General features: G+C 35.1%; 7 protein-coding genes, 1 long non-coding RNA gene and 8 other non-coding genes across 25 annotated transcripts; 7 read left to right on the top strand and 9 right to left on the bottom strand.

The window, feature by feature from the left end:
- The first annotated feature begins 7,405 nt into the window (after positions 1-7,405).
- On the top strand, positions 7,406-10,744 carry LOC123542166 (transcription intermediary factor 1-beta-like). Its single transcript, XM_053531094.1, has 2 exons — positions 7,406-8,178; positions 9,071-10,744. The coding sequence occupies exons 1-2, from the start codon at positions 7,832-7,834 to the stop codon at positions 10,473-10,475; spliced, it is 1,752 nt and encodes a 583-aa protein (XP_053387069.1). The 5' UTR covers positions 7,406-7,831; the 3' UTR covers positions 10,476-10,744.
- A 6,483-nt stretch (positions 10,745-17,227) lies between these two features.
- On the bottom strand, positions 17,228-73,400 carry LOC123543190 (uncharacterized). 10 transcript variants are annotated; one of them, XM_053531096.1, is made up of 3 exons: positions 73,371-73,400; positions 61,756-61,844; positions 17,228-23,938 (listed from the first exon to the last, which is right to left on the bottom strand). In XM_053531096.1, the coding sequence occupies exon 3, from the start codon at positions 20,767-20,769 to the stop codon at positions 19,210-19,212; it is 1,560 nt and encodes a 519-aa protein (XP_053387071.1). In that variant the 5' UTR covers positions 20,770-23,938; positions 61,756-61,844; positions 73,371-73,400; the 3' UTR covers positions 17,228-19,209. The 10 variants fall into 10 exon arrangements, with proteins under 10 accessions (XP_053387071.1, XP_045185218.1, XP_053387070.1 ...); XM_045329283.2 differs by lacking the exon at positions 73,371-73,400 and adding an exon at positions 64,693-64,867; XM_053531095.1 differs by lacking the exon at positions 73,371-73,400 and having other exon boundaries at positions 61,756-62,160.
- Positions 66,738-66,809, bottom strand: Trnaa-cgc (transfer RNA alanine (anticodon CGC)). Its single transcript has one exon. It is a non-coding gene; the product is annotated as a tRNA-Ala (tRNA).
- Positions 69,999-71,557, top strand: LOC128551052 (prostatic spermine-binding protein-like). The gene is made up of 3 exons (XM_053531343.1): positions 69,999-70,103; positions 70,517-70,750; positions 71,327-71,557. Exons 1-3 carry the CDS (start codon positions 69,999-70,001, stop codon positions 71,555-71,557), a joined length of 570 nt encoding a protein of 189 aa, XP_053387318.1.
- Positions 70,282-70,353, bottom strand: Trnaa-ugc (transfer RNA alanine (anticodon UGC)). Its single transcript has one exon. It is a non-coding gene; the product is annotated as a tRNA-Ala (tRNA).
- Positions 73,401-75,222: 1,822 nt separating the features above from the next.
- Positions 75,223-75,294, bottom strand: Trnaa-ugc (transfer RNA alanine (anticodon UGC)). The gene has a single exon. It is a non-coding gene; the product is annotated as a tRNA-Ala (tRNA).
- A 1,521-nt stretch (positions 75,295-76,815) lies between these two features.
- LOC128551051 (protein PFC0760c-like) lies at positions 76,816-79,232 on the top strand. The gene is made up of 6 exons (XM_053531342.1): positions 76,816-76,944; positions 76,983-77,170; positions 77,536-77,622; positions 77,891-78,044; positions 78,548-78,742; positions 79,107-79,232. Exons 1-6 carry the CDS (start codon positions 76,816-76,818, stop codon positions 79,230-79,232), a joined length of 879 nt encoding a protein of 292 aa, XP_053387317.1.
- Trnaa-ugc (transfer RNA alanine (anticodon UGC)) lies at positions 77,296-77,367 on the bottom strand. The gene has a single exon. It is a non-coding gene; the product is annotated as a tRNA-Ala (tRNA).
- Trnaa-ugc (transfer RNA alanine (anticodon UGC)) lies at positions 78,881-78,952 on the bottom strand. The gene has a single exon. It is a non-coding gene; the product is annotated as a tRNA-Ala (tRNA).
- Positions 79,233-79,475: 243 nt separating the features above from the next.
- Positions 79,476-79,547, bottom strand: Trnaa-ugc (transfer RNA alanine (anticodon UGC)). The gene has a single exon. It is a non-coding gene; the product is annotated as a tRNA-Ala (tRNA).
- Positions 79,548-80,253: 706 nt separating this feature from the next.
- Trnaa-ugc (transfer RNA alanine (anticodon UGC)) lies at positions 80,254-80,325 on the top strand. The gene has a single exon. It is a non-coding gene; the product is annotated as a tRNA-Ala (tRNA).
- A 197-nt stretch (positions 80,326-80,522) lies between these two features.
- On the top strand, positions 80,523-80,594 carry Trnaa-cgc (transfer RNA alanine (anticodon CGC)). The gene has a single exon. It is a non-coding gene; the product is annotated as a tRNA-Ala (tRNA).
- Positions 80,595-92,788: 12,194 nt separating this feature from the next.
- LOC123542632 (E3 ubiquitin-protein ligase TRIM71-like) lies at positions 92,789-96,834 on the bottom strand. The gene is made up of 2 exons (XM_045328559.2): positions 96,260-96,834; positions 92,789-94,319 (listed from the first exon to the last, which is right to left on the bottom strand). The coding sequence occupies exons 1-2, from the start codon at positions 96,601-96,603 to the stop codon at positions 92,873-92,875; spliced, it is 1,791 nt and encodes a 596-aa protein (XP_045184494.2). The 5' UTR covers positions 96,604-96,834; the 3' UTR covers positions 92,789-92,872.
- Positions 96,835-98,734: 1,900 nt separating this feature from the next.
- On the top strand, positions 98,735-100,384 carry LOC128550945 (uncharacterized). Its single transcript, XR_008368577.1, has 3 exons — positions 98,735-98,879; positions 99,442-99,579; positions 100,245-100,384. It is a non-coding gene; the product is annotated as an uncharacterized LOC128550945 (long non-coding RNA).
- A 1,714-nt stretch (positions 100,385-102,098) lies between these two features.
- On the top strand, positions 102,099-109,970 carry LOC123542545 (cathepsin L-like). The gene is made up of 6 exons (XM_053531098.1): positions 102,099-102,326; positions 104,274-104,403; positions 105,724-105,824; positions 106,428-106,517; positions 108,356-108,552; positions 109,147-109,970. The coding sequence occupies exons 1-6, from the start codon at positions 102,114-102,116 to the stop codon at positions 109,244-109,246; spliced, it is 831 nt and encodes a 276-aa protein (XP_053387073.1). The 5' UTR covers positions 102,099-102,113; the 3' UTR covers positions 109,247-109,970.
- A 2,672-nt stretch (positions 109,971-112,642) lies between these two features.
- On the bottom strand, positions 112,643-116,633 carry LOC123542547 (uncharacterized). Its single transcript, XM_053531100.1, has 2 exons — positions 116,275-116,633; positions 112,643-113,136 (listed from the first exon to the last, which is right to left on the bottom strand). Exons 1-2 carry the CDS (start codon positions 116,342-116,344, stop codon positions 112,826-112,828), a joined length of 381 nt encoding a protein of 126 aa, XP_053387075.1. The 5' UTR covers positions 116,345-116,633; the 3' UTR covers positions 112,643-112,825.
- Positions 116,634-122,782: the final 6,149 nt, after the last annotated feature.

Genomic DNA, 122,782 nt, shown 5'->3' with positions numbered 1-122,782 from the left:
TCAAATTTTGTGGCTAATTTAAATGACTTGACTTTTCGTTTTTGGAAGTTACATGTTCTTAAGCTCTTGTATGCATAATAAGGGGAAGCAGGGCACGTCTGCTGTCGTGATTATTTGCTAAAACCGCGCGTGCAGTTGGGGCGACGTGGAGAATGGCGGGATATTTTGTTTTGGATGCATTACATTCTAATATCAAACTACAAACAAGTCAAACATGTTTAAGTAAAATTGCACATTTATTTGTTCGTATCAGGTTAAATACAACATTTTCATAACAAAATATGGTAAAAATGTATTTGAAGAAATTGTCATTTAATTACAAAAACGTACAAATCAAAGTACAACAAGTACTCCACAGTATACTGATATAAAATGCATTTCAAAGTGACTGTTGACATGTATTCACTATATCTAAATGCATGTTCTGATATCCATAAACAACATACACAAACGCGAAAACATATTACAAAATGGAAAAGTAAAGAAAATTGCAAATCTAGGAATTCGTATCGAGCAAAACATTGTAATAAAACGCATGTCATTGAACAACTTTTCTAGTCATCTTTTTATCACAAAAACAAAACTTTGTGTCAGTTATTTTGTTGATAAATTACGTACAAATATTTCCACTAAACAACGTTTACAATAATTCCTATTCAGTAAAAATTGGTTAATCTAAAAATGCTTCATACCATCTTTTCTTGTTTATACAAAAGTTTATTCTACAGACACAATATCGTCTTTCATGCATATTTTTTTGTTTAAAAGAATAGCACATCGATAAAATAGGACCTAACGTTATTTACACACCATAACATTTACCATTTACAGAAAGTTTAATCGTATTTAACTAATTAAAGTTTCCCATCAGTCACTGTAACTCTTTGTCAATCACACATATTCGAAAGTATTTAATGTTTTACACACATCAGTTGCATACTAATGTTACGATATAAAAAATGGTAAATAACGTCATAAGCATTTCATTTCAAATGTAACGTCATTTTGATACGTTAACGTCAATGACCTCGTCATTTTTTCCATGTGCACAAGTAAATATATGTAAATAAAGAAAGGTTTGGGAAAAAATGGCGCAAAATCGTTAGAATATTGCCTTTGATTTTAATTTTAATCATGGTAATCAGTTATAAAAATTAAAACTTCTATCAATGTTACTTATGCATACATAGACTAGCTACCAGATTAATAAAGACTTTGTCTATTTTTCATAACAGTAACAGAAGCCAGTCTAGTTTAGAGATTTAACAGCAACAGAAGTTAGTCTAGTTTAGAGATTTAACAGCAACAGAAGCCAGTCTAGTTAAGAGGTTTAATAGCAACAGAAGCCAGTCTAGTTTAGAGATTTAACAGCAACAGAAGCCAGTCTAATTTAGAGATTTAACAGCAACAGAAGCCAGCCTAGTTTAGAAGTTTAACAGCAACAGAAGCCAGCCTAGTTTAGAGGTTTAACAGCAACAGAAGCCATACTAGTTTAGAGGTTTAACAGCAACAGAAGCCAGACTAGTTTAGAGGTTTAACAGCAACAGAAGCCAGTCTAGTTTAGAGGTTTAACAGCAACAGAAGCCAGTCTAGTTTAGAGATTTAACAGCAACAGAAGCCAGTCTAGTTTAGAGGTTTAACAGCAACAGAAGCCAGTCTAGTTAAGAGATTTTCTCAGATATATTCGACATAAAGGGAAGCATACTGACTACATTCCTACTTCCTATCATCTAGGAAAGTCTATAAATAGAAAAAGATTACACTTAAAGACGTACCATCACGTTTTCACCATCGTACCATTGCCTTCCGGTGGTCATCCACAGTGATACAGTATATGTGTCAGTAAAATACAGGCTTGATACAATTTCATTTTCACATTGCACTATGTACCTTCTACATCCTAACAAGAATAAGCTGAGTTTGAATCATACCATGTGACTATTACACCCAGCTTTTTGTTTACTTTCATGCATACATAAAATATAAAGTACGTGGCCTTGAAGATTTTACAGTTTTATTGAACTCGGCACTGAACATTTTGTAAAACATTTTGCAAACAGCAGAGACTAAATGGTAAACTTCTTCTCACAGAATATATTGAGGTACATTCATCTATTGTATACAAAAATACAAGTGTACGGGACTAGGCATTTCTAACCGGAAGGCGATGGTACTATGGTGAAAATGCGATGGTACGATGGTGAAAACGCGATGGTACTATGGTGAAACCAAGATGGTACGATCACGATAACGCGATGGCACGATGGTGTAAACGCGATGGTTCGATGGTGAAAACACGATGGTACGATGGTGATAACGTGATGGTACGATGGTGAAAATGTGATGGTACGATGGTGATAACGCGATGGTACGATGGTGAAAATGCGATCGTACGATGATGAAAACACGATGAAACGATGATGATAGCACGATGGCACGATGGTGGAAACGCGATGGCACGCTGGTAAAACGCGATGGCACAATGGCACGATGATACAAACACGATGGCGCAATAGTGCGATGGTGAAAACGCGATATTACATCGACATTTCACCATCGTACCATTGCACCATCACGATTTCACCATCGTGCCATCGGGCTATCGCGTTTTCGCCATCGTACCATCGTGCATCGCGGTTTTGTATTAAATAAAATGTCACGATTGACCAAACGGAATTCCGAAGTACGAAAACGCTCACGTTAACTGCTAGAACTACTTCTGTTACTTCTGCTCACTACTGCTAACCTTTCTGCTTGAACTGTTGTTGCTCTCTACTACTATGGCTATTGCAGCTACTGATACGTCTGGTACTGTTTATGCTGCTACTGCTGGTTTTGCTTCTGCTGCGCTCACTGCTACTACTACTTCTTGACCTGCTACTGCTGGTAATTATACTGCTCGATTGCCCATTACTCCTTCTCACTTACATTGCTCGTACTGCTTCTGCTGCTGTGGGTACTTTAACTGCTTACTGCAACGGTTTCTGCTGGTACTACTTACTACCACTGCTCTTGCTTGTAGAGGCCCTGCTGCTACTGCACACTTCTTCAGCTACTACTGCTACTGCTCACCGCTACTACTTGTACTGGTACTGCTTACTCCTACTACTGGTAACGCTTCTGCTTCTACTGCTACTGTAGATCTGCTTCTGCTGCTGCTACTGCTATAGCTCGCTCCTGTTTCTGGTATGCTATTACTGCAGCTCACGGCTACTACAGCGGCTCACTGCTACTGCTGGAAATGCTACTGCTCGCTTGTATTGTTACTACTGACGTTCACTGCTACTGCTGGTACTGCTACTACTGCTACTGTTGGTACTGATTCTACTGTAACTCACTATTACTACTTCTGCTACTACTGCTGCTGCTTCAATTCACTGTTATTGCGTTATTGCTAGTACTGCTACCACTGACCCTCACTCCTACTGCTGCTCATACTGCTACTTCTGCTGTTAACTTCTACCGCTGGTACTGCTACTCTGTTACCTCTGCAGCCCACTGCTAGTGCTGGTTCTGCTCCTGCAGGCTGTCTCTGGTACTGCTGCTGCTTATTGATAACTGCTACTGTTTTACTGCTTCTTCTGCTACTACAGATATTCTTCTGCTGCTTTTTTAGCTTGCTGCTACTTCTGGTACTGCTATTACTGCAGCTCACTGCTACAACAGATAATTGCTAAAAACAACAGATGCTCACTGCTACTGCTGATAATGCTTCTGCTGCTTTTTCAGTCTGGTCAGGATCCATTCTGTTCGCTTCGAAAGCCTATTACATTAAGAGAAACCATTATCGAATAGCATGGATCCTGACTAGACTGCGCGGGTGCACAGACTGGTCTTGATCCATGCTGGTCGCAGAGCCACTTTGTTCGTTTTCTCATGGCGCGGCTCATATAGAGTGCCGTCTTTACTGTCACATATATATGTCATGTGAACTGCGACGCTCTGAGACATACGTATGCCTTCTTACCTTGTAACTGCAATGTCTGGCCTCGAATCCAGCAAAGAATATTTTATTTATTTTCCAATATAACGTGATAGAGGAAATAGAACTTTTCCGTATGTTAAATCATAGTACACTGGCTACGAGTTAATTTAGAAATTTAAATTTACTAGAACCACAATATTTCGTATACGAGCACTTCCTTGCCAAAGACGGATTATTATGCTTTTGGTAAATATACTGGAGAAAAAGAAACACGTACTTTTTCAATATCATTCTTATGACTAATTACGGTATCACCTGTTATCCAAAGCATCAAATTTAAATTCTGTTTATTTTTATGCATCAGCAAATGAAAAGCTAGTCTTTGTACTCTCCAACAAAGATATGGCGAGTTTGACTGCACAAACCTGCTACGGTATTCTTCCACAAAGATTAAATATCACAAATATAAAGTTTATATGTTTTTACCCTGTATAAAAGATCAGTGTTTTAAGAAAATCGCAATTTTCAATTCCTTTATTTTTTTTACATTATATATGCTTTGATGTCGTTGATTATGCAATTCATTGTGATAACTTCCAAATGTAGATAGTGGTAAAGGTCTATAATTGTAAGTAGTTTGATATTTAACAGTTTATAATAATATCTGTCATGTGTTTGCGAATCGGATAGAAATATCCGTCCCGAGGGCACCTGCGCATTGGGCGGTAATGAGGCTTGCCGAATTACCGCCCATGCGCAGGTGGCCGAGGGACGGATATTTCCATCCGATTCGTAAACGCATGACAGATATTTTTTCTTGCACATCGTATACATATTAGCATTTTATTCTGCAAATTATTTTTCTTGCATACCGTATTTTACAAATAACAGATAGAAATACTTTCTTTGTAGCACTCTTTCTTATAGTAGAGCGCGGGGAATTAAGCAGAAGTGACGTCATGATGTTTTGCGTTACGCACAATAACAAAGTTCCACTTTTGTTGTATCGTTTGTAGCGTAACGTTATGTTCTTTTTTGTAAACTAACGTATTTTGAATCGAGAAATATACTATTAGGAACGGAGAGAAACTATCAAGGTACCTGCTTTTTTCGTGTTTTTACATAAACAATATTTTATCAGTGCATGAACAACTAGTTGTCATTAACAGCGCGAGAGTCATCTGGAATGGGGGTGCCAGATGGGTTTTGCCGGCATGGGTAAAATCACCGGAAACGCCAGTCCGGTGTGCAAGAAAAGATGTTGTAGTCGCCGAAATAATCAGGGAAGTTCGTAAAGTTTCGAGATTTTTCGACTTTGATATTTGTCTTGAAGTTGCAAGACATGATTTGAATGTTTACTGGCCAAACTATGAAACAATACAATCTACATGTAGTATAAAAATCGTCTCAAGGCGTCTGTAAAGGTTTATCAAATTGACTTCTAAACACTCAAAGAAAACATTTCTGCCAAATAATCATTCCAATAATTATCGTATGAGATGTTGTGCATTACCTATCAGCATCAGAATATAAAAACCACTAACTGATGAGATAATACTGCAAAAAAATATTTTGTGGTTATAAAATAACCACAGAAACCCGTACAATTTCGAGATTTTCCGACACTGATACTGGTCTTCAAGTTGCTAAACTTTAACATCAGGGAGTTACGGTGTTCCGTTAGAGCCAGCGTCTGCTCCCTGTGAACACGAAGCGCGAAGGTACGACGGTACGATGAAACGACGGTGACTACACGACAGTACGATGGCGAAGCGCGACAGTATGAAAGGGACAATCCGTCGTACATTCGCGCTTCGCCATCGTACTGTCGCGCTTCACCATCGTAGTGTCACGCTTTGCCATTGCACTGTCGCGCTTCACCATCATAATGTCCCCATCGCACTGTCGCGCTTCGCCATCGCACTGTCGCACTTCACCATCGTAGTGTCACCATCGTACTGTCGTGCTTCGCCATCGTACTGTCGCGCTTCGCCATCGCACTGTCGTGCATCAACGTCGTAGTGTCACCATTCTACTGTCGTGCTTCGCCATCGTACTGTCGCGTTTCACCAACTTTTCTCTGTTTACTTATATAAGCTGATTACTTTGAACAACATTTTCTCACAAAACAATTAATTACATGTAAATACATTATCATTTATTTTTCCATACCATTAGAAAAGTTAATTTTAATTCATAGAGGATATTTGTTTGTTTCAGTTAAATATCAATTTTATTTCACAAATAAGCATCAAAAACTGATATTTTCACGAGTGACGTAGCCACGAGTGAAAATGACTTTTTCCGGTGCTCTCACAAACATGTCTATAAATAGATTAAAATGAAACCTATGGATTTTTTCTGACATGTTAAAATCTAAATATTTCTTGTTTTAAACCAGCTGCAAAATAACTCAGAGGTAAAGCATACTGTCCATGTTAAATTGATCTGTTGCCGTTTTGATTTCAAACGCAGCATCGACATCTAATTTTTATTTCATCTTTCATAACGATCTTAGAGTCCTTCATGTGCTCTGTTACCACCTGACAGCAGAAATGTCCAAAGCCGATTTGGCATATGAGAAAGGTTTAGCATCATATCAAACATGATACTAGTATTAATTAAATTTCTTTTGGGTTTTAACGCCGTTTATCAACAGTATTTCAGTCATGTAAAGGCGGGCATTTAACCTAACCAGTGTTCCTGGATTCTGTACCAGTACAAACCTGTTCTCCGCAAGCAACTTCTTACTTCCCCACATGAATCAGAGGTGGAAGACTAATGATTTCAGACACAATGACGTTTATCAAATAGTCACGGAGAACATACGTCCCGCCCGAGGAACGAACTCACGAGCCCGCGACCCGTAGACCAACGCTCTAAAACATGCACTTAAGCGAATAATGTACGATATATAATGTTATATAAGGAAATAAATACAAAAACAAAAGATCAAAGAAAGAAACGAAAATGAAAAAAAATGAAAAAACAAAACAAAAATCTGAAATAAAAAATCGTCACGAGGATTCGAACTCGTGAAACAATTTGCTTATATCCAATTGCAATCGGCATTTTACCCGACTGAGCTATGTTGCGATATACTAATGAAACAAATACTAATATTCAATTGTCAAGTAATTACTGTATGTGCAGCATTATGAATTGTTATTTGATCAGTTTTCATAAAATGGACTCGTCCTCGCGTTTCGGCGGAAAACCACGTTATCACTGGGTATTAGTAGAGCAATATAATTGTTTAAATCCGTGATCTTTCGGTAAACAACTACTAAAATTCAATGCTACGCTGGTAAAAATGTAAGGTAGAAGGCCACTGAATAAGAAATCAGGTTGCCAAATATACTACATATCCTGCACAATAATGCAGTAGACCGTTGCGAGACCGCACCCCGCCGGGTCGATTAAAACGCACAGTATTTATAACTGACATTTTCAAAAAGAAGAAACCCTACGCCATTTCACGGATCTGCCTCTGATCTGATGTTTTAATGAAGTACCAATACATGTACATGTATTTGATTTAAGATAAGAAATAAGTTTTATTGTCGGTAGTTTATAAAATATATCCAATTATATGGGGTTTGTAAGACTAAGTTTAAGAATGCGACGACCCGCCACGCTTCAAAGTATAATGCGGGTACTAGGTCAAGAAGAAGGAAGTTAAAATAGAGATTTGTAGGTTTCAGATAAACAATCAATCAGTTTTTCGAAGTTTAAACCAGATTTTTAATTGTTTTTTCACTTTATAAAGTGTAATTGTTCAGGGATACAAAATTTCATAATAGCTTTTAACTTTTTATATCAACTTAATGTACGCGTATATCACATAATTTGATATTTGAACAGATTTAATATCTTAACAGACGGATATTTACCAAAAAATTCAAAATGGCTACGGGTGGTAGCTTTTCTAGAACATTGGAGGGCGGACACGAACCTTTTTATGACTTTTCGTGTACGCCATGTGAGAATGAAGGAAAGAACATGGAGGCTGTCAGATATTGTGAGGAATGCTTCGTCTACATGTGTGATTCTTGTGTCAGGGGTCACAACAGATTTCCGCTACACACAAGACACCAATTATTGGACCAAAGCCAGTTTGGGAAAGTGGCCCAGACTAAACTTGTTTCATTTCCGACAAAACGATGTTTGAAACATCCTGGGGAAATCATTAATATCTATTGTGGTGACCATGATGTCGTCTGCTGTAGCTCGTGCAAGGTTCTCGAGCACAGGTATGTTTGCTATCATCAACTTAATTTATCATTGATATTCTATAGAATATAATGCCGATTAGTCATGCTGATTGCCAAATGTTGATACCGTAAATGCCAAAATAAAGATACATATTAATATAAACCTTTAGACATGAGTTTCACGTGGCAAATTTCTTTCCAGTTTTATTTCGAAAGACAATTGCTATATTGTATTTGTTTATGCTTTTTAAAGAAAATAAGTATCAACTCATCTTAAGATTTTTAGTATAAAAAATGCGGAAAACAGAAAATGAGATAGATTACAAAATTATTTGATTTTACCATGATTATTTCTTTATCGATTAATATTGAACATGTTATAGCAAGAAATGGACTAAATAATGTTTCCAAATGTATCCGAATATTATTGGAACTCGAAATGTGTATAATTCTTATCCAGTTACATCGGGGTCATAATATTAGGCTATTTAACATTGTTCTGTACAATACGGAGGCGAGTCCAATATCGTTTTTCCAGCTTGGTACGAGTCCAAATATATCTCGTATTGTACAGTTCATTGTTAAATAAACTATTTATTCTATATCTATTTTATGGGCGTCCTAGTTCAAATTTTAACGTGACGTCATTTTAGCGTACACGCGTTTTTAAAGAAACAACATATTAGAATGATATATACATGTATATTCTCTACCTTTTATTAATAATTTAATCTACTTATGTTATTGTAAATAAATGTGAATTATTTAATCTACTTTTGTTATTGTAAATAAATTTGAATAATTACCAAATTCAAGGAGGTTTCCACTTGCACGTTGATAGTCCTGCGCTTATACATAAAATTTGAACAGACATTTTTATCTCATGTTTCATCAGCCTATATCTAAAATATTTTCTCATTTTTCATTGCAGCAACTGTGCTAAAACCAAGCATTTGATAGACGCGGCAAAGGGTATACAGAAGAGCAAAGAGTACCAAACTATCAAAAAAGAAACACGTGCCCTTCTGAACGATGCCGTTAAAGTTCTTGCAGACCGGAAAGCTGATATTTCTCGTATCGAGAATGAAAGAAAAGATGTCAAGAAAATTATTGCTGATTTTAGAAAGAAAGTCAATAAGTGCTTTGATGATCTGGAGGAAAAAGCTCTCGATGCTTTACATGATAAAACGGAAAATATCGTAAGCAGTTGTGAACAAGATACAAAAGATCTTACCGTCATGAAAACAACAGCTGAGGACATGCTGAAGCAGCTAGAGTCATTCAAGGGAGATAATGAGTGCGACCTCTTTGTACAAGTGAAATCCGACAAGACATTCTTAAGTAATGCTATGCAGGAAATTCTCAACATCTCGAAGAAGGTAGAGAAAGATGCTATTAACTTTAGAATAGACCCGAAAATCGAGCCATACCTTAGTTCACTTGAAGGTTTGGGCAGCTTTACTGATATCCCTATGAACGCAAGTCACCTATCACCAGTAGCCATAGACAGGCATGAGCGCCACCCACGTGCATTTACGTCATCCTCACAGACGTCTCGGGATAATCGTGCTCCGCTTCCTATATACAAAACACAGCTGTATGGTAAATTTGATGTAAAGGAGAAATCTGATCCTGCAGTGTGTGAAATATCAGACATCTGTCAGTTACCAAACGGAACTTTCCTTATTGCTGATTATAACAACAAGAAGCTGAAGAGACTAGATAAGTCATATAAACTTCTCGATTCTCTACGACTGCCCGATAGTCCATTTAGTATATGTAACGTTGGTTCTGATGAGGTTGCTGTGTCTCTGTGTTCTGCTGAGAAAGTTCAGTACATATCTGTAAAAAAGAAACTGACATTGAAGAGATCATTCAGTACAGGTGACTACTGTAAGGGTATGGTTTATGTTGATGATAAACTGTATGTCGGTTGTGGTAAGGATATAGAGGATCCACCTCTCTGTTGTATAGAAGTGTATAACAACGCTGGTCAGCTATATCATTCTATAAGTGGATTATCTTACGTTCCAAAATACATCACAGTCACAGATGATGGTCAGCATCTTCTTGTTACCAGCTGCCAAAGTGATGACATTACTATGATGGATCTGACTGGTAATGTAGTCAACACGTTCAGCAACAGGGACTTGGGAGATCCTAGCGGCATATGTACTGATGGTAAAGGTCAGGTGTTTATCTGTGATACAACAGTCGTTCAGTTGGAACCCAAGCAGCAGAAGATAGACGTGATCCTGGGAGAGAAAGATGGTATCAAGGAGAGTATTGCAATTTGCTATGACAGAAAGCAGTCGAGATTATTGATCTCCTGTTGAGAATCAAATCAATTGTTAGTATTCAATTTGAAATAGGGCGTAAGGAATCAAGAGAAGACCTCTTACAAAAATCGACATTGATATCATTTTACCTATTTACAATAAATTTTGAATTTTGTATATCATTAATTATCATGTATCCAATGATTGTTTCTGTATATTTTCAACGTGAAGTATTATCACGAGACTTTGATTATGTCGGGTAATAAATTGAAATGAATGTAACATGCTTCACTTTAAGTGTGATTTGATATTAAAATGCACACAGACGCTGACTAAAGTTATATGGCAAATCAATTTTAGTCCATGTACAAGCGGAACTAAAACAAGTCAAACAGTGAACTTGGTATCTCAAACCAGCTTGGGTCGTTGTAAACATTGTTAAATGCCCGTGTTTTACCTTAGTAGACAAAATAGTTTTCTTTTACATACAATCATTCTTTGATTATGAAAATAAGACAAAACCTGTAAATCATAAAGTTTGCATGCAATGTAGTATAAAATCATATATATATATTCAAGAAAGTAATAAAAATCTTAAGTACTAAATAGAAGTTTCTGTTGATTGTCCATATGTTTTTTTTCTAATATTCTAGATGAAATATTCTTTTACGGAACTGGCAAACATCGTTTTACGTTACCGATATTTATAGGATATCTGGCTGTACGTCCATCAACTCTTCATTTGTTACTCTTTTCCGATGTAGATATATTTGCACATTTTTTCGCTGACTTTAGGCCAAACGCTTGTATTACTTTTTCCATAGACTTCCATTATAATAATGACCCTGTCACATGCCCTAAAATTAAGAAATGGCCATATAAATGTGATTTTTTCAGTAAGACAGCATTTCAGACACATAAAATAGCAATTGTATACAGGCGTATCCTATCCTTTTTTTTTTTTTTCTTTTTTTACAAATTTTCATCAGAAAAACCTACACCCTTTCTCGAATGGCATTTAGAGGCAAAATGCCCACTTACACACCATTCTAAATACAGAATTGTAAAGTCAACCTTTCATCCTCGCACTAGTAAAATATTCCAAATTTCACAGAAAACATTAAATTGCTTGATTTTGACACAATTTTTATGATTGTAAACATAACATATTTATCCAATCAGCTTACGTCTCACTGAATCTTATTGGTTTCTCTACACTTTTTTCAACCAATCCAAAGCCGGCTTGTAATAACAATCTCTGACCATACGGTTACAAAAATGTAACGCTTACCATTGTCAAAAAGAATTCAGATAACTTTATGCAAGGGAGTTAACTAAGGCACACGGTTGCTATTTTTTTTAAGATTAGCCTCCCCTTGGTCAATCACCACGTGCGCGCTATCTCGGGGAGAAACTTGCAATAATATATATTGTCGGTTTATCTGTTTCTACATTCAGTTCATATTTTCGATGTAATTTTGTCACCAAAAAAGCAGGTTTCGTGTACCCTCATATTTAAACTGCACTGCAGTATCTCCTTTGTTATTTAATATGAAATTAGGCGCTGCCTATCTGACGGGAAAACCTAGTGATAGTGATACGGATTCTTTCTTTTTTTCTGCATTAAATTGTTCTTTCTGATATTTTCTGTTTGGCTTTCAGTTTTGACAGTAAGCCTGATGGTTTTGCTATTGTTATAAAAATAAGAAGGGGAAATGTTTTAAAAAGTTTTGTTTAAATGAACATAGATCTAATCATTTCTTCAAATGTATCAAGACTAGACAGACAATGGAAAATAGTGTTCATGAGTTAAAGATAATAGTGATATTTGGGTGCACAGAATCTAGTCCCAAAATGCACCATTAGTTGTACTGATGATAAAATAGAGAAAAGTGGAAACTTCACATGTCGCTCAACACGACAAAAACGAAACTGTTGCATAAACCCGGACAGATAACGAGGGATTTTTTACCTGTCACTTTTTTATATCTGCAAATTGTTATTATTTATTGTTATCAAAATAATGCTGCTTTTGCTGAAAATTTTACATAATTCAAATTTATATTTAGTAAGCTAATTTTAACTCACACGAAGTGAGCGCCGGAAAGGGATATGTAAAATGGGGGCTGTACGAACATTGATAAATTCGAACACTTTGTCATTTACAAAATTTTCCTCATAGTATTATATATGGTGCAACAGTCATTCAAAAGTGACCCAATATCAGGCCTTTATGTGTTGTCAGTGAGCATGCGTAAAACACACTCTTCCTCAGTAGTTTTGGATAAATATTTTAATGCAAGTCATTTATTTATACATAATATTACCAATTTTGTTTCTGTTTACAACGATCATGCCTTTGCTATCAGTTTGTTTATCTGATAAAAATTTCTGAATCCGGGAATGCACATATTCTTTTCAGTTCATTTGTTACAAACAAATAGTTTCTAAAAACGACAAAACAATCCAAAAAATAAAACAAAACAATTTACACATTATGCCTGTGTAACATCACATTCAATATCATCTTGTTCTGATATTCTTTTGTGGTATAGATACCGGAACTTATATAATCCTGCTATCCTAAACACGGACTATTTTAATTCTTTTAAATGCCATTATTGTCAAATGACACTCTTTTAGGACAAATTGTGTTCCACCAATACAGCTATGGTAAAACTCGTGTATGTGAGAATGACAAACAACCATTTACTTGTATATTCTTATTTCAAATTCATTGTAAAAAGTTCTTGACCAGAATTTTATATATAACACAAACACTCTTGGTCGAAATTCAGTTTAATTTACCTAACTGCTAACAGTCTGGGACCTTTTTTTGAACATGATTAAGGTTAATTTCTTAGCTTGATAGGGATCGTAGTGAGCCTCTAAAGTTTATAGCCAACATTTTTTTCCAAGTGTAATTTTACTAAAGCTCTAGTCAGTGAATTGACTTTTAGAAAGTAGTTGCAATGTATGTGAAAGATTGTGGAAGGGAGGGGAGATAAGCAATATCGATATATGCTTTTCCATGCCTTCGACTATTTTGTTCAAAATTTACAGACAGAACATTGGTTAACTATACTTATTATTGATTTGTGTTCCAGTAATTAAAAAAGTGTGTTAAATATCAAGAAAAAAAATTAAATTGGGCCTAAGCTAAAAAAAAAATTCAAGCAATCTACGAGATTCGAACTCGGACCTCGCGCATGGAAAACATGTGCGCTTACCACTGGACCACAGAGACTTTTGACATAAATGTGTGACAAAATTATGTATATAAATAAATTTTGTTAGGACAGCGTGTCTATATTCGTTTTACATTGACCTTTTTGAAATTATTGGCTTTTCTACAATCAAAGAAATAAATAAACAACGGTTTTGTTATTCAAACAGTGCAGTAATGTAGCTTACTGTAAGTTACATCATAATTCATTATTGGAAACAAAAAGCGGGCCACTTGAATCATCCATAAACTCGTTTCATGAAGAAACCCGAATAACACCGATTTCTGTTGATACCGCGAATATTCAACTCGATAGAATAATTTGTTTTAATAATGCGGCGCCCGATCGTTCATAAGAAATTTTATTTTATCAAATGTCGTCCTGAAAATTATTTATTGTGCAAGCACGGCAGCAGGTCCGGTAGAATTATGGGAGAACAACAACAACAAAACCGGTGAAGGTATAGAACTTATTCCCAAGTTGAACGGTATATAGGTTTGCTTTGACATATATACATGTACACATTATCTATAGACGGAAAAACCTTCGGTTTTCCCGTATAATTTAACTACGGTATTCCAGTGAGGCGACTGTCACATTGTCGTGATGGTTAAGGTAGTTCTGCTCATTCGGATCGAACTTCTTTCTACAAAGTAGACTTTAATTCGACTCTGACTTTTCAAAACTTTAGATTATACTTTAAATTATCAGCAAATAGAAATTACATGTATAGGGACGTGTGTTTGACTATTTGCGAGACTGAATCGAAAAATATGGACCTCACGCAATTTTTCATTATGGGAGTCTATGAGAAAATTGTAAGTTTCATAACATTTTCGCGAATAGATTTTTTACAATGTAGATTTTAATGAAACTTCTCACAGTTGTAAATAAACATATGATTTATAAATGTGGTGAAATAAAATGTATAAGTATGTTTGCTTATTTTTGAGATATTTGACCATGATTAAAGTAAACCGCATATTTCACACTGATGTTGAGCCATTATTTACTTGTCAGATGTTTTGATATCATATTTTAACTGAGGAAAGATAGCAACAGTGCCACTGTAATAACTTTACTTACAGGTTGTCATTAATTCATAAAATGATTTTCATTTCCGTACGCCGAATCCAGGCTTTATTCTACGTTTTTGAGATAAATGACGTTACGCTATCCCTTCCGGTTTTTAAATAAAGTAGGAGTTATGGCAGTTTTCCGTTCAGTCATCGGTTTATGTGATAAATAATCCCTATTTATATTAATCAGTCTGGCATTTATCATTAAAGTCTTTTTGAAAATAGATGTTTTGTTGGATTTAACGTCGCACCGACACGTGATAGGTCAAATGGCGACTTTCCAGCTTTTTAATGGTGGAGGAAGACCCCAGGTGCCCCTCTGTGCATTATTTCATCACGAGTGGGCACCTGGGTAGAACCACCGACATTCCGTAAGCCAGCTGGATGGCTTCCTCAAATGAAGAATTCAACGCCCCGAGTGAGGCTCGAACCCACGTCGATGAGGGGCAGGGGCAAGTGATTTGAAGTCAGCGACCTTAACCACTCGGCCACGGAGATATCTATACAATAATCCCCATTTGAAACACAATAATTTACTTTAGTTGTTATCAACACTGAGAGAAAGGGAGTTTTCAAAGAAGAAAGACTTCTATTCCTGATTTCTCGACCTTAAATGACTTCGCCAGTGAATTGTTAGCATAAATATGTATATAGTAAGTGAAGGACGCTTGGTGTCCCGCTTTCTCTTAATTTCATTAATACATAGTGTCAGGACCCTATCGATTTCATATTAATTGACTGGTACTTTCTCAAGTGAAGATAAACCTTACGATTTTCACGCAATTTTTATACCTCCGATTTTATTAATATATGAAAATGCAAATATTCTATGACAAGATGTTCTGATTACTAGATTACAAGGTGATATAGCTGTCTGAAACGTAAATGCCACGACTCATAGAACTTCCTTAATTGTATTATTCGTCCAAAGTGCAATTTGAATAACCCTGGTATTTACTTGAATTATTGAACACTTGTATAATCTAGCAGTTTTAACTTAGAGCAGACTAGCTTGCCATTGCTCTTATATATTTATTTTATGCTAAAGTAATGAAAATACTTTACTCTATCAGTGAAATAAATTCCATATCAGTCACAGTACCGTACTATTTTTGTCACCGAATAAGCATAAAATAAAAAGAAAATATGTTTGTTTTGAGTGAAAATATTAAAATTTTATCACTACGAGATGAGATATATACCATATCCATTCAAAACAAACAAATATCCTCTATATATCTGATCGTAATCTCTTCTGTAGTTTTTTTCTACACTGGCTCCCCGAAGCTGAGTATAGACTGGCTCCCCGAAGCCGAGTATAGACTGACTCACAGAAGCCGAGTATAGACTGGCTCCCCGAAGCCGAGTATAGACTGGCTCCCCGAAGCCGAGTATAGACTGGCTCCCCGAAGCCGAGTATAGACTGGCTCCCCGAAGCCGAGTATAGACTGGCTCCCCGTAGCCGAGTATAGACTGGCTCCCCGAAGCCGAGTATGGACTGGCTCCCCGAAGCCGAGTATAGAATGGCTCCCCGAAGCTGAGTATAGACTGCCCCCCCCCCCCCACCCCGAAGCTGAGTATAGACTGGCTCCTCGAGGCTGAGTTTTGACTGGCTCCCCGAAGCTGAGTATAGACTGGCTCCCTGAAACTGAGTATAGACTGGCTCCTCGAGGCTAGTATAGACTCACCTCCACCCCCCAATCTGACTAAAGTACTTGATCTTCTAAACGAAGATCTGAGAACGACCCATTCACATTCGTCTTCTGTATATTTTGGATTTCCATTATTGCTATTTTTATGTTATCCAATCAGGCGAGTTGTTCGATTGTCAAAGAGTAAGAAAAATATGCAGTTATTCCAGGACTCGAACCCGGGACCCCTCGCTTACAAAGCAAGTGGCCTACCGACTGAGCTAACCGGCTATCTGATACATTACGACATAAGAATTGTAAATATCAAAAGTCAATGCTAGAGGTAGATTTGCAAGATGTTGTAAGCTAGGCTCTGATTGGCTAGTGAAAGGGCCGTCAGAACGAGGCAATGAATAGGTCGTTTTCAGATCCTATGCGTAGCGTAATAGGAGATGTACTTTAGTCAGATTGATCCACCCCCTACCCTTCCGAAGCTGAGTATAGAGTGCCCCACCCCCACGAAGCTGAGTATAGACTGGCTCCTCGAGGCTGAGTATAGACTGGTATAGACTGGCTCCCTAGCCCTCTTGTATAATTTGACTGAAGATTGATAACTAATTTCTGAAATTCTTTCTCCATTTCCTGACGAATAAAATTTGGTGGCTTATTTAAATGACTTGACTCTTCGATTTTGGAAGTTACAAGTTCATAACACTTGTATGCATAATAAGGGGAAGCAGGACACATCTGCTGTCGTGATTATTTGCTAAAACCGCGCGTGCGGTTGGGGCGAGGTGGAGAATGTCGGGATATTTTGTTTTGGATGCATAACGTTCTAATATCGAACTACAAACAAGACAAACATGTTTAAATAGAATTGCACATTTACTTGAACGTTCGTATCAGGTTAAATACAACATTTTCATAACAAAATATGGTAAAAATGTATTTGAAGAAATTGGCATTTAATTACAAAAACGTACAAATCAAAGTACTACAAGTACTCCACAGTATACTGATATAAAATGCATTTCAAAGTGACTGTTGACATGTATTCACTATATCTAAATGCATTTTCTGATATCCATAACAACATACGCAAACGCGAAAACATATTACAAAATGGAAAAGAAAAGCAAATTGCAAATCTAGGAATTCGTATCGAGAAAAATATTGCAATAAAACGCATGTCATTGAACAACTTTCTAGTCATCTTTTTATTACAAAAACAAAACTTTGTGTCAGTTATATTTCCACTAAACAACGTTTACAATAATTCCTATTCACTAAGAACTGATGATCTAAAAATGCTTCATACCTCTTTTCTTGCTTATACAAAAGTTTATTCTACAAACACAATATCGTCTTTCATACATATTTTTGTTTAAAACAATAGCACATCGATAAAATAGGACGTAACGTTATTTACACACCATAACATTTACCATTTACAGAAAGTTTAATCATATTAAACTAATTAAAGTTTCCCATCCGTCACTGTAACTCTTTGTCAATCACACATATTCGAAAGTATTCACTGTTTTACACACATCAGTTGCATACTAATGTTACGATATAAAAAAGGTAAATAACAACATAAGCATTTCATTTCAAACGTAACGTCATTTTGATACGTTAACGTCAAATATTCAGTGTATACTATCATTTTATCACAATCATGTTTATTAATAAAGCTTTGACGTCGACGTCGTTTATAGTATTGGAAACGTTGATCAAATAGACTTGTTTATATAGTAAAAGAAAGTAGAAATTTTGATGTTTCGTCAGGAAAGACTAACATGTGATAAAAAGAATATTACATTTGTGACTTTCCATATTGAATTTATTAAACTCGTTGAATAAAATTGATTAAATGTTCGGCAGAGCCTCGCATTTTATCATTTTATTCAACTCGTTTCATAAATTCAATATGAAAAAACACTCATGTAATATTCTCTATTTCTTCCAATTTAACTTCTTTGTTTAACGTCCATCAACGACCTTGTCGTTGTTTTTTGCACGTGCACAAGTAATTATATGTAAATAAGGAAAGACTTGAAAAAATGGCGCAAAATCGTTAGAATATTGCCTTTGATTTTAATTTTTAACATGGTAATCAGTTATAAAAATGAAACTTCTATCAATGTTATTTATGCATAAATAGATTAGCTGCCAGATTAATGAAGAATTTGTCTATTTTTCATAACAGCAACAGAAGCCAGTCTAGTTTAGAGGTTTTCTCAGAGATATTAGACATATAGGGAAACTTACTGACTACATTAAAAAATTTGAAAATGAAACTTAAAATTTATATGACTTTCCTACTTCCTATCATCTCGGAAAGTCTATAAATAGAAAATAGATTACACTAAAAGATATGAATAAAACAGTGATCGAAAAATAACATTAACGAAATACAAAGTAGTTAATTCCAGAATGTGGTATATTGCGATACCATTAACAAATGATAAAAAACAGACGTGTATCAAAACCACAAATCTGCTACAGCAATGAATTATGCATGACTTTGGCCTCCTATAAGCCATACCTTTACAATACATAACAAAATAACAGCAAAATAATTTTCACTGGCAAAATTCGAAAACCTGTTTAATCCAAAACTTGCAGTTTAGTCCAACTGCGAATTTAAACGGAACTGCATTTTGCTGGTATTGTTACAATATCTATTCGCCGTCCTTTTTAATACTTTACTCATATAACCAGGGGATGAAAATCTCAACACTTAAAATATTCAAATTTAACAACATAAATTTAATATTTATATGAACACGCTAAATTGAATTATAAATGCATTAGCATCAGTCAGATCTGATCAAATTCACTAAAGCTATCATTACGCCGTCGTTTCAAATTGTTGTATTCTGTATGCATGATTTAATAGTTTTGCATGATTTGTGTTGTGGAGCGGATAACGTCCCATAGTTCCGTGGTTAATTCCGCCATTTTGAATTGGTCCGCCATTTTGTAATGGAATGGCATCGTCATTTGTTTGTGTTCTTGGTAAAGTGTTTGCACTGTGAGAATTAAGTCCTCCAGCGGAAGTTGTAATTCCGCCATTTTGATTTTCCTGCGGTCCTGCATTTGAACCCGATGTGGAATGATAATTTCCGGCAGAAGTATGGTTTGGACCCTGAAGCGAATTACCGCTCGTCATTAGTCCGTTCGAACTGCTCTGCAATGGCATTCTCGTTGTCGTAGCCATAGTAACGGGTCCGCTAAGCGTGCCATTTCCGGAACTTATCGGTAAGAGACGCGTTGTCAGTGGAATATGCTGTTGTAGACCGGTTGAGTACGGACTCGAGTTTCCTAGCAACGGATGACCCGAACCTGACCCTTGAGACTGATGCCCGGAAGAATTTGACAGCTGATGCGCATGAGCATGGTGATGATGCCCTTGACCTTGAAGATTTGGTGGCTGGTAGGGCGGTGGTGGAATATCTTCGAATATATAAGACGGAATTCTCGCTCTATGTTCACGTGGAATGGAAGCCAAATTAAGCGTTCGGCCCCCGTGTCCGTGGAGAGCTAACTGTGTATTGATGCTCTCGTAGCTGCGTCTGTCGGGGATTACCTCATAGTAATTTTCGGAGCTAGACCGGCTGTACTGAGAATCGGAATGTTCTCTATCGGAGAGCGAAGGATTCACGTAGAAAATATCTTGTGTCATTGTCGCCTGAGATGACGTCACTGATCCGCTTGTTTTGGGCTTTTGTTTCATTTGTCGTCTGCTTAGAATGTATAAAACAATGAATACAATAGCCACAATAGACGCTATACCCGCAATTACACCCATCGCTATAGCAACATGAAGATTTTTATTGTCTACTTCTACCTCAACCGGCGGAATGTACGTGTTTGCCAGCGGATCATCTTCACATCTGCCATAATATCCGGTTATATTAAATTGATAGTTCAAGGTCATTTGACTAGTTGACCCACATCTGCTAATAGCAACATACCAAGTTCTTGGAGCACTGGATTTAAGTGTTCTTTCTCCAATGCAGACGACCATACTTTCTTTTCCTTCTTCCCGCCAGATTGAGCAGCCGACAGTTCCATTATTCGCGTTAAGAGGAATAACTTGGTTACTCACATTTGGAAGAATTTTCTCCCTTTCCTGGCAGGTCATATCTTGCGTAAGATCCCTCATTTGATCGTCATAGTATATTAGCATATTCGCGCAACACTCCGACAATGGGTACGAAATAGTATACTGAATTCTAGAAATATTATGTTGAAAAGTTTTTCGAAGCAAATAACCGTACCATTCCAGTCCGGTATGAATTCTTCCCTTCAGAATACAGTTTCCATTTGAAGATTCTGCGGGTACAGTCAATAATGCTAAAAATAGCACCACAACGGATACGTTACGTCTTTTACATCGGTTTTCCATATTTTCTCAGATTCTAAATCTTTTTTTCAGAGTAAATTGCAAATCTCCTTTAATGCAGTCAAGTCTGCTCGATGTATTTTATGAAATATTCTTAAAAATATAAAAGTGATCAATTAATCCAATCTCCCTAGACTTTCTGCATCAATATTTAACGCCTTTTTTCTCGTCTGCTAGCGCTTTTAACATCCAATATTCACGTCTGACACAGGTTGAAATATGTATTTTCTCCACTCGTATTGACAATCTGTCAGCGAAATGAACTTTTTTCAACTTTCTTTTTTCACTTCGCACTATCTTGCATTAAACTTTCGGTCATAAATGCCTTTCAGGAGCAGACGTTGAGTTAATCCGTGTCACGGAAAATCGATTCCGTGTTGTTTTAAAGTTTAAATCGACTGCAAAAGTCGTTCGGTTGTGAAACTGATAATGAAATTAAAGCCCAGCTACGAAAGTTATCCACAAAAATGAACAAACATTGGCAATTTTAAAATTTCTCTGCTGGTATGCACAATATTCACTGAAGTTAGTCCATTAACCGGTTCATCAGCGGTTTGTACCTCCGCGAAGAAAGTAGTTCTCGAGTATAACCTAGGATTAAGGTGTCAGTTGAGGATGATCCCTCGTCCAAATAAATTAGGTCTTAAGAGAATCCTCCTTTGATAATATCGTATGTTTATTTTACTAAATGTAAAACAGGCTTTTCTAATATAATTAAACGGAGCGTAATAGCGCCCGACGTTGTCTAATGGGCTTTAATACTAGAAACACAAATATGTCAGCACATAAAGTATGTTTATGAATTCTTCCAGCGATTATAATATATTATAAAATCCAATTTTTCTTCTGTCAAATAAACTTCGAAAAATTGACGAAATAATGTTAATGTCAATAACGGGTGTTATGTTCAAAATATCCCAAAACACTAAATTCTTTCCACCTTACTACATCAGTATGAAAGAAACGAGTTTATCGCACCATCAAAAAAGAAGCCCACATTCCGAATTCTCTTAAGACAAAAGACGCAACTTTAAACCTGGATGATTAACATAAATGCCCATTAAAGTTCAACTCGATCTTTTCACATCCAAACGTGTAAAATTGTTCACAAAAAGTATCTTTTTAACTTCAGTTAACCGCCGTCGCTATGTTATCATCCGATCTTGAGTGTTTCACATAATATCAATCTAGTAACACAATATGTTGGTCATGAATATTTTTTGTATCAAGTTATTCAAGACATGGACCGATGTCATTAAAACTCGCACACCGTAAAAAAGATGAGATATATTTGAATATAGACGATAAACTTCCAGTACTGTAGATATCCAATGTTTCGCGAGCTATTATTTTTAAAGCAATACTTTCTACAAATGCTGTTCCGTAGTTTTTATACCATTTAAACTTCGCTAACTAAATTTCTGTCAAATATGATATGGCAGTATTGTTTTGTTGTTTGTAACAGTTTTTGTCTGCCAACTTGTTTTAATTGCCACTGTTCAGCAAACGTTAACACGTCGCTTTAATTCAATTTACAGTCTGTATATAACGTTTAATTTACCGTCCGTTACACTAAAGTGATTTCAGTTTTTATTTCACCATCTGAAGATTTTTACGACTGGTTAAAATTCTATCGCCGACAATAATTTATCACCAAACACTCTTACATCAAATGCAGAGCTTTTTCACTTTTGCTCTTTAATGTATTTTTTTTTTCTTTCCTTTTTGTCGTGCAGCTAATTTTATCAATCAATGCCTGTCAATGTATTTTATCGGCCGTATTTTCTTTTCATACAGGTATAATAGCCAAATATTCCAAAGCAGGTGAATGTTTATAGAAACAATTTCCGTTTCCACTTTTCTGTTTAACTTAGCACCACTACTTGACAAATCAACTACAATTCCTTGCCTTTAAATGCTAAAAGTCTTAAATCGTCGACTAATCCGATCTTAATGGAACTTGGCAGAATTGAAAATATCTCTGATATATTATGTCTCAATACTGGGAGTCACTAATCTCTCACTTTTATAAAAAAAATAATCCGATTTATATTTTAAGCTGCTTTTGTTAAAATGATTAACCGTTTAACTCCTACATGTACGAAAAAGTTTCGTTCTTGTTGTAGCAGTTATTATTTGTATACGTGTCCTTTGATCTTGGTTAACTAATTAGTCCTGATTAATCATCCCGGTGCTTTTGATGTCGCCGCTAATTAGTCAGATGTTCAGGTATTAATCTTTCACACATGTGAAATGATATATTTCCGTGTATAAATTTCTTCAGTGTGTAAACGACTTTTGATTTTGATTAACTCCAGACTGCTGTCTGTTCCGCATGAAAATAAATCAATCACAGCTATTGACCCGCCAAAAGAAACCCTTGCATCCGAGTTCAGCCGCCGTGAAATTAGGTACAGCTTCACCAGTGTCCAGGCTTTGACTTTTCTTTTCTAACTACTACACAGATGTGAAGCCCTAAACTAAAACCAACAAAAGACAGTCAATTTAGACACCTTTTAAGCCCATTTAAACTCAGGATGTCTCGTATGGCCGGCGCACTCGATTGAAATTGTAAATTAAAATCCACAATGTCAGCAAATGGGCGGAGTTGTCATGAACAAAAGAAAATCTTCACCCGTTTTCAAATCTGTTCTGAGATCTGGAAAATGTTATTTTTAAATGATACAATTAAGATCAGTTCAGATGATTTTCTCTGCGGTTTTGAAAAACTCTTTAGGACAACTTTTGTGTCAATCTTTACCCGTTTAGATAAAGATCTTGCGCTTCTTGGGTGATGGTTTCAGACAACGTATAATTTAACGATGGTGATCCTTGCTTTGTTTATTTTTAGGTCACTTTTTCACACTGCGGCAAGGCTTTTGAACAAATCTGTTGGCACTTTAAATCATGTATTTGTTACACTTTGCTATTTGTTTTTCACAACGACTTGACTCGGTTTATTTATTAATGTTGATTTTCTTCTTCATAAACTGCTAAATCTGTGCAGCTTGATTATCTCTGTGAAGAAGTTCCTCTGAATTCCGTCTCGGGAGTTTTGAGTTTTTGTATAAATCGAATTCAACCGGAGCTGTTTGATTGTGTTTTTTTTTTCTCCTCATTTAATGTCTGAACACGTTCTTCATCCGTCGCTTACATCATGCATCAATTTATTCTGAAAAGACAAGAAGCAAAAAACTTTAAACGACAATGAAATGTAACTTTTAAATCGTATGTTATGCGAGACTTTAACTACTAGGCTCCCCGTCCAGTTTAACGCTATAAATTTTATATTAAATAGGCATGTTTCAAAATCTAACAAACAGAAAAGCATGTCACCATACAGCGTAAACATGATACTCGATCCGAAAAGATATAAATATTTTCACAGACATGCTGTGTGCTTTCAAGCGGTTATGAATAGAGGGTAAAAAAGACCTTTAACCAAATGTTTAGCGTTAATTTTGTTACAGTAATGAATGCGAGTGCAACACTGAAACTGTATATTAAAGATCCAACTTATTCAAATAAAGTTTTACGACCTGTTTTATAGTTTTAATATAAAACACTGAACTAAAATGTTAGGAGGGAGTGCGTTTTCAACTTGCTTCAAATAGAACAGGCAGCTTTTTTTTTATCAAGTATTATGCTGTTTATAAATTTCAAATTTCCCTCTAAATTCTTTTTTTTTTTTTTTTTTTTTTTTTTTTTTTTTTTTACATGTGGCGCGCAATTAAATGACACGTATTATCTGAGAGTAGCTGAACGTTCGTACGCACGCACAAATACTAAAATCACAACCTATTTACTGTCATATAAATTGTCAGTACTTATCAACCATGTTTTTCTCTATGCAATGTAATTTGCATTGCCCTTGTAGAAATAACTCGATCAAAAGTTGACAAAAACAGATGAATCTGGCGTTATGTTGTATACCAAACTGTCTCCATATAAGTATCATGTAATGATATATTTCATTAAATTATGACATTAAACTCGAAAATGTTGCCATGGTATCAAATAAATCCCGCGAGAGTACCGCGATATTACAGAAATCCATTTATATACCATGGCGTACCATGTTACTACTCTCAATATTACATATTTATTAAGTTATTACATTATAATACAATTTTTTCAATATTGTACTGTTGCATTACATCTATAGTAACATCACGGTAATGGTACAGCTATAGATCTACGGTGATAGTTTGACCAACCAGGAAAATAACGCTATACATCTTTGATGATAGTTTGACTTGTGTTAGTACATAGTTATAATATTCAATAAGTAATCCAGTTTAAAATAAAATGTGTTTAGTATATAGACCACAATTAGGTAACTTTGCCAATGATCTTTATCTTTTAGTATTTAAAAAAAAACTTTCACTGACTATCATAGATTTCTGTATATGGCCTTACAATCTATAATATATTTTCACTTTCATGTTTTAAAGAATTGAATAGGCTACTTGTGAACTATTTATTTCATTTTGTGAGAAAATCTTTGTCTGGTATTGAACATTGCCGTAATTTTAAACTAAAGCACGCCGGTCAAACAGAGGAAGCAAATTTTAGATATATTAGGCTTCCACTTGGAGTTATGATAGTCTGGATTACTTCCCTTTGTAACTAATACCCCATTTGCACGTCAATATGCTAACAAATACCCCATTTGCACGTCAATATATATGCTATTGAAACTTCAAATCGTGGTACAGGTCATCGCCTTATAGTCATCCTACATCTATAGCAGGTCATCGCCTTATAGTCATCATACATCTATAGCATTAGAGCTTATATTTTAATACGGATTAAAATGCGTAATAAGTTATAACAGAAAAAAGTCCCATTTGTATTATATGAAAATCAAATCACACAAACGCTGTTTTCCATATTGTACAAAATCTAGCTAATTATGAGGTACAAACGTAGTGCTTTTCCGTGTTTTCTGCTGTAGGTACTTGAAGAACACGAAATATATATTATACTTAGCACTCGTTTACAGGTTTTCAATATCTATTAATTCAGGCAATTTGATTGGTTTTAGCAGAGATGTTCATGCACTGACAAGGATCACTTGTTTATCTTTTCTTGAATATATATTCTTACACGTATTTCAGCGTTGCACCCATGCCGAATCAGACATCAGAACTATTTGGAAAACGATTATACATTTCTTATTTCTTAACGAAACATAAAAGTGACTGTGTGTGCACTTATTTTCTTAGATAATCATGATTCAATTTTTTATGAGTTAATACAGGTTCAGACGAGGAATGCTTTTGTTCAAGTCGTGTAAATATCAACAGAGTACTGTTCTATTTTGTTCTGTTGTGACATTCAGCAGGATTTATGCATAAATTGAACGAATATTACACTTTCATACCAAGCCGCTCATCATCTGTCGTTTTTAAAACTTTTGGTTGTAATTAATCCGATCTAACAGATAAAAATAATATCACGAGAAAACTTTCTAAAGACTGCAGGGACCGATGCAAATTAATTATGTATTTCCAAGAAAACGGAATTAATTTCAGCATAAACACGGTGTTAGATTTAAAATCAATTATATTTTTTTTGTAAACGAGATTGAACAGCTCAAATAATTAGTAGAAGATGTTCTATAAAATTGAAAAAAAAAAATTCTCTAGAAATTTATTATCTTCGTTTCTCAACACAAGACATTACGAGTATTATTAGCGGATAATTTACTGCACTGAATGTTTATTTTTTTATTAATTAAGGAATGAATAACCCGCCAAAGAAAAGGGCTAGAGTATGACGCATTGTCGTCTGATCAACATGTCAGCCCTTCAAACCCTTCGTCATCGTTCCTGACGACTGCAGAAGACATGATGGATTTTTTTAAACGCAATGACGTTTTAATTAAGCTACATGTTCGTCACCTTAAAATAAGACGTGACTGCTTAATGTAAACTTGTCACTGAAACAGAAGGCATTCTAAACGCTCAATCGCAGTAAACGCCGACGTCATGACGTCATCGTAGTCAAAGAATGGAGACAGAAGACAAATCGCAACATCACATATGGAAATTTGCTTCACATAAAGTGTACTAATATTAAATAACAAAAGCCCCGCGTACGGTTGCATACGCTTGTCTTTAAGTGTTTTACATAGAAAATTATGCAAAAAAAAGAGTTATGGTTCTTGGTCTTCTTAATGAAAATAGTTTATAAAGTTGGAAAGCTGTAGTATTCAAGAAAAGAATATAAACAACAACAACAACAACAAAAGACATTCAATTCCTATTTTCTAAGTACAATGTACATAAAGGGCCATAATTCAGACAATTTGCAACTAGAGTTATTGTTCTTGCCCAACGCACTCGCATGATGATGATAAACAAAAGAACCCTGTTTCAAAGTTAAGTGGGTCTGAACAAAAAATTGACGAAAAATCATAATTCTGACAAAATGCTTATAGTGACAATACCTAGCAGTTTTTCTACAATGAGATAAAACTTAACACAGTTGAATTTTAACAAGTTCACGATTTAACCTTAAAAATAACCCTACAAAATTAATGCACCTGCATTGAGGACACTCATTATAAATGCAGACGACACTTGACACCGCCATCAAAGTCGGTGTCACCAGAGGTTTAAGAAAATATATTCACTTATCATATTTCAAGATGAATACACTCGGTAAATAGCTAACAATTTAGCATATAAATTATGCTATAAAATTTCAATACGATACATGGTTTTGAACATGCTGTTAAAAGGTCTAATTACATATACTTAGTTTCGAATTTATAATTTGCGCATATTCGTATGTGAGCGCAACAAAATTACCAAATAACAAAAATAGTCAGGGAACCAAACAAAATTAGCATACTGGAATCCTCTTTGACATTAAATGATTTAGAATTGACATTGTGGTGACAGAAAGTTTAATTGACGAGTTTTATATCCGAAAAACACTCCATGTTCTAAAAAGAAAACTTCAGCGGGACCACTTGTACAAAATTTATTGCCACTCAATTTGATCTAATAAGGGGGTATCAATTTTACTTTGAATAAGCGCAGACTTAAGCATTTCTGGTTTATGCTAATTGGTAACAGAAACCAGTCTGGAGAAAACACAAGCCAAATATTTTTTCTAAGCCCCTATCTAAACCAATTCACCAATTTTAAGAGGACCAGAAACATACACGGAAGAAATCAGCTCTGTATATCTCGTCAAGGATTACACATGAATTAATTTTTGTTTAGTTACGTTAAAATGGACCATCTTAAAAATGTTGTTAAACGTAACTCAATGTCGTAATACCGACGTTTTGCGACTTATAAAGGTAGCTCATCCGTAAGGACAATCGCGAAGGCATTCAGTTTCGGCATTTTCCGCCATGGAATTACCCTATCACACGGAAATGGCCGAATGCCATAACACCTTAATTATAGTTACTATTTTAAGCTTCTTGTATAAGATAAAGATTGGTTTCATGGTTATGTATGCTGTAAGTTTTACTTGTTTGCAAACTGAGCCTTAATTACCTGAATCTACCTAATTTCATCGCGTTTTCAAATTATCAATGATACATCCAAATAAACATTAAAACCAAAATAAACATTCAAATCAAATAACCACCGAAAATTAATTAATCACCTATTAATCACTACCGCCTACCTATAGCAGAGCATAATATATTGTCATATATATACAAGTAACATTTCCATACATTATCATTGTATTTTATCTTTGCATTTATTGTACGCCCAACATGCCTAATTAGACGAGATATGATTTAGTGATAAGATATGATTTAGTGATAAGATACGACTACCTTATTACCTTAATATAAGAGCACGCGCAATATAAGATCACGCGCAGCTAAATTGGATAAAAATATTGTTCTAAATTTCTAGGGAAAATTCCTGTGCAACAATTTATTTCAGTGTTATGCTGACAATAAGTTTCAGGCTAGAAACAAAATATATAAATATAAAACATTCATCTATAAAATAAACTACCGTATTGTGTAAGGCACACTTTTATATTTTTTTTTAAGATCGTGCGCTCGAGACGATGTCGTGCGCTCGAGATAACAAGTTTAAAGCTGATGATAATACAATCATAGAAAAGTGTGTGTCCTTGAAATACCAACAAAATACTTAAATAGGAATTAAATATTACTTCAATATTCTGCAGTAAAGTATTAAATTTCATTCTATTTTTTTGCCTACCAAAAGTGAAAAGTAATGTCCCTTATCGTGTTCCATAAAAGTCTGTTAAGAGACGACGGCTTGAACCAACAACTCCTCACTAGTATAGCATGCATGCGCGAAAAAGACAATTGCAACTAAGCATTGCATTTGAAAAATGTACATTATGCAATACATTTTTACAACACACATCACATTAAAATAATATGATTTAACATATCTCCGCGGTGTGTTAAAACAACAAAATACGACACAGAAAATCCACTTACTTGCCGGAAAAAAAACATTTCCTTGAAGCGACTTACCATCCGTCAATATTTTTAATGAAGGTTAATAAAATATTTTCTGATACTCAATTAGTTTTACGTCGGTAAAATATAACGTATCCTTTATAAATGTCATATCTACTCGAGTAGAAAATCGCTTATAATAATGGTTGCCATAGCAACGGCTGCGGGAGAAGAATATTACGCTTATAGTCTGTAAAATTGTAATTACCTACTAAATCAATTATAGTTGCATTCGTGCTTTTCAAGACTGGAGAAATTCAAGATTCCCTCTCAAAATATTGATTAGTGATTAAGCATCGCGAATATATATGTCACGTGGTCGGTTGGTTTCTGAACTAACTGCAACTGCTGATAAGCCTTATTTGAAAACTCGATTATCTTTAGCCTTTTAGATTTTAAAATAAAGAAAAAAAAGTCTACACAGTTATAGAATATTCGATTTCATTGTGTTTCTTGCAATGTTTGGCGCGTTTTGAAGTTTTTTTAAGTACCAATAAAAGAAAGTATATTTTCGTTTTCAATATGAATGGTGACAATCCTGCTATAATGGCCGAAAAACAGGAAAAATTACGTAGTATCCTTGAAAAAAAAAATACATTCGAAACAATAAGATACAATGGAAAACGAGTTCAAAACACATTTTAGCAGTGCCATGTGAAAACCAACATAGTGCGTTTGCGACCAGCATGGACCCAGACCAGACTGCGCATCCGCACAGTCTGGTCAGGATCCATGCTGTTTGCTGACAGTTTCTCTAACTGCAACAGGCTTTGAAAGCAATCAGCATGGATCCTGACCAGACTGCGTGGAAATATTTTATTGTAAACTGCGTAGATGCACTATGTTGGTTTTCTCATGGCGAGGCTCATTTAAAAAGTTCTTTTTTTATAAACGGGTAACGATAAATCTGAAGCGGACATTAGGGTGAAATGCATGAAGCGGAAAGATACAAAGGGAAAATAGACTGCGAGTTGATGCCCGTGTAATTTGTGTGTTGAAGAAAATGATTACAATGCACGGATCATTTACCGTCAAGAAATTGTCGGTTTTTCTTTTTGATCAATGATTAAAATCAATAAAACGCCTTTAAATACAGCCCATAAATAGTACATGAAGAGAGGAAAATAATACATCGCCGTGATTACTTTCTCATTAATGTAATGCAATAGATTTCAACATCTATCATTTTAATGAATTTGTATTTTCATTTCTTTGAGATTTAAGTGTACATCAATAAATTATCTACAGTTTTCCCAACAACATATTTCCACAAACATGACAAATTCATACTACAGCCTAAGATCACTTTACATATGCATGTTATCAAACGCAGCGTATTTTAAGACGCTTATACCTGCGCACAAAGAAGTGAAGTCTTGTTGTTCAAATAATTGATTCAGAGGTTCTTAAAAAAACTTTTTTTATATGTTGGAAGGTGGAACGAGATTTTCAAAACACTTACTCCGTATAATTGTCAGAGGCTTCACTCCCTGTAAATTACTACATAAAATACTATCTATATGATCTATATCCGTCTCAATAATTCATTTTTTCTTGATGTACCATTTCCTGTGCTTTCCTTTTATATTTTAATCAATAAATTCCACATCGATTTACTCTTCAGCCGATCTCATCTCTCCCTCTTTTTCTCTATCTATATACAGAACTCATATGCCGGGGACCAGCGGCGCAACTGCTAGAGGCCTGGGTTTGATTCCCGGCTGCGACTAGTGCCACTTCCGGCTTAGACTAAACTCTTGACAGATAATTATTGGTCCTCCTACTATCCAGGTCGTCTGAGTAAGATACCATTTCTTTAATAAAGAACACAATTTACTTTCTTGATGAAGGATTTAACCAGGAAGTGCAATGACTTTGTGCAAAGAAATAGAAAGCTTATACGTTGTAATAAAAGCAGAGAGAAAATGGCAGAAATAACATTAATTGGAACCACCGCCTGACAAAGAACTACTGCGCACACAGTCTCAAATAAGTGACAAAATTCTGACATGATTGCATCCGGAATATAGAGAAAATTTCCTTACATTAATCACAGATGTCAATATCCACGTCGTCTGTATTAACAGTCATAAATCATGACCGATTCACCAATCTCTCATAATTCTAGAATGTAAACTGTCTGCGAGATTTTTTCGATTTTTCTCATGTTTGACGAGATTTTTGCTATAATGTCAATATTCTAAGCTATTGACACGGACTCCGTATATACCTATAATCATTCTCTTTGATTTTTTTGCCCCATTTACTTTGCTGGTAAAATATTTCATGCAGTCGTAATAACTATTATGATGCGATAAACAAAGCAGAATTGAGTGGAAAATACTTCAAAGTATATAAGGTGCAACAGAACAGAACAGAACAAAAGAAAAAAAAAAAGAACTGCAGACGACAGAAACAGCAAAGAGCGTAGCAGACGACAACAAACAGAAAAGAACAGAAAAACTAAAAAGGATAGCACATATACAGCCACAGATTCAGATCAAAAATATGTTTTCAAAACGATATATTACCGTTCACTAAAATGTTTATCCAAACAACGCTATCAAAACGTACACTGGCAACACGCTATCAACACGTACTGGCAACACCGGAAAATGCATGGAAGAGTACGTACCTTAACACTTATTAACTAAAATTTATTTAAGGAATTTATAGAATCCATTACTTCCTGCGCGCGCTATTTGCCGCCGCCTATGCGACCTGCTTGTTTAACAGACTATCATCGATTTAGTTCTGTTGGAAGCAGAAGTTCTCTCCCAGCTGATGGTATCATAGAAAGCAGCCGACTTCCCCAATAATGCTTTGCATGTTGTCATAGCAAAGAAAGAAAATTAACGTTTTCATGTATACTGGTAACGATAGTTGAATATACTCGTACATGTAAGATGCGTTTCTGTATACTTGAAAGATGAACGCACAATTAAATATTTAATTAAGTCTGCTTATTTGTTAGTTATATACGTTTTGTCGTAGTTTTAAGAACAACGCTAGTCACTATTAATCTTTTATTCCACCAGTGACATCTTGCCCACTTTGAAATCGTCAACTTTCTAACATTTTGCCTCACAAAATCAAAATAGCTCTGTCCCACTGAGATGGACTGCACGGCAACTGTTAATTACAGTATAATTAGATTGGACTGTTTATCTTTTGTTGCCATCACTTTAACTCTACACAATGCAACGAAAAAAAAGCAAAATTATAAAATTATTCAAATCAGCTAGAAAGAGACCCAAATTGCAGTGGAAGTTTCTATGACACATAATTACTAAAGTTCATTATGAGAACACTGTGTAAATGTCAAGCAGAGATCTGTCGTGTGATTCCAGCAAATAAGGCGTAAAAACTGTTTGTTACCGGTGTCCCGACCTACCCTAAATTTTTGGCCCGACCCTAAAATTTTTTATGACCTTAGAGAATATTTAAATCAACTTTTTTAAAAAAGTAACAAAACTGCACTTTTTATGCATTTAACATGGTCAGTGATGTTAGAAATCAACTTAATGATACTATAATGGCATAAACCCCTTATTTGCATTCATATTTTGACACAAAAATAAATTCCGAATAGTCTCACTTAATAACCCCCCCCCCCCCCCCCCCAAAAAAAATCCGACCTAACTATCCTTCTTTTTTGAGCATGTTACCGGAAACAAAGATTTTTTTAGGCCTAATTGGAAACAAAATCCAGGAGATAGCTCTATAGAGCAAACAACAACAACAACAAAACTTGAAAACAGTTGCTATATATTTGAATCTGCCATTTTCCATATTTAGAGTCTATACCACTGGTACATTTTCTTCTTCGAGTTAAGTCTCAGTTATCTACAAAAAAATATCCTCGTCTCGATAAAAACTATCTAAACAAAAAACAACACATGACATGCTTTTAAGAAAATTTAAGTTTACGACCGAAAACGACAAGCTATGTTGTAGTATATTTGATGTTTTTAGACAAGCTACTGTGACGGCGAGACGGAAGTGAAACCATGTACCTGTCGTTGTTGAAACGAGATAAAAAAAAATCGTGTCATGCATTTTACATGCGGAGGAATGTGTGTGTATACATGTTTTGTCGATTTATAACTGCTATATGTCAATTCAAGACTTATACATTATACAGTTTTTCACATGTTCTTGGTCCGATATATAATATAGTAATAATATAGACTTCTTACACAATGTTTGATCGAAATATTTAAGTTAACGGTATATAAGATCCAACTTACATATTTAAAAACATGAAAACTTACTTCATATAGTTTATGTTAACATTAAATTAACAAGATTTTACTTCATATAGTTTATGTTAACATTAAATTAACAAGATTTTGCGTAAGGTTAAAAATAAAACACACTGTTTACATGTATAGATACACATAGCATAAATGTGTACCACCTCTAAAATAACTGGCCAGTTCTTTTTTAATCATCTATTACTGCATGACATTTGATTTTGTTTGTAGCTCTATACACAAACTTAATCTAAATATTTAGTTCTGTTAATCACATTAGATGAGGATTTTAGACATTTAAAGTAAATACTAGTATCTAACAATGAATTATTTTAGTCAAAGATGGCCACCGGAAATCTTTATCGTATTAAGATGAATTACGAGGCATGTTTTAACTAAAGGTCAATAAGGTAACTGACCCGTGATGAAATTCGGCAATTTCCGTGCGATTACGTTACCTTCCGTACGCGATTTCGGCATCCTTCGGCAATATTAGAAAATGATTTTTCATAATAACCGGAGATAACCGGAAAATGCCGAAATCACATTCAGGAGAATACGTAAATGAACGGAAATCGCCGATTGTCATTACGAGTCAATTACCTTAAATATGACATTATTATATTTGAGCCGAGCCATGAGAAAACCAACATAGTGCGACCAGTATGAATACAGATCAGCCTGTGCATCCGCGCAGTCTGGTCAGGATCCATGCTGTTCGCTAATGGTTTCTCTAAGTGCAATAGGGTTTGATTGCGAATAGCATGGATCCTCATCAAACTGCGCGGATGCGCAGGGCGGTCTGGATCCATGCTTGTCGAAACGCACTATGTGGGTTTTCTCATTTGTTAAAACTTTATCAAGACTCAAACCTCTTACATTCAAGAAGATATACTCTAGCTTTTATCTTATTGTTTTGCTCCATTCTTCAAGGTTATACTTTTTACTCGCGTCCCAACAACCTGTAACATTTCACTCTATGCCAAAACGTATATCGTACCATCACTTCACTTCTATGCAATTAATCAGCCACTGGAATTTACCAAAAGTTTCTTTTTCAGGATTTTATGGGGTCCGAGGTACTTCGCATAAAGGCGTCCGAAGTATTCCGCATATAGCGTTCTGTGCAAAAAAAAAACGTGATGATATGCATAATTGTGTTATCTGGAATGTTCATCAATAATAAAATAGAGAAAGAAAAACGTTTATCATCTGTTTTATTGTTCACTCGAGTACCATAACGTCGATCTATGTTTAGTTAAGAGAATTCCGCAATGAAATTTTATCGTCTGCCTCAAATCATTCCCGCAATAAAATAACAACTTTTGTCATCATATTCAAATTTTTTAGCAACAAGTGAGTCTGCGTATCCACAAAGTAACAAAATAACAACACAAGGCAGAGTTGAAATAACTTTAAAGTTTCCAGTTTATTCAAAGATATTTTATTGAAATATATATACTATAGTATACTAGTAGCCAAACGATTATGTTTTATTGCGTCAGTACCACACGACGAATTCCAACCTAAAACTGGAATGTTCCTTGACCATTGTTCATAGCACGTACGGGCACCGACCTTCCTTACATCAACTGGAGAAACACAAAAAAAAAATCCACGTTCCAAACGAGATTTCTTACCTACAGAGGGAAGGACGAATGTGATTCGAAGTAAAAACAAAAAAAAACAAAAAAAAACACAAAAAAACACCTCATTATCCGACAAATAGGAAACTAAAGCCCCGACATGCGAGCAGTAAACTGTGGATACCCATTTAGGGAAGCAAGTTCATATTACAAGTACTTACAAATTTATATCAACAAAGCTTCTAACTAGATATTCTTTTTATTGTTTTTTTTTTTTCTTTTCTAAATATCTTCATAGATTCAATTCTTCACTTCTAGTGTCCCCGGTTCTAGTACTCTAGGACCATAACGATACGTCCAAGGTAGGTAACTCCAGAAGCTATTTAAATCTTGTATAATTATGCCCCATTTCTTCTCAAAAACATTTTTAAAAATAAGTAAAAATTCATTTTCTAGTAGATAGACTAGATTATTACAAGTCAGTATTTACACTATATGTTTTGTTCACAGGATATAACCGCTGTATTGTTTCAAACTTTGTATAATTATGCCCCTTTTCTTCCACAAACATGGATAATCAGAGCAAATGCAGATCCAGTCAGAAGACTAGATTATTACATTAGTCTAAAGAGACAATGGACTTAACTTCCAAGGCCTGAATACAGACTATTCGGCAAGCTAAAACAAGAAAAAAAAACAGATACAAACAAACCCTGCGTCCGTCGTTTTTTTTTTTTTTTTAATTTATATATGAAAATAACATGCAAATAGTAGAAACAATCATCTATTTTTGACCTCTGAATCACACGCTCCAGAAGACGAACATGTCATAAAACATCCAGCTTGAATCCCGTTATAAAATCAAAATTAAAGGAACAACTTGAGCCTGCGGAATAACACAAAAGAACTAACACACCACCGTCACAGAGAGAGAGAGAGAAAGAAAAATGCATAAAATTCGTATTATTTCCCCGAAAACTCCACGCATACAGCAACGAGGTATCATATTTCTAAACACTTGTCCGTATGAATAAATCTTGATAAACACAGATGTTGAGTTTCTGGAGAACTTCGTGAATTATTTCTGAGAGATACTGATGAGATTATGGAGATAAAAAGTCCATATAGATTAGGATTAGTGCTAACAAAGGCGCATGCATATGTGAAGACTTGGTACATACTCAAATACTCTTGTTTTACTTCATCTTTTTGTATTAAGTCTTTCTTTCAACACGTTCTCTACTTGTAAATACCGTTTATGTCTCCTATTCCATGATGGTTGTTGTTGTTGTTGATATTGTAAAATTGGGGTTTTGAGACATGCAAAAAGAAAGCTTGCCATTACATGTAAAAGCATACTCCTTCGCAAAGCAAAAAAAAAAAAAGTTTTTCTTTAGCATTTTTATAATATGATTTTATTCTTTTTTTTTTGTCAAATGTTATGTTATAAAAATATACTTAAATATTATAGCTTGGATTTTTGACAAAGTATAGAATGCATTATAAATGTGCGCTTTTAACAGAATCGCATGCACAACCGCTCCTCACAAGAAAAGTGTCAATCTATAAAACAATCCAATAATGTTCTGAATAATTCAGGAGATGTAAGTGCTTCGACACTTTGGTTTTCAAATTCTGAGACAGGATTATTTGAAATTCGTTTTTTTTATTTCAATGGATACGAGATTTATATTCCGTACAAGTGTACTGAGTCTGAAATCTGTATACACACATTTTGTAAAACACTTGAGAACGCAACAGTTTTTATTTTTAATGGAACTAACCCCATTATTTTAGGGGGAAAATAATTTCTCTAAAAAATCTATAAAAAGCGAGTACTCTGAAAGTGACTAGCGGTAACTTATTGCACTATGATTTATGCAAGATATTCTCATAAATAACCAAAAATAGTGTGCAGAAAGTAGAAAACCGTTGCAACGCTTTTAAAATACATGTTATACAGAAAATTTATAGTCTTCTTGTAATTTTAGCAATATCTAACTTTTACTTCCAAGTGAATTATAATGATTTATTCAGTTTCTAACTGTCTGAAAGAAGAGCAACCAAGAATATCTTACATTTAAAATAAACTGTTTGGCTAATTGCACTGATAAATACTTTTCATTAAACTAAGCCATAGACTAGCTCCTAGAGTATGATATACCTTTTTATATTTTTATGACTGAATGTAGGGAAATGAGTTTTACAACTGTTAAAATTAAGAAATAGTTTAATGCAAAACCGTGTTTTAGCACTATATATACATGATGGGCGGTTAATTATACATAAGGCGTAATAATTTCACGAGTGGGCAGTCCCTTTAAAGCCTTAAATCTTTGTAGTCTTTGTATCTAACAAACCAGACAGACTTTCCTTTGTGTTATGATGCTATAAAAACCTTTAACCATATTCACATTATGTAATTTAGAAATTAAATTATATTGGGAGACTTTAATACCAGTGTATACCTTTAAACGCCAGATAAAAGTGAAATCGCAAGAGTACCCAAGGGCGGAGTTTTATGGCCTTTTTTATTTAAATTTATTTGACGGGTGCATTGTAACTTCAACGGTACGGGAGACTAAAAGGTTATAATATTATATAATAGTACTGCATTAGAGGGTGATGTTTGGTCAATGTAAGATAAAGACTATCACCAGCGGTGACAATGCATGCTTCAAGGCAAACAGTATGACCTTTGTGACCTTTGATCTTTACAATGGTATTTACAACTGTTTTTTTATGCTTCTTACGGTAAACTTTTATAAGAAACACGAAGATGTTATTATTCCTGTTATATCTACATGTAAATGAATTAGTGAATCTTATATACTCCTTGACAGTCAAGATACATCCAACAAACATGTACTCGAAACGAAACAAGCACACAAACAAGACTAAAACATGATGTTCTTATTACAATGTATGTAAGGTGTTTTATAAAGGCCGAATGACTGAACACCTTTAAAGGGGGTGGGGGATTCAAAAAAAAATAAATGAAATAAAACAATTCATGTAGAGTGCGTATTTATGGTTTGTAGAAAAGTGAAATAATTTAAGCTAAATATATATATATATATAATATATATATTGATGGATTTAACGTGGCACCGACACACGACTTTCCAGCTTTAATGGTGGAGGAAAACCCCAGGTGCCCCTCCCTGCATTATTTAATCACTGGCGGGTACCTGGGTAGAACTACCGACCTTCCTTAAGCCAGCTGGATGGCTTCCTCACATGAAGAATTCAACGCCCCTAGTGAGGCTCGAACCCACATCGATGAGGGGCAAGTGATTTGAAGCCAGCGACCTTAACCACTCGGCCACGGAGGCTACATTATATTTATACTTTACTTTTCAATGCATGATACAACACTCGCCATATTTTCATTCAGCAATTCCTGCTTTGAATTGTGGTGTTTCCGGTAGGTTCTATTTATAGAACAAATTGCAGCTTCGGCTGTAAGCCACCATATCGTTTGATTTAAATATATTTTATCCCTTCCTTTTTTATGACACAAGATATACAATGTATATATACAGAACATACACAAAACATTTTAGGGAATGTAAAAGGGTTGGACCACAAGTTCATCTAGCATTAGTAATTCAATCCGTTCCCGAAAGGTATATTTAAAGAAAAAATTATATCATTGTACTGTCGTGAAAAAAAAATTATTTGGAAGAGTACGAAACTAAGCGAAACGAATAACAACAATTTTGAAAGAGAAGTAAAAATGACCTACTGCTTTTGGTTATTTTGCGTCCATGAAAAAGGAGAAGCCGCGAAACAAAATGCAAACTTTGCACAAAATACGAATTTATAAATTATGAATACGTTTTTAACCTTGAATCTAGTTGATATGAAAACAATTCTCATAAATGATTGATAATTTCAAAACGATGCATTATTATATCCTGCCGCGACTTGGGTGGTTTTCCTATTGAAATCATAATTTCCTTTAAAATAGCCATAACTTTCCATATTAAAGTTTTATTGGGGAATATAATTGACAAATGTCATGGATTTGAATACATATCATGCATAGTTTTTTTTTATGCTCGAATTAAGTACCAAATATTTATTCATATTTAATAAACAAATTTATTACCACGGAATGAATTAAAACCATAATGCTATAAAAGTTATAGTCTTTTCAAATATTTATAATGACAGTGCATACATAACTGCCGTGTTCGAGTATCAGAATACGAAAATTTAAACTTAAAAACTGTAATACTTAACAAATCACGTTTTTTTCCTCACGTTACATATTACCAAACTTCACTCCGGGGATATCACCAACGCCTACATAAACAAGAGGACCATGATGGTCCTGAATCGCTCACCTTCCCCAGACCCATTTGAGTTTATCAAATAAAATCTGACCAATTTTCATGAAGATCCATGAAATATGTCTCTAGTTTTTCTATATTTGACTATTGACTAGTTCGAAGGTACGTGACCTTTGAATTTACCTAGATATCATCAAGGTGAACATTCTCATATTTTCATGAAGATTCATGAAAAATATGGCCTCTAGAGGTCACAAGTTTCTATTTTATACTATGGCTAGTTTTTGACCGCACATGACCCATTCGAAACTGACCTAGATACATCAAGGAACTTCAGATCAATTTCATGAAGATCCATGAAAATATGGCCTCTAAGAGTCAAAGATTTAATATTTAGACCTACTACCTAGTTTTGACTACATTGACTCAGTTTCAACTTGACCTAATATCATCAATGAACATTCAGACCAACTTTCATACAGATCCCTAAAAGTATGGCCTCTAGATGGGTCACAAAGGTGTTTTTAATTATTTGACCTACTGACCTAGTTTTTTATGCACGGACACAGTTTCAAACTTGACTAGATATCATCAAAGTGAACATTCTGACCAATTTTATGGAGATCCATTCACAAGTTATGGCCTCTGAAGGTCACAAGGTTTTTCATATTTTAGACCTACTGACCTAGTTTTTGACGCACATGACCCTGTTTCGAACTTGACCTAATATCATCAAGACGAACATCAGACCAATTTTCATACAGATCAATGAAAATAGGCCTTTAAGAGGTCACAAGTTTTTTCTATTATTTGACCTACTGACCTAGTTTTTGACGGCACTGACCACTTTCGAACTTGACCTAGATATCATCAAGATGAACTATAGATTAACTTTCATACAGATCCCATGAAAAATATGCTCTAGAGAGCTCACAAGGTTTTTCTATTATTGACCTACTGACTTAGTTTTTGATGGCACGTGACCACTTTCGAACTTGACCTAGATATCATCAAGGTGAACGTTCTGACCAAATTTCATGAAGATGTCATGAAATATATGGCCTCTAGAAGGTCACAAGGTTTTTCTATTTTAACCTACTGACTAGTTTTTGAAGGCACGTGACCCAGTTTCGAACTTGACCTAGATATCATCAAGATGAACTTCAGACCAACTTTCATACAGATCCAGAAAAATATGGACTTTAGAGAGGTCACAAGTTTTTCTATTATTTGACCTACTGACCTAGTTTTTGAAGGCACGTGACCGAGTTTCGACTTGACCTAATATCTCAAAGAACACTCGATAACGTTCATACAGATCCATGAAAAATATGGCCTTTAGAGAGGTCACAAGGTTTTTCTATTTTTAGACCTACTGACCTAGTTTTTGATGGCACGTGACCCAGTTTTGAACTTGACCTAGATATCATCAAGATGAACATTCAGACCAACTTTCATAAAGATCCCATGAAAAATGTGACCTCTAGAGTGGTCACAAGGTTTTTCTACTTTTAGACCTACTGACCTAGTTTTTGACCGCACGTGACCCAGTTTCGAATTTGACCTAGATATCATTAAGATGAACATTCTGATTAACTTTCATGAAGATCCCATGAAAAATGTGACCTCTAGAGTGGTCACAAGGTTTTTCTATTTTTAGACCTACTGACCTAGTTTTTGACCGCACGTGACCCAGTTTCGAACTTGACCTAGATATCATCAAGATGAACATTCTGACCAATTTTCATAAAGATCCCATGAAAAATGTGACCTCTAGAGTGGTCACAAGCAAAAGTTTACGGACGGACGGACGGACGCACGCACGGACTGACGGACAGACGACGGACGACGGACACCGCGCGATCACAAAAGCTCACCTTGTCACTTTGTGACAGGTGAGCTAAAAAGACAGATCAATATGTCCAACCTGTATTTTCCTCAATAAATGACACCCCATCCATAATACCAAACCATCGCTCCAGAAATCATCCTAATTTCTTCCAACAAAGACCCGCATATTATGGCACATTCCAAACAATTCATTATCTCTCTCATGTCACGAGATCTCTCGAGAATTGAATTTCTCGTGCATAATGTAACATCGCCATACTCGAGGAGGCAACGGTTTAACAACCTCTGATGGATGAGAAACCTTTCCATCCGGATACTGACAGAAATGGCACGGAGTTTATACAGTCTAACAGTTACTTGCCAAGCACTGACATGCACGTGACATTCAAGAAAATGAATATAGACAATGGAGCGTCAATTGAAAATTCCCCGAAACAGAAAATAACTTATAGTGTAATTTTGAAACATGTAACCTTTCGATCATTTTCATGTACTTGAAGATTTTTTGTTCAGTTCATTAAACCATTGTAAGACAGGGCCATTTTCGAACACGTTTATCTTATCTTTAAAAATGAATGTATATTAATGCAAAATAGAAATAAACTACAGAAATCTTCAAGGAAGTCAGACTATTACATCATAAATCTGTAAATCTGCAGACAGAAAAAAAAACAGCTTCCGATCCAGTCAAGAATTATAAGACAATTTCCTCGTGCGCAAATTGTCTGAAAATAGTTACGTTCGGATCCCTTCGGATATTGTCGTCTGCATCAGAGGATTGGTGAAAATCTCTTCCAGATTTCAAATTAACTTTTACCATAAACAGAATTGTAAATGGATTATCTCTTTGAGAAGGTCTTACCCTTTTAAGAATTTCCCCTAAAAGAAAATGTCACTCGCCGTCATTATCTGAACGCTTATACAGTACGTCTCTACAGTTCAATAGAATCTAATTCTCCTATTAGATAATTTGCATAATACAAGATCTCGGAAAATCCCGCGAGAATCAGTGAGAGCTTAGAGGGAAGATAGTTACATGATGTACCGTGTGACAGAAAAACTTATTACTCATTTAAATAGGAAAATGGCTGACGATCTTCACATTGAAAATAATCATATTCCTACTCGCAAAATAGTTCCCTTCTCACATATTTATTTCTTTTTTCTTTTTTTTCTTTTTGGTATACATCTATGCTGATTTTTTATACAGACATAAAGCAAACGGGGAAAATAAAGTAATAATTCTTATACAATTGAAAAATATTACATGCATTTCTCAGGCTAAAAATAAGATAAATCATATTGTCGCACATGCGCACATGTTACTTTTAAAGAACTGTCAGTTAAACTTTTTGATGAACTATCTGATATCAAAATTATTTTCAAACAATAACTAGTAAAAGTGCACTTCAAAGGAATCTAACATATTTCCTTTATGAGAATGAACTGAAAAAAAATGTATGAAAATGATTTCAAACCACATTTTCAATTTATTGCTTATGAATAATTATGTTGATATACCATTAGAAAGAAACAAGACCTTTATTTATCTGAAAACCAATCAATTTGCCGATTTTATTAATCAGTTTGCATAATGGGAAATCGGATGTACTCTGTTATAACGCACAAAGTCATTTATTTAAAAAATAATGACAAAAAAATAAACCTCGTTCAGTCAGTTGAAAACTTTAATGGCAATATAATTTTACTTTTATTAAATGATAAAATCAAAATGATATATCATTTAATATTCGTATACATTCGCGGTTTTATCATATTCATAAACAGAAAATCGCACAGGAAATATACAACAGAAGCACTCTAATGAACTCTGGGTGAGTAAAACAAGTGTGTGGCAGTTACTTCCGGTGCAGGGTAAACTTCCGATTGAATATCTAAAGGACACTACCTTAACACCCAGTTTTAGAAATAACAGTAAACTTGTCTACACGTGCTATATCACGTGCACGTGTTCGTTATTCACGGGCAACGCCAAAGCGACGTGCACGAGCTGAACACTGATGATCAAAATTAGACTAGCTCCTAGACTATGATATTATCTTTTTTACATTTTTATGATTAAATGTAGTGAACTGAGCATAACTATATTCTATGTCCTATCATATGATAATTTCAACATCATTCCTCTGCGAAAATCTCTAAAATAGACTGGCTTTTGTCTCTATGAAATTAAATATATTATTATCAGTCTAGTGGCTAGTCTAGATCAAAATCTAATCAAATATCAACAAAAACGTGACGACCAATAATAACAGGGGAAAAATCATCTAAAACTGATCTGTCTGTTTTCAACACCAAATATATATATATATAATATAAAATCCAACCCAAAGGAGATTAACTACCAGAAAGACTGGTAAATCACAGACCCAACATCGCTAGACAGATGGACGAGGTGTTATCAACGGGGTTATTACAGTCTGTCACGAAATACAGAAAATATGATGACGAGAATCAATGGATGTGTTCATAAATAATTTACAATAGATATACTAGCTGCAGACAACATTATTAAAGTCTCTTTATTTATAGGAAAACCAAAGAATATAATTTACCACAGTTCGAAAGGTGATACAGTTTCCTATCAGTAACGTATACCGTTGACTGTATTGTAAAAACAAATTCTTGTAGTAATTGTCTTGGACCGAAAATGCATTCCTTTTGACATTCGTTCTGATAAACACATGTGACATACCCATTCTCATATATTTGCCGTTTATTTAAGATCTGATGGACCAATTCGCTTAATTTATGACTGTGCCGTGCTTCAATAAAATGTGTAATGCTGCGCAATGTTATTGGAGTCATCAGACGGAACGCACGCAATAAAATAAACAGATAATTTTGACTTAAAATTGCATTAAACCCCAACTGAAAATGAATTGAGGCAAACTTAATGAAGGCAGTCTGATGGTATCGCGCTTTGGGAAAATATAATCGCATTTAATAGTATAAATTCAAATAAAAAAGGCTCCATTGCCAACAAAATCTTATTCTCTAACTTTTCCAGATCCAATTAAATACATTGTTTCCGAGAACAACAGAGAGTCTCATCGGAAATATATGATTCCGCTAATATCATTTTTGTTTATTCATCTTATTCAATTAGCAAGACTGTCTCAATATTTATTTCCAAATGGCCCTCAGTCGATATCGTATTGTCTATTTAATATACATTCTCTCGGCTAACTGCCGGCGAAAATTCCATCTTTTGACATTCAAAAAGACCCGGTTTCTATTCACTAGAGATATTGCTTTGCCCTGATCGATAACTAATCACAATAATAGCGCGTGCGTACATTCACAGCATTAGGAACAAAACATGCTTTCTGTACCTAGTGTTACTGGCTGGTTTTCATCTTTCATGACAGATTTTTGCGAAAGATTTCATACTCCGTTAATAAATTTGAAGTATCATATGAATTTACATAATTCGGTCTTGTCATGTTTAAAATTGTAGAAACTGCTTATGTTCCTCTTTCTATCCGACATTTAAAATACATATGTAAGTGCGAAAAAAATGTGTATTTTAGGAGAAAATTGGGATATTAAAATTGTTAAATGTTTTGTCTTCCGTCAATTCATTGCAAAAAACAACCGAAAGAATGCGACCTGATAAGTTGTTAAACTGCGCACAAATATTTTTTTTAATTTTTACTATGTTTTGAAAATACTGGACTCTTGGGTTTAATGTCAAACTGACACAACTATAGGTCACATGGCGCCTTACCAGCCGTTTTCGTGGTGGTGATGGAAGACTCCAGGCGTCCTTCCGGGCATTATTTCACCACGGCCGGGACCCAACCTTCCGTAAGTAAGCCGGATAGTTCCTCACATGTAGAATTCTACGCCCCAAGAAAAACCAGAACTGACGTCCAAGAAATCCCCGTTCGTATTCAGTATAAATGTGTACGTATTTTAGTTTATTTATAGTGTGACCGACTGGTAATACATACGGGCATCATCCATCTTCTCCTACACACAAACACACAAACACATACTCTCAAATGACTGTCAGTAATTCTAGTTGGAGTGCAGTGCATGCAGCCGGGTTAACTACCTATATTGTTATGCAAATCAGGGATCGCCCTCAGAACCATTTTAAAACTACGGAACAATTTTATTTTATCGCGGATTACGTGAACCGAACAATAGAACAAGTGTATGTAATCTCTGCAAATTTTCTTAGCTAAAGTGACATTAATGAATTCCAATTCTGGTAAATCAAGAAAACCTATTAGTCCAAAATTCAATAACAAATTACGTGTAAGTTAATTAAACATTGCACGCGGATGCCTGGGTACGTTCGATGCATTTTTAAGTTAATTAGGATTTCGGAAAGTGCTAATAAAACTATGATTGTTTCTAGAAATTGAAAACTTCTTAAGATGTCTTATATTTTACCGTTAATGGTTTACGGTTCAAGCGAATAAATTTTACTTTTTGGTACAGAACAAAACACATGCATGCAGCATGCCAAAAATGAAACTGTGATTTTTTTCTGTTTATAAAATCATGGAACTTTTGTGATCAGACAGTACATTGTCATAGTAAAAATTTGCGATGAGACATATCACAGTGCTACTGGAATTTTACACATCCACAATGGATATTTCATTTAATAGTTTATGTTAAAGACCATTTTTCTTGCCTCATCATAATTGAACAACAACAGTATAATGTACATAGTTAGGCTGAATATTGATGCATGGCCTCATATACCAACAGCACGAGTATTAAAAGATCGCTGAAATTTGATATCTGTTGGAAAATAATGCTAATAGAAAGCTGTGGCTCTTGTCAAACTTCCAGCAGGATATACTGAGAACATGGATTTAGTTTATACTATTTTGTTTTAGCTCGATTGTGATGAAAACTTCAAGCTTATTGGAACCACTCTCGAGTCCGCTTCCTGGAAAAACCAGTACGGCTGTTATATGAGAAGTCATAGACGTGACCCCAGTGGGGCTCGAACCCACGATCCCTGGACTGAACGGCCGACACCTTATCCACTTGACCACCGCTCCCATTTATACATGGATTTAAAGCATCCAGTCTTAAAAATATACAAATCTGGAACTAAATCAAGATGTCATATGTTACTACCCTTTACTAGACAACAGACGTTCCCACTAGGAAGATAAAACACATAATTACGACAATAAAGAATTCTTCTGCAAAACAAAATTCCAATACTGGCAAAATTAGCTTCTTCCTGGCAGTGGAAACCCTACACCATACAGCGGCGAGGTCTATAATTTACAGTCTGATTCATCCGAAACCTGAACCACTGCTGGGTAATGAAAAAGTCTCTACCGTACGGTTCTATGCAAAAACTGATTAATAATCTACGAGTATATGAAATGCCCATCTAAGATATAACCGCCATCGCCGACACGGCGAAATGATGTCTGACAGAACATTTATATAAATATATAGATACAACTTAAAAACTCAAAAGGCATCAGTGGTTGAAGAACTACCTTTCCTAGAAAAAATGAGATTACTGCGAAAGCGAAACTCAGAATTAACCGAACTTAACAGAAGATCCTTTAGAAGCTCATAACGCCACCAAGTAGAATAATATCAGACACAATACCATTCATGAAAGGAAATTAAATGTGTAACACCTTGCAAGCACCTCCCCGTCCCCACACCCATTTACATCCCTACCCCGTCCCCACACCCATTTACATCCCTACCCCGCCCCCACACATTTACATCCCTACCCCGCCCCCCCACACATTTACATCCCTACCCCGTCCCCACACCCATTTACATCCCTACCCCGGCACCAGGAGTCCAAGAACGATGCTAGATTTATCAATCACAACTTTTTTTTTTTTTACGATCGCAACACGGTACCTAACACCGAGCGTAAATCAAAAATTTAATCAATAAAGTTCACATTTAGTAATTCATCAAATTTAAGTTTGCATGTATATCTAGTAAAAATAGTTGAAAAATATTACCTGTTTGAATTTTAATAAAATCGCAGTATCCGTAAACCTTTTTCACATGAATAGCATCTTTCATAAGGAGAGAAAAAAATACACTTTCCCGCTGTTAAAGGTATGTAGGTCTCATGTAATAAACCTGCGCTAATTCAACAAAAACATATTAAAATCATCCTCCCTGAACCTTTTAAGATGAATGCATGACATGAACTTGGTTTTTGTGTAGCGAAGCTGAACCAAGTTGTCATTTACTTTAATTAATCATTCCATCAGAAACGATCACAAGATTTCCGGTAAAGATCGGAGTTGTTCGACAATTTCTGTGAAATAAATTTCATTAGATGCGCTCACTACAAGATAAAAGAAAAGTCAACCATGGTCATAATCTCTTACCTTAGTATTCGTTGCCATTAACATCTACAAACATAAAGTTATTATAAACATAACGAATAATGTACGATTTTTCTTCGGATTTTTCCGACAGTTTCCGTGACATTTCTTTTGTCTTACTAATTGCACTTCAAAGTGTCTAATTAACTGTTCATAGCTGTCGTTCATCGCTTAATTTATTCATTAACTAAACATCGGCTATCTATTTTATTCCACTGTTGTCATACAGCCAGAGGCGACGTGAAAATCAAATTTACATGTCATACAAACACCGGCCTCGGCACTCAGACTCATAAATGGTTTAAGTCTTGACCCAATATAAAACGATTCTGATTTTTAATTCAGCATAAATTTTAGATTCGATGAAAAAAAAACAACGATCTAGATGACAGCGAGCCTGACACTATTTCAGCAACAATTAACTAATAATGACCAATAAATTGAATAAGAATATATGAATTTTAATAGTTTCAAAAGATAACAATTGGAAAACAAAACTACATGGGCTAAATGACAAGTGTAAAGTCGGATAAGAGAATTTATTAATTATATTTAAAAAGTAGACCAGCTACTATAGACTAATGAAAAAAAAAATGTCAGAAAAAGTCAGTACCTTTTTGTTATTTTTCTTGAATTTATGTAGAATGTCTATTTCAGACATTTTCTCAGATAACTGACTGTAATATGACCAGTCTATGATATTGGGTCTAGAATATAGACTGGCTATATCCACAATTTTTAAAAATTAAAATTAAAAAAAAATGATATAATTATCATAGTCATGGAGCTAGTTTTATTACAAAACGGAAGACAGCAAAGATACAATCTATAATTCATTTCACATATACAGCATATACTTTAAAATCAGGACAAAGATACTTAATCTATTTCACTTCCATACCAAGGCGTATATTCACATAACCAGCTAACCAAGCGAATAATTTATTCATTAAACTTTGTCATATAAGGTCACAAATGCGACAGTTCAAAAAGCTGTGTGTAATTATATATCATTTAATATTGTCGTCCCTTCTTTAGAAGTGATGAACAAATCTTGGGGTTCATATTCCTGATTTAAATATAAATCGTCTTAAGTAAAGAAGACAAACCCATTAGCAAGTACGACTACTGGTGTCACGTGACTGGCAATATCTTGGCATTAGCATCTCTTTCGTGACATTTGTTTTTACACAGAAGGCATCAAACTCAATTTTGAATTTAAGCAGAGCGGGTTAAAAGTGCAAAAAAGAAAAGCAATTGTATTTTAACTCCCAGTACAACATCCTTAGAGTGTTTTGGAAGAGGCGCAGTAAATGAATAATAAATGAAACACAGTCTAAGACTGAAAGTACAAAAAGTAGTCCGTCCTTATCACGACATTTTTGGTATTCATACGCTTTAAGGTAACTTTATTACGCATTTTATCTTTGGAGACTAAAATCTCGTGGAGTCAATTCATATAATCCAATGGCGTTACGCTAATGGCAATAAAATAATAATTCGTGCGTCAGAAATGATGTCAGTCTTGAGAGAGATTCAAACATACTGCTATAATGTCTAGTAAAGCCATCTTCTGCAGCACACATATTATACATTCTTCTCTTTTGTCTGCAAATAATTTGCTGGCTCAAACATTTTTTTACAAGATCAGTCCGGAAAATTATAGCAAAGCAACCACTTTTATCATTAAACGCAAAAATTCCGTCTTTATTACCATTTTTGTTCTCGTCTGCACGACTACTACTGACGTATGTACTCTACTTTTATCAATATTGTTATTTCAGCAAAGGCTTTGTTTCATATTTCAAGGACCGCCTCCAGATTAATTAAAACGTTCTTATTCGAAATCAAAGCTTTTTCCGCCTTTTCTAAATCGATCTAGTTCTATATACCGAGTAAATTGCTATTCAAATAGTTTCCAATCATCTTGTAATGGCGGATATCTCCAGTCAAAACACTGCGAAACGGGAGAAACCCTAAGGAGAAAATTAGCCGTAATGGTCGATAAAATAGTACAAAACCCCCGTAATGATCCAAAAGGACAATATAAAGGAACCCAAAGAATCGATTTAAAATCAGGTGGAGACGACAGTGTGAATACTGATTAGAAATTTTGCGTAATACTTGTAAAAATGCAGTTGGCAATCACGAATGTTATTGTTCGTTATATTGATTAAATTTCCTTTTATGGAAGGGTCACAGAGAGTTTAGTTACAGACTAGGAAAGGTCAGTCCAGTATTGTGGCGTGACCATCAAGAAACTAATTACAGACTGGACAATGGAGCAGTAATAACATAGAAAATAAACCGTCATTATAGAAACGTTAAATCCATTTAAGGCTCAGGTGCAAAACAATAGACGTATCATAAAAAGCGAAAATGGACAATAACCGATTTTAGAAAATAAATGAAAAGGAAAAAGAAATAATTGATTTAATATAAAGTCCGCGTTAAGTGACAGCTTGTTTGATTCTGGGCACCTGAGTTCTCATTAAAAACAACAAATGCGACTGTAGTTCAATAAATTCATGTTTGTAACATATTTCTGTAATGAAAGGAAACATAGATACAGTCAAACCTAAGCACGAAAATCACGTGTGAACACAGACCACCTCAGAACAGACACCACCGTCATGATCAGAAATAACAACTGAAAAGAGAAATACTGTGAACAGATGTCATCTGTGAACAGTGACAACTTGTTAACACAAGCCACCTGTGAACAGAGACCATCTTTGAACAAACTCAGTGAAAAGAAATCAACTGTGAACATAGACCCCTGTGAACAGAGATAACCTTTGAAAAAAGACCATCTGTAAATAGAGACTACCTTACTCTTACGATGACTCGGGTCATCGATTAATTTCATTTAATCATAACGTATAATAAAATCACATCTTTCTCATCGCCGCAAAAAAAAAAAAAAAAAAAAAAAAAAAAAAAAACACTGCACTGTCATATTATACCTATTTGCATAACTTATAGTCCCATTATCAGACCAAATGTCTCCGATTAAACCTCAGAAATGTTGATGTAAAAAGTCTAAATAAATCCCTTAACCTAGGAGATGTAGACTGGCGCCGGTTTCTTCCCTCTTAAGACTTAATAAAACAGTAAAACATGTAGATTTATTACAATGACCAGTCTGTGTGTATAATAAAGCACTTGAGAAATCATTGATATAAATTCATAAAATTGATTTATCTAGTAGTAAATTCACAGCAGATCAATATAAAAATTGATAACACAATACTCACTGGTAAACACTACCGTTTGCAAACATTCATATAAAAAACATCTACTTCATAACTGGTTTGCGACATTTTCTAGTATTTCAGAGACTTATTTTCCCATAAGGAACTATATCGCTACTTAAAAAAGCAAAAACAAACGAACTTTCAATATAAGAAAACTACAGTTCGTTAAATACAACCCGCTGAATTTACTACTTTTCGCTTCTTTCAATTTCTTTCGATAGAATGCAAAGTGGTGCATAGGGTAAAAGTAAACACGTTGCTGTTGAGAAAATGTACATCGATATCTGGACTACTTGTGAGTAGACCAGCGGAGGCTTACATTTGATTTGGTAGTGATCACTGATCAGCCTAATGGACCCGTAATGAATTTCGTTTATTTCCGTGCGATTACGTATTTTCCGTATAGAACTTCGGCATTTTCCGTCTGGTTGCTCATACAAGCTTCACCAGCTGACGGAAAATTCCGAAGTAGTATCGAGATATTACGTAATGTCACGTAAATTGCCGATTGGTATTACGGACTAGGAAAGGTCAGTCCAGTATTGTGGCGTGACCATCAAGAAACTAATTACAGACTGGACAATGGAGCAGTAATAACATAGAAAATAAACCGTCATTATAGAAACGTTAAATCCATTTAAGGCTCAGGTGCAAAACAATAGACGTATCATAAAAAGCGAAAATGGACAATAACCGATTTTAGAAAATAAATGAAAAGGAAAAAGAAATAATTGATTTAATATAAAGTCCGCGTTAAGTGACAGCTTGTTTGATTCTGGGCACCTGAGTTCTCATTAAAAACAATAAATGCGACTGTAGTTCAATAAATTCATGTTTGTAACATATTTCTGTAATGAAAGGAAACATAGATACAGTCAAACCTAAGCACGGAAATCATGTGTGAACACAGACCACCTCAGAACAGACACCACCGTCATGATCAGAAATAACAACTGAAAAGAGAAATACTGTGAACAGATGTCATCTGTGAACAGTGACAACTTGTTAACACAAGCCACCTGTGAACAGAGACCATCTTTGAACAAACTCAGTGAAAAGAAATCAACTGTGAACATAGACCCCTGTGGACAGAGATAACCTTTGAAAAAAGACCATCTGTAAATAGAGACTACCTTACTCTTACGATGACTCGGGTCATACCACATTTTACATATTTACAGAGTGAATAAATACACTTTTCAAATGGAGACATGGTTATAAAAATGTGTGACATTATATGTACTAATTGAAGAGTTCCGATGAAACATTTGACAGCTGTAAAGACATGATAATAGTAAAAATAAAACCTGCAAAATATTACCCCATGGTCCTTCACTTACTGATTTAAATTACAAGTATACTGCCATGCGGATTACAAGTATACTGCCATGCGGATTACAAGTATACTGCTATGCGGATTACAAGTATACTGCTATGCGGATTACAAGTATTATACTGCTATGCGGATTACAAGTATACTGCTATGCGGATTACAAGTATACTGCTATGCGGATTACAAGTATTACAAGTATACTGCTATGCGGATTACAAGTATACTGCTATGCGGATTACAAGTATACTGCTATGCGGATTTCAAATTTTCTCTATTTTTGTAAAATAAACTAGATCTATATAATTATCATGTTAAACATATCTAAAACTATCCTTTGTTTTTCAGAACTATATTAAAGTACACACGCATGCTATATTTTATATTATCTTAAATGTAATAAAAACCAAAAGTAGTTTTCAGTGAATATTGCATTTTATTCCGCATCAGGAAACAATTCGTGACTATACTCAGTGAGGCAATAAAACGGAAATCAAAGAAACTATGCAGGTTTTTGTCAAATATTCATACACGCAAGAACACATACCTGTGGAATAACATATCTCGCATAAATTAAATTATTTCTATCGGGAAAAAATATATACGATAAAATTCGCCTTGATTTGCAATAATAAAATTTGGCAAAAATGTAGAATAAACATACCAAACGTTACAACTTACTTAACACAGAGAGGGAAAGTAGGTCCTAAATTAATTGAAATCCATTCTATTACTGAACGCTTTATAACAAAATCTAAAAGTCTTACCTCTACGTTCCAGATCATCCAATCTTACAAAAAAATCTCTGGACATTTATATTCATTTAAAACTAGTTTACCAGCCCCGACTGATAAAAACAGATAGTATTCCATTTTCTAGTGTAAATACATTTATGCAGCGAGCAAACATTCATTATATATAAATCACAGAAAAAATCATTTTAGGTAAACACAACCGCGTCTTTGAAGAGGATTCTATTCAACTGTACAAATACCTCAAAGTCGGGCCGACATTCAATTTAAAAAGAATCAATTTCAATCTAGAAATCATAAAGTATGTGTCTATACATTAGACCTTATCTCAATGATTTATATACATCGGCATTAAAATATTCAGAGAAGAAAGCACACATAAAAATATATGAATGAACTCGGCGCATAAATAAACAAAAACACATAAAGAAGATAAAGAAGATAAAGTGTCACTAAATTAATATACGAATAATGGCTACAATGGGGGTGGAGAGTTTTAAGAAAGACAACTCAAAATCACAAAATACAATGCCGAAATACTGGCAAAGGAATACACTTGTTGAACGAGTGAATGTGAAATCGATGTAAGAAAAGAAAAAAAAAACACACGAAGGAGAGAAAGGGAACAGACGTAATATAACAAATGACATTTTTTTGAAATTATCATTCGTCCACAACGTTAAAATGAATGATTTTTACATACTTAAATAGATCGTATTAGCTAAACATAACAAAAAAATTAATGTTCTTTTCTGATTACTGTATGAAGGTGACTTATATGCCCATTGTCACTTTCTTCCATACTTACAAGTATTTTCTTACTTACTTTTTTTTTTCTACTTATTTACTTAGTAATATCAACTAACTTAGTAACTTGCTTAATTTCTTACTCGGCTTGTATTCATCAATGTTCACATATTTTTCCCCTCTTAAAACCCCTTGGTCAGAATTAAAATATATAAAAAAAACAACCTTGTAAAACGCTGAAAAAATATCTACTTACAATTGAGTTGCTTAACATTTCCTTGTAGATATAAAATCCCGCGTTACAAACTTGTTAATTTAGCCAGTCTAATGAAATTAGTGCATAGTAAACCTCACATAAATTGACATTTTATGACACCAACGGGTAATAAAGAAACAATAGCGTGTCCAGTTACTGAAAATAAAACTGACCAATCTTTCTATTGCCTAGTCGCCATTCATTTGATGGTTTTATACCCACATTGAACGTCATGTCATTGAAAATAGCGAATTCTTTTCACAAGTCGCTTATGTAAATAAAATATTGCTTGTATCAATAGGAAATCGCTTATATCAATAATAACACAATGCGATTAGTGGCGAAGAAGGGACGAACTATGTTTGTACTTGGGATTTAATAATATTTCAACATTACATGTGAAAATAGTTCGTACCAACACTTGTTGGACGTCAGGTGAATGACGAAGCGGTATCAACATGCTTGAAATAACTTGAAAATGATTTATAATATAGCCAGTAAGTAGGGGTACACTTTTGTGGGCAAAGTGTACCAAGTCTATGACCTTGACATTGATATGTATCGCGTTCGCAATAATGTTAATCCTGTGCGACGTAAAAGAAAACTGTTGTGTAAGACGCGTAATTCATGGCGTTACGTCTATGTGACGCGCTGTTTTGTTTCATGTTATGACGTCACGGCAATTCGTTCAATATGACAACAGCTCTCTCAACTAAAGAAAGGCACATAGACTGTTACACATATGGCTTTCTGGCAAGAAACTTGACCCTTTAGTTATTAACCTTAATTTGGAAGCCCGACAAGAATGAAGCCTCGTGATTGGTCAATTTCGACTTTCGTGCTTGTAAGTAACAAATTCAAAAATTAAGTTTGTCATTTTATTCGTCATCATGAGGTTGCTCAAAACCATGCTAGATGCTAGTATGGGAGAATACAATTTTGAGACAGGTTTCTAAACTCAGTTTGGCACCATTTTGTCTTGGTCGAAGACTGAGAAAGTATTAAGACCAAAAGTGATGCAGTCTTGCCATTGGTTAACTTCTTGGGTGTGTTCAGAGGCAATCAATCAGATTCTTAAATCCTGATTAGTTTCAGAACCAGTCCCGAAAAAGAGAAATTGGCATACATGTTTACTTTTGTTTAGATAGACCCTAAACTGTCTTTTTATACTCAGAGATTTAGGAAGTCTGAACCGCAGCGGTTAGCAGGTTGAACTACATTTCCAGCGATTCCTGAGGTTCGAGTTCCAGCAGCAACTAATATTCCGGAAATACTAAAGTGCAGGGTGATTACCTGAATGGCCACTGTATGTCTAGACTAGACGGATCCCCTGTGAACTTCGAAAAAGGGAAGCCATTTTGATTGCAACAATTAAAGGAAATTATGACCTAAACCGGCAGATGGTGAGCTTAAAATGACCCAGTCGCGGACACGACTGGAAACAATGCGAACTTTGCAAAAGGGAAGCAACTTGGATAAGAACCATCATTGGACGGGGTATCACATTACAGCTTAAACCGGCAGATGGGGAGCTTAAAATGACACCAGTCCTAGACACGACTAGAAATAAGTTGGTGCATCCATTCTAGGCGGACGCTTTAGTTGAGTAACCATGTTAAATTAGAAACCTTTGACATCTTAACCTTCATGCTTTATGTCAAAATGAGACATAAGATGACTTAAAAGTAAAGGAAATATTATTCTTGCTAACAATCACTTTGTACGCCGGCTTTCCTGTTGCACATATTGCAGTTTTAGACGTAACGAAAGCTTTTTCCGCGCCTGCTGGCAGCTTTCCCTATTTTGATAAATAATCCAAGCGTGTATAACTCGCACAGGTAGTCAAAGAACATATTATTTACCCTCAAATGACCAATGTAAATATATAATCTAACTGTAATGGACGTGTTTGAAGCACCTAAGTGTTATAAGTAAATACAGGTAATCCTCTTAAATGTTAAGTTGTTTGTGGGTCAATTTTATAAACGGCTTTAGTAGATAGCTAAGAGATAAAACATGACAGATAATTACAGATTTTATATCCTTTTGAATATGCTAAATGGATTTAGATTTTTTGTCAGTAGCATTTCCTTCGTTAAGATCTCAGTTTTGTTTCTTAACATACGTTAACAAGCGGGTAAATGCTGGTTCACACAATGCTTGTACAAAAGCCCGTGACTTTTCGCTTTACACACGTGTCAGTGTCACACCATCGTTTAAAAAGATGAGGAACATGGAGAAGATGCGGGGTGCTAAATTGATTTAGTGTTTTTTTTATTTAAGAAAACCGTCTGATTGAGATCAGAAACATTGAGATCAAGTGTCGTGGTAGCCTAAAACAATGTGTAGCCCCGTATTTTATGTTTTCCGACTTTCAAACTTAACAGCTAACCCCTTCTCACTCCACGTTTATTTAAACACACGTCGCAGCTTCATATTCAATATTAACACATTTGTGCAGTAATAACTTAAGCCTATACCCTGCTAAATTTCTAAGATGGACTGGTCTACCATTTAATTTGGGCAGTTCCATTTATTATTTGAAGGGGTGTTCATTGTAAAATTACTGACTGAATAGCGAACAGTGCAAGACCATGATAAGATTGCACGGATGTACAGGCTGATCTTGGTCTGCACTGGTCGATCCGGGCAGGCTGATCTTCGTCTGCACTGGTCGATCCGGGCAGGCTGATCTTGGTCTGCACTGGTCGATCCGGGCAGGCTGATCTTGGTCTGCACTGGTCGATCCGGGCAGGCTGATCTTGGTCTGCACTGGTCGCCAAGGCAACATCACTTGCCGCCAGTAGGCTAAAGGTTAATGAAAACAAAAACTTGCGTTCACGTCGTTGTATTTAAAGTTCTTTTTTTTTTGCATTGTACATTCTTGAAAAAAAAAACAACAACATGGGCATTTTATATTTTAATTATTTCTGTCGTAAATAATCCTGAATCATCCATTTATACTCATGATATATTATCTCAATAAATAATCTATGTTACTTAAAGAAATGAACTAACATTGTGTAATTGTATTATAAAAGGTAATTTAATACGATTATTACACAGGGGCCGTATAATGTAAGCTGCGCCGTGATATAACTCCGTATAATATCACCGGTTGTTACACAGTTCATTAATAAGGGATAATCGGTAATTTTGTAGGAAGATAAAAGAAAAATTGCATAAAATTGGCAATATAACTGCATATGACACATGTCAAAATATAATAGTTATGGGAAAAATCGCCTGGCACGCGTTTTCAACCAGAGAAGATAAGACAGAAATTTCATTACTGCATATATAATTTATGTGATATATATTTTATAAAAGCACTGTTTCACATAAATGTAGATGTGCTCAAAGCACTATAAGAAGGGAATATCTAGATGAACCCACGATAGAAGTTTTGCATAGATATAACGATAACATGTTATTTTTACACAAACTAATCTACAAGTGGGGGAAGAATTTGATCGATTGACACGAAGCGTAATAAAAAATTATATTTTAACGCTCTTGTAAATTTAATGTTTACACCGGTTAAGATAAAACACGTTAAATTATAATCCCAAAATGTTAAATTTAGTCATAACTTTATCATTAAATTCTGATCTATCTATCACAAAGGTATAAAATAATGTCACGATCGTACCTGATAATATGGTTAATGAAACAAAATCAAACGTCATAAAATAGTTCTATTTGTAGAAAGGTTCTTTAAAGGTATAGTATGCCAAACTTTTATATTTGAATATATGAATAATTAACGCATAATTATTATGTATGAAATAATAAAATAAACATGTTTGTGAGTATGAACGGTATTGTTCAAGGTTTAATAACTACATACTAATAAGTGTGCAAGTAAAAACTGTATGAATATGTATGGCCGCTGAAAATCTGGAAGTTCGTTTGGAACAAATGAGTGTTACAATAATATGGGGATGTTATTGTGATTGAAGCATACACAGTTACGTTATATATTAAGCAAAGTTTAAGATGTCTGATGATGATTTCTACATTAAAATCAATATCCAAAGATGAAATAGTTTCGTAAAAAGTGAGCATAGTACATCTTTAATAAGAAATATCTAAAACTCATCTGTGATCAATTGTAAGGAATTCTGGCAATAGTATGAGCAGATTTTTCAATGATTATTTATATATCTGTAAAGTTTTGACTCTTGACTGCCTCCGAAATCATATTTAGACTTAATGAAACTAAGGACGTATGCTGAAGTTTTGGATAAAAAATTCCCAATCACAGAATCGTTCAAACTTTGTATCTGCCCTTTAATATGCAAATTTAAAGAAAAATCCAGTTTTAAGGGCAGATAACTCCTACACAAGCACTGTGACTTATGATTGCTTTTCATTTTTCTGTTTCTTGCATGAAACTGTGTTCATGTACAAAGTTTGAACAAATCCTATTATAGGGAAATATTTTCCCAGCTTCTTATACAAGAAACTGCAGCAAGGGTCATCATTTCCTATTTACACTGAAGGGTAAACGCAAAGTTGTCTTTTTTTTTAAAATTCAGTTTATATTTCCTGATCCAAACACCCAAAAATTATTATAAACAAACATTTCAACATAGTGTACTACTTGTCTAATTACCAACTATGAAAAAAAGAGAAAATAAGTACGATGTATAGCTTGGTTAGATAGCGAAATATTTTACCCTTTATTCAGCTTTTTACTCTAGTTACCTTTAATTTCATTTAATCATAACGTATTATAAAATCCCATCTTTCTCATCGCCGCAAAAACCTCTGCACTGTCATATTATACCTATTTGCATAACTTATAGTCCCATTATCAGACCAAATGTCTCCGATTAAACCTCAGAAATTTTGATGTAAAAAGTCTAAATAAATCCCTTAACCTAGGAGATGTAGACTGGCGCCGGTTTCTTCCCTCTTAAGACTTAATAAAACAGTAAAACATGTAGATTTATTGCAATGACCAGTCTGTGTGTATAATAAAGCACTTGAGAAATCATTGATATAAATTCATAAAATTGATTTATCTAGTAGTAAATTCGCAGCAGATCAATATAAAAATTGATAACACAATACTCACTGGTAAACACTACCGTTTGCAAACATTCATATAAAAACCATCTACTTCATAACTGGTTTGCGACATTTTCTAGTATTTCAGATTTCAGAGACTTATATTCCCAAAAGGAACTTTAACGCTACTTAAAAAAGCAAAAAAAAAACAAAAAAAACAAAAAAAAACAAGAACTTTCAATATAAGAAAACTACAGTTCGTTAAATACAACCCGCTGAATTTACTACTTTTCGCTTCTTTCAATTTCTTTCGATAGAATGCAAAGTGGTGCATAGGGTAAAAGTAAACACGTTGCTGTTGAGAAAATGTACATCGATATCTGGACTACTTGTGAGTAGACCAGCGGAGGCTTACATTTGATTTGGTAGTGATCACTGATCAGCCTAATGGACCCGTAATGAATTTCGTTTATTTCCGTGCGATTACGTATTTTCCGTATAGAACTTCGGCATTTTCCGTCTGGTTGCTCATACAAGCTTCACCAGCTGACGGAAAATTCCGAAGTAGTATCGGGATATTACGTAATGTCACGTAAATTGCCGATTGGTATTACGGGTCCATGAACTTGAGGTAGCGGACCCCGTAATGACAATCGGCAATTTCCGTTGGTTTACGTATTTTCCGTATGTGATTTCGGCATTCTCCGGTAGTTATAAAAAGTAATTTCTGCGGTAGCCGAAGGATGCCGAATCAAGTACGGAGGATACGTAATCATACGGAAATAGCCGAATGCTATTACCGGTCCATAACCCAAACCGGAAGTCTATAAGCTTATGCCTTTTCCTTTAACATTTTTACACGCTATTTAAAATTTTATCAAGCTTTCTGTTTGCGCTGGCTGGGTTTAGGCATAGCAAGCAACGACGGTATCATAATCATTGCCGGAAAATGTGACTACACCTTAACAATATGCCATTTATACACGAAAAATACATTCACGCAAATTGCCGGCGTATTTGCAGGATAAGTTTTAGAGTCACAGACTAACTTTTACCTTGATCGATCGGCGGTAAAAGGCCTGTGGGGAGTCTGACAACCGTTTTCATGTTTCCTAATTTGGAATCGAATCATTTCAAGTTATTTAAATAAACTATGGATTTTCCTGTGACGAAGTGGTTATATTAAAACCAACTTTTCATTCGAGCATTGTCACGCGGCGCTCTTAATTCAAGAGACGCTTAGCTCATTGATAAAACCTCTTCATGAACCGCTAAGTACATTGACAAATACTTAATACCGCTGCGAAATGTTGATAACTTGAGGTGAAAAGATGATTTTAGTGTTGAAAGGTTTTACTAATCATGGTGGGACCAACACAGAGGCTTAAAGAGATCAGAGGACTTGAGATGATACTGGTTTAATCCGATTTGTATAGTGTCAAAGGTTACACCATGACACTAGTTTTGAGGAAAGGGTGTCTAGAAAGCAGAGTCAACGGAAGAATTTCACAAAAAAAATGTTGTTTTTTTTTGTAACTGATGTTTAACTGAACAAAAACTATAGAAGGCCGCTATGTCATGCTAATTTCTAAAGCTTAAATTTCAAATCCAGAATACTTAAATGCTAAATGAAATATGTCAAAAACTTAATACTAAATGTCAAGTATTAAGTGCTTATTGTAGAAAGACAAATATACTTAATGCCAGGTGCTAATTATCAAATTATTATGTTGTTTTTTTTGTGTGCATGTCTAGCTTAGACTAGCTGTTATATAAGAATGGAATGTTTTCTTTCAGTCTGAAGCCAACTTTTGCCAGTGACTTGTTGGCTAAAATTTTTATAAAAAATGTTCACAAGTACCGAAGGTCACTGATTATTTACAGGATGCATTCACACATTTTTTAGTACTAAGTGGGATTTTGAGCGTTTTTTTTTTTTCAAATAAGCACTAAGGCGTAAAAAAATGTTTGTATCCGGTATCCCGAACAACCCTAAACTTTTGGCTCGACCCTAAATGTTTTTATGGCCTTGGAGAATAATGTTTACAACTTTTTAACAAAAAGTTGCAAAACTGGCCCCGTGTTCACAAAACATTTTCAGTCTCAGCTGAGTTTGATAATGAAACTTTATTTGTCATTTATATCTTAATGGCCTGATGAAAACTAAATTTTAAGTTAATAACTATTTTCAAGTGACTATCCAGTAATGATGGTCAGTCTCAGTTGGAATTTAACCATTAAGTTTTAGTAAAATTGATATTAAAATTTCAAACTCAAACTCAGCTGAGACCGAAAAATGTTTTGTGAACACGGGGCCTGCTCTTTAATGCTTTAAAGATGGTCAGTGATGTTAGAAACCAACTTACTGATGCTCTAAAGGCATAACCCCCTTATTTGCATTCATTTTTTTTGACACAAAAATAATTACCGATAAGTCTCACTTAATAAAAAAAATATTTAAAAAAAAAGAAAAAAGTCCGACCTACCTTCCCTAATTTTTTGAGCATGTTACCGAAAACAAAGATTTTTTGTACGCCTTAGAAGCCATATACCATTCATCTTTCATACAATTTCGCAACAAGTGTTCTGTTTTCGATATGTAACAATAGGCACTTAGGATTTAGAATAAAATATAAAATCTTCAGCATTAAAATTTTGGCAAAAGCATGGTGCATCGACCTTTGATAATTATCTCCCTTCATCTGAGAGCCTGTGCCCTTTCCTTAAATCATTGCCCCACCCCACCCCTTAAAAAATAACAAAAACAAAAGAAAACATAACAAAAATACTTACAATTGAGAAAAATATCCTGATATCCTTTCAGTAAGTTAATATCTTATTCAATTCTCTAAAATCTCACTGCAATACTGTCTGAGAAGATCCTGAAAAAAAGTATTTATGAAAGTGTACATATTTCGGTTACGTCTAAAATCTAGATAAAGGTGCGAATAACACTTTCTTCGTTTTATTCTTAACATTTCACAAGGTGATTGAAATTGTTTAGAGTATCACCTATGGTTTTATATTCCATTTCTAAGTGTGAAATACTAATGTAAATGTCGAATATGGAAAACCCTTTCTACGTCATAATCATTGCATTTGACTTTTAAATAGAATGCTATCAAAATAACATCTTTTATCTTGTGACACTGTACAACCTTGATTAGATTAAAACAAATAACTGGCTAATTATGTATGTTCAAATATTGAATTAATTATGTGATGTAACAATAAACAAAAACATCAAATAGATACTTAAAGCTTTTATGTTCTAGTAAATCTGAGTATATATCAAAGTTATATGCGGAAAAATAGTTTTAAACACTCCGTATATAACTTAAGGTAAGTAATCACATTTATAATTTCTCTATGTACTATTAGCGATTTATGTAAGGAATAAAGAAAAAAACATCACATATATAGTTAGTCACATTTTCTATACAAAATCTTGCATTTACATTCATGATACAGTGATAAGTGCTTGTTATTACTTTGTTGTAGTAGGAGTGATATTCAAATTATTGATTATCTCTCTTTAAAGTTTCAGCAAAATGCTCATTTCATGTGACATTACGCATGTTCTTTGTATTACACTGACTGGTGACTTATAGGCCCATTGGGTCGGGTGTGTTTAATTGTTAAATATTGTATGTTATTATGCTCACACAGGTCATGTTAATAAACAAATTTCTTATCTTATCATCTTATCTTATCTTACCTTACCTTACTCCCATTTTATATATCTGAGAAATTTATTTCAAATTAACTGGTCCGTGAGGTTTTACATACATGTAAAAATATATAAACCGTTAATGTGAGAGTGTTCAAAAAGTCGAGTATTTCTTCAACTTTTCAATACAATTTCTAATTTTACATTTGCGATGTGATATTTCAACGAACTGCATGTAGTTTCAGAACTCATTTATTTTCAATATATCTTGGTTGCTCAGCCTGCTAAGGAAGATAATAATAAATTTCTCAAACTTGCATTTTTAATGAATTTCGGCCAAATATAAAAACTGTCAAAGCCAATCTTTGACAAATATGATATAGTAGTTCTTATATTTATACATTTCCCTGGGCTAAGAATATTTCTAAAATTTATACAAATGCTAAAGTAATTCTATCTTGCTTGAACACACGTGATAAGTAAACCAAATTGAAAAAAAAAAAAAAAAAAAAAAAAAAAAACATTCAGTGAGCAATATGTGTAGATGTAGGCTGATCACACACTCGTTACATTTGCCAATCATAGTCTATTCTCTTTCTTAAATTACTTTCCTTCTTAGTTATAAAAATGATAGTTTCCTCTAATATTTGAATTACCTCCCTTTATAGTTATAACAATTATAGTCTGTTCTTTTATTTGAATTACTTCCCTTTAAATAAAGTTATAACGATAATTTCTTCTTATATTTGAATTACTTTCCTTTATAGTTATAACGATCATTTCTTCTTATATTTGAATTACTTCCCTTTATAGTTATAACGATCATTTCTTCTTATATTTGAATTACTTCCCTTTATAGCTGTAACAATCATAGTTTCTGCTTTTATTTTAATTACTTCCCTTTTATAGTTATAACACTCATAGTCTATTCTTTTATTTCAAATACACCCCCCCCCCCCCACTCCCCGTTATAGTTAAAACAAGGAGAAGACTTTACAGAATGAAAGTTCATTGATTAAAATTGAAAATTTAATCAATTAAGCTTACCATCAAACAATAAGCTAGTTTAGTGTAAGTGATTAGATATTACATTTTTGAACAACTCCATTTCTTAGCCAAAATCTGATTATCCATCTTTGAATGGGCAGAGGCGAATGAACAAATGTCATGTATTTTTTTTTGTCAAAATATTTTCATGATTATAATGAAAACTATGATAGAATTTTCTCTTGTATTCTTTCCTAGATAAGGTTCTTAAATTACAAAATGAATTACACGGAAATGAATTAATCTATGATAGGAATTGCTTGAAATCTTGTTTTACATGTTTTGTTTGATATGGTTGTCATTTTGATATTATTTACAATGCAATTTATATACAAATACTAGATATCAAAGGGATACCGACTAAATCACGGAATTGTAGACTAGATGATGTGGTTTATCTCTTTGTAATGAAATACATCACATTTATGTAATTCAAGTCATTTCAATTCACTTAAAAAACAAATATAACATAATATGTTGAACAAGAATGTTTCTTTTGTAGTTGTAAATCATTCACTGTCATGTAAAAGCTTTGAACATATTTTAAACAACAATAATGGTATTAGGCCCAGGTTTCTTCCTTTTAGAGTTCCTGTACATATTTTGCGTTTGTTTTACCAGAAATCGGCCAGTAAAGAAAATGAGTAAATGCTAGTACTGGAGTTTTTTTTTTCAAAATGTCTCTTTTCCCTTGACTGGCTGCGACTGCTCAATACAGGTTGGACTGTACATGTGATAATACAGTAGAATCTGTATTAAGTAGACAGTCAATGAAGTGACACAGTCTGATTGCTTTATGCAGGTGACACCTTAAGTCAAGTTGTAATTATAGAACAAAAAGTCAATTTCGGCTGTTAACTGACTGGCCGTTTAAAGCAAGTGATTGCTTAATGCAAGTGACCGTAATGACAGGTTCGACTGTACAGTGATAAGACAGCTTACAACCTAACAAACGAATGTTTAAAAATATCACTCGTAATCAATAGAAATATCTATTTAAATAAATCACTTACCTTTGAATGAAAAGATTATGTAACCTCCGAATACAATATAAAAATGTCTTAAATATATCATAGTTTATCCTTACACAAAATCACTTTTCACCATATTTCGCTATAGCGAAATGTAAACATATTTATTCAACAATCCATTTAAAAAAGCCCAAAAAACTGCCATAGCACTCACTACCTAAGGGTAAAACATTTATCATGTCGTTTGACAAAGAACTACATAATTTTACAACCTTAAACATTTTTATCTTTTTTTACCATCTTTTAAAGTATATGATCGTTCATCATTGATTTTAAAGGTACTCGCCTCGTTTAATTTTGATAGCGATATAAAGTTTAAAGCCATTTCTTTCACATCAAAGGGAGAGCCATTTGACTGTTGACGCACATTGGATTTGAGCTTATCAGGGTAACAGGAAGGCAGACAGGCAGGCAGTCGAGTTAACCTGACGACCCACGAACCGGCCACCTCTGAACGACTCTCGATGGAATGTTTAAACTACGAATGTACATTAGTGCCGTGTGGGTTTCATTTAACAACTCCAATTTTTGAGATACTAACTCGAAAAATCGATGTAGTAACTACAAATTTCGACATACCTAATTCGAAATTTCGAAATAGCTAACTCGAACTTTCGAGTTAGGATCTCGAAGGTCCGAGTTAATGAACATCAAACCACTTGGCCACGATGAACGACTGAGGTACAAATGCCTACTGCTCCACGCAGTTTTGTCTGCCCATCATTATAAACTGTATGTAAAGACTTAATATTAGTTTATATCTATGTATTTTCTTTCTCCGCTAAAACAAAGCTTTGAACCTGACTAGACTAAGCCCTGGTCTTCTTCATGGGGGAAGTCTCTGCCATTAGATGGACAAAAAAAAAAGAAAAAGAAAAAAAAGACGAAAGTGCGGTCTAGACCTCACTAGTCATACAGCCCACCACTTACAGGTACCACACAACCACTGCAGTTTTACCACTTCGGCGGATGAATTGAAAATAAAAATAGGTCACATTTAATTTTTGTCTGACTCTTTTGAATAGATAAACAGACAACAAGCTGATGCGCTTCCTTTTTTTTTGTTACGTTTAGACAGAATATGTTTCTATGTGTCGCTGACTGAGTGGCTTTACACAGAATATGCTTCTATGTGTCGCTGACTGAGTGCATGGCTTTAGACAGAATATACTTCTATGTGTCGCTGACTGAGTGGCTTTAGACAGAATATGTTTCTATGTGTCGCTGACTGAGTGGCTTTAGACAGAATATGCTTCTATGTGTCGCTGACTGAGTGCATGGCTTTAGACAGAATATACTTCTATGTGTCGCTGACTGAGTGGCTTTAGACAGAATATGTTTCTATGTGTCGCTGACTGAGTGGCTTTAGACAGAATATGCTTCTATGTGTCGCTGACTGAGTGGCTGTCATCTCGGAAGAAACTTTATAGTTCATGCAATCTTGCAATCGAGTTTCTAAAGTGTGTAATTATATTTCCTGGTATCTTAAGTTAGATTTCTTTTCTTTTTTCATAAAAGGAAAACTACTTCAAAACACAGACACATTTTGTAAAAAATAAGACACCTGGTAAATTTTGTATTTATTACTCGTGTACCATCCTTTAAAATTCAAATACGGGCACATTTACTGTAGACTTAATGGAAGTCTATCTACATTATATTTAAAATGGTGTATTTATCGTCCATTGAAAGATGGTCAAAATGTGACATACAAATAAGGGCGTGAATGATAGTGTACGGGTGGTTTTGTCACATATATATTGTAGAAAGATAAATAGTTTTCATTCATAAAGAAAGATAAAAAAAACCGGTCACGACGTCCTTTTTTTTACACCATTTGTGAAATATCTTTTTATGTTAACAAGCGCACGCAACCTATCCCCCAGTCCTCCCCCTTCCAGTCAACACCAGCCGGAAGTTGTAGTTACATCTTGGCTTTAACCCCTTACCAAGGTGCGAGTATATTTTTGACTCAGAATTATAGGATGGGCTACGAAAATAATCAATTTTTTTTAATGCAAAATTAATGGAGATGCCGTGGATCGAACCCGGGGCCTTTCACATGCGAAGCGAACGCTCTACCACTGAGCCACATCCCCTTATCCGCACAATGGATGCACTACTGTTTTACGTACTATGAAGAAACCTTCTGACACGATACCAATATTAACACGCTCTTGGTAATTATTTTGAATAAGAAAATACAGCTTACCACAACATACTGATATCAGTCATTGATAACTTCAAATCTACAAACAAATGAGAAACAAAAAGTAACTTTGGTGATGCAGGGGATTAAACCCGATGTATTTTGCATGCAAAGCTAACATTCTACCAATGAGTTACACCTGTATAAACAATCTTTTAGTTTATTATTTTGGGAATTTTAAACTTTCTTTTTTTTTAAACTAAATTATGAAATAACGTTATATGGATAAAAAATGATAATAACACAAGACTTTGATATAACGAATGAGATTTTGATATAATGAAATGAGATTCTGATATACCGAAATGAGATTTTGATATAGTGAAATGAGAGTTTGATACACCGAAATGAGATTTTGATACACCGAAATGAGATTTTGATATACCGAAATGAGATTTTGATAAAGCGAAATGGGATTTTTGAAATTACGATATAAGATTCTGTTATTCGGAATAAATGTTTCGGAAACTAACAAAGGAATATTTCTTGATAGGGGCACAGACTATCACAAATTAAGATTTTGAAAAAGAAAGCTGTAAAACAGTTTTTCGGAAAGGACATATTTAGATTTTTATTTTAGATTGATCATGTCACTGAAGGGTTTAAACAATTAAGTAATTATTACTTGCTTGTCGGGAAAGAAATCAAAAAGACGTGGAGACATGCATTATGTAGACATCATAACCCCGTCATATCAGATGAGAACTATTTATTGTCTGTATAGACAGATAACACCGGTTAGACAAAGTGACAGAATGCGAAAATACCTAAACCGGATCGAAGTATTCAAGTTATGCAATATTCCCGTTGGATAATAACTGAAGAAAGAACGGGCATATTCTTTGATATATTGTAGTTTTGCAGCTCTGTCTTAATTCAAAACGACGTAACTTTAAGAAGAAAAAAAAAACAGACTACAGTTGGGAATAGCCTGACTCCCTGGTTGAATGTTTTTTGTTAAATTATAGATACATAATTATGTATTGCAGATTCCTTTAAAATAGCACATTTTTTTTTTATTTGACGGCTGAACTTTGTGCAATGCAAAGGGCAATAATAATATCATATACACGCAACCTGCTGGAGTTTCTTCCACTGTTAATAGAGACGACAACGATGAAGATGACGATGGTGACGATGATGATGATGGTGGTGGTGATGGTGGTGATGGTGGTGGTAGTGATGATGATGGTGATGGCGATGATTATGATGATGATGATGGTGGTGGTGGTGAAGTCGACGGCTACAACGACGACGATGATGATGACGACGATGATGGTGGTGGTAGGGAGGGAGGGAGGCAGGCAGGCAGGCAGACAGACAGGTAGCAGCGGACTGCACTTTTGTTAGTATGGAATCTTATGCAGCACTGTATATTTTTTTTCTTCAGGGATTTTCCATACATGTAAACAATGCCATGCGTACATTATTATGTTAGTTTAAAGGAAATAAATGAGATTTATCGCGACTGAATTAAAAAGCATAAGAAAAATGAAACACCGAGACTCGTGAATCCTATATACGCTGTCTGTTTTAACTATTGTCAGCTTTGATTGTATCAAACCAAACCGTCACCTCAGTGCAAGAAGTGGATAACTGCATTGACTCAAAGAAGGACTTATTCACTTTTTGCGCTAAGGTGACGATTAACAGAATTAACCAGGCAGGCAGGCAGGCAGGCACACCAAATCAAAATTCAGAACAACGATTGCAGAGTCATGTGCTGTTTTAAATTTATTATGATGGGTACTTCTCACAGACTTCATGTTTTTTCATGTTAGAAAACTGCGGGTCAAGATCACTTCATCTTCACATAGATATATAAAAGATAAGAGTTTTAAAGGGAAATAAATGCCAGTGGACACTTAAGTTGTATGTTTTGTAGTTATTACTATAACAATTTTAATTTTCTAAGTTATTATGTAACATTAACATTTAAAATAAATAAGTAAATAAAATAAAAATTTATTTCGCGGAGGATTTTCAACGGTAGTGCGGGGATAAACAGGGATTTTCACCGGTAGTTGGGGAAAGGGTGTGTGGGGAAAAGGGAAATTTCGACGGGTGTGTTGTGGGGGAGGGGGTGAGGTTGGGATTGGCGGACGGGGTAAGTGTGAATTTAGCCGGTCGGTGAGAAAACGTTAGGGGTAGGGTTGTACGGGGTGGGGGGGGGGGGAGGTGAGGTTTTCCAAACCGAAATTAATTGATTACGGTCTACAACACCAACTCCAAAAAAGCTAGACTTAAATGTATGTTAATTCATTTCCAAGTTAATAAAAATCAAAGCAGTTATGAGCTAAAAAAAGAAGAAGAAACAAACCTGTAGCATGGTCAAACATATATCCGTGATAATTTAACATCCAACTATTTTTCTCAGCTTCCAAACAAAATGGGAATATATTGAACACACTGATCATACAGCTTGGATATCTATTCAAATTACACCTTCATTTCTCTCCAAGGTATATTGATTTAATAATCACGAACTACTTGGGAGGTCATTGAGGATACACACAACGGTGATCGCAAATAAATTAAAAAGTGATGCAGATGTTAGTTTATTCTAATTCATTTATGACGATAATGATAATGATGGTGATGTTGATAGTAAGTGATGTTTGTAGTGGTGATGATGATGACGATGACGACGATGACTGAGTAGTATATGATGATGATGATGGCAATGATGATGATGATGATGATGGTGGTGGTGGTTGTGTAGCTTGTGGTTATGCTGACGGCTTTCTCTGAGCGCCTCTGAAGATAAATATTATACCGATCAGTCGTTATGGCGGCTAAAGTCTTTATCAAGGGACGAAGACAAACATGTAGCTGTTTATGCTGATGATAATTATTATCATTACATTATCATTATGACGATGATGATGAGGAGGAGGATAGACTGTTTGAGATGTTACCTTATTTATAATTTTAATGTATAATTGGATTAAGTAATTGCTGGTGGTGCGGGTTTAGATGATGATGATAATGATGATGATGATGATGATTATTATCTTTAATATCTATTACAATTTTGATGAAGAAGACATTTTTTATTGATACATGTGTAAAATTAATGATGCCTGTGATTGAAATGATGTTGGTGGTGACGTTAATGTTTATTTACGACGGCGACCAAAACGAAGACAACAATGATGACGATGATGAAGATGATGACGACGAAGTATTATGAAAATAAATTATAATTACAACGGTGACGAAAATAATGAAAAATTTCTGTGGCTATTTTGATTAAAGTATGTCTTTTATCTTGACAACATTCGAATCATACACCTGAATTCAATACAGTAACTCTTCTTCCCAGCAGTGTGGGAAAAGTGTCTCCAGGTTGCTTAAAAATGTGGAGATGCCGGGGATCGAACCCGGGGCCTTTCACATGCAAAGCGAACGCTCTACCACTGAGCCACATCCCCTTCATATGTTTGGTGATCTAATTATTTGTTGATAAAATCAAAATTACTATAAAACCGCGAATATGTCTGCGTATCAACATATTCCAGTGACCTTGGTTGACCAGTTCATGTTCACTATAGAAAAATTATTAGCTCTAATTTTAATACTCAGCTTGACCTTTAGGCTTCAGGTGATGGCCATGTTGACAACAATGATGGTGGTAATGATGACAACAATGTTGACGATGATGACGGTGATGATTACGATGCAAACAACGACGACGATAATGATGATCATGATTATTATTATGATGTTGACGATGATGATGACGATAATGATTACGACGTTGACGATGACGATGATAGTGATGTTGACGATGACGATGGCGATGACGGCGACGATGCTGCTGCTGCTGCTGCTGATGATGATGAATGATGATGATGCGTTGAATTCTTCATGTGAGGAAGGCATCCAGCTGGCTTACGGAAGGTCGGTGGTTCTACCCAGGTGCCCGCTCGTGCTGAAATAATGCACGGAGGGGCACCTGGGGTCTTCCTTCACCATTAAAGCTGGAAAGTCGCCATATGACCTATCATGTGTCGGTGCGACGTTAAATCCAACAAAAAAAAAAATCACGAACGACTCGGAGGGGCAAAATTTTCCCTGATTGCTACGCAGATGGTTTAAATTTCCGTTAAAATTATAAAGACGGGCTGTCAGTTTGCTATCAGGGTTTATCAGCACATTTAATGATATTTTCCAGCTTCCAAGAGTGTTCATTTATTTTGAGAGTTCCTTATCTGCCTAATTCTATATCAGGTGTGTTATGTTTTATAACTACCCATCAAAACGAAAATTAATTCATTTAAAATGTCTTACATTCATTTTGAGTACACGGTTTAGTTGTATGACGCCAAATTTTTACGTAATTTGTATAGAGTCACCAGGATCGCGTCTTTGTAGTGAATTTAACACGAGAACTACGTGCAATAGTTCACTTCTTTCACAAATTCGCCTGGTGTTCACGGTGCTGGTGATCGTGATAGTAGTGTTTGTGATGACGGTGATGATGATGATCCTGATTATGGTGGTAGTCGTGTTGGTGCGGGTGATTACCATAATGGTAGTGTTAGTGATACTGATGATCATGATGGTAGTGCTGGTGATGATCATGATCATCATTATGATAGTGGAGTTGGTGCCGGTGATGATCGTGATGGTTGAGTTGGCGATGCTGATGATTATGATAATGATCGTGGTGAAAGTGGAGTTGGAGCTGGTGATGATCGGGATGATGATGTTGGTGATGGTAGGAATGATGGCGATGATCGTGATGGAAGCGGTGTTTTCAAAACCGTTTGTTAAAACAGGTTTAGGCAAATATTACAAAAAATAAAATCCGGACTAAAGTTCAATCTTATTTAACCAATGTCATCTATTTAACGTGCTTAAATTCAATTTATCCATTAAGTTTATCATTAAAAGTTGATAAAAAGAAAAGATTAGTGTACTAGACAGCGCATTCTCGAAACTTGGCCTGATTGAAGTTTTCAATACATATTGACCGCTAATAAAAATGTCAACATTTATCTAAGATTACTCTTCAATTTATGTATAAAATACAATTTATTTGTAAAATTTGTTGTAATATTTATGGTCGAATCAGTAAGAAAACTGTCAGATCAACAACAATATGGTCGAGAGGTCGATCAAGTGTATGCAACCCTCCACCAACGACCATCAACCATGATCTATTCTAGCCGTTTCTCGGCTTAACCAATAAATCACTCTTGACTCCTCATTCATGAAAGAATCAATCGCAACGAGGGTAAGAGAGAAAAGAAGCCACTTTTGAATACTAAGCGCCTGGCAAGGGATCTGCTGGTACCATTGTTCATGTCCTAGGTATCACGCGACCAGGGATAAAAACCACGACCTCCCGCACCTGAAACGGACGCTCAATCCGCTAGATATCAAAACCACGACCTCCCGCACCCGAAACTGACGCTCAATCGGCTAGGCTATCGAGGCTTTTAAGTTCGACTGCGGCTTACACGGTCTCATCATGGCCCGAGTTCTTAAGCAAAAAAAAAAAATAAAAATAAAAATAAAAAAAGAATGAAAGAAAAAGAAACAGTAGCGATGACATTTTCAATAAGCTCTTCAAAACATAAATTTTCTGTTGCAATACAAAATGAATATGGCGGTGATTGAACCGGGACTCAGAGTTTGGGCGCATCGCCCCTGGACCCCTCTCCCCTTTTCCCCTGCTCCCACGTCTCTGATCTATACAAGGAAACATACGTAAACACGTTATTTCATAAAAAGCATTAGTCACTTTCTGTTAACAAAGATAACGCCGTGTAACGTGAATGACAAATTGAGAGAAAATACCAAATTGATCTTCAAATCTTTAAAGAATTTAAGTTATGCAATAATCCCGTTGAATTATAATTAAAGAAGAAACGGGCGCATTCTTTGCAGTTTTTATTCAAAACAGCAGGAAGAAAATAAAGCTTTGAAGTTTAATAAATCTACGTCTTTACGTGCTTAAGTATCAAAACAAAAGATGTTTTATCTCGCGAGTTGTTAATATAGCTGTTGTAAATAAAATGATGATTTGATGATGCTGGTGATAATAATAATGATGAATGTTGCTTCGACAACGACAACGACGATTATGGTGTTGTTGTTGATGATGATGATGATGATGATGATGATAATAATGGTGGTGGTGGTGGTGATGATAAAAATTGAATAATTGTTAATCATATTTCTTTTTATTTCGGAAAATTCAGGCTGGAATGTTAGATAAATAGCGTTTGGTCCGCCTTTATATCAAAAGACGAAAATGGTGTTGTGTGTGGGGAGGGGAGGGGAAGGGGTGACTCACAAGATGAACGTCTTCAAAACTGCTTTCGTCGGTTATATACACTAGAACAAGTTACACTTTCAAAATAATTTTGAGGCTTCAATGTATGTTACATTCATTTCCGTTGCTATCAAATGAAATATATAGCACGAAAAGAAAACAAACCTTTTAAACATAAAGGTCCAACATGTCTCCAAGTCTCCAAATATAAATTAACATCCAAACAAAATCTCAAACGAGAATATTTTAACTTGATGAACGCAAAGATTGTACACTTCCCCATGTTATCTTCTCAAATGACACCTTTCTTTCTCTCCAAGGTGTCCCTGGGTAGAGCTATTGATTTATAACTCAGGAATACTCGAGAGTTCATAAAGAATACACTAAACACTGATGGTTAATAATTTAGGATTTCTTCATGTGTTAGCTACTGTTTACTTTTCATATTAATTGTAATGAAATGGTTATTTTTTATGATGATGATAATAATGGTGATAATGATAATGATGATGAATATGATGATGATAATGATAATGATAATGGTGGTGATAATGATGATGATGATAATGATAATGATGATGATGATGATGGTAATGATAATGGTGATGAGAATGATAATGATGATGATACGATGATGATGATGATGATGATGATGATGATGACTTTGCACTTGCTAGGTATGATGAAGATATTGTTGCTGTCGATGAGGCTACTTATAAAAAAAGCAGTTTGAGATGTTAATAATATTTCTATTCTTAATGCTGGTATTATTGTTGTTGCTGTTGCTATCGCTTCTGCTGCTGCTGTTGTTGTTGCTACTGCTGATATTGATAATAAAAAAGCAGTTTGAGATGTTGCCCTCTTTTAGCATAATATTTCAATTCTTGACACTGGGATTGTTGTTGTGTTGTTGCTGTTGCTGCTGTTGCTGCTGCTGCCACTGCTGATGTTGATGACAAAAACAAATCAGTTTGAGATGTTGTCCTCTTTTAAAATAATAACATGAGCAACTGCATGAGAAAACCAACATAGTGCGTTTATGACCAGCATGGATCGAGACCGGCCTGTACATCCACGCAGTCTGGTCAGAATCCACGCCGTTCGCTTTCAAAGCCTATTGAAATTAAAGAAACCGTTAGCCAATGCGCAGGCTAGTCTGAATCCATGCAGGTCGCAAAGCCACTATGTTGGTTTTCTCATGGCGCGGCTCATATTATTATTATTGACGCTGGTTTTGTTAATAATAATAATAATAATAATAATAATAATAAAATCTTTATTTAATGAAGGTAACATACAAAGTGTACATAACATGAAAATGAAATGTAAACTTATTTTCAGTATGGCCTTCAGTTAACAACAACAACAATACACATGTATATAAACATTTACGATAAATTTCACAAAATCATATTTAAATATATATATCAATGATCAATGTATTAAATACGATTAGAAGCTTCCCATTCATCCATCCGACAGACACTCACATAATTATAAGACTATCAAAGAGAAAAAGCAAACAACAGCAAAACAAAATAATAATAAAATAACTGACATCCTGATATGTAAAAAACTGTAATAATATAATTATTTTAAGCATGTCGTTTGATATTATTTTTGAATGTTTAATTTCAGCAGGTAATTTATTCCAAATATTACTGTGACGCTGAAGTACGAGAATGAATCTTTAAGATAATTTGTACGAGGTGTTATACGCAAAACAAGATCTCTGTGAGCTGTTGATCGTAGATTATGCAATTTATTATTTGAGACACTTAATATTTCAGTCATGTAGATCGGTACCATGTTATGTATAGATTTGTTGTTGCTGCCGCCGCTGATGCTAAAAATGATAAAAAGGAAGATGATGATGATTATGTAAGTTAATTACGTTAGTGGTTATAATGTGGACGGCGACAATAATAAAGAAAAAAATATGTGATATGTGACAATTAATATTCTGACAAATTTATCGTTGTAAATCAGTTGCTTTTAAGATACTGGAGACAAAATGTGGAGATGCCGGGGATCGAACCCGGGGCCTTTCACATGCAAAGCGAACGCTCTACCACTGAGCTACATCCCCGCGTTATTTTTATTTAAAAAATACAATTTAAATCATCAATGTTTAGATACGAAATTTATTCTGCTTAAAATGTCTGATATGCGATTGACGACGACGTCGACGATTGCGACGATTGATGATGATGATGAGAGGGAGGAGAATTACGGCTACGACGGCGGCGACGACGACGATAATGATGATGATGAGAGGGAGGAGAATTACGGCTACGACGGTGGCGACGATTGATGATGCTGATGGTCATAAGAGGAAGGAGAATTAGGACGACGACGGCGGCGACGACGACGATAATGATGATGATGAGAGGGAGGAGAATTACGGCTACGACGGTGGCGACGATTGATGATGCTGATGGTCATAAGAGGAAGGAGAATTAGGACGACGACGGCGGCGACGACGACGATAATGATGATGATGAGAGGGAGGAGAATTACGGCTACGACGGTGGCGACGATTGATGATGCTGATGGTCATAAGAGGAAGGAGAATTAGGACGACGACGGCGGCGACGACGACGATAATGATGATGATGAGAGGGAGGAGAATTACGGCTACGACGGTGGAGACGATTGATGATGCTGATGGTCATAAGAGGAAGGAGAATTAGGACGACGACGGCGGCGACGACGACGATAATGATGATGATGAGAGGGAGGAGAATTACGGCTACGACGGTGGCGACGATTGATGATGCTGATGGTCATAAGAGGAAGGAGAATTAGGACGACGACGACGGCGACAACGACGATGATGATGATGATGATGATGAGAGGGAGGAGAATTACGACTACGACAGCTGCGACAATTGATAATGCCAGTGTTGTTGTGGCACAGCTGATGTTGATGTTGATCATAATGTTAATAATAAATTTGATAGTGATGATGGTGCTGATGCTGATGATGATAGTGGTGCTGCTGTTGATGATGAAAGTGGCGCTGCTGCTGCTGCTGCTGCTGATGGTGATAGTGGTGGTGGTGCTGCTGCTGATGTTGATAGTGGCGCTGCTGCTGCTGATGGTGATAGTGGTGGTGGTGCTGCTGCTGATGTTGATAGTGGTGGTGGTGCTGCTGCTGATGATGATGGTGATAGTAATGCTGCTGCTTCTGTTGATGATGATGACAGTGGTGGTGGTGACGGTGATGGTGACGGTATTGCTGCTGCTGAAAGTGATGATGATGACAACGACGATGAATTTGTGAAGTGATATTAACAGTCCTTGTTTTACTTGCAAAACTTATTCATACTGTGTTTATAGTGTTCGGTTGTTCAGTATTTTAAACCTATCACACAGTACTGATTATTCACATAGATAAGTTTGATTTATGGTCACGTACGTATTAATACAAAGTAATTGTTAATATTTTCATATACGAAATTTGAGAATATCTGTAAGATAATACAAAAGAAACACCATAATGATTGATGTAGATATCGTCATTTTTTATAACAATTACAACACTAATGAGAGGTCATTGATTTACACCTGCTGACATATCTGATCATAACCCTTGTTTCAAAATAAAATGCCTGCAGTTGCTGCTGCTGCTGACGATGATGATGGTTGTGGTGATAATGATGATGATGATGATGATGATGGTGGTGGTGGTGACAGTTTAAGATATTGTGTCTTTTCACGTGATCATGCTGTTATTGTAGTGGTTGATGTTGCTGATATTGGGGATCATCACAGCTGGACGATACTGACGAAAACAACAACGACGATGATGATGATGATGATGATGGCGGTGCTGCTTACGATGATGATGAAGGTGAAGGCGGGGATGATGATATCGTGGAAGATGAAGTGTTTGTGTTGTTGATGATGTTGTTGTTGTTAATGATGATGCGAATGAAGTTGATATTTGAAATGATAAATAGGTACGAAATTAACAAAGAAAAAAATGACATTGAAATATTTGACTTGTGACTTTTGCGACAAACCTTAAAGTGTTGCTTTTGGCGTAAAGCTTTTAAAACATGGAAATGGGGACAAAATAAAATTATGGAGATGCCGGGGATCGAACCCGGGGCCTTTCACATGCAAAGCGAACGCTCTACCACTGAGCCACATCCCCTTATTATATTTAATCATAATGTAGTTTTTATTTGATTACTTACTGATAATTTGCAAATAAAATGTCAAAATGGTTAATATTTATATAACAATTACAAATTTATTCAAGTAACTAAAATGGACGATGTGATTACTATGGCGGTGTTTATTAGAAGGATTGTGACCATAGCGATGATGATGATTATGATGATGATGATGATGCTGATGACGTTGGTGGTGATGACGATAAAGATGCTGGCAACGTGTCATCTATGATGTTGATGAGAAAGGCGACTAATAAAATGATGATGATGATGATGGTCATGATGATGATGATGATGATAATAATGATGATGATGCAAAATAACACGACGGAATTTGGTATGGAAAATTCTAATTCTTTCTAATTCCTATTTAGACATCTCTTCTCGCATTGGGTCTGATGAAGGCGAAAGCGATGAAAATTATATTATTGTAAAATATATTCGAGGCCCTACATAAGTGCACAAATTTGTCATGAATGAGAAATAGGAATTATTCAATAGTGTTGGTGTTGACAAAATAACTGGAGATCTTAATCTTAATTATAAATTTGACAATGATGATTCCACTGCTGCTGTTGTTGATGATGATGATAGTGGTGGTGGTGACGGTATTGCTGCTGCTGATAGTGATGATGATGACAACGACGATGAATTTGTGAAGTGATATTAACAGTCCTTTTTTTAGTGGCAAAACTTATTCATACTGTGTTAATAGTGTTCGGCTGTTCAGTATTTTAAACCTATCACACAGTACTGATTATTCACATAGATAAGTTTGATTTATGGTCACGTACATATTAATACAAAGTAATTGTTAATGTTTTCAAATTTGAGAATAATATATCTGTAAGATAATACAAAAGTAACACCATATGACTGATGTAGATATCGTCATTTTTTATAACAATTACAACACTAATGAGAGGTCATTGATTTACACCTGCTGACATATCTGATCATAACCCTTGTTCAAAATAAAATGTCTGCAGTTGCTGCTGCTGCTGATGATGATGATGATGGTTGTGGTGATGAAGATATTGTTGATGATGATGATGATGATGATGATGGTGGTGGTGACAGTTTGAGATATTGTGTCTTTTCACGTGATGATGTTGTTATTGTAGTGGTTGTTGTGGCTGATATTGTGGATCATCACAGCTAGACGACACTGACGAAAACAACAACGACGACGATGATGATGGTGATGATGATGATGGCGGTGCTGCTTACGATGATGATGAAGGTGAAGGCGGTGATGATGATATCGTGGAAGATGAAGTGTTTGTGTTATTGATGATGTTGTTATTGATGATGTTGTTGTTGTTAATGATGATGCGAATGATGTTGATATTCGTAATGATAATAGCTACGAAATAAACAAAGAAAAAAATGACATTGAAATATTTGACTTGTGACTTTTGCGACAAACCTTAAAGTGTTGCTTTTGGCGTAAAGCTTTTAAAAGATGGAAATGGGGACAAAATAAAATTATGGAGATGCCGGGGATCGAACCCGGGGTCTTTCACATGCAAAGCGAACGCTCTACCACTGAGCCACATCCCCTTGTTATATGTATAAATAAAGTAGTTTTTATTTGATTACTTACTGATAATTTGCAAATAAAACGTCAAAATGATTAATATTTATATAACGATTACAAATTTATTCAAGTAACTAAAATGGACGATGTGATTACTATGGCCATGTTTATTACAAGGATTGTGACCACAGCGATGATGATGATGATGATGATGATGATGATGCTGATGACGTTAGTGGTGATGACGATAAAGATGCTGGCAACCTTGTCATCTGTGATGTTGATGAGAAAGGCGACTTCTAAAATGTTGATGATGCTGATGATAATGGTGGTGGTGGTGGTGGTGATGATGATGATAATGATGATGATGATGCAAAATTACACCACGGAGTTTGGTAAAGAAAATTCTAATTCTTTCTTATTCTAATTTAGACATTTGGCGAAAGCAATGAAAATTATATTATTCGAGGCCCTACATAAGTGCACAAATTTGTCATGAATGAGAAATAGGAACTTATTTAATAGTGTTGGTCTTGATAAAATAACTGGAGATGCCGGGGATCAAACCCGGGGCCTTTCACATGCAAAGCGAACGCTCTACCACTGAGCCACATCCCCTTTTTACGTGTAGTTTTTTTTTTATTACTTAATAAAATGTCAAAACGATTCATATCTATAAATTTACAAATTTACTCAAGTAACTAAAATAGATGATGATTATGATTATGATGACGGTGATAATGATGATGATGATGATGATTACTATTACGGTGTTTATTACGAGAATTGTGATCACAGCGATGATGATGATGATGATGATGATGATGATGATGACGACGATAATGATGATGGCAACGTTGACATTTATGATGTTGGTGAGAAAGACGACTACTAAAATGATGATGATGATGATAATGATGATGATGCCATCGAAATCTATTCTGACAATGCGTTTGATAATGGCAACAACAAAAAAGCATAAAGATATCAAATATTTAGGTATGTGGTTATGATATCGTTTGAAATAGCGCAATGTGGAGACTCCAAGGCTCGAACCCAACGCATTTCATCTCTGAAAAGAAGACACTGCATTCCCAAGTGATTCATTAACAAAAATCAATAAATGAAGATCAAATGAGAATGTTTTGTGAACGTTTAATCCCTATGTAAGATCTGTAGCATGGGAATTTTAATTTTGAGAAATGTCATTTTTATCAAAACCACTTGAAAGTCACATGCGGTTCAAATTTTTAATCTTAATTGCGCTATGTATACAACATGGACTCATTATCTCTAGCTTTGAATAACTGATTAAGAGTAGAGTGGGGATGTGGCTCAGTGGTAGAGCGTTCGCTTTGCATGTGAAAGGCCCCGGGTTCGATCCCCGGCATCTCCATAACTTTTTTTTTGTCGTTCGTCTTTCATTTACTAGATAAAAGGAATGTCAAAGTTTTTCTTTTTTTAAATTTTTTACTTAAGGCGGAAAAGATTTTAAAGTTTGTCAATACTGATCTATGGTCAGCTAGTACATTTGTGTTTGAAGTACGTAACCTGTCAGCAGTTACTTAAGATAAACAATTACTTAAAAGGTAAGGGGATGTGGCTCAGTGGTAGAGCGTTCGCTTCGCATGTGAAAGGCCCCGGGTTCGATCCCCGGCATCTCCATTTGTTTTGTACAAGCTGTTGTTGAACAGAAAGACAGTTTGTAATGTAACCAGACAATTGTTTGTTAAGACTGGGTAAAACTATGCTTTCATCTGTTGAATTGGCGAATGTGTTTTAGACTGGCTTTTGTCTCTATGAAATTGAATTTGTCAAAAAGGGAAAAATATAGAAATAAAGTTATTATCAATCTAGTGGCTAGTCTATGGTATTATCAGAAAACAGGTTATCAAAAAAGTAAATTATCATTCATTTTTAGTTAGAATGGAATTAGGAATGAAATTCCATAAACAAAAATAAAGCATGGACAAATTAAAGAAATGAAAAAAGACGCTAAGTTCAATCGTGTGATTTAAAGGTTTGTGACATTGTAATATAATTATGAAATTAAAGAACAAAATATAACAGACAATTTCACAATCTGATCAACTCGGCCTTTATGCTACGCAATAGACCTATGACATAATAAGGCGCCATACTGGATTTACCGGAGAATACGGAAATGCCCGATGTTGCACGATTGACAATTTCAGTGTAATATAACGGCTTGAAATGAATAAGTATTTAGAAAACGAAAAGATTGCTCGGGGATGTGGCTCAGTGGTAGAGCGTTCGCTTTGCATGTGAAAGGCCCCGGCCCCGGTTCGATCCCCGGCATCTCCATCTTTTCGCTAATTTATGAACAACTAAAGATGTTCCTATTAACATTAACTTTCTTAACAGTACAGTATAAAGTTAAGAAGTCATCAAACCCAAGTGTTTCTATTTAAGCGACTGGTTGACTTTTAAGGAATATATTGAGATCAAACTTGACATTGCTGACATTATTTTCTCATTAGAAAGCATTTGATTCCTACTTCTTAATTGTGAATAAGTTAACATTGTGAAAAGTTCTCATTGTGAAGAAGTTGTCATTGCGAAAATGTTGTCATTGTGAAGAAGTTAACATTGTGAGAAGTTATCATTGTGAATAAATTATCATTGCGAAAAAGTTATCATTGTGAAGAAGTTATCATTGCGAAAAAGTTATCATTGTGAAGAAGTTATCATTGTGAATAAAGTTAACATTGTGAAAAAGTTATCATTGGGAATAAGTTATCATTGCGAAAAAGTTATCATTGTGAAAAGTTATCATTGTGAAAAAGTTAACATTGTGAAGAAGTTCACATTAACAATCTTTTAAGTGAAAGAACCAGTTGAACAGTAATCACAGAGTTGTGGCTCATTTTAGAGCGTTCTGTTTTTCATGTGAGAAGCACGGGGTTCAACTCCGACATCTCCAGTTGTTTTCTGTTACATATCGTTTTTACATGAAGTGTATATTTTGTATTTACATTTGTTTTTTCTTTGGGCTGTGAGTTTACCCGCTACCAACGTTACAAGTGTAATTCTGACAATCATATAGCAGCTTTATTTTATTTGTAGCTGAATTGTGATCATCTATATAATTAACAAGGTATGCTATTGATCAACCGAAGTAATAAATTTAGTTTTCACTTAATGATTGACAAAATCTTTCAAGTGCGCGATGTACTGAGAATGACTTACAACTCTTTTGTTACAGATCTTAAAAGGTTTGGGTAAATTTCTAGGAAGCGTAGAGCAACATAAAGCCCAAAGTATTCATGTACTCCTATATATGTAATAGCCGGCAGATTGTGTATTCTCTGCGTGGATTTTGGCATTCTCCAATTTTGCGGAAAGCCATGTAGCGTTCAGCTGTATTCACATCCAGACAATATATAATCGTACGGACATACAGACCGCAGCTGTAATTTAGACGTTCTAATGATAAAACGAATGGCTTAAAAAAATTTCTGGCTTCACAGAATTAGGAATAAAATTTAATAAAATGTGACAATCTTTTGTCCAGCATTTTGAATTACAAGTAAGGATTCCTTTATTGGAACTCACAGGAAATAATTAAGTGTTCGCACTAAAAACATCAACCCGTTGATATTCCATCTAGTTCGCCATCACAAAAGCGTTATGGCGATATTTTTACAAATAATGCACGTAATTGTGCTATTTGTTTCTGTTTTTAATCTGTTAGTTCCCTGTAACGCTTTTATTAGTAAAGCTTGCCCGTTTAGCTAGATAGCGAGAGCGTAGATCTAAAGATCGCGGTCACAGATACTTGGGCTTTGCAACAGACTGAATTGTAGACCAAGGCAGGGTCGTAGCTTGTCCAAACCCCTAGTAATTGTAATCACGGGTCATGAGTTCGATTCCCAGGCGCGGCGTATGTTCTCCGTATGTTCTCTTTGATAAAAGACAGTTAAATCATTAGTCCTCCCCTTTCTAATTCATAAGAGGAAGTTGACAGTTACTTATGGAAAACAAGTTTATACTAGCACAGAATTTAAGAACACCGGTCAAATTAACTGGCCGCCGTTATACATGTATGACTGAAATACTGTTGAAAAACCGCGTTAAACTAGAAACAAAAATAAAACAAAAAGGGTATATCTGTATAGTCCAAACTCTGAAAATATGCCAGCCAGAGACTGGCTGTCCCATATTATGATAATTTCTCAATCATATCTCAAAGCTGAAGGATTTTATATATTTGGATTTAAACTATATTTGAATAGCGCAAATGTTGTGAAATATCGTATTGCCTTTAAGTTATTAAAATCATGACTTCTATCAAAGACTTCTTCAAGTCGAATTTGGCCGATGAAAAAAAAAAAAAAAAAAAAACAAAACTCAAAGCATAAGTGTTCGTATTCAACGTTCATAATTTGTCTCCGATACTTATAGGTTATTAGATTTGTATTGAGAATATGCACGAGTTCTGCAGCGGAAATATTTCGCGACTTTAGGAGCGCAGTATTATTCCGCGAAAGAACGAGTGCATATTTCTCGAGTCAAATTTAATGCTGGCAGATTATTTTTCTTGCATACCGTATTTCACAAATAACAGATAGAAATACTTACTTTGTAGCACTCTTTCTTATAGAAGAGCGCGGGAAATTAACGTCCAATTAATTATACACATACAAAGCACATTGCTGTAGCATTTCGTTTCAGAAAACTTGCAGCGTTGTTAAAAGGTAGTATATCTTACTGGGTACTATAGTTATTGGTTTAAACAATATTTTATTCATATATATTTACAACATGAAACGTTACATAGTTACAGCATGAAGGATTGAGTAGAAAGCCAAGCTTATTTGCCTTTGGTTTGGTTTCTTTTCCACACTCAAAAAAATAGAATAAACAGGCTGACGAATGTCTGAAATGAGACAAGGAATGTTATTTCATTGGCCTTACACGACCTGTCGCTTGTAGTACAAACTTTGACAAGAGCTGAGCTGGCCTCAAATGACCATTGCTGATTGTTATCAGTCCAGTATTTATACATGTATTATATTCAAGACCAAAAGCTGCCCTCTCCCCTCCACACACGCCGCACAATTTCAATCTGCAAAACACAGTGATAAAAGATTTTAGAAGATAATGTAATTTTATAGGCGTTTGGAAGTTTTTACAGCCATTAAATGACTTTCTCTCCGTGTTCACGACCATAACAAATTTGATTTAAAATTCATACAAGCCTATCAAAACATGATTTTCTGCATTTCGATTTATACAGACAATGTTAAAATGCTTTTGAATCACCGTGATAGGAAATTTAATGACATTTTATGATAGTCTAACAAAATAATAATATTATCTATTGATAAGCTGTTTTAATATTCATGACCTTATGTGTCATGTAAGGTTAAATCTGGTCACATTTCAAAGGACTGTATTTGAATATAAACGTATAATGAATTACTACATGCAACTGATGGAACCGCAACAGTCCGCTTACTTATCAACTTTTCACTGAGTTGTCGTTCCATAGAATTATTTCAATTTTTCTGTTTCAACTTCCGGTAGCTTGCTGACATTTTTTATAGGTATACGTTAAACAACGAAGCCAAACAAAACAAATAATATCGGAAGACAAATTATTCTGATTATTTGCCGCGAAATGAACTCAACTGATTTATGATAATTGGAGAGCGGAAAAGGTTTCCAAAACTTATATGGAGATGCCGGGGATCGAACCCGGGGCCTTCCACATGCAAAGCGAACGCTCTACCACTGAACCACATCCCTGTATTATAAGTATTAGGCAACGTATTTTTGTCATAACTTATCAACAAACTTATTTTGTAATAACTGTATAAAATGTTATTACTTGGTCTCTTCGCCCTTTATCAAAATAACAGGTTATGAGTAGGTTGGATTTTACGGCGAATCGACACAAAAAAACCATAAATCAAGAGGTTAGATTGGAAACGTTGATTGAAAAATATTACTTAAAATCATTTTGTTAATGTTATAAGAGGGCGAGGATAATTGAGGTGAATTGATATTTTGTTTTTGTCGATCTTTTGACTTCAAGTATTTTTTCAATCGCCTGTAGTTCAGTGGAATTTCGTTTTCTTTCAAAGTCTTGAATTCTAGAAGTTCAAACTCCCAGTTATTCCCGTCCCTTACTTAAATGGATACAACAGGAGCCACCAACACACCCGGTGTGGAATGACATTCTTTTCAAAACCAAATAAATAGTCGCCCATTTATGGTATCGAAACGAGATCGTCCATGTTTCAAACCAGAGCAATATTCAAGCACAGTTTGGCTTTTTGCTATGGTGATGACTATAACAGTTCACAACATTTTCAGCTTTTTTCTTTATTCGGAAAAGCATTTTGTCTTTACGTTCTGAGGCACATCCCCGATACATGTGTCAGAGGATTTTATATCTTATCCATCATTTATAGTCGCACTGAAACCGCTATTTAACGCTTTTTGATACAGTTTCATTTTTGTAAATACATATTTGTATTTCAAACTTTATTCAACACTGTCCCGTTGTGCATAACCTTACTTTCCGGACAAACATTTTTTCTCAGTTTACCTAAGTGAACTAAGTTTAGTTTTTTTTACCAAACCTAGGGTTAACCACGAGCTTTCAGTTCCAATGATTTTATTATTTGATGGATTTACCAGCATGGAACCTATTATATAGAATGGAATACCTCAGCGAGATCTAAGTGCACGTTGAAAGCTTCCCTAGTTCACTTCTTTCAAATGTCAGATTCGCCTGATTGGAGATTTAAGTACATTGTATATAGAAATTACAGCCAGTGCAACTGTATTGATTTATGGATGGTGTATTATAAACTGTATAATTTAACATTACTTATTTCATTATTTTCAAGAGTCACTGTTAATACTGCCGGACCAAATTCTTGTTATCCTCCACCGGAAATGAAAGTACTCATAATTCAGAAACTATTTTAGCTAGAATCACAAATACTAACATAATTATTAATTAGCGCATTACCTCTGCTTATATCTAGTATTAACCGCCTTGTGCCATCCGCCTTGATTTGGTAAAAAAGTATCATCGGGTTTGTTTTACTGAACTTAGTAACCTACTGATGGATCTTCATGAAAATTTACACAAATGTTGATTCCACCAGGACGGTGAAGCACGCACAACTTTCGTTGTAACATGTAACCCTTAAATTGTATCATAACCATAAATTCAAACATAGCATAATATTACATTTATGGATCTTTATGAAAGATGAAATTAAAAACAAAACAAATATAGGTCACTATAGTGCCATGGTGCATGGACATATTTCGTCAGGATCTGTTCAGTAACTGCAGTTATTGCCCTTTAATTGTTTTGATATTTATAAAGTCCCGCATATCAAAGTAATCACAGAAGTTCATAAAGGAGTAATCAAAGAGGATGTGGCTCAGTGGTACAGCGTTCCCTTTGCATGTAAAAGGTTCGATCCTCGGCATCTCCAGCTGTATTTCTTTAGCTCAGTGGCGCATCTATTATCATTTCTGTAGCGTCAAACAACTCTAGGTCCTAGATATGTTTTTGAAACAGGATACTGTTTTTATATATTAGAACAACAGAACGTGACCGTTAGCTAACATACTAGTGACTTTTTTTCAGGAAAAATAAACAATGTCAGTTTTTAATTAAAATATAATGTATAGAAAATCGTATTTTAATGTTAGTAAATTAATACAAAGAAGTTCTACGTCCGCGAAAAAATTTCACAAGGGTGTAGTCCGGGTGAATTATTCTTGAAGCGTATAACAGATTTTGAGTTTATTAATTTAACTAAAACACGATTTTGCTAAACAATATTTCGTTTCAATTATGCCTATTACAAAAAAAAAATGTAAGATATATTAGCGCTATTTCTTAGTCGCAGCAGGAACATTGACGTCATCGCTCGTTAACGTGACGTATTTTTAGCGTAAGAATTTATTCTAGGTTGCTTAAAATTCGGAGAAGGAAGTGCTCCTATGTTTACTCTTTTCCATTTTGTATTGTCGTCTGCTTTAAGTATAACTGCATTATATACATACTAAGGGACACAACACTGCTGTATCAGTAAAACTGTTATGACACTGAGTTATTGTTACTGTGTTATAGAATAGGAATGTTTCATTGTTGGCGTTGTAGATTAAAATGTATTTACACGTTTGAGAGTGTTATTCGTAGTGGGTGTCGAACCCTTACTTGATATTTCCTGACAAATATATGACAACTACATATCATAATTTACATATACATAAAAACAAATGTCCCCGATCTCACATTTAGATTTGTTACAACGAGGTCATAAAAACTGGTAAAACAAATTTCTCAAGAAAGACAGCGGAAGAAAAGATTACAAAGTACGTTTTCTTGAAGATTACAAAATCAATTGAGTATTTGCACTTAAACCACCATTCCGTTCATTGATATCTAATTTAGGCTTCAGACGACAACATAAATTTGTATGAAATTGTGGTATGCTTTCTGTATTTATGGTCTGTATTTATCGTCTCGAGGAACTCTTGCCTGCTGTTCCTAAACGTTTGCTGTGGACAAGGCATTTCTGTGCAAGGCTATCAAAATATTGTGTTTTTTTCAGCATTGAACGCAACCAAGTCAAATAATAACAGACTTTGTTAAATGTGCCCGTAACTCTCTCCTACCTAATATACCGCTCCATCACCGCTACCCCTCCTCCTACTGTCGGCCTAAGCGGTACACTATTTAGGACAAAAGGAAATAAGACTAGGTCTAAAATTATTTGTTGACTACACATAAATAATTCATCATTATTTATAGCTTGAGAAGGTAAAAAGAAGTTCTGTGTTCATTTATATCTTGAGCAGGTAAGAAGAAGTTCTGTGTTCATTTATATCTTGAACAGGTAAAAAGAAGTTATGTGTTCATTTATATCTTGAGCAGGTAAAAAAGAGTTCTGTGTTCATTTATATCTTGAGCAGGTAAAAAGTAGTTTTGTGAAAAGAAGTTCTGTGTTCATTTATATCTTGAGCAGGTAAAAAGAAGTTCTGTGTTCATTTATATCTTGAGCAGGTAAAAAAAAAGTTCTGTGTTCATTTATATCTTGAGCAGGTAAAAAGAAGTTCTGTGCTCATTTATATCTTGAGGAGGTACAAAGTAGTTCTGTGTTCTTGAAATTATGTTATAATCTGTTTCTTCCATATTTTTCCTACAAAAAATCCAAAATTCCTTTATTCTAAGACTTTTACATTACCCATTTGTGACAGCCGACAAAATGCCTTTTTTCTAAGACATTTATATACGTTACATTACCCATTTGTGACAGCCGACAAAATGCCTTTATTTTAAGACTTTTATACACTTTACATTACCCATTTGTGACAGCCAACAAAATGCCTTTAGTCTAAGACTTTTATACACTTTACATTATTCCTTTGTGACAGCCGACAAAATGCCTTTATTCTTTGACTTCTATACACTTTACATTACCCATTTGTGACAGGCAACAAAATGCCTTTATTCTAAGACTTTTATACATATTACGTTACCCATTTGTGACAGCCGACAAAATGCCTTTATTCTAAACTTGTATACACGTTACATTACCCATTTGAGATAGCGGACAAAAGAGTCTAGGACGAAATGAAAGCTTTGTCACTTTGAGTTAAACAGTGCTGTGTCCAGAAGCGGATGAAAATAAAAGGATTTCCACCAGGAACAGTTATTATAGATATAACCATTGTAGAGTAAACATTATGAGAGCCCTTGATCATGGTTATCACCCCAGTTAATAATTAAAAATTCATATTCATTGCAATAAAAGTCTTTCCGCTTCTCTCCATGCGCGCCATGCATTTTCAATATCCAGAACTTGCTGATAAAATCAAGTTTGTTAAAGATAGTATCATTTTATAGACGTTTGATTTTTAACAGTCGTTTAATGCATTATCGTTCCTGTTAACGACCGTATTAGATTTTATCTAAAACTAATTTAGGCATATAAAAATATCGTTTTCTGCATTAAGAATAAGATTGGGTTCGGAATGAAAGAAAACGTAAACCGAATAACTCATTTTATGGTAGTCTAACGAAATAATCAAAATGACATACAGATAAGTTTTATGTCGGCTTCTTTGCAAATGCATAGGTCTGAGGCAGACTATAACCGGCTCTCAGAAGATTGTTAATTTTATGTAGAACATATAGCATTTCGTTTACTACTGTGTACCGTCTAGTGACTTTAGAAATAAATTATATGAAATAAGGCAGTGTCTCGATGGGGAATCGTTGCAATCCGTTAGCTTGCCCCAAAAAATATGCGTTTGTATAAATTTAAATGTAGATTTTGAAATAAAAAACAATAGTGCATATATTTGTACTGATATGCAAAACGTTGCGATTTGGACAAGTTACGTAGATGCTTTCTATGCACAAGGAAAACGAGTATTCTTCAAAAAAAAAAAGAAGAAAGAAAATCCGAAGTCAGACGCTCTGTGCACGTGCGGAAGACCAAATCAAATTGTGATATTTGACCACACATGCCCAAAGAATGCTACAAACTACAGAACCTAGTAGTTTCATGTTGATATTATATGGATTTAACGCTTTGGTTGATATTTAACATAGGGAGTCTATGATAAAGTCCAAGTAAAACGTAACCATTAAATCGGGTATCATTCCGCAATGTTTCGATCATGCTGCATATATAGGGACAGGGTAGGCATTAATTCTCCATAACCGAATGTACACACGTATTGAACGTACACCATAAAACCTAAGATAAACATAAGTACATCCAATAGGAGACAATCTGTTGTTTGCAGGCATATGTATGAATCAGTGCGACACGAATGACTCCTTTTAAGGTCTGTGAATTTTAACTGTGCTTGGAATCAACCAGTCAAAAAGTGCAGTTTCTAGACTGGTCACAAAACCCAGCTTTATAATCTAGGGCCCTGAAAAGGGTATAACAGTCCCGCTGAATTCACTGACAACCTTTTAGAGACGTCGCCCATACGGGTCGTCGTTGATGAATATTAGCAATCTAAAATGCCAACAAAGAGGGTTTATTTTTCTTTATTACTTCCATTACTTGTCGTAAAACGACTAGATCGTACCTACGTCAAAGACAAAAACAGGATATGTGAAGGCTCGAAATAAAATAGGTAAAAGGTATTTTATTTCACCTTGTTATAGGCCGTGAGAGAAATTTCATTAAAATCTACGTTGTCGAAAATGTTCTATTCGCAAAAATGTTATGATTTTTTCCATATACAGACCCCCATTATAAGAAGTAGTCATTCACCTCTGATTCATGTGGGGAAGTTGGTAGTTACTTGCGGAGAACGGATTTGTACTGGTACAGAATCCAGGAACACTGGTTAAGTTAACTGGCCGCCTTTACATGAATGAAATACTGTTGAAAAACGGCGTTAAACCCAAAACAAACAAACAAACATTAAAAGAATTGCGTGAGGTCCATTTTTCAATTTAGTCAGGCAAAATATCAAGTAATCGACGATATCAATTTTATTCGCTGATCTTTTTACTATTGTTTGAAAAGTCTTATCAAATTCCGCTTTGTACAAAAAAGTTCGATCCGAACTTTCACAACTACCTAAGTAATTACTCTTACCGCTGCTAGGGTCGAAATCACGGACAGTGTGACACAACTACCTTAGTAATTACTCTTACCGCTGCAAGGGTCGAAATCACGGACAGTGTGACACAACTACCTTAGTAATTACTCTTACCGCTGCTAGGGTCGAAATCACGGACAGTGTGACACAACTACCTTAGTAATTACTCTTACCGCTGCTAGGGTCGAAATCACGGACAATGTGGCACAACTACCTTAGTAATTACTCTTACCGCTGCAAGGGTCGAAATCACTGATACACCATATGTCAGGGTATTGCGATTTAAGTAAAACTTATAAATAACAAAAAGATACTGCAGTTTGAATATGAAGGTACATGAGACCTACTTTATTATCGACAATATTACATAGAAAATATTACTTCTATGTAGAAATACTCATAAACCGATAATATATGTCATTGTAAGTTTCTCACCTATATAGCGCGCAAATGGTGACTGACAAAGGGGAGGCTAATCTAAAAAATAACGAACAACCATGTGTTTTTTGTTTACTCCTTTGCAGAAAGTTATCTGAACTTCTTATGATAATGCTACGCGTTTTATTTTTTGCAGCCTTATATCAGTGATAAAACGTGTAAATACACAGACACATCTACATCCATAAGGGGTAATAATCGAAGACTTGATGGAAATACAGCCAGAAATTTCTTAAATATCGGCATTGACCTTCAGACTTTTGCTAACTTATAGATGCCAAATCAAGAAAAGAAAAAAGACAAGCCCAAGTCAAGAATCAACCCGTTAAATGATTAAAATGCTTCATTTCAAACGCTGAATGAAAAAAAAATCAATAAAAACAATCTATTCTTATGATTTTTTCAATAATTTATGAACTATCAATGACTGAGTTTCAATTTATTCTGAAGAAATATACAACAATAATTTCCTGGTATCTTAAAAAAGACACTATTTTTTGTTGTCGTATAATTAGGGGTCAGTGCCTTTAACTCTAAGCATGCTGGAAACGATTGATTCTACCTTTGCGACCAGTGTAGATCATGATCAGCTTCCATATTCATCCAGTCTGATCAAGATCTGCACGGTTTGCTATTCAGTCATAATCTTGTGGGAAAGCACCCTTTTAATAGTAAAGGGGTAAGTCCAAAATGAAAGACGGATATATTCATTATAAAAATGCTTATTAAAAATGACCACATTTACTGTTTACCATACGAGGACCAAAGGTGGAGTTCCAGCAAAGCAGGCCATTCGATCGTTCCGAGTTTTTACAAATTAAATGAAGTAGGATGTACCATAAAACTTTATACGATGCATTCAAAGTTGTTTTTTTTTTATCCGTATTTTTTTTATTTATTTTTACAGCATAATTCCAGTAACTTTGTGCTGCCTTCAGATAAATTAATGATGTTAAGATTACTTTTAAAAACAGTGCTGTGTTCAAAAAGAATAGATCAAAATCTATTTGGATTCATATATTTTTCATGCATTTGGCTTAACATTCTGTACTCAGACAGACTAGAAAGCAAATGTGCATCATTGTTGAAATCTTTCAACTAGTGAATAAATTAAATATAAAATGAGCCGTGTCATGGGAAAACCAACATAGTGGCTTTGCGGTCAGCATGGATCCAGACCAGCCTGCGCATCTGCGTAGTCTTGTCAGGATCCATGCTGTTCGCTAACAGTTTCTCTAATTCCAATAGGCTTTGAATGTGAACAGTATGGATCTGACCAGACTGCGAGGATGCAAAGCTACTATGTTGGTTTTCCCATGGCGCGGTTCAAATCATGTACCTGATCAATTTTATTTCAGCCATGCAGTGGTTTCTTTAGGGACGTTTCTTAGACCATACATTTAGTTAGGTGAGGAATTCCCACTAATCATACCAATTTGCACGTTTTCTCAATATACATGGGCATTTATTCAATCACCATAACTACACAGGCTGGTTTGAAGATACCAAGTTTCACAAGCTGGTTTGAGATACCAATTTTCAATTGTATCTTCACTGTTTGATTCAATTTCATTTCCATCCAGCGAATCCAGGCTTTATCTACATTTTCTCAATGTAAGGCGCCAAGTGAACGTTTGTGTGCGTTGAAATTTCAAATCAAACTTTAAGAAAAGCATGTTACAAACTTACATTCAGTTCAATATACCACCTAATGTCAGCAAAACAACGTGATAATACTTCACGTTGAAAATATACAGAAACAATCATTGGATACATGATAATTAATGATATACAAAATTCAAAATTTATTGTAAATAGGTAAAATGATATCAATATCGATTTTTGTCAGAGGTCTTCTTTTGATTCCTTACGCCCTATTTCAAACTGAATACTAACAATTGATTTGATTTGAAACAGGAGACCAATACACTCGACTGCTTTCTGTCATAGTAAATTGCACAAGGATTATCGATACCATCTTTCATTCCCAAGATCACGTCTATCTTCTGCTGCTTAGGTTCCAACTGAACAACTGTGTTACTGCTGATCCCGCAGATAAACACCTGACCTTTACCATCAGTACATATACCACTAGGTTGTTTCAAGTCCCTGTTGCTGAACGTGTTGACTACATTACCAGTCAGATCCATCATAGTAATGTTATCACTGGGATAGCTGGTAACAAGAAGATGCTGACCATCATCTGTGACTGTGATGTATAATGGAAGGGAAGATAATCCACTTATAGAATGATGTAGCTGACCAGCGTTGTTATACACTTCTATACAATAGGAAGCTGAATCACGTGAATCACCACAACAGACATACAGTTTATCATCAACATAAACCATTCCTCTACAGTAGTTACCTGTACTGAATGATCTCGTCAATGTCAGTTTCTTTTTTACAGATATGTACTGAACTTTCTTAGCATCACACAGAGACACAGCAACCTCATCAGAACCAACGTTACATATACTATATGGACTACCGGGCAGTCGTAGAGAATCGAGAAGTTTATATGACTGATCTAGTCTCTTCAGCTTATCGTTGTTGTAATCAACAATAAGGATAGTTCCGTCTGGTAACTGACAGATGTCTGTTATATGACACTCTTCAGAATCAGATTTCTCATTTACATCAAATTTACCATATAGCTGTGTTTTGTATATAGGAAGCGGAGCACGATTGTCTGGGGACGTCTGCGAGGATGACGTAGATGCACGTGACTGGCTGACATGTCTGTCTGTGGTTGCTAGTGAAAGTTGACCAACGTTTACAGGGATTTCAGTAAAGGTGCCCAAACCTTCAAGTGAACTAAGGTATGGCTCGATTTTCTGGTCGATTCTAAAGTTAATAGCATCTTTCCGTACGTTCTTCGAGATATTAAGAACTTCTTGCATAGCATTACGTAAGAATTTCTTGTCGGCTTTGACTTGTACAAAGAGGTCGCACTCATTATCTCCCTTGAATGACTCTAGCTGCTTCAGCATGTCCTCAGCTGTTGATTTCATGACGGTAAGATCTTTTGTATCTTGTTTGCAACTGCTTACGATAACTTCCGCTTTATCATGTAAAGCATCGAGAGTTTTTTGCTCCAGGTCATCAAAGTACTTATTTACTTTCTTTCTAAAATCAGCAATAATTTTCTTGACATCTTTTCTTTCATTCTCGATACGAGAAATATCAGCTTTCCGGTCTGCAAGAACTCTAACGGCATCGTTCAGGAGCGCACGTGTTTCTTGTTTGATAGTTTGGTACTCTTTGCTGTTCTGTATACCCTTTGCCGCGTCTATCAAATGCTCGGTTTCAGCACAGTTGCTGCAAATAAAAAAAATGCACAGCGTTAGAAGCTTAAAACAGAAAGTTATAAATAAAATATGTAGAAGATCCTTTGGAAACATACAATGAATCCAAGTTAAACAATAGGTGAGTCTGTTCATTAGATGTAATGAGCAACACTCATCTCATCACGCCCCCTGGGCACCCGAAAACCGGAACTCTATTTTGCATGTATTAAATGGAGTCCATAATCCCAAAGGGCCGGAAAAAAGCCCACCGAATCCAAGTACGTGCAGCTTTTTTACTGATAAAACATGTCATTGAGGTAATAACTTTATATACAGCTCATGACTACCATCGGATAATATAGATATTGCTTGAATTATTATCATTGGTAATATTATTGTGCACATTTATTTACATTAAACAAAGTAGAATAGTTGATAAAACTTTGAGAATGTATATAATATTAGTTAGGTTAGGCAGTGTGTAGTTGACATAATTTGGAATTAACACTACAAGTGAATTCTTCATATAGTGCTGAATCAAGTAATCGCTCCAAACATTATAGATTAGTTTTTTATTAAGGTGGTCAAAACTCGAACTAGATCGACAAATCCATGAATCGCGCTAACAATTCATGTTTAATTTGCCGATCCTATTCTGTCGTTCATTTCGCATGAACACCGAAAATATCTGGTTCATTTCTTGTATTTAAATTATATTTCCTTCTAGTTGTAAACAAGATTATTTGATAAATTGCACACATTTTGTTGTATTCAACACTTATGTTAGCTTCCCGGCTATTCTATTCACCAAAGGAAACACCTGTGACGTCATCTAATGAACGTCATCTAATGGACGTTCTCCCTGACTATATGCTGACGTCGTCAAAACATCGGCTTGTTATCATTAAGCAGCGTTGACGTAACTTTCGCGCCTTTTCTTTGTTTTTCATACGAAATGAATGTAATAATTTTCAATGGAAAATAAAGGGCGAATGTAAATATATAAGAAATGAAATGATTTTTTTCGGTGTTCATGCGAAATGAAAGACAGAATAGGACCGCAAATTAAACATGAATCGCTATCGTTGATATATATTTAGACATTCATTCTTTTAGTTAAAACCATCATTTATTCGGTTTTACTTCAAATTTTTATAATCTATAATATATAGTGTCTAAATGATACATTATAAACGCAGCTTAAGTGATATTTGTTTAACGATTGAATTGGCTCTACCCTTTTTTGACTTTTCCATGTATTGTTAATTATCTAAACATCACATATCTACAGCAATCTTGCTCAATTGACCAACAATCTAAATTTTATTACTAAATCTAATTTGGAATGAGTGTAACAGTTACAAAAGGTTCTTTGTTGTTGAAATATTTGGTCTGTGGTTTCTAATTCCTATGATGACACTTTGTTGTGTTTATCAATTGTAAATGTGATTTTAACATAACTTTTTACTGAAGGAGGGTTTTCGCCAGAGTTGATTGAAGAAACGACGTTTCCCATCCTTTATTAAAACAGGCTTATGCGGAACTATCTTATACTAAAATGATTAGACTAGCTCCTAGACTATATCCTGATTTTACATTTGTATGACTGAATGTAGTGAACTGAGCCAGTCTATATTCTATGTCCAATAATTTTAACATCTCTGTGAAAATCTTTGAAATAGACTGGATTTTGTCTCTATTTAAAAATGTTAAATGCTTAATGTCAAGTATTTACTGGTAATTGTTAAACGATCTATGCTAATCACTTATTGTGAAATGCGACTGAATAATAATTGCCAAACTCTGATAACTAAGTGCTTGTTTAAATTAAAATTAGATAATAATAGAATTTAACATTGGTCATTTAGCATTTGGGAATTACTGTGGCGCACCGACCTTCAACAGTTCAATACACTTGCCTTCCATATATTATATATCAGTGATAAATTAATTAAACGACATTAAACATACCTGTGTTCGAGAGCCTTGCACGAGCTACAGCAGACGACATCATGGTCTCCGCAGTAAATGCTTAGGAGCTCACCAGGATGTTTTAAACATCGCTTCGTTGGAAATGAAACAGGTTTAAACTGTGTAACTGTCGCAAATTGGCTTTGGTCCAACAATTGATGAGTCTTGTTCAGCGGAAACTTATTATGATGTCTTGTACAATTTACGCACATATACACGAAACAGTCTTTACAGTACCTAGCAGCTTCTAGGTGTTTTCCTTCGTCCTGACAAAGCGAACACGGGAAATCATAAAACTCTTCATGTCCGCCTTCTATCGTTCTTGATAAACCACCGGCAGCCATCTTGAATGTCCTAAATATCTGTTAATATCAAATCCAAAAAGATTCTATGTCAGAATACTTTTAAAAAGTTTAAAAGATATTACGACGTTTTTTATTCCAGATATCTTAATTTTAGCCAAGTGAAAACAGTTTAACATTTGATTTAAACTTTAATAAAGTAGCTTTAAATACAATTTAGACTGCAAGATAACTTCCTTCTTCTTGACCTAGTACTCGACTTTATCAGATAAATGGGTGGTTGAATCTTGTTTGTGTAAATCCAAATGGAATGATCCGTTTTAGGTAGTATTATTTAGTGCGGTGGTGGGTTTTACCTAAATAAGGCAATGTAAATCATGGTGATTTCCCTTATCTCCAGACGAGTCTATATTATTGACCTTTCATATGTCAAAAGCAAACTAAAAATAAAGTTTAATACTGTAATCACTAGGCAATGCATGTATACAAATGTATTGAAAAAGTCCGGATTATTTCGTACAAAATTTATTTGTCATTCTACATAATGTCGATAATTTTATGTGAAAAGTCATTGATGACTATTGTTTTTGTTTTTATTTTGTTGTGGATTTAGCATGTATTTATTGTGCAAAAGTAATGCATGCTTTTATTTAAATGCTTGAAAATATAATAGATCTATTAAAGTTTGCATGTAGACGTGTGTCATTTGAATGATGTACAAATGTATTCGAGTAAGACCTAAAAATAACAGCACAAAAAAATTTTTTTTAGCCTAATTAACCTGCTAAATGATAAAAACTTATCTCAAATCACCACATTATTGCTTTTTGATCACCCAAAGTTACTTCTTGTTTTTTCACATGACAAGGAATATAAAGAATCCTGTCATTTCAAAGTATTAGACCTATCAAATTACATATTCGCCGTATGTGATATTATGTATTGTTTGATTTGTATTGTTTGATATGTATTGTTTAATATCTAAATATTTATGATATTTATTGTATGTATGATATATGATTATCTGTATGATATCCATTTGATATCATACCTATCTTATCTTTCACTATTGTTATTATATGTTTTAGACCCAGACATGTTACACGCCTTGAGTGGTTTGATAGTTGATAAACAGTTATTTATGTGTTCAGAGACATTAAAGCCCTGCTCCCGTCCTACCTTTTATCCTTGAATTGTCACTGAAAAAGTATGAAAATCCGGACTAGGAACAGTGGTGCCTGTCAAACTAGAGTCTATTTTATATAAATTCTATATGAAATACCTGTGGTTATGCGTGCTAAAGTGTGGCACGTGGCCATTAACTGTTTCCTATTGTAAGCATGGGTTGCATACACACAAAAGAATTTGAATAGCAGCGGAGCAGGGCTTTAAGATATAATAGAGTAACATTTAGTGATAGTATGTATATGTAAAGTGAAAGATGTTTAGAAAGACTGTATCATGATATACATGATGACATAATATGATGACTTTAATTTACCATACAAGTGTTACAGAAGAGTATACTAAAAGCAGTAGAATCCCCGAACTGTGTAGTTTCGTCACTACTAGATCTTGTGTCTACAGTAACAACTGGAGGTAAAATACTGTACAAGAGGACTCCGAAATGACTTGAAATTTATCAAAAGAAATTCTGTTCATGACATACTGACTGTCATATTGACTATTCATTTTGACTGGATATATCCATACACCATGGTATGGGAGACAAATGTCGCATGCACATGTATGCTAGATCCATTCGAGTTACTTACCTTGATCCAACAATCTTAATAACAGCCTAAAGGACATCTTTGCAAAATTAGAATTTAGGCAAAGTTTATACATACATCATACTGCAGCCACCAGCGCAGGATTCTGACAGACTCTATTGATACCTTATTTTCCCTTTTAAAGGCTGCAAAACTCTTAGTGTTGTCTACATTGACTTATTTCAGCTTTATTATCGCAAATCTGTTGAACTTACTGTTACTTTCACATCCTTAAATAGCAGATAAAAATTAACTTTATGAGTGGGGTTTGCCGCTTTTGTCGTTACACGTCCGCTTTCTGAATTATCTTTCTACTTTTTGAACACTGTTACAACATTGACACTCCGGCTGGATATTTCTACATCTGAATTTATATTATAACGGACGGAAGTAAACAGGATATAGTTAATTGATAACTAGTAATCATATTCACATCCTTATATTGCAAACAACACTTAGACAACACTTAAACATGATAATATCTGACCACGTATTGAACCAATTTTAAATTCACTTTATCCGTTGGATGTTGTTAGCGTAAGACATGTGAGTACTTTTCAAAAACATAATTCAATACCTTTAAATCTCATTTTTAATATGAATTTTTGTGTAAATTAAAAGAGTAAAAATGTTATTTTATATATGATTTGTAATTAGAATTGTGATAATATAAACTGTAAGTACTACTTTATTTTACATCTTACTTATAAATATGAATTGATTTACACTGTAAACACTACTTGAGAAAGTATCATAATGTATATAGAGCTGACGCAAGTGTTTGGATACCAACTAGTCCCTCTGGGTTCTACGAAAAAACACACACACAAAAAGACACGCACACACACACACACGTTAACGTTATTCTAGCATAGAGCGTGTAAAGCGGAAAAACAATGAATATTTTGTCAAATAACCGTTATTAAATGTACATAAAATGCGCGAGAATGTCAGCCTTGTTTGAAGTATTTCTTTAGTTATCCGTTATAGGGCCGTTATATATTTACGCTTTAAACGGAACGCGCATATCTAAAATGGTGTTTTAACCGTACACGAGCGCGAGAATTTCTCTGCTCTGTTTCAACACCTTTTTTAAATATTATTTCAGGGGTCTTCAACATTTACTCGTGGTTGTTTTGATACCTACTTGTACGTCACTGTCCCTTCAACACGTAAATGAAGAATGGAACTTGTTCAAACTGAAGTACAACAGAAGTTTTACATCCACTGAAGAAGAAAATTACAGGTTAATTCTGATCATATATTATAAACTTGTTGACAGAGTAGCTTGCCAGTCAATAGTCAAAGTTATTGCCTGTGGTAAGAAGGTCCGAGTATTGGTAGTTTTGACTATTGACTGGTGAGTGACTTCTCATTCAATAGTCAAATATATTGCCCGAGATACGAAGACCCGAAGGTCAGTAGTTTTACTATTGACTGGTCAGTCATTCAATAATTGTTCTGTTACATGGAATCAGAAATTGATTTTTAGTATTTTCTTTTTATTTTTTATTTATTTTTTTGTTATTTAATCCAGAAAAAAATGTCGATTAGTTAGATTGGTCATATAGCCCTAACTATGGCCTGGTGATTTATATAAGGGGCCACGTTGCCCGGAGTGACACGGCTTTCAACTGCATTTAATGTAGCCACTTGCCACCACGTAATACATGTTTCTCCATTTAGAAAATGTGGAATTGTTGTGTCCATTGCTTTATTGCATTGTCTTTACACATTTTTTCCAAATGTCACTGCGACACGGTTTTTATCTAATATACATTTATTATAAGACGATACGAATTAAAATGCTTTTAGTGAATTCAACATTCATGTAACTCAGTAACCTGCTGCTATCGTTTGTGTAGAAGGTCCGCACGTGCATTCGTATTTTCTGTTGTTGTTTTGTTTTAGGTTCTCTGTTTTTGTGAAAAATCTGAAGACGATCATTTTACACAATACGGCTGCCGACAATGGACACTCTTCATACTGGATGGGAATAAACAATTTTACTGATTTGTACGAAAGACCCGTGGTGACATTTCAACTTCATTATTTCACGATTTCTGCTTCCTGATTTCACGATTTCCACTTCATGAATTCACGATTTCACGATTTCCACTTCATGAATTCACGATTTCCACTTCACGAATTCTCGATTTCCACTTCAAGAATTCACGATTTCACGATGGTGAAATCGTGAATTCATGAAGTTGAAATAGTGAAATCGTGAATTCGTGAAGTGGAAATCGTGAATTCGTGAAGTTGAAATCGTGAAATCGTGAATTCGTGAAGTGGAAATAGTGAATTCATGAAGTTGAAATCGTGAAATCGTGAATTCATGAAGTTGAAATCGTGAAATCGTGAATTCGTGAAGTGGAAATCGTGAATTCGTGAAGTTGAAATCGTGAAATCGTGAATTCGTGAAGTGGAAATCGTGAAATCGTGAATTCATGAAGTTGAAATCGTGAATTCGTGAAGTGGAAATCGTGAATTCATGAAGTTGAAATCGTGAAATCGTGAATTCGTGAAGTGGAAATCGTGAATTCATGAAGTTGAAATCGTGAAATCGTGAATTCATGAAGTGGAAATCGTGAATTCGTGAAGTGGAAATCGTGAAATCGTGAATTCATGAAGTGGAAATCGTGAAATCGTGAATTCGTGAAGTGGAAATCGTGAATTCATGAAGTTGAAATCGTGAAATCGTGAATTCATGAAGTGGAAATCGTGAATTCGTGAAGTGGAAATCGTGAATTCATGAAGTTGAAATCGTGAAATCGTGAATTCATGAAGTGGAAATCGTGAAATCGTGAATTCGTGAAGTGGAAATCGTGAATTCGTGAAGTGGAAATCGTGAAATCGTGAATTCGTGAAGTGGAAATCGTGAATTCATGAAGTTGAAATCGTGAAATCGTGAATTCGTGAAGTGGAAATCGTGAAATCGTGAAGTGGAAATCGTGAATTCATGAAGTGGAAATCGTGAAATCGTGAATTCAAGAAGTGGAAATCGTGAATTCAGGTAGCAGAAATCGTGAAATCGTGAATTCATGAAGTGGAAATCGTGAAATCAAGAAATCGTGAAATCATGAAATCGTGAAATCAAGAAATCGTGAAGTTTTTTCGTGAAATCGTGAATTCGTGAAATCGTGAATTCATGAAGTGGAAATCGTGAAATCGTGAATTCATGAAGTGGAAATCGTGAAATCAGGAAGCAGAAATCGTGAAATAATGAAGTTGAAATGTCACCACGGGTCTTTCGTAGATTTGGTTTGTGTTTTCACTGCATTCAGTAAAACACTTAATTCTAAATTGATATGCAATTAATTGGAACAGAAAACTCATAATAAGAAATTAAATGTCGATGTTAATTGACAACCTTTATTTTGAATTACAAGTTCGATTTCAACTGAACAATGACCTTGTAACCACTTAACCCTTTTTCATTTTCTTTTATTAATATTTATTTATTTATTTATTTATTTATTTTATTTATTTATTTGCCATTTATTTCAGTTTTTAAGCATAAAACATTTCTATCGTGGTCAGAGGAAAGCTAAAACGTATTGAGTTATCTGCGTGCTAGGACGCACAAACAGCAAGATTTCAGTTGCCCGTACTTTTACCTGTAGTCCACTGATTCTTTGCATTGCCAGCTTTCATAGTCAAACCGCTGACTTATCGATTAAATTGTCTCCCTTGAAAATACGCTATCGGCGTGATAGCGACAAAGCATTAACTGTCCATGTAACGTCTATTACTGCTTTGCATTTACTTTCATTGCACATGCGTGGAAAGAACACGAAGCTTAATTTGATAGTAAATTTATTACTTCAGACAGACAAAGAATTTGAAGAACAGTACACAGGACTAAAGATAAAACCCAGAACTAAAACAGTTGATGACAGTTTGATAGAACAGGATCGTGTCAACTTAACAGCATTGCCAAAAGAAGTAGATTGGAGAAATAATGACTGTGTGACTCGAGTCAAATTTCAGGTATTTGTTTAAAAAATACGTAATTCTCTGTATTCGATTTAGGCATATCCCATTTGTTTGTTTGTTTTTTATTCTGTTTTTATTTGATTGTTTTGCTTTTTATGTTGTTGTTTTTTCAATGGAAAACATGTCAAATTGTCCAACGATAATACATAAAACATACGGAAATTGCCGAACATTAATATGTAAATACACGGGAATTGCCGAACAATAATACGTAAACACACAGGGATTGCGAACAATAATACGTAAACACACGGGAATTGCCGAACAATAATACATAAACACACGGGAATCGCCGAACAATAATACGTAAACACACGGGAATCGCCGAACAATATTACGTAAACACACGGGAATTTCCGAACAATAATACGTAAACACACGAGAATTGCCGAACAATAATATGTAAACACACAGGAACCGCCGAACAATAATACGTAAACACACGGGAATTGCCGAACAATAATTCATAAACACACGGGAATTGCCGAACAATAATACGTGAACACAGGGGAATTGCCGAACAATAATACGTAATCACACGGGAATTGTCGAATAATAATACGTAAACACACGGGAATTGCCGAACAATAATACGTAATCACACGGGAATTGTCGGACAATAATTCGTAAACACACGGGAATTGCCGAACAATAATACGTAATCACACGGGAATTGTCGAACAATAATTCGTAAATACACGGGAATTACTGAACAATAATACGTAAACACACGGGAATTGCCGAACAATAATACATAAACACACGGGAATTACCGAACAATTATACGTAAACAGACGGGAATTATCGAACAATAAGTTAACCCTTCATAATAAGTCATTAAGTGATTAGAATTGCAGTTGTACCGGCTGTATGAAAGCTAGAAAAATCAAATTTGTCAAAATCCGATTTAAACGGGGTTTTAGATATGATTTCTAACTTAGAGGGTCATTATGTAAGCTATGGTTACGGAAGCGATTAATGGACTTCATTGTAATTTCACCAGTAAATCATTTTTATGCCCCCGAAGGGAGGCATATAGTTTTTGAACCGTCTGTCGGTCTGTCGGTCTGTCCGCAATTTTCGTGTCCGGTCCATATCTTTGTCATCGATGGATGGATTTTCAAATATCTTGGCATGAATGTGTACCACAGTAAGACGACGTGTCGCGCGCAAGACCCAGGTCCGTAGCTCAAAGGTCAAGGTCACACTTAGACATTAAAGGACAGTGCATTGATGGGCGTGTCCGGTCCATATCTTTGTCATCGATGGATGGATTTTCAAATAACTTGGCATAAATGTGTACCATAGTAAGACGACGGGTCGCGCGCAAGACCCAGGTCCGTAGCTCAAAGGTCAAGGTCACACTTAGACGTTAAAGGATAGTGCATTGATGGGCGTGTCCGGCCCATATCTTTGTCATCGATGGATGGATTTTCAAATAACTTGGCATGAATGTGTACCACAGTAAGACGACGTGTCGTGTGCAAGACCCAGGTTCGTAGCCCAAAGGTCAAGGCCACACTTAGACGTTAAAGGATAGTGCATTGATGGGCATGTCCGGTCCATGTCTTTGTCATCGATGGATGGATTTTCAAATAATTTGGCATGAATGTATACCACAGTAAGACGACGTGTCACACGCAAGACCCAGGTCCTTAGCTCAAAGGTCAAGGTCACACTTAGACGTTAAAGGTCATTTTTCATGATAGTGCATTGATGGGCATGTCCGGTCCATATCTTTGTCATTCATGAATGGATTTTAAAATAACTATGCATGAATGTGTGACACAGTAAGACGACGTGTCGCGCGCAAGACCCAGCTCCTAAGGTCAAAGGTCCTAAACTCTAACATCGGCCATAACTATTCATTCGAAGTGCCATCGGGGGCATGTGTCATCCTATGGAGACAGTTCTTGTTACATATACATACGTCTATTACAGGGCCACTGCGGAAGCTGCTATGCGTTTGCTGCTACGGGTGCTCTAGAGGGCCATACATGTATAAAAACAAAGAAACTAGTGTCGCTGTCAGAACAGAATATAATTGACTGTACAGACAACAAATTGTACAGTAAGTACAAATCGAAATCTGAATAACTTGTAGATGGAAAATATGGCGAAAACGTAACTGTTGATCAAAAGAAAAATAATATCACACCACTTCGTATGCAATATTTTTTATTTTATTTTTTGAAATAACAAAAGACGTATTTTATTTTGTTGTGTTCAAACTTCATTGCTTCATAAAGAATGTATTAGCTATCACAACACAGCAGTTATTGAATGTCAGGTGTCTGCTGTAAAAGTCCTACTCATAGTCAGACACTTTGTTGTCGTATTCAGTTCTGGCCCTTTTGGATCATAGAGGCCATTCAAATTTACTACGACAGAATTCCGTTTACGCTGGTACCTGGTGGTCTGAGGGTGTTGAACAGTTCAATATCTCTCATAAAGAGATTCAATGAAATTTAGTAGTCTGCTACCTGCCCTGCTTTTCTATGTTCTGTGCTTCTGAAGTATCGTCTGCTCTTGAAGATAAATATAGATAAGGATCGTCTGTTCTTCAAGATAAATATAGATAAGGATCGTCTGCTCTTCAAGATAAATATAGATAAGTATCGTCTGCTCTTCAAGATAAATATAGATAAGGATCGTCTGCTCTTCAAGATAAATATAGATAAGTATCGTCTGCTCTTCAAGATAAATATAGATAAGTATCGTCTGCTCTTCAAGATAAATATAAATAAGAATCGTCTGCTCTTCAAGATAAATATAGATAAGTATTTTTTTTTCTGTCAAAGTGTTATTTGACAAAACACAATGTCATGTAGAAATATATTTCGATATTTCTTTTAAATTTATTCCCAAGCTTTAAACAAAAACTTAGGAATAATTAAGAAATGATTTATAGCAAAAGAGTGCTTTAACACTTTTTATGCACGATGGGTGGTTACACGTCGGGCGTAATAATTTCACGAGGGCTGCGCCCTCGTGAATTTATTTTAACGCTGTATTAGAGCGCTACCACCTGAGTGTATAAATAGTGTTAAAGCACGCTTGTGCTATAGAAGCGCTCTTCCTTAGTCATAACAAAAACCGTGACGTCATCACATATTAACGTGACGTCATTCTAGCGAAAAAGTGTTTTTAACAGAGACAAGCATAAACATCTGTTAGATGTACGAACGCGCCGAATGTATAAGTCGGTGTTAGGTTTAATCTAGTTTAAAAGAGTGCACATATTCAATGCGTGTGTTCGTTCAATGTGTGAGAAGATAGTGTAATACGAAGATTTAGCTGGTGGCTTGATTAAAACCCGTCATCATTCAGTTTACGGCAAATGTACAAAAATGGTCCACAAGCTTAATTTGATTTTTTTACCGTTTTCTAGCGAATATGGGCTGCATTGGAGGACAAGCCGAAAATGCATATATATACGTGGAAGAGAATGGCGGCATTGATACAGAAAAATCCTACCCGTATGCTCAAGAGGTAAGAAAGGGTTACAAAACGGTCGTTATAAGTAAATACTGACATGAAAAGATTGGATAATTTCGCGCTACATGAATAAAACTTCTCCCTCACTATTCTGTATTCCTAGACTCCAGCCTTGTAAAAAATAAAAAATATTTTCATAATCGTATCCTGTATTCAACTAGCTGGATTATGGCGACCCAAACTTTCCGTCTATACCTAGAACAAAAAATATGGATACGTACCGGTGTCCATGTAGTTTGTCATACTTAAAAAACTCTATCTTATACGATGTATTCATTGTTTTAAAGGCTGCTACCCATTTTACTGTTCCTAAAAATTCACCTGACTTTATCACATTTATCTCGTCATTTGAATTTTGACCTATACACAACAACCGAAAATAACTAATATGGCATCATCTATGTAGTCAGTGCAACCAAGCAACTCAGTAAGAAATTCCAATCACCTTTCCATACCTTTAAACGGAAGACGTCTGTTGCCTAGCGATCATTTTTAACGGATCAATTTTACGGAGGGTTTGTTTACTCGGTTTTATCAGTTTTACAGTATTTTGGTGTTCTGTATCGAATATCACCAAACTGAATATTTTATTTGCAGGTTGGAGAGTGCAAGTTCAGCAAGGAGAATATTGGTGCTACTGCAAAAGGCTATAAAGACATACCATACCGTAATGAGTTCGCCCTGCAGGTACTTACATGTTATATACATGTTCTTTTATAGTTGAGCGAAACCTCGCAAAACCCGTGCAAGTGTCTGAAAAAAAAACTTCTGAAAGTCTTTAACACGTAAGGTTATAAACTACTGAAAGAAATTGTTCTTTGTGTCATATAAACTTCGGTCATTTCAGATCTATTTTGATACAGTTTCTGGATTTTCACTCCGTCTTAGAACTATTTTCAAACGTGAAGACATGCATACATTTGCTTTGGGAATAAGGGAAAGAAAAAGCGATGTTGGAGAGTATGAACGGAATGCAAGTCAACTGAAATGAGGTATTTTCATATATTACCGCTGATTGTTGACTTGCAAGAAACAACTCGGAAAGCATAAAAATGTGTCTCATTTTATGTAAAATGTATTTCACGAGTGAAATTATTTCCATTAGTCATAGTCTTTATCAGTGGTAGTTCCGGTGTAATGAAGTATTTCGACCCCTATAGAATAATGACCCCCCGGTCATTATTCTATAGAAAAAGTGACCCCCCGGTCATAGTATTATGACTTCCAGATCATAGTACTATGACTCCCCCACGTGAAGTAAACTGAACCTCACGAAGAATATTGACTCCCGTAAAAAAACGACCCCCGGTCATTTGGTCAAATTTAGAGATAACTCCTGTATCTAAGGCCTAATTGCTGCATTTTATGCCCCCACTCGGAGGAGGGGGCATATAGATTTGGACTTGTCCGTCCGTCTGTCCTTCCATTTGACCATTAGCATCAGATACCATCACTTGACACAGAAATCAGAGCATTCCGCAACAGGAAAAGGGATTCTATTTCTAGACGCTGTATCTTGGTGTATACATTTTTTTCAGGAAAATAACAATTCACAATACGTTCACAAAACACACCAGTGTCAACAATCCCTGCAAACTTCGGTATGACGTAATTCTTCAGAAGAAAACTGCACAAGAAACTGCTAGCATAGAACTTAGTATTAACAGAAGTTGCAATACTTAGCAGTGGCAGTAAAGTACGGTAGCGGCAACAATAGAAAGTAGTAGTAGTAGTAGTAGTAGTAGTGGCAGTGGTAGTGGCAGTTGCAGTAGCAGCAGCAGCAGCAGAGGAATAAGTGACAGCATCAACAGCAGCAGGAGAAGAAGAGGTAGATGTACAAGACCTATTAGTGGAAGCAGGTATAGTAGTATCAGTAGTAGCAGTTGTAGTAGTAGTAGTAGTAGTAGAAGTAGTAGTAGTAGTAGAAGAAGAAGAAGTACATGTAGTAATAGCAATAGAAGTAGCGGCACCAGTAGTAGTAGTACAATCAAAATGTTAACTATTGGCAATGGAGGGTATTAGAGTTGTAGATCTTGTAAAAATGTCCGTTAGGTTTGGTGGGGATCACGTTTTAATGGATATTATCGTCGAAAGTCTTTTTAGGAGCCGGTGTTTTACACGGAAAGAGTAACTTTTTAAATAGAATAATGTCCGGGAATCGATACTGTATGAGAGTTCGAATGTAGTAATTTCGGCAGTGAGTATTTTACATGGAAGGAGTCACTTTTTCTATAGAATAATAACCGGGGTCGTTATTCTATGAAATTCGAAGGGAGTCATCTTCAGGGAGTGAGTATTTTACTTGGAGGGGTCAGTTTTTCTATAGAATAATGACCGGGGGGTCGTTATTCTATAGAGTTTTCAAAGGGAGTCAGTTTTTTATAAGGGGGGTCAATATTTTACAGGATAGGAGTCACATTTTCTATAGAATAATGACCGGGGGGTCGTTATTCTATGGGGGTCGAAATACTTCATTACACCGGCACCAGCTAACCTAATCAACATTTCATAACATTTGTTTGCAGAAAGCCGTGGCTTGGAGGGGACCCGTCTCTGTTTGTATAGACTCAAGAGGAACGAAGTTTTACAGTCATGGGATATATGATGGCGTAGACAAAACGGACCTGAGCACATGCAGTTCCGACGAAGTTAATCATGCAATGTTGGTAATTGGGTACGGTACGTCAGCGAATGGGAAAGATTATTGGCTGCTAAAGAACAGGTACTGTCAATATGTTGTAAAATTGAACTTCCGGTTGTTGTACATAGTAGCGGGTTTTGAATAAGTTTTCATTCAAAACTTTCAATCTGGATGTAGAATTCTTTCATGTGAGAAATTCACGCGGATAATCAGTGGTAAAAACTCATGCCTAGATAATATGTGAAGATGAAATAACTGGTCACATAGCTCTTGACCTGATTGTTGCGAAGAGCAAGTTAACTACTAGTATTGGGCCTCGAAAGAGAAAAGCAACGATATGAATTTCTTATTTACGAGAATGTAACATTTGTGAAAGATAATGCTTGATTTCCAAAACAATAAGAGAAAAGAAAGAATAGAAATAAGCAACAACAAGAAATAGTCTATTTAAAATTATTTTCAAATGACGTCAAGATAATAGACCCAGAAAATCTGGAAAAATTTATGTGATTGACAGAGTTTGCGTACTCATTCCGGTGGTATATAACGTGACTTCCGGTGGCATATTACGTGACTTCCGGTACCATATAACGTGACACCGAATCTACAGTAATATAGTATATGGATAACGAGATACATTCAATGTTATGTGCTTGTATTTTTTTCTTGTTTCAGTTGGGATACAACGTGGGGTTTAGAAGGCTACATGAAGTTGGTGAGAAACAAGAGGAACCGATGTGGAATAACAACAATTGCTAGCTATCCTTTAGTGTAATTACCAAAAACACAAACAAACGAAAAAAATACAGTCTGTCTGAGACAAAATCTTATCTGACGAAAAAAAATAAATACGTTGACCTCACAATTTCACGGTTAACCCTTACCATGCTGAACACGATTTTGTTCTGCCTTTGCGACCAGTGCAGATTATGATCAACTTACACATCCGTGTAGTCTGATCATGACAACCATGCGGTCTGATCATGATCGGCACTGTTCGCCATTCAGTCAGCATCTTTTTTGTTTGTACCCTTTTAACAGTTAATAGTACTGTCCAAATCGAAAGACTTTGTATTTATTCGCTCATTTTGAAAATTGTGAACTGTAATAAATATCCAGGGCATACATTTTTTCCGTCAAAAGCATGATTGTACACTAAAGCCATATTCTGTTGTAGGTATTTTAGCTTTTTTTTCACGTATTTTGGGAGGCCCTAAATGAATGATAGAAATTTGAAAGAAACTTAGTATATAGTTTGTTTTCCCACATGATATATAGTTATACATGTATATAGCAACAATAATGCTTGAATGATATTTTGATACTTCCACATAATAATGAGAGGCTGTATAGTTTGTTCTTTCCACACAATAATGATAAAAGATTGAAAGAAAATATATATGTAGTTTATTCTTATCAAATAATAATGATAGAAGATTTAAAAAAAAACTGTACATCTTGTTCTTTCCACATAATAATGATAAAAGATTGAAAGAAAATATATAGTTTATTCTTATCAAATAATAATGATAGAAGATTGAAAAATAAAGTGTATAGCTTGTTCTTTCCACATAATAATGACAGGCTGTATAGTTTGTTCTTTCCACATAATAATGATAAAAGATTGAAGAAAATATAAAGATTATTCTTATCAAATAATAATGATAGAAGAATGATAAAAAACCTGTATATCTTGTTCTTTCCACATAATAATGAAAAAAGATTGAAAGAAAATACATTTGTATAGTTTTTTCTTATCAAATAATAATGATAGAAGATTGAAAAATAAACTGTATAGCTTGTTCTTTCCACATAATAATGACAGGCTATATAGTTTGTTCTTTCCACATAATAATGATAAAAGATCGAAGAAAATATATAGATTATTCTTATCAAATGATAATGATAGAAGATTGAAAAAAAAAAACTGTATAGCTTGTTCTTTCTAGATCTCCCTTGTATGCATACACACAAGCATATAAGGTAAAATTTAGCACTTGGTTTGATCGAGTCTGTTCATCCTAGGTTATAAAATGTACAGCACCCTTCACACTTAATAGAAGCAAAAGAGGAACCCCTTTTATAGGAATGTTGAGTGGACTCAATGATCAAAAATGACTAGGGGTACCTACCATACTGAGTTCAAGTACTTAGTGATATTTTACGGCAGTTACATGGCAGAAAAAACTGCTGTTTGTAATATCAACATAATGTTGAAGCACAGAATGCAACCGATAAGTTTAATTATGATGGCAAAAAACCATTTTCAAAGACTGAATTTTTTAAAGAAATTTACCGCTTAATGGGTAAGTATGGGTAGGCAGTTATTTTATGAGTTAGAAAGGAAGAAAGGTGTTTGTTGTTAGTTTATATACAAGAACATGTGTTGGGCGGTATTTTATCAATTGAAAGGATATACATAAACAAATATCTAAATTCTAACGACTGTGACTAAATGCAGACTTGGAGCGCCGGTATAAATTACAGTCTCCGGTACATACCGGATTAACTAAATTTGAACGAAAATATCTTAAATGTATATATTTTGTAACCATGGTGATACTAACCCTAACCTTTAGTCAGTATTTTATGCATATGGTACACTAAATGCATGCGGACATGCAAAAATATGCATATTTTTGCCGTGCGCTAGAAATGATAATCACTTTCGGGCATGCGCAGATGATCGCTCCAAGTCTGCAATGAGTTACATCGAATTCTAACACGCTACATTTGCTTTATTTTCTCTGATTCAATGTCTTGGCATTTGACTCGCGTTTCTTATTGGGAAGAGTTTGCGAAATTCAATATTTTCCTGTTGTGTTCAATCTGGTCTGCCTAGAAAGTTACAACTCTACAAAGCCTGAACTCAGTTTATGACAATTTATATATTTTGCAAGTTAATCTGGCTTGGCATCCAGCACGTCGACCCAGCTTGAAATTTTGCACGTCGACCTGTCTTGACATTCTGTATGTAGACCTGGCTTGACATCCTGCAAGTAGACTTGGCTTGATATCCTGCAAGATGACCTGGCTTGACATCCTGCAAGAAGACCTGGCTTGACATCCTGCACGTGGACCTGTCTTGACATTATGCTCGTAGACCTGGCTTGACATCCTAAAAGTAGGCCTAACTTTACATCCTGCAAGTAGACCGGACATGACACCCTGCACGTAGACCTGGTTTGACAACCTGCACGTAGTTCTGGTTTGACATCCTGCAAGTAGACCTGACTTGACATCCTACAGATAGACCTAACTTATCGTCCTGCACATAAACCTGGCTCGACATCCTGCACGTAGACCTGGCTTCACATCCTTCACGTAGACCTTGCTTGACATCCTGCACGTAGACCTGGCTTGACATACTGCAAGTAGACCTGACTTGACATCCTGTAAGTAGGCCTGGCTTGACATCCTGCACGTAGTCCTGACTTGACATCCTGCAAGTAGACCTGACTTGACATCCTGCAAGTAGACCTGAATTGCATCCTGCAAGTAGACCTGACTTGTCATCCTGCAAGTAGGCCTGGCTTGACATATTGCAAGCAGACCTGGTTTGACATTTTGCAAGTATACCTAGCTTGACATCCTATACATAGACCTGACTTGACATCCTGCACGTAGGCCTGGCTTGATATCCTGCAAGTAGACCTGGCTTGACATTCTGCAAGTAACTCTGGCTTGACATCCTGCAAGTATACCTGCCTTGACATCCTGTTTATCGAAAAGTCGGTAGTTCCCTCGATCAAACATTTACAAAACTATTACTACATACATTTTGTGGGCATAATGTGAGACAATTACTTGCGCTTTATGGCAAGCATAATGGTTTTAAGGTCCTAAACTGCTACGGAAATCTGGGTCGTAATGGGTTTCAAGCAAGCACAATCAATCCAAAGAAACAATTAAGCGAAATAAACTCGTGTAATTAAAATAAGTTAGTTTTTACGTTTTTCTGACTCAGTTATTAGTCAGATGGTTTTATTTTTATCATTCTCATCTTTAAGACCGAACCATGTTAGGAATCTGGTAGGCAAGAGTTTCTTTCATTGATGAATGTTTAATAAAATATGCATATTATATGGTACACATAGTCGATTTACTAGTTACACCATGATATATCAAAGTATTACTGGAGTCATGTGCTGGCCAAAAAATAAACTGTGCTGGTATAAACTGTAACTTTGTATATTGTCAGGAAATTACATCTGACAAGATTTCAATAAAAACAACTGGGTGCCTTTCGCATAAGGGAAATCATACCTTTTTCATTTTTGAAAACATGTAATAAGTTTAGGGATGTCAAAAAAAGAACAAGCCGATTTCATTTCTGATATGCATTACTTTGAGCTCATCTATGACACATTGATTTACACTGAATAAAGTTCATTCTGCCCTGACCGTTCAGACATCTGTGAATACATTGACCTAGACCACGTTTTAACATACTAAAGCCGCCATTATCTTCCGATTCCGGTAGCGCATGCGTCAATGGACTTCCTGATCGGCTGCTTGCCAGACAAATGAAAGTTTGTGTAAGAACATTATCGCATTTTTTCATCTCAAACAGGAGTGGTTTGTTGTCTGACAGGCACAGTATCAATCTGTAGAGATGAGCTGTGCAGTGTGAAAGGGTGCCTTTGACGTAATCAGCCTCTGAAACTGAATGGAAAATAAAAGTCATAAGCTTTTATTTTAGGTAGTAAAATCCGTCTTTAGCTGAAAGTTAAGGCAAGTATATACAGACAGAATATACTCTTTAACTGAAACATATTTCTTGCACCCCGGACTGGCGTTTTACCCATGCCGGCAAACTTTTCTTGCACACCGGTCTCACGTTTCCGGTGATTTTGCCCATGCTGGAAAAACCATCTGGCACCCCAACCCCAATGTCAGGTGACTTGCTGTTAATGGCAACTAACGATCCGTGCACTGATTATATAATTATTAACGTAAAATGCAATAAAAAACCAACTATTTTGATAGTTGCTCTCCATTCTTTACAGTATATTTCTCGATTCAAAATAAGTTAATTTACGGGGAAAAAACAGAACACTACGCTACAAATTATAAAATTAAACAGGAACTTTGTTCTTGTGCGTTACTGAAGCGTTATGACGTCACTTCTGCTTACGTACGCTTAATGTAAAGTTCTACGCTACTACAAGAAAGAGTGTTACATACTACATTAGCAAGTATTTCTGCTTGCTTAATTTATTTTGTAATTTGTAAAGAACGGTATGCAAATAAATAACCCACCACTGGTTGTGGATGCAGATAGGAATATCTGGCTCACGGATAACTGTTTCACGGTGGTAACTCGGCAGAGCCTCGTCACTGCCAAAACAGTTACTCTCGAACCGGATAATCCCAACTGCATCTACAACCAATTAATTACAAATGATATTCTTGCACACTGGACTGGTCATTTTATCCATGCCGCCAAAACTCATCTGGCACCCGCATACGCCAGATGACTCTCGTGCTGTTAATGACAGCTAACGATTTGTGCATTGATAATATATTCTCAAATACTTTGAACGTTGCTCCGTTTATGGACATTTGTTTCCCGCGCTTTATATAAATACGCAACCATAAGACATCCAGCGTATGACTCTCCTTAAATAAAGTTACATTAGTGATACGCTGAGTGACGTTAAGTTATCGAGAAACCAATCCTTTCAAATAATCATAAAACTTTACATGAACGTAAATATGATAATAATGCTAATATAAAACGTCAGTTGTCTCTCTGGAATGTTTCATAAATAGATACAGTCGAGTTTGTTCATCCCCACTAACAGATGCTTCCACACTCTTTCATCCTCACTTAAAGACACTCAAATATCTATTTTCTCTGATTTTATTGAAATATAATCTAAGGAAAACTGCTAGTATTGTAAAACAACAATTTTTTTTGAAATCGACAAAATTCATCCCTTAAAAATGTACATATGGTTTGATTTGATTGCCAAAAAAACAAGAGCTGTCCGTAAGACAGCACGCTCGACTTTTCTCAGTGCTTGACTCTGAATTAGAGATAAAAACTTTATAAAACTTTAACCGAAAAATTCTAAGTTGAAAAGGGCCATAACTGTGGCATAATTCAATCAGAGTTATGGGAATTGTTTTTGCTGGTGTGGACTTTGATAGTAATTAAAACTTTTAAGTTTCAAGTCAAAAGATTTGATAGTAACAGAGATATTTGACTTTTTAAAAAAAAATCTAAGTTAAAAAAGGGGCATTACTCTGTCAAAATTCAATCGAAGTTGTAGGGATTATTTCTCCTGGTGTAGACTTTGCTAGTAAATAACCATATTTAGTTTCAAGTAAAACGCGTTGAGGGTAACAGAGATATTTGACTTTGTCCAAAACTTTAACTAACGGGGAGGCGATATTATGTATTCATATTTGTCTAGGAAATTATTATAAATATTTAAGAATACATTAAAAAAGACCATCTGCCTAAAATTAAACATTATTAATATAACTTTTTTTTTAAGATTCGTACTAGAAAATATATAAACTTAAATACTACTTCGTAATATATCTGTATGTATGATCTTTGTGTGCGCTTCTTCAAGGTTTTTGTGAGAGAAAAAGGGAAGATTAGATCTATTGCTTTTAGAGAAAAAACGCCGTACATCTGTACATTTTGTACAGCTTTAAACAAAGATATTTTTTCATTAAAATGTAGAAAAAAAAAACTTCAGAATGCAAGTTGCCTTCCTTACTAGTAAACAAACACTAAGTGACGTGGAAAGCACATGGACATTGCAAAGAAACGCAAAATTTATTTTCGTATTTTAAGGTAGTTCTGCACGTTTAATAAACCGGAAGTGATGGCGTAACGTCACTTATCCGGAAAACGTAGAATAATGCCTGGATTCGGCGTACGGAAACGTAAATCAGTTTATGAGTTAAGGACAACCCGTGAGTAAATTATCAAAATGGCACTGCTGCTATCTCTCTTAAATTAAAATGATATATTAAAACATCTTACACGTTAAATAATGCAAAATAGTGTCTTAAAATTAGCTTAAGATAGGAGGTTCGCTTTACTCATAGCCAGATATCTCAAAAATAAGCACACGGACCCATACATTTTATTTCACCATATTATAGGCCACATGTTTATTTACGACTGTGAGAAGTTTCATTAAAATCTACATTGTAGAAAAATTTCTATTGGCAAAAATGTTAAGAAAATTCCGTTTTTCCCATAGACTCCCATTATAAAAAATTGCGTGAGGTCGTAACTTTTCAAATCAGTCTAGCAAAAAATCAAGCACACGACCCTATCTTTTTTATTTGCTGAATTTTCTTAGTATATTCGAAAGTTTTGAAAAATCAGAGTTTGATCAAATTCTACATTGTAGAAAAAAATTCGATCCTAACGTGCAGAACTACCTTAAGTTCTTTTTTATTCATTATATTACTTACACTGACTTTTAAAAATGTCATGAAAACCATGAAAACGATTTCAGTTACAAAAATAAATCTAATTAATCAAACAATGAAAAATAAATGAGTTATCAAAATTTCTTATAAAACATGATATCTCAAACTTCCGGTTATCTCGAAGACATTTTCAAATGCCTTCCCGCAAAACACGTGCACAAAATATCACTTTAAGTCGAATTTCGGTTATTTTGAAGTTAAACGCGTGATTCGTTGGAATTCGAGATACCGACATCAACTGTATTTATGGTTTGCTGTACTGGGAGATCACTGCGTATGAATACAAATGTATGTCCTATTTTTCAGTGACGTCTAAAAAATAACGTAAACACAACGTACCTGTCTGCGTTAGCGCCGTAGAACAGCAGACGACCAAAGATATGGCTATCAGCACGCGCCTTCCATTCATTGTTGTTGTCTTTCTTGAATTGTATGAACCTGTGTTGCCCAAAATTCAGTGTTTGAGTATATCTCCCTCCGGGTGCTCTTATATATAGATGATCCTTGCGCACTATTTTGTTGCTATGATACTTGATGAACTTTGACCTTTCCCCTGGCTTCCGAAAAGACGACTACTAAAGTTGCGAAAACAAAGGCTCGGTTTGTAATCTTTAAATAGAAATGTAATTAGCGACTTCTTCCTATTTTCTTCGTCCTTTACTTGAAATAATCTGTCAATCAATAACAAACTATTGCTACTGAAAAACAATTCCGCGGATATTTTTAAAACTTTCTTAAGGTTGCGTTACACCTTTCTGTCGTCCTAAAGAAACTTCCTTCAATTTAATCAAAGGTTATCTTTGAACTTGGTGAGTTTACCACAAGTCTTTTACGCGAACTTTAAGTTTTACGATATTTTTTAATTCCGTCAATTTGGTTACACGTTGATATAGGCCCCTTTTCCTCCAGCGTTCATCAAAAACTGGAATCTAAAAGAAGAAAAATATTCGTTCAATTATATGAATGGAAGTTCTTATTTCTGTTTGAACCGGGATGCTCAAACTTTTATCCACTGGATAGTAGTCAGCTAGCATAATCTAGGGCCCTGAAAATGGTACAACAGTCCAATCACTGACAACCTTTTAGAGGCGTCGCCCATACGGGTCGCCAGTGATGATTATTAGCAATCTAAAATGCCAATAAAGATGATTTATTTTTCTTTATTACCTCCATAACTTGTCGTAAAACGAATAGATCGTACCTACTTCAAAGACAAAAATAGGATATGTGAAGGTTCAATATGTATTGATTTGGTCCAGTTTCATTCAGCAATAAAAAAGAACAAATGAATTTATTATCACTGTTCTATTTCTTTTTCTTTCAATAAAAACTGAATATCTATTATGTTTAGGGTTTTCTGGTGTATTAATCTAGCCAGTGAATGTTTTATTTACCGTGTTCATAAACAAGCCAATGCATTATACTATGCACGTACTGACTTTTTGACTGTTGACCGGCATGTCATTCAATAAGTGTTATATGTCATCAGAAATTTTCACATTTTTGTTTATTTTAAAGGTTTGGCTTATTAGCACAGTAAGCAAGAGTTGATTAAATGCTGGCCATGTAGTGCACACTGGATCAACGACTACTAAAACAAGCCGTATAATAATACGTTCTAACAAGGCTTGACTTGATTGCCAGTTAAACAAAGAAGAAGTTCAAGCTCTGTATATTCTGCGATAAACAACGGTTTGCGCGCGGACCGGCAAGAGAGCATTGTGACGTCAATTATGAAGCCAAATTGCAGCATGACATCCGATTCATTACTTCTAGAATAAATGAAGCCGGGAGTATTTTTACCAAAATATTGTAATGAACATGTAAGAATGAAAACAATCAATGCGTTTTTTTGATTTGTCGTCTAATTTACCACGGTTTATTGTCCAGATGCCCTCGTAGTTCAATTCCTGCACATCTGAACGCCGAACCGTGGTAAATGAGACGTCAAGCCACTCGAACTCCTTGATCATTTGTTAATTTTAACACGTTGATTAAAAGCAAAGGACTGATCAAGATGGAAGATATAGTTTCACTCAGTAAACCTAGCGCATCAGACCCACCTTACCCCTATATTTACTATAAGAACCATGGTCATGAACGGGAAAATATACCACCCATGTTCACTTGTGCATTTCAATGCTAACTGCATTCTGCATGGGACCCGCTTAGCTCAGTAGGTAGAGCATTGGTCTATGGATCGCGGGTCGCGAGTTCGATCCTCGGGCGGGGCGTATGTTCTCTATTTGATAAACGACATTGTGTCCGAAATCATTAGTCCTCCACTGATTCATGTGGGGAAGTTGGCAGTTACTTGCGGTGAACAGGTTTGTACTAGTACAGAATCCAGAAAAACTGGTTAGGTTAACTGCCCACCGTTATATGACTGAAATACTGTTGAAAAAGCGGCGTTAAACCCAAATCAAACAAACAAACAAAAGCATCCTGCATGGAATGAGACAAGGGTTTATAGTGCATGCGTCACTTCAGGTTAGCAGACACCACTCACTGGCACTAGGAACTTTTTAAGTCCCTATTTTCTTTAATTGTTTTTATTAATTTATGATAGAATTTTCCTAAAAAAAATAGGTGTTGGAAAAAGTGATACTGTACAAAAGATACGTAAATAAGACCCGAAATTTTATATGAAACAAAGAAGGATTTGAATTTGGTGACCTTTAACCTTAAAGCGCATTGTGTACACTACGGTAGCGCTTTCATACTGTCGCACTGACGGAATGTGTGACGTCACGCTTTAAAGAGGCTATTCACCATGGTTCTTTATTTGAACATCAAATGAAGGCGCTTTGCGATTATTTTGCACTTATTTTTTTTTAATGTTTCATCGTGCTCAAAACTTAGTAAAAAGAAAAAAAAATCTGGACTACTGACGTTTAAAGACATGTTATTTTTCACCTTGAACTGGCAGACTGCTGATCATGTGATCATGTATACATGCTTGATTTTTACAATATTTTTCCTTCTTAATTTTGGCCTAATTATTTATCACAAGTTCTTGCAATTTCAGGTAGTCGTAGTGTTCGACAACTGTTTTTCTAGCATGATTATATCTAAAAATATATATACATATCTGTATGTTTTTGTAATAACCACAGGGGTTCGGCTCATGCTAGGTCCAGGCCCTACCCTATAGGGTTTTATAGGGTAGGGCCTGGACCTAGCATGAGCCGAACCCCTGTGGTAATAAACAGACAGATTAAAATTGCACTAAATGCCTAATACTAGTAATACATGTATAGTTTTATATACGAAGTAACTTGAACACGAGCGATTTTCGTATAATAAAATTTCGAGAAACTTTACAATTTACAGTACTGTTATATATAACTGCTTAATAAATAGGGAAAACTTTAATTAATGTAAAGAAAATGCTACATGTTATACATTATAACATACGTAACCTGAAACGTCAATATTTATAGGTTATTATTTGTATAGGGAAATATGCACGAGTTCTTCAGCGGAAATATTGCGCTCCTAAAGTCGCGCATTGATTCTTCCGAAGAACGAGTGCATATTTTCCGATGCAAAGATAATAACATTTAATTACATAGTTTTTATTACGCATCTACACGTTTAAATGTAATTATCATAAATTTGTTCAATAGCCTTAAAAGGATTGACAATAATGAACAAAATAGAAAAAATAGTGGAACAACACACACTGAATAACGTTACGAACCCGGTGTGAAATTCAGCGTCAGTGTATGAAAATATTGAAGTTCTGTCCCGTGAATTACGGAATTAGACGACTGTAAATTTTCTATTACTACTAAATTCATGGGTTTCAATGGACCGCGATTGTGCAATATTTTTCCATATCATGACCTGGAACGCTTTCATATCAGACGTGGAATGTTTTATTAACGTTGTAATGGAAAGTATCGCGTGACATCCACGTCCGTTCACGCTCAGGTTTCGACAACAAGTTGACGTCATTTTCACGGAATTTATTAATGCGCGTCAGTTTGATTTGTTTATTGCATTTTCGGAGAAATTATTTTCGCATTTTTCCTGTCTATCGTTGCAGAATAATAAATTTAGATATAAATTTATCATTTGATCGTTCTTTCGCGGATAATATTGCGCTCCTAAAGTCGCGCAATATTACCGCTGCAGAACTCGTGCATATATCCACATACAAAGTTAATAACCTATAAATATTGAAGTTCAAATTTCTTACCGGGTGTGTGACGTTATTTGTAACATCAAGTTCGTTCCATGCATGTCGTCACGTTTAAAAGTTCTTTAACGACGATATTTTCAATTTCACACAGGCTTAGTTATAACAAATGTGCATCATTTATATAATAAATTTAGGTAAAGATGCGTATGTTATAAAAAAGATTATTAGACTTGCATCGAGAAATATGAACTCGTTCTTTCGCGGAATAATATTACGCTCCTAAAGTCGCACAACATTTCCGCTGCAGAATATTCGTGCACATTTCTCAATACAAACCTAATATAGGCTAATAACATCTAAATATTTATCCTCTAAGTCTCTCTCTCTATACACACTTCATGATGCTTATAAATTGAAATTTTCAAAAAGTATTTAAACTAACCATTTAAAATCCAAGAACTATATTAATTTGACACACACAACACTGTGTCCACAGGAAATTTTAGGAAAGAAGTCACGGATGCAGACTAAAGTGAAAAAGATGCAATAACTCTTATTTTCAGCGTGTGTTTTTTTGTTTTTTTTTTTTTTTTGGTTATTCATTTCACTACATGAAATATGTGTAGCATCCGAATGCATGACTCCACTTTATAACGTTTCTTATTGAAAAAAAACAACAACAACACACACACACACTTCCGTTGACTTGTACACAATGTAAAGATCTCAATAGTTAAACAAAGGCTTTTATGTAAAAAAAGTCACATTGCTTATGAATAGAAACAAAGCTTTGCTTACCTTTTTTAGTAAGACACGTCCTCGGCTGATCTGGGTAATGGCGAGATTCTCAGGGATGTATACTTCTTTTAACGCATGCGCAGAAAGAGTTTTGTAACTTTACAACGCCAACATAAAATGCCAAATGGCAATGTCTAGAAATAAAATGTTACAAATAGACTCGCATAAATGTTTCAAATACTCTCTCTTCAAAGAAGTCACGAAACGTTCTTTTATGGACGAGATTTCGAAACCACTGATGCGTACACGATTGATTTCGTACCAATGGTGTACTGCGAGCAGTAAATCTGCAATTAGCCATCAATTAATTGATCAATTAAGCTAATATAGCTGTTGGTAAAGCTCGTGTATCACGTGACTTTAAATCATTTGATGTTAGGAAATGAAATAAAATATAAAAGAGTTAACGTGGGAGTGTGTAACAGCAGGCGTTAAAACGACGCATTTCTGTCACGCGGACCAAAGCTCTCTTTCCGAAGTACATGAACAGTGTGTGAAACTCAAAATAGCCGCTAAACACACAAGTTTTTAGAATAATGGTAGTCATTTTATTGTTTATTACATTGTATAATCTGAGGTCAACGCATTGCGTGATGGCGTAACTGCGTCAGGTCAACTTCGTTCGAGTCTAATACGAAGTTTTGGATAGAACAAGGCATAAACTTTACGTTAAACTTGAATTGATATAGAACACATCGAAATAAAAGGCCTTGTCTAAGTTATCGCCTGTCAGGTTTATAATTAAGATTTACCAAGATTTAGCTTTCTCTTTATCATGCTACTGTTCGATATAACCGCAACTGCAAGATTTGGGTGTCGCTTATTTTTGAACAGTACAAAGACAATAACAAATGACACACACATAGTATATACACCTGGTTAGTAAATAAACACTCTTATCATACTAGTAATCAAAACCCTATAAATCATACTCACTTGCAACAGGAATCTCGGCTTTATTTGAATAATTTTGTTCTACCAGGAGCGTCTTTCCTATGATTTTCAAGAGCAGCTAGATTAAAGTTCGAAACAAAAACGCACAGCGGGCCTAACTGTAGTCAAGGGCAGCTGGATTAAAACAAAAATTTGCTAACACATTCTAAGTTATAATATCGACCATGGTCATGAAGAGACTAATCAGTTTCAATCGACCGAATCTCGGACGTGGAGTTTTGTGAATTTTCGAACTCTGCGTAGCGACAACAGACACGTGGGGTCGATCATAAACGTATTTTTTTTCCTTTTTTACAATTTTAGCGCGTTTAAAAAAAAAGAACAAATGCTCCTAAAATTAGACTTGCAATCGTGAAACTGACACTGGGAACACTAGCTTGTGCTGGAGCCCCCGCCTTATATCATGCGTGACATTAAACGGGTACCAAAATTAGTATTCTTACGACTATATTTATACTGGATTATCACTTCCTTAGATAAAAGTCCAATTTTGGTACCCGATTTCGATATGCGCAGTACAACGCAGGGATCAATTTGCAGGGAAGTGTTTTGATCTTTATAAACTTACAGATCTGACGAGAAGTTCAGTACTACGAAACCAAGGATTGTGAGTTCGTGAACCCGCGCCTACAACTAAAAACTACCAACATTGAGATAAAAGTCACATTGAGATAAGCGTCCCGTGAATAGGTACTTTACACCTGGCACGCTAAAGAAACCATGGAGGCTCATACCCAGAAATCTAAGCCAATTTGCTGGCTTATTGTCGAAATTGTCTCCCTTGAAAACGGCTTATCGAGTGTATCGATTAGCCGTTATCGGTCAATTTACGCCCATTGAAATATAGAAGGGAAAATTCTAGAATTGGAGCGTCTTCTGTATATTGCATTATCCGCCCACTAAACAAAGCCACTATGAAATGCATTGTTCGGCACTGCAGCACGAAGT

This window comes from Mercenaria mercenaria, chromosome 19 (genome assembly GCF_021730395.1).
Source record: "Mercenaria mercenaria strain notata chromosome 19, MADL_Memer_1, whole genome shotgun sequence".
NCBI lineage: Eukaryota > Metazoa > Mollusca > Bivalvia > Venerida > Veneridae > Mercenaria > Mercenaria mercenaria.
This window is presented reverse-complemented; position numbering and strand designations above follow the sequence as displayed.

Bases quoted from the DNA above. Each gene is read 5' to 3' on its own strand.
- LOC123542166 (XM_053531094.1), top strand. From the start codon at position 7,832: ATGGCTACGGGTGGTAGCTTTTCTAGAACATTGGAGGGCGGACACGAA. The intron at 8,179-9,070 runs GTATGTTTGCTA...TTTTCATTGCAG, and splicing joins TGCAAGGTTCTCGAGCACAG to CAACTGTGCTAAAACCAAGC.
- LOC123543190 (XM_053531096.1), bottom strand. From the start codon at position 20,769: ATGGAAAACCGATGTAAAAGACGTAACGTATCCGTTGTGGTGCTATTT.
- LOC128551052 (XM_053531343.1), top strand. From the start codon at position 69,999: ATGCCTGTGATTGAAATGATGTTGGTGGTGACGTTAATGTTTATTTAC. The intron at 70,104-70,516 runs GTATTATGAAAA...CTTGACCTTTAG, and splicing joins ATGAAGATGATGACGACGAA to GCTTCAGGTGATGGCCATGT. The intron at 70,751-71,326 runs GCTGATGATGAT...TACGTGCAATAG, and splicing joins ACGATGCTGCTGCTGCTGCT to TTCACTTCTTTCACAAATTC.
- LOC128551051 (XM_053531342.1), top strand. From the start codon at position 76,816: ATGCCTGCAGTTGCTGCTGCTGCTGACGATGATGATGGTTGTGGTGAT. The intron at 78,045-78,547 runs GTGAAGTGATAT...GGATCATCACAG, and splicing joins ATGACAACGACGATGAATTT to CTAGACGACACTGACGAAAA. The intron at 78,743-79,106 runs GTAATGATAATA...GTTTATTACAAG, and splicing joins TGCGAATGATGTTGATATTC to GATTGTGACCACAGCGATGA.
- LOC123542632 (XM_045328559.2), bottom strand. From the start codon at position 96,603: ATGGCTGCCGGTGGTTTATCAAGAACGATAGAAGGCGGACATGAAGAG. The intron at 94,320-96,259 runs GTATGTTTAATG...TTTTATTTGCAG, and splicing joins TGCAAGGCTCTCGAACACAG to CAACTGTGCTGAAACCGAGC.
- LOC123542545 (XM_053531098.1), top strand. From the start codon at position 102,114: ATGCGTGGAAAGAACACGAAGCTTAATTTGATAGTAAATTTATTACTT. The intron at 105,825-106,427 runs GTAAGAAAGGGT...TTTTATTTGCAG, and splicing joins CCTACCCGTATGCTCAAGAG to GTTGGAGAGTGCAAGTTCAG. The intron at 106,518-108,355 runs GTACTTACATGT...ATTTGTTTGCAG, and splicing joins GTAATGAGTTCGCCCTGCAG to AAAGCCGTGGCTTGGAGGGG.
- LOC123542547 (XM_053531100.1), bottom strand. From the start codon at position 116,344: ATGAATGGAAGGCGCGTGCTGATAGCCATATCTTTGGTCGTCTGCTGT. The intron at 113,137-116,274 runs GTACGTTGTGTT...TTTTCCATTCAG, and splicing joins TACGGCGCTAACGCAGACAG to TTTCAGAGGCTGATTACGTC.